Below are 144,179 nucleotides of genomic sequence, written 5' to 3'. Positions count from 1 at the left end.
GCATATATCCCAAAGAAGATTCTGAGATTGCTTCTGTCTAGTTTTTATGGGAAGATATTTCCCTTTTCACCGTAGGTGTCAAGGCGCTCCAAATGTCCACTTCCAGATACTACAAAAAGAGTGTTTCAAACCTACTCTGTGAAAGGGAATATTCAACTCTGTGACTTGAAGGCAGATATCACAAAGAAGTTTCTGAGAATGCTTCTGTCGAGATTTTATATGAAGATATTCCCGTTTCCAAAGAAATCCTGAAATCTATCCAAATATCCCCTCGCAGATTCTACAAAAAGAGTGTTTCAAAACTGCTCTGTAAAAAGAAAGGTTCAACTCTGTTAGTTGAGTACACACCTCACAAACAAGTTTCACAGAATGCTTCCTTCTAGCTTGTAGGGGAAGATATTCCCTTTATCACCATGGGCCTCAAACCGTCCGAAACGTCCACTTCCATATACTACAAAAAGAGCGTTTCAAACCTGCTCCATGAAAGGCAATGTTCAACTCTGTGACTTGAATGCAGACATCACAGAGCAGTTTCTGAGAATGCTTCTGTCTAGATTTTATAGGAAGATATTCCCGTTTCCAACGAAATCTTCACAGCTATCCAAATATCCACTTGCAGATTCTACAAAAAGAGTGTATCAAAACTGCTCTGTCAAAAGGAAGGTTCTTTTCTGTTACGTGAGTGCATACGTCATAAAGGAGTTTCTGAGAATGTTTCTGTCTAGTGGTTATGGGAAGATATTTGCTTTTTCACCGTAGGCCTCAGAGCGCTCCAAATATCCCCTTGCACATACTACAAAAAGAGTGCTTCAAAGCTGCTCTCTGAAAGGGAATGTTCAACTCTATGAGTTGAATGCAAACATCACAAAGACGTTTCCGCGAATGCTTCTGTCTAGATTTGATATGAAGATATTCCCGTTTCCAACGAAATCTTCAAATCTATCCAAATGTCCACTTGCAGATTCAACAAAAAGTGTTTTTCAGAACTGCTCTATCAAAAGAAAGATCCACCTCTGTTAGCTGAGTTCAGACATCACAAACAAGTTTATGAGAAAGCTTCTGTCTAGTTTTTATTTGAAGATATTTCCTTTCTCACCATAGACCTGAAAGCTATCCTAATGTTCACTTCCAGATACTACCGAATGAGTGTTTCAAAACTGCTGTACGAAAGGTGATGTTCAACTCTGTGACTTGAATGCACACATCACAAAGAAGTTTCTGAGGATGCTGCTGTCTAATTTTTATACGTAATCCCGTTTCCAACGAAATCCTCCAAGCTATCCAAATATCCACTTGCAGATTCCACAGAAAGACTGTTTCAAAACTGCTATGTCAATAGAAAGGTTCAACTCTGTTAGCTCCGTGCATATATCCCAAAGAAGATTCTGAGATTACTTCTGTCTAGTTTTTATGGGAAGATATTTCCCTTTTCACCGTAGGTGTCAAGGCGCTCCAAATGTACACATCCAGATACTACAAAAAGAGTGTTTCAAACCTACTCTGTGAAAGGGAATATTCAACTCTGTGACTTGAATGCAGATATCACAAAGAAGTTTCTGGGAATGCTTCTGTCGAGATTTTGTATGAAGATATTCCCGTTTCCAATGAAATCCTGAAATCTATCCAAATTTCCCCTCGCAGATTCTACAAAAAGAGTGTTTCAAAACTGCTCTGTGAAAAGAAAGGTTCAACTCTGTTAGTTGAGTACACACATCACAAACAAGTTTCACAGAATGCTTCTTTCTAGCTTGTAGGGGAAGATATTCCCTTTATCAACATGGGCCTCAAACCGTCCGAAAAGTCCACTTCCATATACTACAAAAAGAGCGTTTCAAACCTGCTCTATGAAAGGCAATGTTCAACTCTGTGACTTGAATGCAGACATCACAGAGCAGTTTCTGAGAATGCTTCTGTATAGATTTTATAGGAAGATATTCCCGTTTCCAACGAAATCTTCACAGCTATCCAAATATCCACTTGCAGATTCTACAAAAAGAGTGTATCAAAACTGCTCTGTCAAAAGGAAGGTTCTTTTCTGTTAGGTGAGTGCATACGTCATAAAGGAGTTTCTGAGAATGCTTCTCTCTAGTGGTTATGGGAAGATATTTGCTTTTTCACCGAAGGCCTCAGAGCGCTCCAAATATCCACTTTCACATACTACAAAATGAGTGCCTCAAAGCTGCTCTCTGAAACGGAATGTTCAACTCTATGAGTTGAATGCAAACATCACAAAGACGTGTCCGAGAATGCTTCTGTCTAGATTTGATATGAAGATATTCCCGTTTCCAAAGAAATCTTCAAATCTATCCAAATGTCCACTTGCAGATTCAACAAAAAGTGTTTTTCAGAACTGCTCTATCAAAAGAAAGATCCACGGCTCTTATCTGAGTTCACACATCACGAACAAGTTTATGAGAATGCTTCTGTCTAGTTTTTATTTGAAGATATTTCCTTTCTCACCATAGACCTGAAAGCTGTCCTAATGTTCACTTCCAGATGCTACAGAAAGAGTGTTTCAAAACTGCTGTACGAAAGGGAATGTTCAACTCTGTGACTTGAATGCACACATCACAACGAAGTTTCTGAGGATGCTGCTGTCTACTTTTTATGCGTAATCCCGTTTCCAACGAAATCCTCCAAGCTATCCAAATATCCACTTGCAGATTCCACAGAAAGACTGTTTCAAAACTGCTCTGTCAATAGAAAGGTTCAACTCTGTTAGCTGCGTGCTTATATCCCAAAGAAGATTCTGAGATTGCTTCTGTCTAGTTTTTATGGGAAGATATTTCCCTTTTCACCGTAGGTGTCAAGGCGCTCCAAATGTCCACTTCCAGATACTACAAAAAGAGTGTTTCAAACCTACTCTGTGAAAGCGAATATTCAACTCTGTGACTTAAATGCAGATATCACAATGAAGTTTCTGAGAATGCTTCTGTCGAGATTTTATATGAAGATATTCCCGTTTCCAACAAAATCCTGAAATCTATCCAAATATCCCCTCGCAGATTCTACAAAAAGAGTGTTTCAAAACTGCTCTGTAAAAAGAAAGGTTCAACTCTGTTAGTTGAGTACACACATCACAAACAAGTTTCACAGAATGCTTCTTTCTAGCTTGTAGGGGAAGTTATTCCCTTTATCACCATGGGCCTCAAACCGTCCGAAACGTCCACTTCCATATACTACAAAAAGAGCGTTTCAAACCTGCTCTATGAAAGGCAATGTTCAACTCTGTGACTTGAATGTAGACTTCACAGAGCAGTTTCTGAGAATGCTTCTGTCTAGATTTTATAGGAAGATATTCCCGTTTCCAACGAAATCTTCACAGCTATCCAAATATCCACTTGCAGATTCCACAAAAAGAGTGTATCAAAAATGCTCTGTCAAAAGGAAGGTTCTTCTCTTTTAGTTGAGTACATACGCCATAAAGGAGTTTCTGAGAATGCTTCTGTCTAGTGGTTATGGGAAGATATTTGCTTTTTCACCGTAGGCCTCAGAGCGCTCCAAATATCCACTTGCACATATTACAAAAAGAGTGCCTCAAAGCTGCTCTCTGAAACGGAATGTTCAACTCTATGAGTTGAATGCAAACATCGCAAAGACGTTTCTGAGAATGCTTCTGTCTAGATTTGATATGAAGATATTCCCGTTTCCAACGAAATCTTCAAATCTATCCAAATGTCCACTTGCAGATTCAACAAAAAGTGTTTTTCAGAACTGCTCTATCAAAAGAAAGATCCACGTGTGTTAGCTGAGTACACACATTACGAACAAGTTTATGAGAATGCTTCTGTCTAGTTTTTATTTGAAGATATTTCCTTTCTCACCATAGTCCTGAAAGCTGTCCTAATGTTCACTTCCAGGTACTACAGAAAGAGTGTTTCAAAACTGCTGTACGAAAGGGAATGTTCAACTCTGTGACTTGAATGCACACATCACAAAGAAGTTTCTGAGGATGCTGCTGTCTACTTTTTATACTTAATCCCGTTTCCAACGAAATCCTCCAAGCTATCCAAATATCCACTTGCAAATTCCACAGAAAGACTGTTTCAAAACTGCTCTGTCAATAGAAAGGTTCAACTCTGTTAGCTGCGTGCATATATCCCAAAGAAGATTCTGAGATTGCTTCTGTCTAGTTTTCATGAGAAGATATTTCCCTTTTCACCGTAGGCGTCAAGGCGCTCCAAATGTCCACTTCCAGATACTACAAAAAGAGTGTTTCAAACCTACTCTGTGAAAGGGAATATTCAACTCTGTGACTTGAATGCACATATCACAAAGAAGTTTCTGAGAATGCTTCTGTCGAGATTTTATATGAAGATATTCCCGTTTCCAACGAAATCCTGAAATCTATCCAAATATCCCCTCGCAGATTCTACAAAAAGAGTGTTGCAAAACTGCTCTGTAAAAGGAAAGGTTCAACCCTGTTAGTTGAGTACACACATCACAAACAAGTTTCACAGAATGCTTCTTTCTAGCTTGTAGGGAAAGATATTCCCTTTATCACCATGGGCCTCAAACCGTCCGAAACGTCCACTTCCATATACTACAAAAAGAGCGTTTCAAACCTGCTGTAGGAAAAGCAATGTTCAACTCTGTGACTTGAATGCAGACATCACAGAGCAGTTTCTGAGAATGCTTCTGTCTAGATTTTATAGGAAGATATTCCCGTTTCCAACGAAATCTTCGCAGCTATCCAAATATCCACTTGCAGATTCTACAAAAAGAGTGTATCAAAACTGCTCTGTCAAAAGGAAGGTTCTTCTCTGTTAGGTGAGTGCATACGTCATAAAGGAGTTTCTGACAATGTTTCTGTCTAGTGGTTATGGGAAGATATTTGCTTTTTCACCTTAGGCCTCAGAGCACTCCAAATATCCCCTTGCACATCCTACAAAAAGAGTGCTTCAAAGCTGCTCTCTGAAAGGGAATGTTCAACTCTATGAGTTGAATGCAAACATCACAAAGACGTTTCTGGGAATGCTTCTGTCTAGATTTGATATGAAGATATTCCCGTTTCCAAAGAAATCTTCAAATCTATCCAAATGTCCACTTGCAGATTCAACAAAAAGTGTTTTTCAGAACTGCTCTATCAAAAGAAAGATCCACCTCTGTTAGCTGTGTTAACACATCACAAACAAGTTTATGAGAATGCTTCTGTCTAGTTTTTATTTGAAGATATTTCCCTTCTCACCATAGACCTGAAAGCTGTCCTAATGTTCACTTCCAGATACTACAGAAAGAGTGTTTCAAAACTGCTGTACGAAAGGGAATGTTCAACTCTGTGACTTGAATGCACACATCACAAAGAAGTTTCTGAGGATGCTGCTGTCTACTTTTTATACGTAATCCCATTTCCAAAGAAATCCTCCAAGCTATCCAAATATCCACTTGCAGATTCCACAGAAAGACTGTTTCAAAACTGCTCTGTCAATAGAAAGGTTCAACTCTGTTAGTTGCGTGCATATATCCCAAAGAAGATTCTGAGATTGCTTCTGTCTAGTTTTTATGGGAAGCATATTTCCCTTTTCACCGTAGGTGTCAAGGCGCTCCAAATGTCCACTTCCAGATACTACAAAAAGAGTGTTTCAAACCTACTCTGTGAAAGGGAATATTCAACTCTGTGACTTGAATGCAGATATCACAAAGAAGTTTCTGAGAATGCTTCTGTCGAGATTTTACATGAAGATATTCCCGTTTCCAACGAAATCCTGAAATCTATCCAAATATCCCCTCGCAGATTCTACAAAAAGAGTGTTTCAAAACTGCTCTGTAAAAAGAAAGGTTCAACTCTGTTAGTTGAGTACACACATCACAAACAAGTTTCACAGAATGCTTCTTTCTAGCTTGTAGGGGAAGATATTCCCTTTATCACCATGGGCCTCAAACCGTCCGAAACGTCCACTTCCATATACTACAAAAAGAGCGTTTCAAACCTGCTCTAGGAAAGGCAATGTTCAACTCTGTGACTTGAATGCAGACATCACAGAGTAGTTTCTGAGAATGCTTCTGTCTAGATTTTATAGGAAGATATTCCCGTTTCCAACGAAATCTTCACAGCTATCCAAATATCCACTTGCAGATTCTACAAAAAGAGTGTATCAAAACTGCTCTGTCAAAAGGAAGGTTCTTCTCTGTTAGGTGAGTGCACACGTCATACAGGAGTTTCTGAGAATGTTTCTGTCTAGTGGTTATGGGAAGATATTTGCTTTTTCACCGTAGGCCTCAGAGCGCTCCAAATATCCACTTGCACATACTACAAAAAGAGTGTTTCAAAGCTGCTCTGTGAAAGGGAATGTTCAACTCTATGAGTTGAATGCAAACATCACAAAGACGTTTCTGAGAATGCTTCTGTCAAAATTTGATATGAAGATATTCCCGTTTCCAACGAAATCTTCAAATCTATCCAAATGTCCACTTGCAGATTCAACAAAAAGTGTTTTTCAGAACTGCTCTATCAAAAGAAAGATCCACCTCTGTTAGCAGAGTTCACACATCACAAACAAGTTTATGAGAATGCTTCTGTCTAGTTTTTATTTGAAGATATATCCTTTCTCACCATAGACCTGAAAGCTGTCCTAATGTTCACTTCCAGATACTACAGAAAGAGTGTTTCAAAACTGCTGTACGAAAGGGAATGTTCAACTCTGTGACTTGAATGCACACATCACAAAGAAGTTTCTGAGGATGCTGCTGTCTACTTTTTATATGTAATCCCGTTTCCAACGAAATCCTCCAAGCTATCCAAATATCCACTTGCAGATTCCACAGAAAGACTGTTTCAAAACTGCTCTGTCAATAGAACGGTTCAACTCTGTTAGCTGCGTGCATATATCCCAAAGAAGATTCTGAGATTGCTTCTGTCTAGTTTTTATGGGAAGATATTTCCCTTTTCACCTTAGGCGTCAAGGCGCTCCAAATATCCACTTCCAGATACTACAAAAAGAGTGTTTCAAACCTACTCTGTGAAAGGGAATATTCAAACCTGTGACTTGAATGCACATATCACAAAGAAGTTTCTGAGAATGCTTCTGTCGAGATTTTATATGAAGATATTCCCGTTTCCAACGAAATCCTGAAATCTATCCAAATATCCCCTCGCAGATTCTACAAAAAGAGTGTTTCAAAACTGCTCTGTAAAAAGAAAGGTTCAACTCTGTTAGTTGAGTACACACATCAAAAACAAGTTTCACAGAATGCTTCTTTCTAGCTTGTAGGGGAAGATATTCCCTTTATCACCATGGGCCTCAAACCGTCCGAAACGTCCACTTCCATATACTACAAAAAGAGCGTTTCAAACCTGCTCTATGAAAGGCAATGTTCAACTCTGTGACTTGAATACAGACATCGCAGAGCAGTTCCCTGAGAATGCTTCTGTCTAGATTTTATAAGAAGATATTCCCGTTTCCAACGAAATCTTCACAGCTATCCAAATATCCACTTGCAGATTCTACAAAAAGAGTGTATCAAAACTGCTCAGTCAAAAGGAAGGTTCTTCTCTGTTAGGTGAGTGCATACGTCATAAAGGAGTTTCTGAGAATGTTTCTGTCTAGTGGTTATGGGAAGATATTTGCTTTTTCACCGTAGGCCTCAGAGCGCTCCAAATATCCACTTGCACATACTACAAAAAGAGTGTTTCAAAGCTGCTCTCTGAAAGGGAATGTTCAACTCTATGAGTTGAATGCAAACATCACAAAGACGTTTCTGAGAATGCTTCTCTGTCTAGATTTGATATGAAGATATTCCCGTTTCCAACGAAATCTTCAAATCTATCCAAATGTCCACTTGCAGATTCAACAAAAAGTGTTTTTCAGAACTCCTCTATCAAGAGAAAGATCCACCTCTGTTAGCTGAGTTCACACATCACAAACAAGTTTATGAGAATGCTTCTGTCTAGTTTTTATTTGAAGATATTTCCTTTCTCACCATAGAGCTGAAAGCTGTCCTAATGTTCACTTCCAGATACTACAGAAAGAGTGTTTCAAAACTGCTGTACGAAAGGGAATGTTCAACTCTGTGACTTGAATGCACACATTACAAAGAAGTTTCTGAGGATGCTGCTGTCTACTTTTTATACGTAATCCCGTTTCCAACGAAATCCTCCAAGCTATCCAAATATCCACTTGCAGATTCCACAGAAAGACTGTTTCAAAACTGGTATGTCAATAGAAAAGTTCAACTCTGTTAGCTGTGTGCATATATCCCAAAGAAAATTCTGAGATTGCTTCTGTCTAGTTTTTATGGGAAGATATTTCCCTTTTCACCGTAGGTGTCAAGGCGCTCCAAATATCCACTTCCAGATACTACAAAAAGAGTGTTTCAAACCTACTCTGTGAAAGGGAATATTCAACTCTGTGACTCGAATGCACATATCACAAAGAAGTTTCTGAGAATGCTTCCTGTCGAGATTTTATATGAAGATATTCCCGTTTCCAACGAAATCCTAAAATCTATCCAAATATCCCCTCGCAGATTCTACAAAAAGAGTGTTTCAAAACTGCTCTGTAAAAAGAAAGGTTCAACTCTGTTAGTTGAGTACACACATCACAAACAAGTTTCACAGAATGCTTCTTTCTAGCTTGTAGGGGAATATATTCCCTTTATCACCATGGGTCTCAAACCCTCCGAAACGTCCACTTCCATATACTACAAAAAGAGCGTTTCAAACCTGCTCTAGGAAAGGCAATGTTCAACTCTGTGACTTGAATGCAGACATCACAGAGCAGTTTCTGAGAATGCTTCTGTCTAGGTTTTATAGGAAGATATTCCCGTTTCCAACGAAATCTTCACAGCTATCCAAATATCCACTTGCAGATAGTACAAAAAGAGTGTATCAAAAATGCTCTGTCAAAAGGAAAGTTCTTCTCTCTTAGTTGAGTACATACGTCATAAAGGAGTTTCTGAGAATGTTTCTGTCTAGTGGTTATGGGAAGATATTTGCTTTTTCACCCTAGGTCTCAGAGTGCTCCAAATATCCACTTGCACATACTACAAAAAGAGTGCTTCAAAGCTGCTCTCTGAAACGGAATGTTCAACTCTATGTGTTGAATGCAAACATCACAAAGACGTTTCCGAGAATGCTTCTGTCTAGATTTGATATGAAGATATTCCCGTTTGCAACGAAATCTTCAAATCTATCAAAATGTCCACTTGCAGATTCAACAAAACGTGTTTTTCAGAACTGCTCTATCAAAGGAAAGATACACCTCTGTTAGCTGAGTTCACACATCACAAACAAGTTTATGAGAATGCTTCTGTCTAGTTTTTATTTGAAGATATTTCCTTTCTCACCATAGACCTGAAAGCTGTCCTAATGTTCACTTCCAGATACTACAGAAAGAGTGTTTCAAAACTGCTGCACGAAAGCGAATGTTCAACTCTGTGACTTGAATGCACACCTCACAAAGAAGTTTCTGAGGATGCTGCTGTCTACTTTTCATACGTAATCCCGTTTCCAACGAAATCCTCCAAGCTATCCAAATATCCACTTGCAGATTCCACAGAAAGACTGTTTCAAAACTGCTCTGTCAATAGAAAGGTTCAACTCTGTTAGCTGCGTGCATATATCCCAAAGAAGATTCTGAGATTGCTTCTGTCTACTTTTTATGAGAAGATATTTTCCTTTTCACCGTAGGCGTCAGGGCGCTCCAAATGTCCACTTCCAGATACTACAAAAAGAGTGTTTCAAACCTACTCTGTGAAAGGGAATATTCAACTCTGTGACTTGAATGCACATATCACAAAGAAGTTTCTGAGAATGCTTCTGTCGAGATTTTATATGAAGATATTCCCGTTTCCAACGAAATCCTGAAATCTATCCAAATATCCCCTCGCAGATTCTACAAAAAGAGTGTTTCAAAACTGCTCTGTAAAAAGAAAGGTTCAACTCTGTTAGTTGAGTACACACATCACAAACTAGTTTCACAGAATGCTTCTTTCTAGCTTGTAGGGGAAGATATTCCCTTTATCACCATGGGCCTCCAACCGTCCGAAACATCCACTTCCATATGCTACAAAAAGAGCGTTTCAAACCTGCTCTATGAAAGGCAATGTTCAACTCTGTGACTTGAATGGAGACATCACAGAGCAGTTTCTGAGAATGCTTCTGTCTAGATTTTATAGGAAGATATTCCCGTTTCCAACGAAATCTTCACAGCTATCCAAATATCCACTTGCAGATTCCAGAAAAAGAGTGTATCAAAACTGCTCTGTCAAAAGGAAGGTTCTTTTCTGTTAGGTGAGTGCATACGTCATAAAGGAGTTTCTGAGAATGTTTCTGTCTAGTGGTTATGGGAAGATATTTGCTTTTTCACCTTAGGCCTCAGAGCGCTCCATATATCCCCTTGCACATACTACAAAAAGAGTGCTTCAAAGCTGCTCTCTGAAACGGAATGTTCAACTCTATGGGTTGAATGCAAACATCACAAAGACGTTTCTGAGAATGCTTCTGTCTAGATTTGATATGAAGATATTCCCGTTTCCAACGAAATCTTCAAATCTATCCAAATGTCCACTTGCAGATTCAACAAAAAGTGTTTTTCAGAGCTGCTCTATCAAAAGAAAGATCCACCTCTGTTAGCTGAGTTCACACATCACAAACAAGTTTATGAGAATGCTTCTGTCTAGTTTTTATTTGAAGATATTTCCTTTCTCACCATGGACCTGAAAGCTGTCCTAATGTTCACTTCCAGATACTACAGAAAGAGTGTTTCAAAACTGCTGTACGAAAGGGAATGTTCAAATCTGTGGCTTGAATGCACACATCACAAAGAAGTTTCTGAGGATGCTGCTGTCTACTTTTTATACATAATCCCGTTTCCAACGAAATCCTCCAAGCTATCCAAATATCCACTTGCAGATTCCACAGAAAGACTGTTTCAAAACTGCTCTGTCAATAGAAAGGTTCAACTCTGTTAGCTTCGTGCATATATCCCAAAGAAGATTCTGAGATTGCTTCTGTCTAGTTTTTATGGGAAGATATTTCCCTTTTCACCGTAGGTGTCAAGGCGCTCCAAATGTCCACTTCCAGATACTACAAAAAGAGTGTTTCCAACCTACTCTGTGAAAGGGAATATTCAACTCTGTGACTTGAATGCACATATCACAAAGAAGTTTCTGAGAATGCTTCTGTCGAGATTTTATATGAAGATATTCCCGTTTCCAACGAAATCCTGAAATGTATCCAAATATCCCCTCGCAGTTTCTACAAAAAGAGTGTTTCAAAACTGCTCTGTAAAAAGAAAGGTTCAACTCTGTTAGTTGAGTACACACATCACAAACAAGTTTCACACAATGCTTCTTTCTAGCTTGTAGGGGAAGATATTCCCTTTATCACCATGGGCCTCAAACCGTCTGAAACATCCACTTCCATATACTACAAAAAGAGCGTTTCAAACCTGCTCTATGAAAGGCAATGTTCAACTCTGTGACTTGAATGCAGACATCACAGAGCAGTTTCTGAGAATGCTTCTGTCTAGATTTTACAGGAAGATATTCCCGTTTCCAATGAAATCTTCACAGCTATCCAAATATCCACTTGCAGATTCTACAAAAAGAGTGTATCAAAACTGCTCTGTCAAAAGGAAGTTTCTTCTCTGTTAGGTGAGTGCATACGTCATAAAGGAGTTTCTGAGAATGTTTCTGTCTAGTGGTTATGGGAAGATACTTGCTTTTTCACCTTAGGCCTCAGAGCGCTCAAAATATCCCCTTGCACATACTACAAAAAGAGCGCTTCAAAGCTGCTCTCTGAAACGGAATGTTCAACTCTATGGGTTGAATGCAAACATCACAAAGACGTTTCTGAGAATGCTTCTGTCTAGATTTGATATGAAGATATTCCCGTTTCCAACGAAATCTTCAAATCTATCCAAATGTCCACTTGCAGATTCAACAAAAAGTGTTTTTCAGAACTGCTCTATCCAAAGAAAGATCCACCTCTGTTAGCTGAGTTCACACATCACAAACAAGTTTATGAGAATGCTTCTCTCTAGTTTTTATTTGAAGATATTTCCTTTCTCACCATAGAGCTGAAAGCTGTCCTAATGTTCACTTCCAGATACTACAGAAAGAGTGTTTCAAAACTGCTGTATGAAAGGGAATGCTCAACTCTGTGACTTGAATGCACACATCACAAAGAAGTTTCTGAGGATGCTGCTGTCTACTTTTTATACGTAATCCCGTTTCCAACGAAATCCTCCAAGCCATCGAAATATCCACTTGCAGATTCCACAGAAAGACTGTTTCAAAACTGCTCTGTCAATAGAAAGGTTCAACTCTGTTAGCTGCGTGCATATATCCCAAAGAAGATTCTGAGATTGCTTCTGTCTAGTTTTTATCGGAAGATATTTCCCTTTTCACCATAGGTGTCAAGGTGCTCCAAAAGTCCACTTCCAGATACTACAAAAAGAGTGTTTCAAACCTACTCTGTGAAAGGGAATATTCAACTCTGTGACTTGAATGCAGATATCACAAAGAAGTTTCTGAGAATGCTTCTGTCGAGATTTTATATGAAGATATTCCCGTTTCCAAGGAAATCCTGAAATCTATCCAAATATCCCCTCGCAGATTCTACAAAAAGAGTGTTTCAAAACTGCTCTGTGAAAAGAAAGGTACAACTCTGTTAGTTGAGTACACACATCACAAACAAGTTTCACAGAATGCTTCTTTCTAGCTTGTAGGGGAATATATTCCCTTTATCACCATGGGTCTCAAACCGTCCGAAACGTCCACTTCCATATACTACAAAAAGAGCGTTTCAAACCTGCTCTATGAAACGCAATGTTCAACTCTGTGAGTTGAATGCAGACTTCACAGAGCTGTTTCTGAGAATGCTTCTGTCTAGATTTTATAGGAAGATATTCCCGTTTCCATCGAAATCTTCACAGGTATCCAAATATCCACTTGCAGATTCTACAAAAAGAGTGTATCAAAACTGCTCTGTCAAAAGGAAGGTTCTTCTCTGTTAGGTGAGTGCATACGTCATAAAGGAGTTTCTGAGAATGTTTCTGTCTAGTGGTTATGGGAAGATATTTTCTTTTTCACCTTAGGCCTCAGAGCGCTCCAAATATCCACTTGCACATACTACAAAAAGAGTGTTTCAAAGCTGCTCTCTGAAAGGGAATGTTCAACTCTATGAGTTGAATGCAAACATGACAAAGACGTTTCTGAGAATGCTTCTGTCTAGATTTGGTATGAAGATATTCCCGTTTCCAACGAAATCTTCAAATCTATCCAAATGTCCACTTGCAGATTCAACAAAAAGTGTTTTTCAGAACTGCTCTATCAAAAGAAAGATCCACCTCTGTTAGCTGAGTTCACACATCACAAACAAGTTTATGAGAATGCTTCTGTCTAGTTTTTATTTGAAGATATTTCCTTTCTCACCATAGACCTGAAAGCTGTCCTAATGTTCACTTCCAGATACTACAGAAAGAGTGTTTCAAAACTGCTGTACGAAAGGGAATGTTCAACTCTGTGACTTGAATGCACACATCACAAAGAAGTTTCGGAGGATGCTGCTGTCTACTTTTTATACTTAATCCCGTTTCCAACGAAATCCTCCAAGCTATCCAAATATCCACTGGCAGATTCCACAGAAAGACTGTTTCAAAACTGCTCTGTCAATAGAAAGGTTCAACTCTGTTAGCTGCGTGCATATATCCCAAAGAAGATTCTGAGATTGCTTCTGTCTAGTTTTTATGGGAAGATATTTCCCTTTTCACCGTCGGCGTCAAGGCGCTCCAAATGTCCACTTCCAGATACTACAAAAAGAGTGTTTCAAACCTACTCTGTGAAAGGGAATATTCAACTCTGTGACTTGAATGCACATATCACAAAGAAGTTTCTGAGAATGCTTCTGTCGAGATTTTATATGAAGATATTCCCGTTTCCAACGAAATCCTGAAATCTATCCAAATATCCCCTCGCAGATTCTACAAAAAGAGTGTTTCAAAACTGCTCTGTAAAAAGAAAGGTTCAACTGCTGTTAGTTGAGTACACACATCACAAACAAGTTTCACAGAATGCTTCTTTCTAGCTTGTAGGGGAAGATATTCCCTTTATCACCATGGGCCTCAAACCGTCCGAAACGTCCACTTCCATATACTACAAAAAGAGCGTTTCAAACCTGCTCTAGGAAAGGCAATGTTCAACTCTGTGACTTGAATGCAGACATCACAGAGCGGTTTCTGAGAATGCTTCTGTCTAGATTTTATAGGAAGATATTCCCGTTTCCAACGAAATCTTCACAGCTATCCAAATATCCACTTGCAGATCCTACAAAAAGAGTGTATCAAAACTGCTCTGTCAAAAGGAAGGTTCTTCTCTGTTAGTTGAGTACATACGTCATAAAGGAGTTTCTGAGAATGTTTCTGTCTAGTGGTTATGGGAAGATATTTGCTTTTTCACCGTAGGCCTCAGAGCGCTCCAAATATCCACTTGCACATACTACAAAAAGAGTGCTTCAAAGCTGGTCTCTGAAACGGAATGTTCAACTCCATGAGTTGAATGCAAACATCACAAAGACGTTTCTGAGAATGCTTCTGTCTAGATTTTATAGGAAGATATTCCCGTTTCCAACGAAATCTTCAAATCTATCCAAATGTCCACTTGCAGATTCAACAAAAAGTGTTTTTCAAAACTGCTGTATCAAAAGAAAGATCCACGTCTGTTAGCTGAGTTCACACATCACAAACAAGTTTATGAGAATGCTTCTGTCTAGTTTTTATTTGAAGATATTTCCTTTCTCACCATAGACCTGAAAGCTGTCCTAATGTTCACTTCCAGATACTATAGAAAGAGTGTTTCAAAACTGCTGTACGAAAGGGAATGTTCAACTCTGTGACTTGAATGCACACATCACAAAGAAGTTTCTGAGGATGCTGCTGTCTACTTTTTATACGTAATCCCGTTTCCAACGAAATCCTCCAAGCTGTCCAAATGTCCACTTGCAGATTCCACAGAAAGACTGTTTCAAAACTGCTCTGTCAATAGAAAGGTTCAACTCTGTTAGCTGCGTGCATATATCCCAAAGAAGATTCTGAGATTGCTTCTGTCTAGTTTTTATGGGAAGATATTTCCCTTTTCACCGTAGGCGTCAAGGTGCTCCAAATGTCCACTTCCAGATACTACAAAAGGAGTGTTTCAAACCTACTCTGTCAAAGGGAATATTCAACTCTGTGACTTGAATGCAGATATCACAAAGAGGTTTCTGAGAATGTTTCTGTCGAGATTTTCTATGAAGATATTCCCGTTTCCAACGAAATCCTCAAATCTATCCAAATATCCCCTCGCAGATTCTACAAAAAGAGTGTTTCAAAACTGCTCTGTAAAAAGAAAGGTTCAACTCTGTTAGTTGAGTACACACATCACAAACAAGTTTCACAGAATGCTTCTTTCTAGCTTGTAGGGGAAGATATTCCCTTTATCACCATGGGCCTCAAACCGTCCGAAACGTCCACTTCCATATACTACAAAAAGAGCATTTCAAACCTGCTCTATGAAAGGCAATGTTCAACTCTGTGACTTGAATGCAGACATCACAGAGCAGTTTCTGAGAATGCTTCTGTCTAGATTTTATAGGAAGATATTCCCGTTTCCAACGAAACCTTCACAGCTATCCAAATATCCACTTGCAGATTCTACAAAAAGAGTGTATCAAAACTGCTCTGTCAAAAGGAAGGTTCTTCTCTGTTAGGTGAGTGCATACGTCATAAAGGAGTTTCTGGGAATGTTTCTGTCTAGTGGTTATGGGAAGATATTTGCTTTTTCACCGTAGGCCTCAGAGCGCTCCAAATATCCACTTGCACATACTACAAAAAGTGTGCCTCAAAGCTGCTCTCTGAAACGGAATGTTCAACTCTATGAGTTGAATGCAAACATCACAAAGACGTTTTCTGAGAATGCTTCTGTCTAGATTTGTTATGAAGATATACCCGTTTCCAACGAAATCTTCAAATCTATCCAAATGTCCACTTGCAGATTCACCAAAGTGTTTTTCAAAACTGCTGTATCAAAAGAAAGATCCACCTGTGTTAGCTGAGTTCACACTTCACAAACAAGTTTATCAGAATTCTTCTGTCTAATTTTTATTTGAAGATATTTCCTTTCTCACCATAGACCTGAAAGCTGTCCTAATGTTCACTTCCAGATACTATAGAAAGAGTGTTTCAAAACTGCTGTACGAAAGGGAATGTTCAACTCTGTGACTTGAATGCACACATCACAAAGAAGTTTCTGAGGATGCTGCTGTCTACTTTTTATACGTAATCCCATTTCCAAAGAAATCCTCCAATCTATCCAAATATCCACTTGCAGATTCCACAGAAAGACTGTTTCAAATCTGCTCTCTCAATAGAAAGATTCAACTCTGTTAGCTGCGTGCATATATCCCAAAGAAGATTCTGAGATTGCTTCTGTCTAGTTTTTATGGGAAGATATTTCCCTTTTCACCGTAGGCGTCAAGGCGCTCCAAATGTCCACTTCCAGATACTACAAAAAGAGTGTTTCAAACCTACTCTGTGAAAGGGAATATTCAACTCTGTGACGTGAATGCACATATCACAAAGAAGTTTCTGAGAATGCTTCTGTCGAGATTTATATATGAAGATATTCCCGTTTCCAACGAAATTCCTGAAATCTATCCAAATATCCCCTCGCAGATTCTACAAAAAGAGTGTTTCAAAACTGCTCTGTAAAAAGAAAGGTTCAACTCTGTTAGTTGAGTACACACATCACAAACAAGTTTCACAGAATGCTTCTTTCTAGCTTGTAGGGGAAGATATTCCCTTTATCACCATGGGCCTTAAACCGTCCGATAAGTCCACTTCCATATACTACAAAAAGAGCGTTTCAAACCTGCTCTATGAAAGGCAATGTTCAACTCTGTGACTTGAATGCAGACATCACAGAGCAGTTTCTGAGAATGCTTCTGTCTAGATTTTATAGGAAGATATTCCCGTTTCCAACGAAATCTTCACAGGTATCCAAATATCCACTTGCAGATTCTACAAAAAGAGTGTATCAAAACTGCTCTGTCAAAAGGAAGGTTCTTCTCTGTTAGGTGAGTGCATACGTCATAAAGGAGTTTCTGAGAATGTTCTGTCTAGTGGTTATGGGAAGATATTTGCTTTTTCCCCGTAGGCCTCAGGGCGCTCCAAATGTCCACTTGCACATGCTACAAAAAGAGTGCTTCAAAGCTACTCTCTGGAAGGGAATGTTCAACTCTATGAGTTGAATGCAAACATCACAAAGACGTTTCTGACAATGCTTCTGTCTAGATTTGATATAAAGATATTCCCGTTTCCAACGAAATCTTCAAATCTATCCAAATGTCCACTTGCAGATTCAACAAAAAGTGTTTTTCAGAACTGCTCTATCAAAAGAAAGATAGACCTCTGTTAGCTGAGTTCACACATCACAAACAAGTTTATGAGAATGCTTCTGTCTAGTTTTTATTTGAAGATATTTCCTTTCTCACCATAGACCTGAAAGATGTCCTAATATTCACTTAGAGATACTACAGAAAGAGTGTTTCAAAACGGCTGTACGAAAGGGAATGTTCAACACTGTGACATGAATGCACACATCACAAAGAAGTTTCTGAGGATGCTGCTGTCTACTTTTTATACGTAATCCCGTTTCCAACGAAATCCTCCAAGCTATCCAAATATCCACTTGCAGATTCCACAGAAAGACTGTTTCAAAACTACTCTGTCAATAGAAAGGTTCAACTCTGTTAGCTGCGTACATATATCCCAAAGAAGATTCTGAGATTGCTTCTGTCTACTTTTTATGAGAAGATATTTCCCTTTTCACCGTAGGCGTCAAGGTGCTCCAAATGTCCACTTCCAGATACTACAAAAAGAGTGTTTCAAACCTACTCTGTGAAAGGGAATATTCAACTCTGTGACTTGAATGCACATATCACAAAGAAGCTTCTGAGAATGCTTCTGTCGAGATTTTATATGAAGATATTCCCGTTTCCAACGAAATCCTGAAATGTATCCAAATATCCCCTCGCAGATTCTACAAAAAGAGTGTTTCAAAACTGCTCTGTAAAAAGAAAGGTTCAACTCTGTTAATTGAGTACACACATCACAAACAAGTTTCACAGAATGCTTCTTTCTAGCTTGTAGGGGAAGATATTCCCTTTATCACCATGGGCCTCAAAGCGTCGGAAACGTCCACTTCCATATACTACAAAAAGAGCGTTTCAAACCTGCTCTAGGAAAGGCAATGTTCAACTCTGTGACTTGAATGCAGACATCACAGAGCAGTTTCTGAGAATGCTTCTGTCTAGATTTTATAGGAAGATATTCCCGTTTCCAACGAAATCTTCACAGCTATCCAAATATCCACTTGCAGATTCTACAAAAAGAGTGTATCAAAACTGCTCTGTCAAAAGGAAGGTTCTTCTCTGTTAGCTGAGTGCATACGTCATAAAGGAGTTTCTGAGAATATTTCTGTCTAGTGGTTATGGGAAGATATTTGCTTTTTCCCCGTAGGCCTCATAGCGCTCCAAATGTCCACTTGCACATATTACAAAAAGAGTTCTTCAAAGCTGCTCTCTGAAAGGGAATATTCAACTCTATGAGTTGAATGCAAACATGACAAAGACGTTTCTGAGAATGCTTCTGTCTAGATTTGATATGAAGATATTCCCGTTTCCAACGAAATCTTCAAATCTATCCAAATGTCCACTTGTAGATTCAACAAAAAGTGTTTTTCAGAACTGCTCTATCAAAAGAAAGATCCACCTCTGTTAGCTGAGTTCACACATCACAAACCAGTTTATGAGAATGCTTCTGTCTAGTTTTTATTTGAAGATATTTCCTTTCTCACCATAGACCTGAAAGCTGTCCTAATGTTCACTTCCAGATACTACAGAAAGAGTGTTTCAAAACTGCTGTACGAAAGGGAAAGTTCAACTCTGTGACTTGAATGCACACATCACAAAGAAGTTTCTGAGGATGCTGCTGTCTACTTTTTATACGTAATCCCGTTTCCAACGAAATCCTCCAAGCTATCCAAATATCCACTTGCAGATTCCACAGAAAGACTGTTTCAAAACTGCTCTCTCAATAGAAAGGTTCAACTCTGTTAGCTGCGTACATATATCCCAAAGAAGATTCTGAGATTGCTTCTGTCTACTTTTTATGAGAAGATATTTCCCTTTTCACCGTAGGCGTCAAGGTGCTCCAAATGTCCACTTCCAGATACTACAAAAAGAGTGTCTCAAACCTACTCTGTGAAAGGGAATATTCAACTCTGTGACTTGAATGCACATATCACAAAGAAGCTTCTGAGAATGCTTCTGTCGAGATTTTATATGAAGATATTCCCGTTTCCAACGAAATCCTGAAATGTATCCAAATATCCCCTCGCAGATTCTACAAAAAGAGTGTTTCAAAACTGCTCTGTAAAAAGAAAGGTTGAACTCTGTTAGTTGAGTACACACATCACAAACAAGTTTCACAGAATGCTTCTTTCTAGCTTGTAGGGGAAGATATTCCCTTTAAAACCATGGGCCTCAAACCGTCTGAAACGTCCACTTCCATATACTACAAAAAGAGCATTTCAAACCTGCTCTATGAAAGGCAATGTTCAACTCTGTGACTTGAATGCAGACATCACAGAGCAGTTTCTGAGAATGCTTCTGTCTAGATTTTATAGGAAGATATTCCTGTTTCCAACGAAATCTTCACAACTATCCAAATATCCACTTGCAGATTCTACAAAAAGAGTGTATCAAAACTGCTCTGTCAAAAGGAAGGTTCTTTTCTGTTAGGTGAGTGCATACGTCATAAAGGAGTTTCTGAGAATGTTTCTGTCTAGTGGTTATGGGAAGATATTTGCTTTTTCACCGTAGGCATCACAGCGCTCCAAATATCCACTTGCACATACTACAAAAAGAGTGCTTCAAAGCTGCTCTCTGAAACGGAATGTTCAACTCTATGAGTTGAATGCAAACATCACAAAGACGTTTCTGAGAATGCTTCTGTCTAGATTTGATATGAAGATATTCCTGTTTCCAACGAAATCTTCAAATCTATCCAAATGTCCACTTGCAGATTCAACAAAGTGTTTTTCAAAACTGCTGTATCAAAAGAAAGATCCACCTCTGTTAGCTGAGTTCACACTTCACAAACAAGTTTATCAGAATTCTTCCATCTAGTTTTTATTTGAAGATATATCCTTTCTCACTATAGACCTGAAAGCTGTCCTAAAGTTCACTTCCAGATACTACAGAAAGAGTGTTTCAAAACTGCTGTACGAAAGGGAATGTTCAACTCTGTGACTTGAATGCACACATCACAAGGATGTTTCTGAGGATGCTGCTGTCTACTTTTTATACGTAATCCCGTTTCCAACGAAATCCTCCAAGCTATCCAAATATCCACTTGCAGATTCCCCAGAAAGACTGTTTCAAAACTGCTCTGTCAATAGAAAGGTTCAACTCTATTAGCTGCGTACATATATCCCAAAGAAGATTCTGAGATTGCTTCTGTCTACTTTTTATGAGAAGATATTTCCCTTTTCACCGTAGGCGTCAAGGTGCTCAAAATGTCCACTTCCAGATAATACAAAAAGAGTGTTTCAAACCTACTCTGTGAAAGGGAATATTCAACTCTGTGACTTGAATGCACATATCACAAAGAAGCTTCTGAGAATGCTTCTGTCGAGATTTTAAATGAAGATATTCCCGTTTCCAACGAAATCCTGAAATCTATCCAAATATCCCCTCGCAGATTCTACAAAAAGAGTGTTTCAAAACTGCTCTGTAAAAAGAAAGGTTCAACTCTATTAGTTGAGTACACACATCACAAACAAGTTTCACAGAATGCTTCTTTCTAGCTTGTAGGGGAAGATATTCCCTTTATCACCATGGGCCTCAAACCGTCCGATATGTCCACTTCCATATACTACAAAAAGAGCGTTTCAAACCTGCTCTATGAAAGGCAATGTTCAACTCTGTGACTTGAATGCAGACATCACAGAGCAGTTTCTGAGAATGCTTCTGTCTAGATTTTATAGGAAGATATTCCCGTTTCCAAAGAAATCTTCACAGCTATCCAAATATCCACTTGCAGATTCTACAAAAAGAGTGTATCAAAACTGCTCTGTCAAAAGGAAGGTTCTTCTCTGTTAGGTGAGTACATACGTCATAAAGGAGTTTCTGAGAATGTTTCTGTCTAGTGGTTATGGGAAGATATTTGCTTTTTCACTGTAGGCCTCACAGCGCTCCAAATATCCACTTGCACATACTACAAAAAGAGTGCTTCAAAGCTGCTCTCTGAAACGGAATGTTCAACTCTATGAGGTGAATGCAAACATCACAAAGACGTTTCTGAGAATGCTTCTGTCTAGATTTGATATGAAGATATTCCCTTTTCCAAAGAAATCTTCAAATCTATCCAAATGTCCACTTGCAGATTCAACAAAACGTGTTTTTCAGAACTGCTCTATCAAAAGAAAGATCCACCTCTGTTAGCTGAGTTCACACATCACAAACAAGTTTATGAGAATGCTTCTGTCTAGTTTTTATTTGAAGATATTTCCTTTCTCACCATAGACCTGAAAGCTGTCCTAATGTTCACTTCCAGATACTACAGAAAGAGTGTTTCAAAACTGCTGTACGAAAGGGAATGTTCAAATCTGTGGCTTGAATGCACACATCACAAAGAAGTTTCTGAGGATGCTGCTGTCTACTTTTTACACGTAGTCCCATTTCCAAAGAAATCCTCCAAGCTATCCAAATATCCACTTGCAGATTCCACAGAAAGACTGTTTCAAAACTGCTCTGTCAATAGAAAGGTTCAACTCTGTTAGCTGCGTGCATATATCCCAAAGAAGATTCTGAGATTGCTTCTGTCTAGTTTTTATGGGAAGATATTTCCCTTTTCACCGTAGGCGTCAAGGCGCTCCAAATGTCCACTTCCAGATACTACAAAAAGAGTGTTTCAAACCTACTCTGTGAAAGGGAATATTCAACTCTGTGACTTGAATGCAGATATCACAAAGAAGTTTCTTAGAATGCTTCTGTCGAGATTTTATATGAAGATATTCCCGTTTCCAACGAAATCCTGAAATGTATCCAAATATCCCCTCGCAGATTCTACAAAAAGAGTGTTTCAAAACTGCTCTGTAAAAAGAAAGGTTCAACTCTGTTAGTTGAGTACACACATCACAAACAAGTTTCACAGGAATGCTTCTTTCTAGCTTGTAGGGGAAGATATTCCCTTTATCACCATGGGCCTCCAAGCGTCCGAAACATCCACTTCCATATACTACAAAAAGAGCGTTTCAAACCTGCTCTATGAAAGGCAATTTTCAACTCTGTGACTTGAATGCAGACATCACAGAGCAGTTTCTGAGAATGCTTCTGTCTAGATTTTATAGGAAGATATTCCCGTTTCCAACGAAATATTCACAGGTATCAAAATATCCACTTGCAGATTCTACAAAAAGAGTGTATCAAAACTGCTCTGTCAAAAGGAAGGTTCTTCTCTGTTAGGTGAGTGCATACGTCATAAAGGAGTTTCTGAGAATGTTTCTGTCTAGTGGTTATGGGAAGATATTTGCTTTTTCACCGTAGGCCTCAGAGCACTCCAAATATCCACTTGCACATACTACAAAAAGAGTGCTTCAAAGCTGCTCTCTGAAAGGGAATGTTCAACTCTATGAGTTGAATGCAAACATCACAAAGACGTTTCTGAGAATGCTTCTGTCTAGATTTGATATGAAGATATTCCCGTTTCCAACGAAATCTTCAAATCTATCCAAATGTCCACTTGCAGATTCAACAAAAAGTGTTTTTCAGAACTGCTCTATCAAAAGAAAGATCCACCTCTGTTAGCTGAGTTCAGACATCACAAACAAGATTATGAGAATGCTTCCTGTCTAGTTTTTATTTTTAGATATTTCCTTTCTCACCGCAGACCTGAAAGCTCTCCTAATGTTCACTTCTAGATACTACAGAAAGAGTGTTTGAAACCTGCTGTATGAAAGGGAATGTTGAACTCTGTGACATGAATGCACACATCACAACGAAGTTTCTGAGAATGCTGCTGTCTACTTTTTATACTTAATCCCGTTTCCAACGAAATCCTCCAAGCTATCCAAATATCCACTTGCAGATTCCACAGAAAGACTGTTTCAAAACTGCTCGGTCAATAGAAAGGTTCAACTCTGTTAGCTGCGTGCATATATCCCAAAGAAGATTCTGAGATTGCTTCTGTCTAGTTTTTATGGGAAGATATCTCCCTTTTCACCGTAGGTGTCAAGGCGCTCCAAATATCCACTTCCAGATACTACAAAAAGAGTGTTTCAAACCTACTCTGTGAAAGGGAATATTCAACTCTGTGACTTGAATGCACATATCACAAAGAAGTTTCTGAGAATGCTTCTGTCGAGATTTTATATGAAGATATTCCCGTTTCCAACGAAATGCTGAAATCTATCCAAATATCCCCTCGCAGATTCTACGAAAAGAGTGTTTCAAAACTGCTCTGTGAAAAGAAAGGTTCAACTGCTGTTAGTTGAGTACACACATCACAAACAAGTTTCACAGAATGCTACTTTCTAGCTTGTAGGGGAAGATATTCCCTTTATCACCATGGGCCTCCAACCGTCCGAAACATCCACTTCCATATACTACAAAAAGAGCGTTTCAAACCTGCTCTATGAAAGGTAATTTTCAACTCTGTGACTTGAATGCAGACATCACAGAGCAGTTTCTGAGAATGCTTCTGTCTAGATTTTATAGGAAGATATTCCCTTTTCCAACGAAATCTTCACAGCTATCCAAATATCCACTTGCAGATTCTACAAAAAGAGTGTATCAAAACTGCTCTGTCAAAAGGAAGGTTCTTCTCTGTTAGGTGAGTGCATACGTCATAAAGGAGTTTCTGAGAATGTTTCTGTCTAGTGGTTATGGGAAGATATTTGCTTTTTCACCGAAGGCCTCAGAGCGCTCCAAATATCCACTTGCACATACTACAAAAAGAGTGCCTCAAAGCTGCTCTCTGAAACGGAATGTTCAACTCTATGAGTTGAATGCAAACATCACAACGACGTTTCCGAGAATGCTTCTGTCTAGATTTGATATGAAGATATTCCCGTTTCCAACGAAATCTTCATATCTATCAAAATGTCCACTTGCAGATTCAACAAAAAGTGTTTTTCAGAACTGCTCTATCAAAAGAAAGATCCACCTCTGTTAGCTGAGTTCACACATCACAAAGAAGTTTATGAGAATGCTTCTGTCTAGTTTTTATTTGAAGATATTTCCTTTCTCACCATAGACCTGAAAGCTGTCCTAATGTTCACTTCCAGATACTACAGAAAGAGTGTTTCAAAACTGCTGTACGAAAGGGAATGATCAACTCTGTGACTTGAATGCACACATCACAAAGAAGTTTCTGAGGATGCTGCTATCTACTTTTTATACGTAATCCCGTTTCCAAAGAAATCCCCCAAGCTATCCAAATATCCACTTGCAGATTCCACAGAAAGACTGTTTCAAAACTGCTCTGTCAATAGAAAGGTTCAACTCTGTTAGCTGCGTGCATATATCCCAAAGAAGATTCTGAGATTGCTTCTGTCTAGTTTTTATGGGAAGATATTTCCCTTTTCACCGTAGGTGTCAAGGCGCTCCAAATGTCCACTTCCAGATACTACAAAAAGAGTGTTTCAAACCTACTCTGTGAAAGGGAATATTCAACTCTGTGACTTGAATGCAGATATCAGAAAGAAGTTTCTGAGAATGCTTCTGTCGAGATTTTCTATGAAGATATTCCCGTTTCCAACGAAATCCTGAAATCTATCCAAATATCCCCTCGCAGATTCTACAGAAAGAGTGTTTCAAAACTGCTCTGTAAAAAGAAAGGTTCAACTCTGTTAGTTGAGTACACACATCACAAACAAGTTTCACAGAATGCTTCTTTCTAGCTTGTAGGGGAAGATATTCCCTTTATCACCATGGGCCTCAAACCGTCCGAAACTTCTACTTCCATATACTACAAAAAGAGCGTTTCAAACCTGCTCTATGAAAAGCAATGTTCAACTCTGTGACTTGAATGCAGACATCACAGAGCAGTTTCTGAGAATGCTTCTGTCTAGATTTTATAGGAAGATATTCCCGTTTCCAACGAAATCTTCACAGCTATCCAAATATCCACTTGCAGATTCTACAAAAAGAGTGTATCAAAACTGCTCTGTCAAAAGGAAGGTTCTTCTCTGTTAGGTGAGTACAAACGTCATAAAGGAGTTTCTGAGAATGTTTTTGTCTAGTGGTTATGGGAAGATATTTGCTTTTTCCCCGTAGGCCTCAGAACGCTCCAAATATCCACTTGCACATACTACAAAAAGAGTGCTTCAAAGCTGCTCTCTGAAACGGAATGTTCAACTCTATGAGTTGAATGCAAACATCACAAAGACGTTTCTGAGAATGCTTCTGTCTAGATTTGATATGAAGATATTCCCGTTTCCAACGAAATCTTCAAATCTATCCAAATGTCCACTTGCAGATTCAACAAAGTGTTTTTCAGAACTGCTCTATCAAAAGAAAGATCCACCTCTGTTAGCTGAGATCACACTTCACAAACAAGTATATCAGAATGCTTCTGTCTAGTTTTTATTTGAAGATATTTCCTTTCTCACCATAGACCTGAAAGCGGTCCTAATGTTCACTTCCAGATACTACAGAAAGAGTGTTTCAAAACTGCTGTACGAAAGGGAATGTTCAACTCTGTGACTTGAATGCACACATCACAAAGAAGTTTCTGAGGATGCTGCTGTCTACTTTTTATACGTAATCCCGTTTCCAACGAAATCCTCCAATCTATCCAAATATCCACTTGCAGATTCCACAGAAAGACTGTTTCAAAACTGCTCTGTCAATAGAAAGGTTCAACTCTATTAGCTGCGTACATATATCCCAAAGAAGATTCTGAGATTGCTTCTGTCTAGTTTTTATGGGAAGATATTTCCCTTTTCACCGTAGGCGTCAAGGCGCTCCAAATGTCCACTTCCAGATACTACAAAAAGAGTGTTTCAAACCTACTCTGTGAAAGGGAATATTCAACTCTGTGACTTGAATGCAGATATCACAATGAAGTTTCTGAGAATGCTTCTGTCGAGATTTTATATGAAGATATTCCCGTTTCCAACGGAATCCTGAAATCTATCTAAATACCCCCTCGCAGATTCTACAAAAAGAGTGTTTCAAAACTGCTCTGTAAAAAGAAAGGTTCAACTCTGTTAGTTGAGTACACACATCACAAACAAGTTTCACAGAATGCTTCTTTCTAGCTTGTAGGGGAAGATATTTCCTTTATCACCATGGGCCGTAAACCGTCCGAAAGGTCCACTTCCATATACTAAAAAAAGAGTGTTTGAAACCTGCTCTATGAAAGGCAATGTTCAACTCTGTGACTTGAATGCAGACATCACAGAGCAGTTTCTGAGAATGCTTCTGTCTAGATTTTATAGGAAGATATTCCCGTTTCCAACGAAATCTTCACAGCTATCCAAATATCCACTTGCAGATTCTACAAAAAGAGTGTATCAAAACTGCTCTGTCAAAAGGAAGGTTCTTCTCTGTTAGTTGAGTACATACTTCATAAAGGAGTTTCTGAGAATGTTTCTGTCTAGTCGTTATGGGAAGATATTTGGTTTTTCACCGTAGGCCTCAGAGCGCTCCAAATATCCCCTTGCACATACTACAAAAAGAGTGCTTCAGAGCTGCTCTCTGAAAGGGAATGTTCAACTCTATGAGTTGAATGCAAACATCAAAAAGACGTTTCTGAGAATGCTTCTGTCTAGACTTGATATGAAGATATTCCCGTTTCCAAAGAAATCTTCAAATCTATCCAAATGTCCACTTGCAGATTCAACAAAAAGTGTTTTTCAGAACTGCTCTATCAAAAGAAAGATCCACCTCTGTTAGCTGAGTTCACACATCCAAAACAAGTTTATGAGAATGCTTCTGTCTAGTTTTTATTTGAAGATATTTTCTTTCTCACCATAGACCTGAAAGCTGTCCTAATGTTCACTTCCAGATACTACAGAAAGAGTGTTTCAAAACTGCTGTACGAAAGGGAATGTTCAACTCTGTGACTTGAATGCACACATCACAAAGATGTTTCTGAGGATGCTGCTGTGTACTTTTTATACGTAATCCCGTTTCCAACGAAATCCTCCAATCTATCCAAATATCCACTTGCAGATTCCACAGAAAGACTGTTTCAAATCTGCTCAGTCAATAGAAAGGTTCAACTCTGTTAGCTGCGTGCATATATCACAAAGAAGATTCTGAGATTGCTTCTGTCTAGTTTTTATGAGAAGATATTTCCCTTTTCACCGTAGGTGTCAAGGCGCTCCAAATGTCCACTTCCAGATACTACAAAAAGAGTGTTTCAAACCTACTCTGTGAAAGGGAATATTCAACTCTGTGACTTGAATGCAGATATCACAAAGAAGTTTCTGAGAATGCTTCTGTCGAGATTTTATATGAAGATATTCCCGTTTCCAACGAAATCCTGAAATCTATCCAAATATCCCCTCGCAGATTCTACAAAAAGTGTGTTTCAAAACTGCTCTGTAAAAAGAAAGGTTCAACTCTGTTAGTTGAGTACACACAGCACAAACAAGTTTCACAGAATGCTTCTTTCTAGCTTGTAGGGGAAGATATTCCCTTTATCACCATGGGCCTCCAACCGTCCGAAACATCCACTTCCATATACTACAAAAAGAGCGTTTCAAACCTGCTCTATGAAAGACAATGTTCAACTCTGTGACTTGAATGCAGACATCACAGAGCAGTTTCTGAGAATGCTTCTGTCTAGATTTTATAGGAAGATATTCCCGTTTCCAACGAAATCTTCACAGCTATCCAAATATCCACTTGCAGATTCTACAAAAGGAGTGTATCAAAACTGCTCTGTCAAAAGGAAGGTTCTTCTCTGTTAGGTGAGTGCATACGTCATAAAGGAGTTTCTGAGAATGTTTCTGTCTAGTGGTTATGGGAAGATATTTGCTTTTTCACCGTAGACCTCAGAGCGCTCCAAATATCCACTTGCACATACTACAAAAAGAGTGCCTCAAAGCTGCTCTCTGAAACGGAATGTTCAACTCTATGAGTTGAATGCAAACATCACAAAGACGTTTCTGAGAATGCTTCTGTCTAGATTTGATATGAAGATATTCCCGTTTCCAACGAAATCTTCAAATCTATCCAAATGTCCACTTGCAGATTCAACAAAAAGTGTTTTTCCGAACTGCTCTATCAACAGAAAGATCCGCCTCTGTTAGCTGAGTTCACACATCACAAACAAGTTTATGAGAATGCTTCTGTGTAGTTTTTATTTGAAGATATTTCCTTTCTCACCATAGACCTGAAAGCTGTCCTAATGTTCACTTCCAGATACTACAGAAAGAGTGTTTCAAAACTGCTGTACGAAAGGGAATGTTCAACTCTGTGACTTGAATGCACACATCACAAAGAAGTTTCTGAGGATGCTGCTGTCTACTTTCTATACGTAATCCCGTTTCCAACGAAATCCTCCAAGCTATCCAAATATCCACTTGCAGATTCCACAGAAAGACTGTTTCAAAACTGCTCTGTCAATAGAAAGGTTCAACTCTGTTAACTGCGTGCATATATCCCAAAGAAGATTCTGAGATTGCTTCTGTCTAATTTTTATGAGAAGATATTTCCCTTTTCACCGTAGGCGTCAAGGCGCTCCAAATGTCCACTTCCAGATACTACAAAAAGAGTGTTTCAAACCTACTCTGTGAAAGGGAATATTCAACTCTGTGACTTGAATGCACATATCACAAAGAAGTTTCTGAGAATGCTTCTGTCGAGATTTTATATGAAGATATTCCCGTTTCCAACGAAATCCTGAAATGTATCCAAATATCCCCTTGCAGATTCTACAAAAAGAGTGTTTCAAAACTGCTCTGTAAAAAGAAAGGTTCAACTCTGTTAGTTGAGTACACACATCACAAACAAGTTTATGAGAATGCTTCTTTCTAGCTTGTAGGGGAAGATATTCCCTTTATCACCATGGGCTTCAAACCGTCCGAAACATCCACTTCCATATACTACAAAAAGAGCGTTTCAAACCTGCTCTATGAAAGGCAATGTTCAACTCTGTGACTTGAATGCAGACATCACAGAGCAGTTTCTGAGAATGCTTCTGTCTAGATTTTATAGGAAGATGTTCCCGTTTCCAACGAAATCTTCACAGCTATCCAAATATCCACTTGCAGATTCTACAAAAAGAGTGTATCAAAACTGCTCTGTCAAAAGGAAGGTTCTTCTCTGTTAGGTGAGTGCATACGTCATAAAGGAGTTTCTGAGAATGTTTCTGTCTAGTGGTTATGGGAAGATATTTGCTTTTTCACCGTAGGCCTCAGAGCGCTCCAAATATCCACTTGCACATACTACAAAAAGAGTGCTTCAAAGCTGCTCTCTGAAACGGAATGTTCAACTCTATGAGTTGAATGCAAACATCACAAAGACGTTTCTGAGAATGCTTTCTGTCTAGATTTGATACGAAGATATTCCCGTTTCCAACGAAATCTTCAAATCTATCCAAATGTCCACTTGCAGATTCAACAAAAAGTGTTTTTCAGAACTGCTCTATCAAAAGAAAGATCCACCTCTGTTAGCTGAGTTCACACAACACAAACAAGTTTATGAGAATGCTTCTGTCTAGTTTTTATTTGAAGATATTTCCTTTCTCACCATAGAGCTGAAAGCTGTCCTAATGTTCACTTCCAGATACTACAGAAAGAGTGTTTCAAAACTGCTGTACGAAAGGGAATGTTCAACTCTGTGACTTGAATGCACACATCACAAAGAAGATTCTGAGGATGCTGCTGTCTACTTTTTATACGTAATCCCGTTTCCAACGAAATCCTCCAAGCTATCCAAATATCCACTTGCAGATTCCACAGAAAGACTGTTTCAAAACTGCTCTGTCAATAGAAAGGTTCAACTCTGTTAGCTGCGTGGATATATCCCAAAGAAAATTCTGAGATTGCTTCTGTCTAGTTTTTATGGGAAGATATTTCCCTTTTTACCGTAGGTGTCAAGGCGCTCAAAATGTCCACTTCCAGATACTACAAAAAGAGTGTTTCAAACCTACTCTGTGAAAGGGAATATTCAACTCTGTGACTTGAATGCAGATATCACAAAGAAGTTTCTGAGAATGCTTCTGTCGAGATTTTATATGAAGATACTCCCGTTTCCAACGAAATCCTGAAATCTATCCAAATATCCCTTCGCAGATTCTACAAAAAGAGTGTTTCAAAATTGCTCTGTAAAAAGAAAGGTTCAACTCTGTTAGTTGAGTACACACATCACAAACAAGTTTCACAGAATGCTTCTTTCTAGCTTGTAGGGGAAGATATTCCCTTTAACACCATGGGCCTCAAACCGTCTGAAACGTCCACTTCCATATACTAAAAAAGATCATTTCAAACCTGCTCTAGGAAAGGCAATGTTCAACTCTGTGACTTGAATGCAGACATCACAAAGCAGTTTCTGAGAATGCTTCTGTATAGATTTTATAGGAAGATATTCCCGTTTCCAACGAAATCTTCACAGCTATCCAAATATCCACTTGCAGATTCTACAAAAAGAGTGTATCAAAACTGCTCTGTCAAAAGGAAGGTTCTTACTCCTGTTAGGTGAGTGCATACGTCATAAAGGAGTTTCTGAGAATGTTTCTGTCTAGTGGTTATGGGAAGATATTTGCTTTTTCCCCGTAGGCCTCAGAGCGCTCCAAATATCCACTTGCACATACTACAAAAAGAGTGCTTCAAAGCTGCTCTCTGAAACGGAATTTTCAACTCTATGAGTTGAATGCAAACATCACAAAGACGTTTCTGAGAATGCTTCTGTCTAGATTTGATATGAAGATATTCCCGTTTCCAACGAAATCTTCATATCTATCCAAATGTCCACTTGCAGATTCAACAAAAAGTGTTTTTCAAAACTGCTCTATCAAAAGAAAGATCCACGTCTGTTAGCTGAGTTCACACATCACAAACAAGTTTATGAGAATGCTTCTGTCTAGTTTTTATTTGAAGATATTTCCTTTCTCACCATAGACCTGAAAGCTGTCCAAATGTTCACTTCCAGATACTACAGAAAGAGTGTTTCAAAACTGCTGTACGAAAGGGAATGTTCAACTCTGTGATTTGAATGCAGACATCACAAAGAAGTTTCTGAGGATGCTGCTGTCTACTTTTTATACGTAATCCCGTTTCCAACGAAATCCTCCAAGCTATCCCAAATATCCACTTGCAGATTCCACAGAAAGACTGTTTCAAAACTGCTCTGTCAATAGAAAGGTTCAACTCTGTTAGCTGCGTGCATATATCCCAAAGAAGATTCTGAGATTGCTTCTGTCTAGTTTTAATGGGAAGATATTTCCCTTTTCACCGTAGGCGTCAAGGCGCTCCAAATGTCCACTTCCAGATTCTACAAAAAGAGTGTTTCTAACCTACTCGGTGAAAGGGAATATTCAACTCTGTGACTTGAATGCAGATATCACAAAGAAGTTTCTGAGAATGCTTCTGTCGAGATTTTATATGAAGATATTCCCGGTTCCAACGAAATCCTGAAATCTATCCAAATATCCCCTCGCAGATTCTACAAAAAGAGTGTTTCAAAACTGCTCTGTAAAAAGAAAGGTTCAACTCTGTTAGTTGAGTACACACATCACAAACAAGTTTCACACAATGCTTCTTTCTAGCTTGTAGGGGAAGATATTCCCTTTATCACCATGGGCCTCAAACCGTCCGATAAGTCCACTTCCATATACTATAAAAAGAGCGTTTCAAACCTGCTCTATGAAAGGCAATGTTCAACTCTGTGACTTGAATGCAGACATCACAGAGCAGTTTCTGAGAATGCTTCTGTCTAGATTTTATAGGAAGATATTCCCGTTTCCAACGAAATCTTCACAGCTATCCAAATATCCACTTGCAGATTCTACAAAAAGAGTGTATCAAAACTGCTCTGTCAAACGGAAGGTTCTTCTCTGTTAGGTGAGTGCATACGTCATAAAGGAGTTTCTGAGAATGTTTCTGTGTAGTGGTTATGGGAAGATATTTGCTTTTTCACCGTAGGCCTCAGAGCGCTCCAAATATCCACTTGCACATACTACAAAAAGAGTGCTTCAAAGCTGCTCTCTGAAAGGGAATGTTCAACTCTATGAGTTGAATGCAAACATCACAAAGACGTTTCTGAGAATGCTTCTGTCTAGATTTTACATGAAGATATTCCCGTTTCCAACGAAATCTTCAAATCTATCCACATGTCCACATGCAGGTTCAACAAAAAGTGTTTTTCAAAACTGCTGTATGAAAAGAAAGATCCACCTATGTTAGTTGAGTTCACACATCACAAACAAGTTTATGAGAATGCTTCTGTCTAGTTTTTATTTGAAGATATTTCCTTTCTCACCATAGACCTGAAAGCTGTCCTAATGTTCACTTCCAGATACTACAGAAAGAGTGTTTCAAAACTGCTGTACGAAAGGGAATGTTCAACTCTGTGACTTGAATGCACACATCACAAAGAAGTTTCAGAGGATGCTGCTGTCTACTTTTTATACGTAATCCCGTTTCCAACGAAATCCTCCAAGCTATCCAAATATCCACTTGCAGATTCCACAGAAAGACTGTTTCAAAACTGCTCTGTCAATAGAAAGGTTCAACTCTATTAGCTGCGTACATATATCCCAAAGAAGATTCTGAGATGGCTTCTGTCTAGTTTTTATGGGAAGATATTTCCCTTTTCACCGTAGGCGTCAAGGCGCTCCAAATGTCCACTTCCAGATACTACAAAAAGAGTGTTTCAAACCTTCTCTGTGAAAGGGAACATTCAAATCTGTGACTTGAATGCACATATCACAAAGAAGTTTCTGAGAATGCTTCTGTCGAGATTTTATATGAAGATATTCCCGTTTCCAATGAAATGCTGAAATGTATCCAAATATCCCCTCGCAGATTCTACAAAAAGAGTGTTTCAAAACTGCTCTGTAAAAAGAAAGGTTCAACTCTGTTAGTTGAGTACACACATCACAAACAAGTTTCACAGAATGCTTCTTTCTAGCTTGTAGGGGAAGATATTCCCTTTATCACCATGGGCCTGAAACCGTCCGAAACGTCTACTTCCATATACTACAAAAAGAGCGTTTCAAACCTGCTCTATGAAAGGCAATGTTCAACTCTGTGACTTGAATGCAGACATCACAGAGCAGTTTCTGAGAATGCTTCTGTCTAGATTTTATAGGAAGATATTCCCGTTTCCAACGAAATCTTCACAGCTATCCAAATATCCACTTGCAGATTTTACAAAAAGAGTGTATCAAAACTGCTCTGTCAAAAGGAAGGTTCTTCTCTGTTAGGTGAGTGCATACGTCATAAAGGAGTTTCTGAGAATGTTTCTGTCTAGTGGTTATGGGAAGATACTTGCTTTTTCACCGTAGGCCTCAGAGCGCTCCAAATATCCACTTGCACATACTACAAAAAGAGTGCCTCAAAGCTGCTCTCTGAAACGGAATGTTCAACTCTATGAGTTGAATGCAAACATCACAAAGACGTTTCTGAGAATGCTTCTGTCTAGATTTGATATGAAGATATTCCCGTTTCCAACGAAATCTTCAAATCTATCGAAATGTCCACTTGCAGATTCAACAAAAAGTGTTTTTCAGAACTGCTCTATCAAAAGAAAGATCCACCTCTGTTAGCTGAGTTCACACATCACAAACAAGTTTATGAGAATGCTTTCTGTCTAGTTTTTATTTGAAGATATTTCCTTTCTCACCATAGAGCTGAAAGCTGTCCTAATGTTCACTTCCAGATACTATAGAAAGAGTGTTTCAAAACTGCTGTACGAAAGGGAATGTTCAACTCTGTGACTTGAATGCACACATCACAAAGAAGTTTCTGAGGATGCTGCTGTCTACTTTTTATACGTAATCCCGTTTCCAACGAAATCCTCCAAGCTATCCAAATATCCACTTGCAGATTCCCCAGAAAGACTGTTTCAAAACTGCTCTGTCAATAGAAAGGTTCAACTCTGTTAGCTGCGTGCATATATCCCAAAGAAGATTCTGAGATTGTTTCTGTCTAGTTTTTATGGGAAGATATTTCCCTTTTCACCGTAGGCGTCAAGGTGCTCCAAATGTCCACATCCGGATACTACAAAAAGAGTGTTTCAAACCTACTCTGTGAAAGGGAATATTCAATTCTGTGACTTGAATGCACATATCACAAAGAAGTTTCTGAGAATGCTTCTGTCGAGATTTTCTATGAAGATATTCCAGTTTCCAACGAAATCCTGAAATCTATCCAAATATCCCCTCGCAGATTCTACAAAAAGAGTGTTTCAAAACTGCTCTGTAAAAAGAAAGGTTCAACTCTGTTAGTTGAGTACACACATCACAAACAAGTTTCACAGAATGCTCCTTCTAGCTTGTAGGGGAAGATATTCCCTTTATCACCATGGGCCTCAAACCGTCCGAAACGTTTACTTCCATGTACTACAAAAAGAGCGTTTCAAACCTGCTCTATGAAAGGCAATGTTCAACTCTGTGACTTGAATGCAGACATCACAGAGCAGTTTCTGAGAATGCTTCTGTCTAGATTTTATAGGAAGATATTCCCGTTTCCAACGAAACCTTCACAGCTATCCAAATATCCACTTGCAGATTCTACAAAAAGAGTGTATCAAAACTGCTCTGTCAAAAGGAAGGTTCTTCTCTGTTAGGTGAGTGCATACATCATAAAGGAGTTTCTGAGAATGTTTCTGTCTAGTGGTTATGGGAACATATTTGCTTTTTCACCGTAGGCCTCAGAGCGCTCCAAATATCCACTTGCACATACTACAAAAAGAGTGCCTCAAAGCTGCTCTCTGAAACGGAATGTTCAACTCTATGAGTTGAATGCAAACATCGCAAAGACGTTTCTGAGAATGCTTCTGTCTAGATTTGATATGAAGATATTCCCGTTTCCAACGAAATCTTCAAATCTATCCAAATGTCCACTTGCAGATTCAACAAAGTGTTTTTCAATACTGCTGTATCAAAAGAAAGATCCACCTGTGTTAGCTGAGTTCACACTTCACAAACAAGTTTATGAGAATGCTTCTGTCTAGTTTTTATTTGAAGATATTTCCTTTCTCACCATAGAGCTGAAAGCTGTCCTAATGTTCTCTTCCAGATACTACAGAAAGAGTGTTTCAAAACGGCTGTACGAAAGGGAATGTTCAACTCTGTGACTTGAATGCACACATCACAAAGAAGTTTCGGAGGATGCTGCTGTCTACTTTTTATGCGTAATCCCTTTTCCAACGAAATCCTCCAAGCTATCCAAATATCCACTTGCAGATTCCACAGAAAGACTGTTTCAAAACTGCTCTGTCAATAGAAAGGTTCAACTCTGTTAGCTGCGTGCATATATCCCAAAGAAGATTCTGAGATTGCTTCTGTCTAGTTTTTATGGGAAGATATTTCCCTTTTCACCGTAGGCGTCAAGGCGCTCCAAATGTCCACTTCCAGATACTACAAAAAGAGTGTTTCAAACCTACTGTGTGAAAGGGAATATTCAACTCTGTGACTTGAATGCACATATCACAAAGAAGTTTCTGAGAATGCTTCTGTCGAGATTTTATATGAAGATATTCCCGTTTCCAACGAAATGCTGAAATGTATCCAAATATCCGCTCGCAGATTCTACAAAAAGAGTGTTTCAAAACTGCTCTGTAAAAAGAAAGGTTCAACTCTGTTAGTTGAGTACACACATCACAAACAAGTTTCACAGAATGCTTCTTTCTAGCTTGTAGGGGAAGATATTCCCTTTATCACCATGGGCCTCCAACCGTCCGAAACATCCACTTCCATATACTACAAAAAGAGCGTTTCAAACCTGCTCTATGAAAGGCAATGTTTAACTCTGTGACTTGAATACAGACATCACAGAGCAGTTTCTGAGAATGCTTCTGTCTAGATTTTATAGGAAGATATTCCCGTTTCCAACGAAATATTCACAGCTATCCAAATATCCACTTGCAGATTCTACAAAAAGAGTGTATCAAAACTGCTGTGTCAAAAGGAAGGTTCTTCTCTGTTAGGTGAGTGCATACGTCATAAAGGAGTTTCTGAGAATGTTTCTGCCTAGTGGTTATGGGAAGATATTTGCTTTTTCACCGTAGGCCTCAGAGCGCTCCAAATATCCACTTGCACATACTACAAAAAGAGTGCTTCAAAGCTGCTCTCTGAAAGGGAATGTTCAACTCTATGAGTTGAATGCAAACATCACAAAGACGTTTCTGAGAATGCTGCTGTCTAGATTTGATATGAAGATATTCCCGTTTCCAACGAAATCTTCAAATCTATCCAAATGTCCACTTGCAGATTCAACAAAAAGTGTTTTTCAGAAATGCTCTATCAAAAGAAAGATCCACCTCTGTTAGCTGAGTTCACACATCACAAACAAGTTTATGAGAATGCTTCTGTCTAGTTTTTATTTGAAGATATTTCCTTTCTCACCATAGAGCTGAAAGCTGTCCTAATGTTCACTTCCAGATACTACAGAAAGAGTGTTTGAAAACTGCTGTACAAAAGGGAATGTTCAACTCTGTGACTTGAATGCACACATCACAAAGAAGTTTCTGAGGATGCTGCTGTCTACTTTTTATACGTAATCCCGTTTCCAACGAAATCCTCCAAGCTATCCAAATATCCACTTGCAGATTCCACAGAAAGACTGTTTCAAAACTACTCTGTCAATAGAAAGGTTCAACTCTGTTAGCTGCGTGCATATATCCCAAAGAAGATTCTGAGATTGCTTCTGTCTAGTTTTTATGGGAAGATATTTCCCTTTTCACCGTAGGTGTCAAGGCGCTCCAAATGTCCACTTCCAGATACTACAAAAAGGGTGTTTCAAACCTACTCTGTGAAAGGGAATATTCAACTCTGTGACTTGAATGCACATATCACAAAGAAGTTTCTGACAATGCTTCTGTCGAGATTTTATATGAAGATATTCCCGTTTCCAACGAAATCGTGAAATCTATCCAAATATCCCCTCGCAGATTCTACAAAAAGAGTGTTTCAAAACTGCTCTGTAAAAAGAAAGGTTCAACTCTGTTAGTTGAGTACACACATCACAAACAAGTTTCACAGAATGCTTCTTTCTAGCTTGTAGGGGAAGATATTCCCTTTATCACCATGGGCCTCAAACCGTCCGAAACGTCTACTTCCATATACTACAAAAAGAGCGTTTCAAACCCGCTCTATGAAAAGCAATGTTCAACTCTGTGACTTGAATGCAGACATCACAGAGCAGTTTCTGAGAATGCTTCTGTCTAGATTTTATAGGAAGATATTCCCGTTTCCAACGAAATCTTCACAGCTATCCAAATATCCACTTGCAGATTCTTCAAAAAGAGTGTATCAAAACTGCTCTGTCAAAAGGAAGGTTCTTTTCTGTTAGGTGAGTGCATACGTCATAAAGGAGTTTCTGAGAATGTTTCTGTCTAGTGGTTATGGGAAGATATTTGCTTTTTCACCGTAGGCCTCAGAGCGCTCCAAATATCCACTTGCACATACTACAAAAAGAGTGCCTCAAAGCTGCTCTCTGAAACCGAATGTTCAACTCCATGAGTTGAATGCAAACATCACAAAGACGTTTCTGAGAATGCTTCTGTCTAGATTTGATATGAAGATATTCCCGTTTCCAACGAAATCTTCAAATCTATCCAAATGTCCACTTGCAGATTCAACAAAAAGTGTTTTTCAGAACTGCTCTATCAAAAGAAAGATCCACCTCTGTTAGCTGAGTGCACACATCACAAACAAGTTTATGAGTATGCTTCTGTCTAGTTTTTATTTGAAGATATTTCCTTTCTCACCATAGACCTGAAAGATGTCCTAATGTTCACTTAGAGATACTACAGAAAGAGTGTTTCAAAACTGCTGTACGAAAGGGAATGTTCAACACTGTGACATGAATGCACACATCACAAAGAAGTTTCTGTGGATGCTACTGTCTACTTTTTATACGTAAACCCGTTTCCAACGAAATCCTCCAAGCTATCCAAATATCCACTTGCAGATTCCACAGAAAAACTGTTACAAAACTGCTCTGTCAATAGAAAGGTTCAACTCTGTTAGCTGCGTGCATATATCCCAAAGAAGATTCTGAGATTGCTTCTGTCTAGTTTTTATGGGAAGATATTTCCCTTTTCACCGTAGGCGTCAAGGCGCTCCAAATGTCCACTTCCAGATACTACAAAAAGAGTGTTTCAAACCTACTCTGTGAAAGGGAATATTCACCTCTGTGACTTGAAGGCAGATATCACAAAGAAGTTTCTGAGAATGCTTCTGTCGACATTTTATATGAAGATATTCCCGTTTCCAACGAAATCCTGAAATGTATCCAAATATCCCCTCGCAGATTCTACAAAAAGAGTGTTTCAAAACTGCTCTGTAAAAAGAAAGGTTCAACTCTGTTAGTTGAGTACACACATCACAAACTAGTTTCACACAATGCTTCTTTCTAGCTTGTAGGGGAAGATATTTCCTTTATCACCATGGTCCTCAAACCGTCCGAAACGTCCACTTCCATATACTAAAAAAAGAGTGTTTGAAACCTGCTCTATGAAAGGCAACGTTCAACACTGTGACTTGAATGCAGACATCACAGAGCAGTTTCTGAGAATGCTTCTGTCTAGATTTTATAGGAAGATATTCCCGTTTCCAACGAAATCTTCACAGCTATCCAAATATCCTCTTGCAGATTCTACAAAAAGAGTGTATCAAAACTGCTCTGTCAAAAGGAAGGTTCTTCTTCTGTTAGGTGAGTGCATACGTCATAAAGGAGTTTCTGAGAATGTTTCTGTCTAGTGGTTATGGGAAGATATTTGCTTTTTCCCCGTAGGCGTCAGAGCGCTCCAAATATCCACTTGCACATACTACAAAAAGAGTGCTTCAAAACTGCTCTCTGAAAGGGAATGTTCAACTCTATGAGTTGAATGCAAACATCACAAAGACGTTTCTGAGAATGCCTCTGTCTAGATTTGATATGAAGATATTCCCGTTTCCAACGAAATCTTCAAATCTATCCAAATGTCCTCTTGCAGATTCAACAAAAAGTGTTTTTCAGAACTGCTCTATCAAAAGAAAGATCCACGTGTGTTAGCTGAGTTCACGCATCACGAACAAGTTTATGAGAATGCTTCTGTCTAGTTTTTATTTGAAGATATTTCCTTTCTCACCATATACCTGAAAGCTGTCCTAATGTTCACTTCCAGATACTACAGAAAGAGTGTTTCAAAACTGCTGTACGAAAGGGAATGTTCAACACTGTGACTTGAATGCACACATCACAAAGAAGTTTCTGAGGATGCTGCAGTCTACTTTTTATACGTAATCCCGTTTCCAACGAAATCCTCCAAGCTATCCAAATATCCACTTGCAGATTCCACAGAAAGACTGTTTCAAAACTGCTCTGTCAATAGAAAGGTTCAACTCTGTTAGCTGCGTGCATATATCCCAAAGAAGATTCTGAGATTGCTTCTGTCTAGTTTTTATGGGAAGATATTTCCCTTTTCACCATAGGCGTCAAGGCGCCCCAAATGTCCACTTCCAGATACTACAAAAAGAGTGTTTCAAACCTACTCTGTGAAAGGGAATATTCAACTCTGTGACTTGAATGCACATATCACAAAGAAGTTTCTGAGAATGCTTCTGTCGAGATTTTATATGAAGATATTCCCGTTTCCAACGAAATCCTGAAATCTATACAAATATCCCCTCGCAGATTCTACAAAAAGAGTGTTTCAAAACTGCTCTGTAAAAAGAAAGGTTCAACTCTGTTAGTTGAGTACACACATCACAAACAAGTTTCACAGAATGCTTCTTTCTAGCTTGTAGGGGAAGATATTCCCTTTATCACCATGGGCCTCAAACCGTCCGAAACGTCCACTTCCATATACTACAAAAAGAGTGTTTCAAACCTGCTCTAGGAAAGGCAATGTTCAACTCTGTGACTTGAATGCAGACATCACATAGCAGTTTCTGAGAATGCTTCTGTCTAGATTTTATAGGAAGATATTCCCGTTTCCAACGAAATCTTCACAGCTATCCAAGTATCCACTTGCAGATTCTACAAAAAGAGTGTATCAAAACTGCTCTGTCAAAAGGAAGGTTCTTCTCTGTTAGGTGAGTGCATACGTCATAAAGGAGTTTCTGAGAATGTTTCGGTCTAGTGGTTATGGGAAGATATTTGCTTTTTCACCGTAGGCCTCAGAGCGCTCCAAATATCCACTTGCACATACTAGAAAAAGAGTGCCTCAAAGCTGCTCTCTGAAACGGAATGTTCAACTCTATGAGTTGAATGCAAACATCACAAAGACGTTTCTGAGAATGCTTCTGTCTAGATTTGATATGAAGATATTCCCGTTTCCAACGAAATCTTCAAATCTATCCAAATGTCCACTTGCAGATTCAACAAAAAGTGTTATTCAGAACTGCTCTATCAAAAGAAAGATCCACCTCTGTTAGCTGAGTTCACACATCACAAAGAAGTTTATGAGAATGCTTCTGTCTAGTTTTTATTTGAAGATATTTCCTTTCTCCCCATAGACCTGAAAGCTGTCCTAATGTTCACTTCCAGATACTACAGAAAGAGTGTTTCAAAACTGCTGTACGAAAGGGAATGTTCAACTCTGTGACTTGAATGCACACATCACAAAGAAGTTTCTGAGGATGCTGCTGTCTACTTTTTATACGTAATCCCGTTTCCAACGAAATCCTCCAAGCTATCCAAATATCCACTTGCAGATTCCACAGAAAGACTGTTTCTAAACTGCTCTGTCAATAGAAAGGTTCAACTCTGTTAGCTGCGTGCATATATCCCAAAGAAGATTCTGAGATTGCTTCTGTCTAGTTTTTATGGGAAGATATTTCCCTTTTCACCGTAGGTGTCACGGCGCTCCAAATGTCCACTTCCAGATACTACAAAAAGAGTGTTTCAAACCTACTCTGTGAAAGGGAATATTCAACTCTGTGACTTGAATGCAGATATCACAAAGAAGTTTCTGAGAATGCTTCTGTCGAGATTTTATATGAAGATATTCCCGTTTCCAACGAAATCCTGAAATCTATCCAAATATCCCCTCGCAGATTCTACAAAAAGAGTGTTTCAAAACTGCTCTGTAAAAAGAAAGGTTCAACTGTGTTAGTTGAGTACACACATCACAAACAAGTTTCACAGAATGCTTCTTTCTAGCTTGTAGGGGAAGATTTTCCCTTTATCACCATGGGCCTCCAACCGTCCGAAACATCCACTTCCATATACTACAAAAAGAGCGTTTCAAACCTGCTCTAGGAAAGGCAATGTTCAACTCTGTGACTTGAATGCAGACATCACAGAGCAGTTTCTGAGAATGCTTCTGTCTAGATTTTATAGGAAGGTATTCCCGTTTCCAACGAAATCTTCACAGCTATCCAAATATCCTCTTGCAGATTCTACAAAAAGAGTGTATCAAAACTGCTCTGTCAAAAGGACGGTCCTTCTCTGTTATTTGAGTACATACGTCATAAAGGGGTTTCTGAGAATGTTTCTGTCTATTGGTTATGGGAAGATATTTGCTTTTTCACCTTAGGACTCAGAGCGCTCCAAATATCCCCTTGCACATACTACAAAAAGAGTGCTTCAAAGCTGCTCTCTGAAACGGAATGTTCAACTCTATGAGTTGAATGCAAACATCACAAAGACGTTTCCGAGAATGCTTCTGTCTAGATTTGATATGAAGATATTCCCGTTTCCAACGAAATCTTCAAATCTATCCAAATGTCCACTTGCAGATTCAACAAAAAGTGTTTTTCAAAACTGCTATATCAAAAGAAAGATCCACGTCTGTTAGCTGATTTCACACATCACAAACAAGTTTATGAGAATGCTTCTGTCTAGTTTTTATTTGAAGATATTTCCTTTCTCACCATAGAGCTGAAAGCTGTCCTAATGTTCACTTCCAGATACTACAGAAAGAGTGTTTCAAAACTGCTGTACGAAAGGGAATGTTCAACTCTGTGACTTGAATGCACACATCACAAAGAAGTTTCTGACGATGCTGCTGTCTACTTTCTATACGGTAATCCCGTTTCCAACGAAATCCTCCAAGCTATCCAAATATCCACTTGCAGATTCCACAGAAAGACTGTTTCAAAACTGCTCTGTCAATAGAAAGGTTCAACTCTGTTAACTGCGTGCATATATCCCAAAGAAGATTCTGAGATTGCTTCTGTCTAGTTTTTATGGGAAGATATTTCCCTTTTCACCGTAGGCGTCAAGGCGCTCCAAATATCCACTTCCAGATACTACAAAAAGAGTGTTTCAAACCTACTCTGTGAAAGGGAATATTCAACTCTGTGACTTGAATGCACATATCACAAAGAAGTTTCTGAGAATGCTTCTGTCGAGATTTTATATGAAGATATTCCCGTTTCCAACGAAATCCTGAAATGTATCCAAATATACCCTCGCAGATTCTACAAAAAGAGTGTTTCAAAACTGCTCTGTAAAAAGAAAGGTTCAACTCTGTTAGTTGAGTACACACATCACAAACAAGTTTCACAGAATGCTTCTTTCTAGCTTGTAGGGGAAGATATTCCCTTTATCACCATGGGCCTCAAACCGTCTGAAACGTCCACTTCCATATACTACAAAAAGAGTGTTTGAAACCTCCTCTATGAAAGGCAATGTTCAACTCTGTGACTTGAATGCAGACATCACAGAGCAGTTTCTGAGAATGCTTCTGTCTAGATTTTATAGGAAGATATTCCCGTTTCCAACGAAATCTTCACAGCTATCCAAATATCCACTTGCAGATTCTACAAAAAGAGTGTATCAAAACTGCTCTGTCAAAAGGAAGGTTTTTCTCTGTTAGTTGAGTACATACGTCATAAAGGAGTTTCTGAGAATGTTTCTGTCTACTGGTTATGGGAAGATATTTGCTTTTTCACCGTAGGCCTCAGAGCGCTCCAAATATCCACTTGCACATACTACAAAAAGAGTGCTTCAAAGCTGCTCTCTGAAAGGGAATGTTCAACTCTATGAGTTGAATGGAAACATCACAAAGACGTTTCTGAGAATGCTTCTGTCTAGATTTGATATGAAGATATTCCCGTTTCCAACGACATCTTCAAATCTATCCAAATGTCCACTTGCAGATTCAACAAAACGTGTTTTTCAGAACTGCTCTATCAAAAGAAAGATCCACCTCTGTTAGCTGAGTTCACACATAACAAACAAGTTTATGAGAATGCTTCTGTCTAGTTTTTGTTTGAAGATATTTCCTTTCTCACCATAGAGCTGAAAGCTGTCCTAATGTTCACTTCCAGATACTACAGAAAGAGTGTTTCAAAACTGCTGTACGAAAGGGAATGTTCAACTCTGTGACTTGAATGCACACATCACAAAGAAGTTTCTGAGGATGCTGCTGTCTACTTTTTATACGTAATCCCGTTTTTAACGAAATCCTCCAAGCTATCCAAATATCCACTTGCAGATCCCACAGAAAGACTGTTTCAAAACTGCTCTGTCTATAGAAAGGTTCAACTCTGTTAGCTGCGTGCATATATCCCAACGACGATTCTGAGATTGCTTCTGTCTAGTTTTTATGGGAAGATATTTCCCTTTTCACCGTAGGCGTCAAGGCGCTCCAAATGTCCACTTCCAGATACTACAAAAAGAGTGTTTCAAACCTACTCTGTGAAAGGGAATATTCAACTCTGTGACTAGAATGCACATATCACAAAGAAGTTTCTCAGAATGCATCTGTCGAGATTTTATATGAAGATATTCCCGTTTCCAACGAAATCTTGAAATCTATCCAAATATCCCCTCGCAGATTCTACAAAAAGAGTGTTTCAAAACTGCTCTGTAAAAAGAAAGGTTCAACTCTGTTAGTTGAGTACACACATCACAAACAAGTTTCACACAATGCTTCTTTCTAGCTTGTAGGGGAAGATATTCCCTTTATCACCATGGGCCTCCAACCGTCCGAAACATCCACTTCCATATACTACAAAAAGAGCATTTCAAACCTGCTCTATGAAAGGCAATGTTCAACTCTGTGACTTGAATGCAGACATCACAGAGCAGTTTCTGAGAATGCTTCTGTCTAGATTTTATAGGAAGATATTCCCGTTTCCAACGAAATCTTCACAGCTATCCAAATATCCACTTGCAGATTCTACAAAAAGAGTGTATCAAACCTGCTCAGTCAAAAGGAAGGTTCTTCTCTGTTAGGTGAGTGCATACGTCATAAAGGAGTTTCTGAGAATGTTTCTGTCTAGTGGTTATGGGAAGATATTTGCTTTTTCACCTTAGGCCTCAGAGCGCTCCAAATATCAACTTGCACATACTACAAAAAGAGTGCTTCAAAGCTGCTCTCTGAAAGGGAATGTTCAACTCTATGAGTTGAATGCAAACATCACAAAGACGTTTCTGAGAATGCTTCTGTCTAGATTTGATATGAAGATATACCCGTTTCCAACGAAATCTTCAAATCTATCCAAATGTCCACTTGCAGATTCAACAAAGTGTTTCTCAAAACTGCTGTATCAAAAGAAAGATCCACCTCTGTTACCTGAGTTCACACTTCGCAAACAAGTTTATCAGAACTCTTCTGTCTAGTTTTTATTTGAAGATATATCCTTTCTCACTATAGACCTGAAAGCTCTCATAAAGTTCACTTCCAGATACTACAGAAAGAGTGTTTCAAAAATGCTGTACGAAAGGTAATGTTCAACTCTGTGACTTGAATGCACACATCACAAGGAAGTTTCTGAGGATGCTGCTGTCTAATTTTTATACGTAATCCCGTTTCCAACGAAATCCTCCAAGCTATCCAAATATCCACTTGCAGATTCCACAAAAGAGTGTTTCAAAGCTGCTCTGTCAATAGAAATGTTCAACTCTGTTAGCTGCGTGCATATATCACAAAGAAGATTCTGAGATTGCTTCTGTCTAGTTTTTATGGGAAGATATTTCCCTTTTCACCGTAGGTGTCAAGGCGCTCCAAATGTCCACTTCCAGATACTACAAAAAGAGTGTTTCAAACCTACTCTGTGAAAGGGGATATTCAACTCTGTGACTTAAAGGCAGATATCACAAAGAAGTTTCTGAGAATGCTTCTGTCGAGATTTTATATGAAGATATTCCCGTTTCCAACGAAATCCTGAAATGTATCCAAATATCCCCTCGCAGATTCTACAAAAAGAGTGTTTCAAAACTGCTCTGTAAAAACAAACGTTCAACTCTGTTAGTTGAGTACACACATCACAAACAAGTTTCACACAATGCTTCTTTCTAGCTTGTAGGGGAAGATATTCCCTTTATCACCATGGGCCTCAAACCGTCCGAAACGTCTACTTACATATACTACAAAAAGAGCGTTTCAAACCTGCTCTATGAAAGGCAATGTTCAACTCTGTGACTTGTATGCAGACATCACAGAGCAGTTTCTGAGAATGCTTCTGTCTAGATTTTACAGGAAGATATTCCCGTTTCCAGCGAAATCTTCACAGCTATCCAAATATCCACTTGCAGATTCTACAAAAAGAGTGTATCAAAACTGCTCTGTCAAATGGAAGGTTCTTCTCTGTTAGGTGAGTGCATACGTCATAAAGGAGTTTCTGAGAATGTTTCTGTCTAGTGGTTATGGGAAGATATTTGCTTTTTCACCGTAGGCCTCAGAGCGCTCCAAATATCCACTTGCACATACTACAAAAAGAGTGTTTCAAAGCTGCTCTCTGAATGGGAATGTTCAACTCTATGAGTTGAATGCAAACATGACAAAGACGTTTCTGAGAATGCTTCTGTCTAGATTTGATATGAAGATATTCCCGTTTCCAACGAAATCTTCAAATCTATCCAAATGTCCACTTCCAGATTCAACAAAGTGTTTTTCAGAACTGCTCTATCAAAAGAAAGATCCACCTCTGTTAGCTGAGATCACACTTCACAAACAAGTTTATCAGAATGCTTCCGTCTAGTTTTTATTTGAAGATATATCCTTTCTCACTATAGACCTGAAAGCTGTCCTAAAATTCACTTCCAGATACTACAGAAAGAGTGTTTCAAAACTGCTGTACGAAAGGGAATGTTCAACTCTGTGACTTGAATGCACACATCACAAGGATGTTTCTGAGGATGCTGCTGTCTACTTTTTATACGTAATCCCGTTTCCAACGAAATCCTCCAAGCTATCCAAGTATCCACTTGCAGATTCCACAGAAAGACTGTTTCAAAACTGCTCTGTCAATAGAAAGGTTCAACTCTGTTAGCTGCGTGCATATATCCCAAAGAAGATTCTGAGATTGCTTCTGTCTACTTTTTATGAGAAGATATTTCCCTTTTCACCGTAGGTGTAAAGGCGCTCCAAATGTCCACTTCCAGATACTACAAAAAGTGTGTTTCAAACCTACTCTGTGAAAGGGAATATTCAACTCTGTGACTTGAATGCACATATCACAAAGAAGTTTCTGAGAATGCTTCTGTCGAGATTTTATATGAAGATATTCCCGTTTCCAACGAAATCCTGAAATCTATCCAAATATCCCCTCGCAGATTCTACAAAAAGAGTGTTTCAAAACTGCTCTGTAAAAAGGAAGGTTCAACTCTGTTAGTTGAGTACACACATCACAAACAAGTTTCACAGAATGCTTCTTTCTAGCTTGTAGGGGAAGATATTCCCTTTAGCACCATGGGCCTCCAACCGTCCGATAAGTCCACTTCCATATACTACAAAAAGAGCGTTTCAAACCTGCTCTATGAAAGGCAATGTTCAACTCTGTGACTTGAATGCAGACATCACAGAGCAGTTTCTGAGAATGCTTCTGTCTAGATTTTATAGGAAGATATTCCCGTTTCCAAAGAAATCTTCACAGCTATCCAAATATCCACTTGCAGATTCTACAAAAAGAGTGTATCAAAACTGCTCTGTCAAAAGGAAGGTTCTTCTCTGTTAGGTGAGTGCATACGTCATAAAGCAGTTTCTGAGAATGTTTCTATCTAGTGGTTATGGGAAGATATTTGCTTTTTCCCCGTAGGCCTCAGGGCGCTCCAAATGTCCACTTGCACATGCTTCAAAAAGAGTGCTTCAAAGCTGCTCTCTGAAAGGGAATGTTCAACTCTATGAGTTGAATGCAAACATCACAAAGACGTTTCTGAGAATGCTTCTGTCTAGATTTGATATGAAGATATTCCCGTTTCCAACGAAATCTTCAAATCTATCCAAATGTCTACTTGCAGATTCAACAAAAAGTGTTTTTCAAAACTGCTGTATCAAAAGAAAGATCCACGTCTGTTAGCTGAGTTCACACATCACAAACAAGTTTATGAGAATGCTTCTGTCTAGTTTTTATTTGAAGGTATTTCCTTTCTCACCATAGACCTGAAAGCTGTCCTAATGTTCACTTCCAGATACTACAGAAAGAGTGTTTCAAAACTGCTGTACGAAAGGGAATGTTCAACTCTGTGACTTGAATGCACACATCACAAGGAAGTTTCTGAGGATGCTGCTGTCTACTTTTTATACGTAATCCCGTTTCCAACGAAATCCTCCAAGCTATCCAAATATCCACTTGCAGATTCCACAGAAAGACTGTTTCAAAACTGTTCTGTCAATAGAAAGGTTCAACTCTGTTACTTGAGTACACACATCACAAACAAGTTTCACAGAATGCTTCTGTCTAGTTTTTATGGGAAGATATTTGCCTTTTCACCGTAGGCGTCCAGGCGCTCCAAATGTCCACTTCCAGATACTACAAAAAGAGTGTTTCAAACCTACTCTGTGAAAGGGAATATTCAACTCTGTGACTTGAATGCACATATCACAAGGAAGTTTCTGAGAATGCTTCTGTCGAGATTTTATATGAAGATATTCCCGTTTCCAACGAAATCCTGAAGTCTCTCCAAATATCCCCTCGCAGATTCTACAAAAACAGTGTTTCAAAACTGCTCTGTAAAAAGAAAGGTTCAACTCTGTTAGTTGAGTACACACATCACAAACAAGTTTCACAGAATGCTTCTTTCTAGCTTGTAGGGCAAGATATTCCCTTTATCACCATGGGCCTCAAACCGTCCGAAACGTCTACTTCCATATACTACAAAAAGAGCGTTTCAAACCTGCTCTATGAAAGGCAATGTTCAACTCTGTGACTTGAATGCAGACATCACAGAGCAGTTTCTGAGAATGCTTCTGTCTAGATTTTATAGGAAGATATTCCCGTTTCCAAAGAAATCTTCACAGCTATCCAAATATCCACTTGCAGATTCTACAAAAAGAGTGTATCAAAACTGCTCTGTCAAAAGGAAGGTTCTTCTCTGTTAGTTGAGTACATACGTCATAAAGGAGTAATCTGAGAATGTTCCTGTCTAGTGGTTATGGGAAGATATTTGCTTTTTCCCTGTAGGCCTCAAAGCGCTCCAAATGTCCACTTGCACATACTACAAAAAGAGTGCTTCAAAGCTGCTCTCTGAAAGGGAATGTTCAACTCTATGAGTTGAATGCTAACATCACAAAGTCGTTTCTGAGAATGCTTCTGTCTAGATTTGATATGAAGATATTCCCGTTTCCAACGAAATCTTCAAATCTATCCAAATGGCCACTTGCAGATTCAACAAAAAGTGTTTTTCAGAACTGCTCTATCAAAAGAAAGATCCACCTCTGTTAGCTGAGTTCACACATCACAAACAAGTTTATGAGAATGCTTCTGTCTAGTTTTTATTTGAAGATATTTCCTTTCTCACCATAGACCTGAAAGCTGTCCTAATGTTCACTTCCAGATACTACATAAAGAGTGTTTCAAAACTGCTGTACGAAAGGGAATGTTCAACTCTGTGACTTGAATGCACACATCCCAAAGAAGTTTCTGAGGATGCTGCTGTCTACTTTTTATACGTAATCCTGTTTCCAACGAAATCCTCCAAGCTATCCAAATATCCACTTGCAGATTCCACAGAAAGACTGTTTCAAAACTGCTGTCAATAGAAAGGTTCAACTCTGTTAGCTGCGTGCATATATCCCAAAGAAGATTCTGAGATTGCTTCTGTCTAGTTTTTATGGGAAGATATTTCCCTTTTCACCGTAGGTGTCAAGGTGCTCCAAATGTCCAATTCCAGATACTACAAAAAGAGTGTTTCAAACCTACTCTGTGAAAGGGAATATTCAACCCTGTGACTTGAATGTAGATATCACAAAGAAGTTTCTGAGAATGCTTCTGTCGAGATTTTATATGAAGATATTCCCGTTTCCAACGAAATCCTGAAATCTATCCAAATATCCCCTCGCAGATTCTACAAAAAGAGTGTTTCAAAACTGCTCTGTAAAAAGAAAGGTTCAACTCTGTTAGTGGAGTACACACATCACAAACAAGTTTCACAGAATGCTTCTTTCTAGCTTGTAGGGGAAGAAATTTCCTTTATCACCATGGGCCTCAAACCGTCCGAAACGTCCACTTCCATATACTAACAAAAGAGTGTTTGAAACCTGCTCTATGAAAGGCAATGTTCAACTCTGTGACTTGAATGCAGACATCACAGAGCAGTTTCTGAGAATGCTTCTGTCCTGACTTTATAGGAAGATATTCCCGATTCCAACGAAATCTTTACAGCTATCCAAATATCCACTTGCAGATACTACAAAAGAGTGTATCAAAAAAGCTCTGTCAAAAGGAAAGTTCTTCTCTGCTAGTTGAGTACATACGTCATAAAGAAGTTTCTGAGAATGTTTCTGTCTAGTGGTTATGGGAAGATATTTGCTTTTTCACCTTAGGCCTCAGAGCGCTCCAAATGTCCACTTGCACATACTACAAAAAGAGTGCTTCAAAGCTGCTCTCTGAAAGGGAATGTTCAACTCTATGAGTTGAATGCAAACATCACAAAGACGTTTCTGAGAATGCTTCTGTCTAGATTTGATATGAAGATATTCCCGTTTCCAACGAAATCTTCATATCTATCCAAATGTCCACTTGCAGATTCAACAAAAAGTGTTTTTCAGAACTGCTCTATCAAAAGAAAGATCCACCTCTGTTAGGTGAGTTCACACATCACAAAGAAGTTTATGAGAATGCTTCTGTCTAGTTTTTATTTGAAGATATATCCTTTCTCACTATAGACCTGAAAGCTGTCCTAAAGTTCACTTCCAGATACTACAGAAAGAGTGTTTCAAAACTGCTGTACGAAAGGTAATGTTCAACTCTGTGACTTGAATGCACACATCACAAGGATGTTTCTGAGGATGCTTCTGTCTAGTTTTTGTGGGAAGATATTTCCCTTTTCACCGTAGGTGTCAAGGCGCTCCAAATGTCCACTTCCAGATACTACAAAAAGAGTGTTTCAAACCTACTCTGTGAAAGGGAATATTCAACTCTGTGACTTGAATGCACATATCACAAAGAAGTTTCTGAGAATGCTTCTGTCGAGATTTTATATGAAGATATTCCCGTTTACAACGAAATCCTGAAATCTATCCAAATATCACCTCGCAGATTCTACAAAAAGAGTGTTTCAAAACTGCTCTGTAAAAAGAAAGGTTCAACTCTGTTAGTTGAGTACACACATCACAAACAAGTTTCACAGAATGCTTCTTTCTAGCTTGTAGGGGAAGATATTCCCTTTATCACCATGGGCCTCAAACCGTCCGAAACGTCCACTTCCATATACTACAAAAAGAGCGTTTCAAACCTGCTCTATGAAAGGTAATGTTCAACTCTGTGACTTGAATGCAGACATCACAGAGCAGTTTCTGAGAATGCTTCTGTCTAGATTTTATAGGAAGATATTCCCGTTTCCAACGAAATCTTCAGAGCTATCCAAATATCCACTTGCAGATTCTACAAAAAGAGTGTATCAAAACTGCTCTGTCAAAAGGAAGGTTCTTCTCTGTTAGGTGAGTGCATACGTCGTAAAGGAGTTTCTGAGAATGTTTCTGTCTAGTCGTTATGGGAAGATATTTGCTTTTTCACCGTAGGCCTCAGAGCGCTCCAAATATCCCCTTGCACATACTACAAAAAGAGTGCTTCAGAGCTGCTCTCTGAAAGGGAATGTTCAACTCTATGAGTTGAATGCAAACATCACAAAGACGTTTCTGAGAATGCTTCTCTCTAGATTTGATATGAAGATATTCCCGTTTCCAACGAAATCTTCAAATCTATCCAAATGTCCACTTGCAGATTCAACAAAACGTGTTTTTCAGAACTGCTCAATCAAAAGAAAGATCCACCTGTGTTAGCCGAGTTCACACATCACAAACAAGTTTATGAGAATGCTTCTGTCTAGTTTTTATTTGAAGATATTTCCTTTCTCACCATAGAGCTGAAAGCTGTCCTAATGTTCACTTCCAGATACTACAGAAAGAGTGTTTCAAAACTGCTGTACGAAAGGGAATGTTCAACTATGTGACTTGAATGCACACATCACAAAGGAGTTTCTGAGGATGCTGCTGTCTACTTTTTATACGTAATCCCGTTTCCAACGAAATCCTCCAAGCTATCCAAATATCCACTTGCAGATTCCACAGAAAGGCTGTTTCAAAACTGCTCTGTCAATAGAAAGGTTCAACTCTGTTAGCTGCGTGCATATATCCCAAAGAAGATTCTGAGATTGCTTCTGTCTAGTTTTTATGGGAAGATATTTCCCTTTTCTCCGTAGGGGTCAAGGCGCTCCAAATGTCCACTTCCAGATACTACAAAAAGAGTGTTTCAAACCTACTCTGTGAAAGGGAATATTCAACTCTGTGACTTGAATGCAGATATCATAAAGAAGTTTCTGAGAATGCTTCTGTCGAGATTTTATATGAAGATATTCCCGTTTCCAACGAAATGCTGAAATCTATCCAAATATCCCCTCGCAGATTCTACAAAAAGAGTGTTTCAAAACTGCTCTGTAAAAAGAAAGGTTCAACTCTGTTAGTTGAGTACACACATCACAAATAAGTTTCACACAATGCTTCTTTCTAGCTTGTAGGGGAAGATATTCCCTTTATCACCATGGGCCTCAAACCGTCCGATAAGTCCACTTCCATATACTACAAAAAGAGCGTTTCAAACCTGCTCTATGAAAGGCAACGTTCAACTCTGTGACTTGAATGCAGACATCACAGAGCAGTTTCTGAGAATGCTTCTGTCTAGATTTTATAGGAAGATATTCCCGTTTCCAACGAAATCTTCACAGCTATCCAAATATCCACTTGCAGATTCTACAAAAAGAGTGTATCAAAACTGCTCTGTCAAAAGGAAGGTTCTTTTCTGTTAGGTGAGTGCATACGTCATAAAGGAGTTTCTGGGAATGTTTCAGTCTAGTGGTTATGGGAAGATATTTGCTTTTTCCCCGTAGGCCTCAGAGCGCTCCAAATATCCACTTGCACATACTACAAAAAGAGTGCTTCAAAGATGCTCTCTGAAACGGAATGTTCAACTCTATGAGTTGAATGCAAACATCACAAAGACGTTTCTGGGAATGCTTCTGTCTAGATTTGATATGAAGATATTCCCGTTTCCAACGAAATCTTCAAATCTATCCAAATGTCCTCTTGCAGATTCAACAAAAACTGTTTTTCAGAACTGCTCTATCAAAAGAAAGATCCACGTGTGTTAGCTGAGTTCACACATCACGAACAAGTTTATGAGAATGCTTCTGTCTAGTTTTTATTTGAAGATATTTCCTTTCTCACCATAGACCTGAAAGCTGTCCTAATGTTCACTTCCAGTTACTACAGAAAGAGTGTTTCAAAACTGCTGTATGAAAGGGAATGTTCAACTCTGTGACTTGAATGCACACATCACAAAGAAGTTTCTGAGGATGCTGCTGTCTACTTTTTATATGTAATCCCGTTTCCAATGAAATCCTCCAAGCTATCCAAATATCCACTTGCAGATTCCACAGAAAGACTGTTTCAAAAGTGCTCTGTCAATAGAAAGGTACAACTCTGTTAGCTGCGTGCATATATCCCAAAGAAGATTCTGAGATTGCTTCTGTCTAGTTTTTATGGGAAGATATTTCCCTTTTCACCGTAGGCGTCACGGCGCTCCAAATGTCCACTTCCAGATACTATAAAAAGAGTGTTTGAAACCTACTCTGTGAAAGGGAATATTCAACTCTGTGACTTGAATGCAGATATCACAAAGAAGTTTCTGAGAATGCTTCTGTCGAGATTTTATATGAAGATATTCCCGTTTCCAATGAAATCCTGAAATCTATCCAAATATCCCCTTGCAGATTCTACAAAAAGAGTGTTTCAAAACTGCTCTGTAAAAAGAAAGGTTCAACTCTGTTAGTTGAGTACACACATCACAAACAAGTTTCACACAATGCTTCTTTCTAGCTTGTAGGGGAAGATATTCCCTTTATCACCATGGGCCTCAAACAGTCCGAAACGTCCACTTCCATATACTACAAAAAGAGCGTTTCAAACCTGCTCTAGGAAAGGCAATGTTCAACTCCGTGACTTGAATGCAGACATCCCAGAGCAGTTTCAGAGAATGCTTCTGTCTAGATTTTATAGGAAGATATTCCCGTTTCCAACGAAATCTTCACAGCTATCCAAATATCCACTTGCAGATTCTACAAAAAGAGTGTATCAAAACTGCTCTGTCAGAAGGAAGGTTCTTTTCTGTTAGGTGAGTGCATACGTCATAAAGGAGTTTCTGAGAATGTTTCTGTCTAGTGGTTATGGGAAGATATTTGCTTTTTCACCGTAGGCCTCACAGCGCTCAAAATATCCCCTTGCACATACTACAAAAAGAGTGCTTCAAAGCTGCTCTCTGAAACGGAATGTTCAACTCTATGAGTTGAATGCAAACGTGACAAAGACGTTTCCGAGAATGCTTCTGTCTAGATTTGATATGAAGATATTCCCGTTTCCAACGAAATCTTCATATCTATCCAAATGTCCACTTGCAGATTCAACAAAACGTGTTTTTCAGAACTGCTCTATCAAAAGAAACATCCACCTCTGTTAGCTGAGTTCACACATCACAAACAAGTTCTTGAGAATGCTTCTGTCTAGTTTTTATTTGAAGATATTTCCTTTCTCACCATAGACCTGAATGCTGTCTTAATGTTCACTTCCAGATACTACAGAAAGAGTGTTTCAAAACTGCTGTACGAAAGGGAATGTTCAACTCTGTGACTTGAATGCACACATCACAAAGAAGTTTCTGAGGATGCTGCTGTCTACTTTTTATACGTAATCCCGTTTCCAACGAAATTCTCCAAGCTATCCAAATGTCCACTTGCAGATTCCACAGAAAGACTGTTTCAAAACTGCTCTGTCAATAGAAAGGTTCAACTCTGTTAGCTGCGTGCATATATCCCAAAGAAGATTCTGAGATTGCTTCTGTCTAGTTTTTATTGGAAGATATTTCCCTTTTCACCGTAGGCGTCAAGGCGCTCCAAATGTCCACTTCCAGATACTACAAAAAGAGTGTTTCAAACCGACTCTGTTAAAACGAATATTCAACTCTTTGACTTGAATGCACATATCACAAAGAAGTTTCTGAGAACGCTTCTGTCGAGATTTTATATGAAGATATTCCCCTTTCCAACGAAATCCTGAAATCTATTCAAATATCCCCTTGCAGATTCTACAAAAAGAGTGTTTCAAAACTGCTCTGTAAAAAGAAAGGTTCAACTCTGTTAGTTGAGTACACACATCACAAACAAGTTTCACAGAATGCTTCTTTCTAGCTTGTAGGGGAAGATATTCCCTTTATCACCATGGGCCTCAAACCGTCCGAAACGTCCACTTCCATATACTACAAAAAGAGCGTTTCAAACCTGCTCTATGAAAGGCAATGTTCAACTCTGTGACTTGAATGCAGACAGAACAGAGCAGTTTCTGAGAATGCTTCTGTCTAGATTTTATAGGAAGATATTCCCGTTTCCAACGAAATCTTCACAGCTATCCAAAGATCCACTTGCAGATTCTACAAAAAGAGTGTATCAAAACTGCTCTGTCAAAAGGAAGGTTCTTCTCTGTTAGGTGAGTGCATACGTCATAAAGGAGTTTCTGAGAATGTTTCCGTCTAGTGGTTATGGGAAGATATTTGCTTTTTCACCGAAGGCCTCAGAGCGCTCCAAATATCCACTTGCACATACTACAAAAAGAGTGCCTCAAAGCTGCTCTCTGAAACGGAATGTTCAACTCTATGAGTTGAATGCAAACATCGCAAAGACGTTTCTGAGAATGCTTCTGTCTAGATTTGATATGAAGATATTCCCGTTTCCTACGAAATCTTCAAATCTATCCAAATGTCCACTTGCAGATTCAACAAAAAGTGTTTTTCAGAACTGCTCTATCAAAAGAAAGATCCACCTCTGTTAGCTGAGTTCACACATCACAAACAAGTTTATGAGAATGCTTCTGTCTAGTTTTTATTTGAAGATATTTCCTTTCTCACCATAGACCTGAAAGCTGTCCTAATGTTCACTTCCAGATACTACAGAAAGAGTGTTTCAAAACTGCTGTACGAAAGGGAATGTTCAACCCTGTGACTTGAATGCACACATCACAAAGAAGTTTCTGAGGATGCTGCTGTCTACTTTTTATACGTAATCCCGTTTCCAACGAAATCCTCCAATCTATCCAAATATCCACTTGCAGATTCCACAGAAAGACTTTTTCAAAACTGCTCTGTCAATAGAAAGGTTCAACTCTGTTAGCTGCGTGCATGTATCCCAAAGAAGATTCTCAGATTGCTGCTGTCTAGTTTTTATGGGAAGATATTTCCCTTTTCACCGTAGACGTCAAGGCGCTCCAAATGACCACTTCCAGATACTACAAAAAGAGTGTTTCAAACCTACTCTGTGAAAGGGAATATTCAACTCTGTGACTTGAATGCAGATATCACAAAGTACTTTCTGAGAATGCTTCTGTCGAGATTTTCTATGAAGATATTCCCGTTTCCTACGAAATCCTGAAATCTATCCAAATATCCCCTCGCAGATTCTACAAAAAGAGTGTTTCAAAACTGCTCTGTAAAAAGAAAGGTTCAACTCTGTTAGTTGAGTACACACATCACAAACAAGTTTCACAGAATGCTTCTTTCTAGCTTGTAGGGGAAGATATTCCCTTCATCACCATGGGCCTCAAACCGTCCGAAACGTCCACTTCCATATACTACAAAAAGAGTGTTTCAAACCTGCTCTATGAAAGGCAATGTTCAACTCTGTGACTTGAATGCAGACATCACAGAGCAGTTTCTGAGAATGCTTCTGTCTAGATTTTATAGGAAGATATTCCCGTTTCCAACGAAATCTTCACAGGTATCCAAATATCCACTTGCAGATTCTACAAAAAGAGTGTATCAAAACTGCTCTGTCAAAAGGAAGGTTCTTCTCTGTTAGGTGAGTACATACGTCATAAAGGAGTTTCTGAGAAAGTTCTGCCTAGTGGTTATGGGAAGATATTTGCTTTTTCACCGTAGGCCTCAGAGCGCTCCAAATATCCACTTGCACATACTACAAAAAGAGTGCTTCAAAGCTGCTCTCTGAAAGGGAATGTTCAACTCTATGAGTTGAATGCAAACATCACAAAGACGTTTCTGAGAATGCTTTCTATCTAGATTTGATATGAAGATATTCCCGTTTCCAATGAAATCTTCAAATCTATCCAAATGTCCACTTGCAGATTCAACAAAAAGTGTTTTTCAAAACTGCTGTATCAAAAGAAAGATCCACGTCTGTTAGCTGAGTTCACATATCACAAACTATTTTATGAGAATGCTTCTGTCTAGTTTTTATTTGAAGATATTGCCTTTCTCACCATAGACCTGAAAGCTGTCCTAATGTTCACTTCCAGATACTACAGAAAGAGTGTTTCAAAACTGCTGTACGAAAGGGAATGTTCAACTCTGTGACTTGAATGCACACATCACAAAGAAGTTTCTGAGGAGGCTGCTGTCTACTTTTTATACGTAATCCCGTTTCCAACGAAATCCTCCAAGCTATCCAAATATGCACTTGCAGATTCCACAGAAAGACTGTTTCAAAACTGCTCTGTCAATAGAAAGGTTCAACTCTGTTAGCTGCGTGCATATATCCCAAAGAAGATTCTGAGATTGCTTCTGTCTAGTTTTTATGGGAAGATATTTCCCTTTTCACCGTAGGTGTCAAGGCGCTCCAAATGTCCACTTACAGATACTACAAAAAGAGTGTTTCAAACCTACTCTGTGAAAGGGAATATTCAACTCTGTGACTTGAATGCACATATCACAAAGAAGTTTCTGAGAATGCTTCTGTCGAGATTTTATATGAAGATATTCCCGTTTCCAACGAAATGCTGAAATCTATCCAAATATCCCCTCGTAGATTCTACAAAAAGAGTGTTTCAAAACTGCTCTGTGAAAAGAAAGGTTCAACTCTGTTAGTTGAGTACACACATCACAAACAAGTTTCACAGAATGCTTCTTTCTAGCTTGTAGGGGAAGATATTCCCTTTATCACCATGGGCCTCAAACCGTCCGAAACGTCCACTTCCATATACTACAAAAAGAGCCTTTCAAACATGCTCTATGAAAGGCAATTTTCAACTCTGTGACTTGAATGCAGACATCACAGAGCAGTTTCTGAGAATCCTTCTGTCTAGATTTTATAGGAAGATATTCCGGTTTCCAACGAAATCTTCACAGCTATCCAAATATCCACTTGCAGATTCTACAAAAAGAGTGTATCAAAACTGCTCTGTCAAAAGGAAGGTTCTTCTCTGTTAGGTGAGTGCATACGTCATAAAGGAGTTTCTGAGAATGTTTCTGTCTAGTGGTTATGGGAAGATATTTGCTTTTTCACCGTAGGCCTCAGAGGGCTCCAAATATCCACTTGCACATGCTACAAAAAGAGTGCTTCAAAGCTGCTCTCTGAAAGGGAATGTTCAACTCTATGAGTTGAATGCAAACATCACAAAGACGTTTCTGAGAATGCTTCTGTCTAGATTTGATATGAAGATATTCCCGTTTCCAACGAAATCTTCAAATCTATCCAAATGTCCACTTGCAGATTCAACAAAAAGTGTTTTTCAGAACTGCTCTATCAAAAGAAAGATCCACCTCTGTTAGCTGAGTTCACACATCACAAATAAGTTTATGAGAATGCTTCTGTCTAGCTTTTATTTGAAGATATATCCTTTCTCACAATATACCTGAAAGCTCTCTTAAAGTTCACTTCCAGATACTACAGAAAGAGTGTTTCAAAACTGCTGTATGAAAGGGAATGTTCAACTCTGTGACTTGAATGCACATATCACAAAGAAGTTTCTGAGGATGCTGCTGTCTACTTTTTATACGTAATCCCGTTTCCAACGAAATCCTCCAAGCTATCCAAATATCCACTTGCAGATTCCACAGAAAGAATGTTTCAAAACTGCTCTGTCAATAGAAAGGTTCAACTCTGTTAGCTGCGTGCATATATCCCAAAGAAGATTCTGAGATTGCTTCTGTCTAGTTTTTATGGGAAGATATTTCCCTTTTCACCGTAGGCGTCAAGGCGCTCCGAATGTCCACTTCCAGATACTACAAAAAGAGTGTTTCAAACCTACTCTGTGAAAGGGAATATTCAACTCTGTGACTTGAATGCACATATCACAAAGAAGTTTCTGAGAATGCTTCTGTCGAGATTTTATATGAAGATATTCCCGTTTCCAACGAAATCCTGAAATCTATCCAAATATCCCCTCGCAGATTCTACAAAAAGAGTGTTTCAAAACTGCTCTGTAAAAAGAAAGGTTCAAGTCTGTTAGTTGAGTACACACATCACAAACAAGTTTCACAGAATGCTTCTTTCTAGCTTGTAGGTGAAGATATTCCCTTTATCACCATGGGCCTCAAACCGTCCGAAACGTCCACTTCCATATACTACAAAAAGAGCGTTTCAAACCTGCTCTAGGAAAGGCAGTGTTCAACTCTGTGACTTGAATGCAGACATCACAGAGCAGTTTCTGAGAATGCTTCTGTCTAGATTTCATATGAAGATATTCCTGTTTCCAACGAAATCTTCACAGCTATCCAAATATTCACTTGCAGATACTACAAAAAGAGTGTATCAAAAATGCTCTGTCAAAAGGAAAGTTCTTCTCTGCTAGTTGAGTACATACGTCATAAAGAAGTTTCTGAGAATGTTTCTGTCTAGTGGTTATGGGAAGATATTTGCTTTTTCACCTTAGGCCTCAGAGCGATCCAAATATCCACTTGCACATACTACAAAAAGAGTGCTTCAAAGCTGCTCTCTGAAAGGGAATGTTCAACTCTATGAGTTGAATGCAAATATCACAAAGACGTTTCTGAGAATGCTTCTGTCTAGATTTGATATGAAGATATTCCCGTTTCCAACGAAATCTTCAAATCTATCCAAATGTCCACTTGCAGATTCAACAAAAAGTGTTTTTCAGAACTGCTCTATCAAAAGAAAGATCCACCTCTGTTAGCAGAGTTCACACATCACAAACAAGTTTATGAGAATGCTTCCGTCTAGTTTTTATTTGAAGATATTTCCTTTCTCTCCATAGACCTGAAAGCTGTCCTAATGTTCACTTCCAGTTACTACAGAAAGAGTGTTTCAAAACTGCTGTACGAAAGGGAATGTTCAACTCTGTGACTTGAATGCACACATCACAAAGAAGTTTCTGAGGATGCTGCTGTCTAATTTTTATACGTAATCCCGTTTCCAACGAAATCCTCCAAGCTATCCAAATATCCACTTGCAGATTCCACAGAAAGACTGTTTCAAAACTGCTATGTCAATAGAAAAGTTCAACTCTGTTAGCTGTGTGCATATATCCCAAAGAAAATTCTGAGATTGCTTCTGTCTAGTTTTGATGGGAAGATACTTCCCTTTTCACCGTAGGTGTCAAGGCGCTCCAAATGTCCACTTCCAGATACTACAAAAAGAGTGTTTCAAACCTACTCTGTGAAAGGGAATATTCAACTATGTGACTTGAATGCACATATCACAAAGAAGTTTCTGAGAATGCTTCTGTCGAGATTTTATATGAAGATATTCTCGTTTCCAACGAAATGCTGAAATGTATCCAAATATCCCCTCGCAGATTCTACAAAAAGAGTGTTTCAAAACTGCTCTGTAAAAAGAAAGGTTCAACTCTGTTAGTTGAGTACACACATCACAAACAAGTTTCACAGAATGCTTCTTTCTAGCTTGTAGGGGAAGATATTCCCTTTATCACGATGGGCCTCAAACCGTCCGAAACATCCACTTCCATATACTACAAAAAGAGCATTTCAAACCTGCTCTATGAAAGGCAATGTTCAACTCTGTGACTTGAATGCAGACATCACAGAGCAGTTTCTGAGAATGCTTCTGTCTAGATTTTATAGGAAGATATTCCCGTTTCCAACGAAATCTTCACAGCTATCCAAATATCCACTTGCAGATTCTCCAAAAAGAGTGTATCAAAACTGCTCTGTCAAAAGGAAGGTTCTTCTCTGTTAGGTGAGTGCATACGTCATAAAGGAGTTTCTGAGAATGTTTCTGTCTAGTGGTTATGGGAAGATATTTGCTTTTTCACCTTAGGCCTCAGAGAGCTCCAAATATCCCCTTGCACATACTACAAAAAGAGTGCTTCAAAGCTGCTCTCTGAAAGGGAATGTTCAACTCTATGAGTTGAATGCAAACATCACAAAGACGTTTCTGAGAATGCTTCTGTCTAGATTTGATATGAAGATATTCCCGTTTCCAAAGAAATCTTCAAATCCATCCAAATGTCCACTTGCAGATTCAACAAAAAGTGTTTTTCAGAACTGCTCTATCAAAAGAAAGATCCACCTCTTTTAGCTGAGTTCACACATCACAAACAAGTTTATGAGAATGCTTCTGTCTAGTTTTTATTTGAAGATATTTCCTTTCTCACCATAGACCTGAAATCTGTCCTAATGTTCACTTCCAGATACTACAGAAAGAGTGTTTCAAAACTGCTGTACGAAAGGGAATGTTCAACTCTGGGACTTGAATGCATACATCACAAAGAAGTTTCTGAGGATGCTGCTGTCTACTTTTTATACATAATCCCGTTTCCAACGAAATCCTCCAAGCTATCCAAATATCCACTTGCAGATTCCACAGAAAGACTGTTTCAAAACTGCTCTGTCAATAGAAAAGTTCAACTCTGTTAGCTGTGTGCATATATCCCAAAGAAAATTCTGAGATTGCTTCTGTCTAGTTTTTAGGGGAAGATATTTCCCTTTTCACCGTAGGTGTCAAGGCGCTCCAAATGTCCACTTCCAGATACTAGAAAAAGAGTGTTTCAAACCTACTCTGTGAAAGGGAATATTCAACTCTGTGACTTGAATGCACATATCACAAAGAAGCTTCTGAGAGTGCTTCTGTCGAGATTTTTTATGAAGATATTCCCGTTTCCAACGAAATCCTGAAATCTATCCAAATATCCCCTCGCAGATTCTACAAAAAGAGTGTTTCCAAACTGCTCTGTAAAAAGAAAGGTTCAACTCTGTTAGTTGAGTACACACATCACAAACAAGTTTCACAGAATGCTTCTTTCTACCTTGTAGGGGAAGATATTCCCTTTATCACCATGGGCCTCAAACCGTCCGAAACGTCCACTTCCATATACTACAAAAAGAGCGTTTCAAACCTGCTCTATGAAAGGCAATGTTCAACTCTGTGACTTGAATGCAGACATCACAGAGCAGTTTCTGAGAATGCTTCTGTCTAGATTTTATAGGAAGATATTCCCGTTTCCAACGAAATCTTCACAGCTATCCAAATATCCACTTGCAGATTCTACAAAAAGAGTGTATCAAAACTGCTCTGTCAAAAGGAAGGTTCTTCTCTGTTAGGTGAGTGCATACGTCATAAAGGAGTTCCTGAGAATGTTTCTGTCTAGTGGTTATGGGAAGATATTTGCTTTTTCACCGTAGGCCTCAGAGCGCTCCAAATATCCACTTGCACATACTTCAAAAAGAGTGTTTCAAAGCAGCTCTCTGAAAGGGAATGTTCAACTCTATGAGTTGAATGCAAACATGACAAAGACGTTTCTGAGAATGCTTCTGTCTAGATTTGATATGAAGATATTCCCGTTTCCAACGAAATCTTCATATCTATCCAAATGTCCACTTGCAAATTCAACAAAAAGTGTTTTTCAAAACTGCTGTATCAAAAGAAAGATCCACCTCTGTTAGCTGAGTTCACACATCACAAACAAGTTTATGAGAATGCTTCTGTCTAGTTTTTATTTAAAGATATTTCCTTTCTCACCATAGACCTGAAAGCTGTCCTAATGTTCACTTCCAGATACTACAGAAAGAGTGTTTCAAAACTGCTGTACGAAAGGGAATGTTCAACTCTGTGACTTGAATGCACACATCACAAAGAAGTTTCTGAGGATGCTGCTGTCTACTTTTTATACGTAATCCCGTTTCCAACGAAATCCTCCAAGCTATCCATATATCCACTTCCAGATTCCACAGAAAGACTGTTTCAAAACTGCTCTGTCAATAGAAAGGTTCAACTCTGTTAGCTGCGTGCATATATCCCAAAGAAGATTCTGAGATTGCTTCTGTCTAGTTTTTATGGGAAGATCTTTCCCTTTTCACCGTAGGCGTCAAGGCGCTCCAAATGTCCACTTCCAGATACTACAAAAAGAGTGTTTCAAACCTACTCTGTGAAAGGGAATATTCAACTCTGTGACTTGAATGCACATATCACAAAGAAGTTTCTGAGAATGCTTCTGTCGAGATTTTATATGATGATATTCCCCTTTCCAACGAAATCCAGAAATCTATCCAAATATCCCCTCGCAGATTCTACAAAAAGAGTGTTTCAAAACTGCTCTGTAAAAAGAAAGTTTCAACTCTATTAGTTGAGTACACACATCACAAACAAGTTTCACAGAATGCTTCTTTCTAGCTTGTAGGGGAAGATATTCCCTTTATCACCATGGGCCTCAAACCGTCCGAAACGTCCACTTCCATATACTACAAAAAGAGCGTTTCTAAACTGCTCTAGGAAAGGCAATGTTCAACTCTGTGACTTGAATGCAGACATCACAGAGCAGTTTCTGAGAATGCTTCTGTCTAGATTTTATAGGAAGATATTCCCGTTTCCAACGAAATCTTCACAGCTATCCAAATATCCACTTGCAGATTCTACAAAAAGAGTGTATCAAAACTGCTCTGTCAAAAGGAAGGTTCTTCTCTGTTAGATGAGTACATACGTCATAAAGGAGTTTCTGAGAATGTTTCTGTCTAGTGGTTATGGGAAGATATTTGCTTTTTCACCTTAGGCCTCAGAGCGCTCCAAATATCCACTTGCACATACTACAAAAAGAGTGCTTCAAAGCTGCTCTCTGAAACGGAATGTTCAACTCTATGAGTTGAATGCAAACATCACAAAGACGTTTCTGAGAATCCTTCTGTCTAGATTTGATATGAAGATATTCCCGTTTCCAACGAAATCATCAAATCTATCCAAATGTCCACTTGCAGATTCAACAAAAAGTGTTTTTCAGAACTGCTCTATCAAAAGAAAGATCCACCTCTGTTAGCTGGGTTCACACATCACAAACAAGTTTATGAGAATGCTTCTGTCTAGTTTTTATTTGAAGATATTTCCTTTCTCAAAATAGACCTGAAAGCTGTCCTAATGTTCACTTCCAGATACTACAGAAAGAGTGTTTCAAAACTGCTGTACGAAAGGGAATGTTCAACTCTGTGACTTGAATGCACACATCACAAAGAAGTTTCTGAGGATGCTGCTGTCTACTTTTTATACGTAATCCCGTTTCCAACGAAATCCTCCAAGCTATCCAAATATCCACTTGCAGATTCCACAGAAAGACTGTTTCAAAACAGCTCTGTCAATAGAAAGGTTCAACTCTGTTAGCTGCGTGCATATATCCCAAAGAAGATTCTGAGATTGCTTCTGTCTAGTTTTTATGGGAAGATATTTTCCTTTTCACCGTAGGCGTCAAGGCGTTCCAAATGTACACTTCCAGATACTTCAAAAAGAGTGTTTCAAACCTACTCTGTGAAAGGGAATATTCAACTCTGTGACTTGAATGCAGATATCACAAAGAAGTTTCTGAGAATGCTTCTGTCGAGATTTTATATGAAGATATTCCCGTTTCCAACGAAATCCTGAAATCTATCCAAATATCCCCTCGAAGATTCTACAAAAAGAGTGTTTCAAAACTGCTCTATAAAAAGAAAGGTTCAACTCTGTTAGTTGAGTACACACATCACAAACAAGATTCACAGAATGCTTCTTTCTAGCTTGTAGGGGAAGATATTCCCTTTATCACCATGGGCCTCAAACCGTCCGAAACGTCTACTTCCATATACTACAAAAAGAGCGTTTCAAACCTGCTCTATGAAAGGCAATGTTCAACTGTGTGACTTGAATGCAGACATCACAGAGCAGTTTCTGAGAATGCTTCTGTCTAGATTTTATAGGAAGATATTCCCGTTTCCAACGAAATCTTCACAGCTATACAAATATCCACTTGCAGATTCTACAAAAAGCGTGTATCAAAACTGCTCTGTCAAAAGGAAGGTTCTTTTCTGTTAGGTGAGTGCATACGTCATAAAGGAGTTTCTGAGAATGTTTCTGTCTAGTGGTTATGGGAAGATATTTGCTTTTTCCCCGTAGGCCTCAAAGCGCTCCAAATCTCCACTTGCACATACTACAAAAAGAGTGCTTCAAAGCTGCTCTCTGAAAGGGAATGTTCAACTCTATGAGTTGAATGCAAGCATCACAAAGACGTTTCTGAGAATGCTTCTGTCTAGATTTGATATGAAGATATTCCCGTTTCCAAAGAAATCTTCAAATCTATCCAAATGTCCACTTGCAGATTCAACAAAAAGTGTTTTTCAAAAGTGTTGTATCAAAAGAAAGATCCACCTCTGTTAGCTGAGTTCACACATCAAAACAAGTTTATGAGAATGCTTCTGTCTAGTTTTTATTTGAAGATATTTCCTTCCTCACCATAGACCTGAAAGCTGTCCTAATGTTCACTTCCAGATACTACAGAAAGAGTGTTTCAAAACTGCTGTACGAAAGGGAATGTTCAACTCTGTGACTTGAATGCACACATCACAAAGAAGTTTCTGAGGATGCTGCTGTCTACTTTTTATACGTAATCCCGTTTCCAATGAAATCCTCCAAGCTATCCAAATATCCACTTGCAGATTCCACAGAAAGACTGTTTCAAAACTGCTCTGTCAATAGAAAGGTTCAACTCTGTTAGCTGCATGCATATATCCCAAAGAAGATTCTGAGATTGCTTCTGTCTAGTTTTTAGGGGAAGATATTTCCCTTTTCACCGTAGGTGTCAAGGCACTCCAAATGTCCACTTACAGATACTACAAAAAGAGTGTTTCAAACCTACTCTGTGAAAGGGAATATTCAACTCTGTGACTTGAATGCAGATATCACAATGAAGTTTCTGAGAATGCCTCTGTCGCGATTTTATATGAAGATATTCCCGTTTCCAACAAAATCCTGAAATCTATCCAAATATCTCCTCGCAGATTCTACAAAAAGAGTGTTTCAAAACTGCTCTGTAAAAAGAAAGGTTCAACTCTGTTAGTTGAGGACACACATCACAAACAAGTTTCACAGAATGCTTCTTTCTAGCTTGTAGGGGAAGATATTCCCTTTATCACCATGGGCCTCAAACCGTCCGAAACGTCCACTTCCATATACTACAAAAAGAGCGTTTCAAACCTGCTCTATGAAAGGCAATGTTCAACTCTGTGACTTGAATGCAGACTTCACAGAGCAGTTTCTGAGAATGCTTCTGTCTAGATTTTATATGAAGATATTCCCGTTTCCAACGAAATCTTCACAGCTATCCAAATATCCACTTGCAGATTCTACAAAAAGAGTGTATCAAAACTGCTCTGTCAAAAGGAAGGTTCTTCTCTGTTAGGTGAGTGCATACATCATAAAGGAGTTTCTGAGAATGTTTCTGTCTAGTGGTTATGGGAAGATATTTGCTTTTTCACCGTAGGCCTCAGAGCGCTCCAAATATGCACTTGCACATACTACAAAAAGAGTGCTTCAAAGCTGCTCTCTGAAAGGGAATGTTCAACTCTATGAGTTGAATGCAAACATCACAAAGACGTTTCTGAGAATGCTTCTGTCTAGATTTGATATGAAGATATTCCCGTTTCCAACGAAATCTTGAAATCTATCCAAATGTCCACTTGCAGATTCATACAAAGTGTTTTTCAGAACTGCTCTATCAAAAGAAAGATCCACCTCTGTTAGCTGAGATCACACTTCACAAACAAGTTTATCAGAATGCTTCTGTCTAGTTTTTATTTGAAGATATTTCCTTTCTCACCATAGAGCTGAAAGCTGTCCTAATGTTCACTTCCAGATACTACAGAAAGAGTGTTTCAAAACTGCTGTACGAAAGGGAATGTTCAACTCTGTGACTTGGATGCACACATCACAAAGAAGTTTCTGAGGATGCTGCTGTCTACTTTTTATACGTAATCCCGTTTCCAACGAAATCCTCCAAGCTATCCAAATATCCACTTGCAGATTCCACAGAAAGACTGTTTCAAAACTGCTCTGTCAATAGAAAGGTTCAACTCTGGTAGCTGCGTGCATATATCCCAAAGAAGATTCTGAGATTGCTTCTGTCTAGTTTTGATGGGAAGATATTTCCCTTTTCACCGTAGGTGTCAAGGCGCTCCAAATGTCCACTTCCAGATACTACAAAAAGAGTGTTTCAAACCTACTCTGTGAAAGGGAATATTCAACTCTGTGACTTGAATGCACATATCACAAAGAAGTTTCTGAGAATGCTTCTGTCGAGATTTTATATGAAGATATTCACGTTTCCAACGAAATCCTGAAATCTATCCAAATATCCCCTCGCAGATTCTACAAAAAGAGTGTTTCAAAACTGCTCTGTGAAAAGAAAGGTTCAACTCTGTTAGTTGAGTACACACATCACAAACAAGTTTCACAGAATGCTTCTTTCTAGCTTGTAGGGGAAGATATTCCCTTTATCACCATGGGCCTCAAACCGTCCGAAACGTCCACTTCCATATACTACAAAAAGAGCGTTTCAAACCTGCTCTAGGAAAGGCAATGTTCAACTCTGTGACTTGAATGCAGACATCAGATAGCAGTTTCTGAGAATGCTTCTGTCTAGATTTTATAGGCAAGATATTCCCGTTTCCAACGAAATCTTCACAGCTATCCAAATATCCACTTGCAGATTCTACAAAAAGAGTGTATCAAAACTGCTCTGTCAAAAGGAAGGTTCTTCTCTGTTAGGTGAGTGCATACGTCATAAAGGAGTTTCTGAGAATGTTTCTGTCTAGTGGTTATGGGAAGATATTTGCTTTTTCACCGTAGGCCTCAGAGTGCTCCAAATATCCACTTGCACATACTACAAAAAGAGTGCCTCAAAGCTGCTCTCTGAAACGGAATGTTCAACTCTATGAGTTGAATGCAAACATCACAAAGACGTTTCTGAGAAAGCTTCTGTCTAGATTTGATATGAAGATATTCCCGTTTCCAACGAAATCTTCAAATCTATCCAAATGTCCACTTGCAGATTCAACAAAAAGTGTTTTTCAGAACTGCTCTATCAAAAGAAAGATCCACGTTCGTTAGCTGAGTTCACACATCACAAACAAGTTTATGAGAATGCTTCTGTCTAGTTTTTATTTGAAGATATTTCCTTTCTCACCATAGACCTGAAAGCTGTCCTAATGTTCACTTCCAGATACTACAGAAAGAGTGTTTCAAAACTGCTATACGAAAGGGAATGTTCAACTCTGTGACTTGAATGCACACATCACAAAGAAGTTTCTGAGGATGCTGCTGTCTACTTTTTATACGTAATCCCGTTTCCAACGAAATCCTCCAAGCTATCCAAATATCCACTTGCAGATTCCACAGAAAGACTGTTTCAAAAGTGCTCTGTCAATAGAAAGGTTCAACTCTGTTAGCTGCGTGCATATATCCCAAAGAAGATTCTGAGATTGCTTCTGTCTACTTTTTATGAGAAGATATTTCCCTTTTCACCGTAGGCGTCAAGGCGCACCAAATGTCAACTTCCAGATACTACAAAAAGAGTGTTTCAAACCTACTCTGTGAAAGGGAATATTCAACTCTGTGACTTGAATGCAGATATCACAAAGAAGTTTCTGAGAATGCTTCTGTCGAGATTTTATATGAAGATATTCCCGTTTCCAACGAAATCCTGAAATCTATCCAAATATCCCCTCGCAGATTCTACAAAAAGAGTGTTTCAAAACTGCTCTGTAAAAAGAAAGGTTCAACTCTGTTAGTTGAGTACACGCATCACAAACAAGTTTCACAGAATGCTTCTTTCTAGCTTGTAGGGGAAGATATTCCCTTTATCACCATGGGCCTCCAACCGTCCGAAACATCCACTTCCATATACTACAAAAAAGCGTTTCAAACCTGCTCTATGAAAGGCAATGTTCAACTCTGTGACTTGAATACAGACATCACAGAGCAGTTTCTGAGAATGCTTCTGTCTAGATTTTATAGGAAGATATTCCCGTTTCCAACGGAATCTTCACAGCTATCCAAATATCCACTTGCAGATTCTACAAAAAGAGTGTATCAAAACTGCTCTGTCAAAAGGAAGGTTCTTCTCTGTTAGGTGAGTGCATACGTCATAAAGGAGTTTCTGAGAATGTTTCTGTCTAGTGGTTATGGGAAGATATTTTCTTTTTCACCGTAGGCCTCAGAGCGCTCCAAATATCCACTTGCACATACTACAAAAAGAGTGTTTCAAAGCTGCTTTCTGAAAGGGAATGTTCAACTCTATGAGTTGAATGCAAACAGGACAAAGACGTTTCTGAGAATGCTTCTGTCTAGATTTGATATGAAGATATTCCCGTTTCCAATGAAATCTTCAAATCTATCCAAATGTCCACTTGCGGATTCAACAAAAAGTGTTTTTCAAAACTGCTGTATCAAAAGAAAGATCCACCTCTGTTAGCTGAGTTCACACATCACAAACAAGTTTATGAGAATGCTTCTGTCTAGTTTTTATTTGAAGATATTTCCTTTCTCACCATAGACCTGAAAGCTGTCCTAATGTTCACTTCCAGATGCTACAGAAAGAGTGTTTCAAAACTGTTGTACGAAAGGGAATGTTCAACTCTGTGACTTGAATGCACACATCACAAAGAAGTTTCTGAGGATGCTGCTGTCTACTTTTTATACATAATCCCGTTTCCAACGAAATCCTCCAAGCTATCCAAATATCCACTTGCAGATTCCACAGAAAGACTGTTTCAAAACTACTCTGTCAATAGAAAGGTTCAACTCTGTTAGCTGCGTGCATGTATCCCAAAGAAGATTCTGAGATTGCTTCTGTCTAGTTTTTATGGGAAGATATTTCCCTTTTCATCGTAGGGGTCAAGGCGCTCCAAATGTCCACTTCCAGATACTACAAAAAGAGTGTTTCAAACCTACTCTGTGAAAGGGAATATTCAACTCTGTGACTTGAATGCAGATATCACAAGAAGTTTCTGAGAATGCTTCTGTCGAGATTTTATATGAAGATATTCCCGTTTCCAACGAAATGCTGAAATGTATCCAAATATCCCCTCGCAGATTCTACAAAAAGAGGGTTTCAAAACTGCTCTGTAAAAAGAAAGGTTCAACTCTGTTAGTTGAGTACACACATCACAAACAAGTTTCACAGAATGCTTCTTTCTAGCTTGTAGGGGAAGATATTCCCTTTATCACCATGGTCCTCAAACCGTCCGAAACGTCCACTTCCATATACTACAAAAAGAGCGTTTCAAACCTGCTCTAGGAAAGGTAATGTTCAACTCTGTGACTTGAATGCAGACATCACAGAGCAGTTTCTGAGAATGCTTCTGTCTAGATCTTATAGGAAGATATTCCCGTTTCAAACGAAATCTTCACAGCTATCCAAATATCCACTTGCAGATTCTACAAAAAGAGTGTATCAAAACTGCTCTGTCAAAAGGAAGGTTCTTCTCTGTTAGGTGAGTGCATACGGTCATAAAGGATTTTCTGAGAATGTTTCTGTCTAGTGGTTATGGGAAGATATTTGCTTTTTCCCCGTCGGCCTCAGGGCGCTCCAAATGTCCACTTGCACATGCTACAAAAAGAGTGCTTCAAAGCTGCTCTCTCAAAGGGAATGTTCAACTCTATGAGTTGAATGCAAACATCGCAAAGACGTTTCTGAGAATGCTTCTGTCTAGATTTGATATGAAGATATTCCCGTTTCCAACGAAATCTTCAAATCTATCCAAATGTCCACTTGCAGATTCAACAAAAAGTGTTTTTCAGAACTGCTCTATCAAAAGAAAGATCTACCTCTGTTAGCTGAGTTCACACATCACAAACAAGTTTATGAGAATGCTTCTGTCTAGTTTTTATTTGAAGATATTTCCTTTCTCACCATAGACCTGAAAGCTGTCCTAATGTTCACTTCCAGATACTACAGAAAGAGTGTTTCAAAACTGCTGTACGAAAGGGAATGTTCAACTCTGTGACTTGAATGCACACATCACAAGGATGTTTCTGAGGATGCTGCTGTCTACTTTTTATACGTAATCCCGTTTCCAACGAAATCCTCCAAGCTATCCAAATATCCCCTTGCAGATTCCACAGAAAGACTGTTTCAAAACTGCTCTGTCAATAGAAAGGTTCAACTCTATTAGCTGCGTACATATATCCCAAAGAAGATTCTGAGATTGCTTCTGTCTAGTTTTTATGGGAAGATATTTCCCTTTTCACCGTAGGCGTCAAGGCACTCCAAATGTCCACTTCCAGATACTACAAAAAGAGTGTTTCAAACCTACTCTGTGAAAGGGAATATTCAACTCTGTCACTTGAAGGCAGATATGACAAAGAAGTTTCTGAGAATGCTTCTGTCGAGATTTTATATGAAGATATTCCCGTTTCCAACGAAATGCTGAAATCTATCCAAATATCCCCTCGCAGATTCTACAAAAAGAGTGTTTCAAAACTGCTCTGTAAAAAGAAAGGTTCAACTCTGTTAGTTGAGTACACACATCACAAACAAGTTTCACAGAATGCTTCTTTCTAGCTTGTAGGGGAAGATATTCCCTTTATCACCATGGGTCTCAAACCGTCCGAAACGTCCACTTCCATATACTACAAAAAGAGCGTTTCAAACCTGCTCTATGAAAGGCAATGTTCAACTCTGTGACTTGAATGTAGACATCACAGAGCTGTTTCTGAGAATGCTTCTGTCTAGATTTTATAAGAAGATATTCCCGTTTCCAACGAAATCTTCACAGCTATCCAAATATCCACTTGCAGATTCTACAAAAAGAGTGTATCAAAACTGCTCTGTCAAAAGGAAGGTTCTTCTCTGTTAGGTGAGTGCATACGTCATAAAGCAGTTTCTGAGAATGTTTCTGTCTAGTGGTTATGGGAAGATATTTTCTTTTTCCCCGTAGGCCTCAGGGCGCTCCAAATGTCCACTTGCACATGCTACAAAAAGAGTGCTTCAAAGCTGCTCTCTTAAAGGGAATGTTCAACTCTATGAGTTGAATGCAAACATCACAAAGACGTTTCTGAGAATGCTTCTGTCTAGATTTGATATGAAGATATTCCCGTTTCCAAGGAAATCTTCAAATCTATCCAAATGTCCACTTGCAGATTCAACAAAAAGTGTTTTTCAGAACTGCTCTATCAAAAGAAAGATCCACTTCTGTTAGCTGAGTTCACACATCACAAACAAGTTTATGAGAATGCTTCTGTCTAGTTTTTATTTGAAGATATTTCCTTTCTCACCATAGAGCTGAAAGCTGTCCTAATGTTCACTTCCAGATACTACAGAAAGAGTGTTTCAAAACTGCTGTACGAAAGGGAATGTTCAAGTCTGTGACTTGAATGCACACATCACAAAGAAGTTTCTGAGGATGCTGCTGTCTACTTTTGATACGTAATCCCGTTTCCAACGAAATCCTCCAAGCTATCCAAATATCCACTTGCAGATTCCACAGAAAGACTGTTTCAAAACTGCTCTGTCAATAGAAAGGTTCAACTCTGTTAGCTGCGTGCATATATCCCAAAGAAGATTCTGAGATTCCTTCTGTCTACTTTTTATGGGAAGATATTTCCCTTTTCACCATAGGTGTCAAGGCGCTCCAAATGTCCACTTCCAGATACTACAAAAAGAGTGTTTCAAACCTACTCTGTGAAAGGGAATATTCAACTCTGTGACTTGAATGCACATATTACAAAGAAGTTTCTGAGAATGCTTCTGTCGAGATTTTATATGAAGATATTCCCGTTTCCAACGAAATCCTGAAATCTATCCAAATATCCCCTTGCAGATTCTACAAAAAGAGTGTTTCAAAACTGCTCTGTAAAAAGAAAGGTTCAACTCTGTTAGTTGAATACACACATCACAAACAAGTTTCACAGAGTGCTTCTTTCTATCTTGTAGGGGAAGATATTCCCTTTATCACTATGGGCCTCAAACCGTCCGAAAAGTCTACTTCCATATACTACAAAAAGAGCGTTTCAAACGTGCTCTATGAAAGGCAATGTTCAACTCTGTGACTTGAATGCAGACATCACAGAGCAGTTTCTGAGAATGCTTCTGTCTAAATTTTATAGGAAGATATTCCCGTTTCCAACGAAATCTTCACAGCTATCCAAATATCCACTTGCAGATTCTACAAAAAGAGTGTATCAAAACTGCTCTGTCAAAAGGAAGGTTCTTTTCTGTTAGGTGAGTGCATACGTCATAAAGGAGTTTCTGAGAATGTTTCTGTCTAGTGGTTATGGGAAGATATTTGCTTTTTCACCGTAGGCCTCAGAGCGCTCCAAATATCCACTTGCACATACTACAAAAAGAGTGCTTCAAAGCTGCTCTCTGAAAGGGAATGTTCAACTCTATGAGTTGAATGCAAACATCACAAAGACGTTTCTGAGAATGCTTTCTGTCTAGATTTGATATGAAGATCTTCCCGTTTCCAACGAAATCTTCAAATCTATCCAAATGTCCACTTGCAGATTCAACAGAAAGTGTTTTTCAGAACTGCTCTATCAAAAGAAAGATCCACCTCTGTTAGCTGAGTTCACACATCACAAACAAGTTTATGAGAATGCTTCTGTCTAGTTTTTATTTGAAGAATATTTCCTTTCTCACCATAGACCTGAAAGCTGTCCTAATGTTCACTTCCAGATACTACAGAAAGAGTGTTTCAAAACTGCTGTACGAAAGGGAATGTTGAACTCTGTGACTTGAATGCACACATCACAAAGAAGTTTCTGAGGATGCTGCTGTCTACTTTTTATACGTAATCCCGTTTCCAACGAAATCCTCCAACCTATCCAAATATCCACTTGCAGAATCCACAGAAAGACTGTTTCAAAACTGCTCTGTCAATAGAAAGGTTCAACTCTGTTAGCTGCGTGCATATATCCCAAAGAAGATTCTGAGATTGCTTCTGTCTAGTTTTTATGGGAAGATATTTCCCTTTTCACCGTAGGTGTCAAGGCGCTCCAAATGTCCACTTCCAGATACTACAAAAAGAGTGTTTCAAACCTACTCTGTGAAAGGGAATATTCAGCTCTGTGACTTGAATGCACATATCACAAAGAAGTTTCTGAGAATGCTTCTGTCGAGATTTTATATGAATATATTCCCGTTTCCAACGAAATGCTGAAATGTATCCAAATATCCCCTCGCAGATTCTACAAAAAGAGTGTTTCAAAACTGCTCTGTAAAAAGAAAGGTTCAACTCTGTTAGTTGAGTACACACATCACAAACAAGTTTCACACAATGCTTCTTTCTAGCTTGTAGGGGAAGATATTCCCTTTATCACCATGGGCCTCAAACCGTCCGAAACGTCTACTTCCATATACTACAAAAAGAGAGTTTCAAACCTGCTCTATGAAAGGCAATGTTCAACTCTGTGACTTGAATGCAGACATCACAGAGCAGTTTCTGAGAATGCTTGTCTGTCTACATTTTATAGGAAGATATTCCCGTTTCCAACGAAATCTTCACAGCTATCCAAATATCCACTTGCAGATTCTACAAAAAGAGTGTATCAAAACTGCTCTGTCAAAAGGAAGGTTCTTCTCTGTTAGGTGAGTACATACGTCATAAAGGAGTTTCTGAGAATGTTTCTGTCTAGTGGTTATGGGAAGATATTTGCTTTTTCACCTTAGGCCTCAGAGCGCTCCAAATATCCCCTTGCACATACTACAAAAAGAGTGCTTCAAAGCTGCTCTCTTAAACGGAATGTTCAACTCTATGAGGTGAATGCAAACATGACAAAGACGTTTCCGAGAATGCTTCTGTCTAGATTTGATATAAAGATATTCCCGTTTCCAACGAAATCTTCAAATCTATCCAAATGTCCACTTGGAGATTCAACAAAAAGTGTTTTTCCGAACTGCTCTATCAAAAGAAAGATCCACCTCTGTTAGCTGAGTTCACACATCACAAACAAGTTTATGAGAATGCTTATCTGTCTAGTTTTTATTTGAAGATATTTCCTTTCTCACCATAGAGCTGAAAGCTGTCCTAATGTTCACTTCCAGATACTACAGAAAGAGTGTTTCAAAACTGCTGTACGAAAGGGAATGTTCAACTCTGTGAGTTGAATGCACACATCACAAAGAAGTTTCTGAGGATGTTGCTGTCTACTTTTTATACGTAATCCCGTTTCCAGCGAAATCCTCCAATCTATCCAAATATCCACTTGCAGATTCCACAGAAAGACTGTTTCAAAACTGCTCTGTCAATAGAAAGGTTCAACTCTGTTAGCTGCCTGCATATATCCCAAAGAAGATTCTGAGATTGCTTCTGTCTAGTTTTTATGGGAAGATATTTCCCTTTTCACCGTAGACGTCAAGGCGCTCCAAATGTCCACTTCCAGATATTACAAAAAGAGTGTTTCAAACCTACTCTGTGAAAGGGAATATTCAACTCTGTGACTTGAATGCAGATATCACAAAGAAGTTTCTGAGAATGCTTCTCTGTCGAGATTTTATATGAAGATATTTTCCCGTTTCCAACGAAATCCTGAAATCTATCCAAATATCCCCTCGCAGATTCTACAAAAAGAGTGTTTCAAAACTGCTCTGTGAAAAGAAAGGTTCAACTCTGTTAGTTGAGTACACACATCACAAACAAGTTTCACAGAATGCTTCTTTCTAGCTTGTAGGGGAAGATATTCCCTTTATCACCATGGGCCTCAAACCGTCCGAAATGTCCACTTCCATATACTACAAAAAGAGCATTTACAACCTGCTCTATGAAAGGCAATGTTCAACTCTGTGACTTGAATGCAGACATCACAGAGCAGTTTCTGAGAATGCTTCTGTCTAGATTTTATAGGAAGATATTCCCGTTTCCAACGAAATCTTCACAGCTATCCAAATATCCACTTGCAGATTCTACAAAAAGAGTGTATCAAAACTGCTCTGTCAAAAGGAAGGTTCTTCTCTGTTAGGTGAGTGCATATGTCATAAAGGAGTTTCTGAGAATGTTTCTGTCTAGTGGTTATGGGAAGATATTTGCTTTTTCACCATAGGCCTCAGAGCGCTCCAAATATCCACTTGCACATACTACAAAAAGAGTGCTTCAAAGCTGCTCTCTGAAAGGGAATGTTCAACTCTATGAGTTGAATGCAAACATCACAAAGACTTTTCTGAGAATGCTTCTGTCTAGATTTGATATGAAGATATTCCCGTTTCCAACGAAATCTTCAAATCTATCCAAATATCCACTTGCAGATTCAACAAAAAGTGTTTTTCAGAACTGCTCTATCAAAAGAAAGATCCACCTCTGTTAGCTTAGTTCACACATCAGAAACAAGTTTATGAGAATGCTTCTGTCTAGTTTTTATTTGAAGATATTTCCTTTCTCACCATAGACCTGAAAGCTGTCCTAATGTTCACTTCCAGATACTACAGAAAGTGTTTCAAACTGCTGTACGAAAGGGAATGTTCAACTCTGTGACTTGAATGCACACATCACAAAGAAGTTTCTGAGGATGCTGCTGTCTACTTTTTATACGTAATCCCGTTTACAACGAAACCCTCCAAGCTATCCAAATATCCACTTGCAGATTCCACAGAAAGACTGTTTCAAAACTGCTCTGTCAATAGAAAGGTTCAACTCTGTTAGCTGCGTGCATATATCCCAAAGAAGATTCTGAGATTGCTTCTGTCTAGTTTTTATGGGAAGATATTTCCCTTTTCACCGTAGGAGTCAAGGCGCTCCAAATGTCCACTTCCAGATGCTACAAAAAGAGTGTTTCAAACCTACTCTGTGAAAGGGAATATTCAACTCTGTGACTTGAATGCACATATCACAAAGAAGTTTCTGAGAATGCTTCTGTCGAGATTTTGTATGAAGATATTCCCGTTTCCAACGAAATCCTGAAATGTATCCAAATTTCCCCTCGCAGATTCTACAAAAAGAGTGTTTCAAAACTGCTCTGTGAAAAGAAAGGTTCAACTCTGTTAGTTGAGTACACACATCACAAACAAGTTTCACAGAATGCTTCTTTCTAGCTTGCAGGGGAAGATATTCCCTTTATCACCATGGGCCTCAAACCGTCCGATAAGTCCACTTCCATATACTACAAAAAGAGCGTTTCAAACCTGCTCTATGAAAGGCAATGTTCAACTCTGTGACTTGAATGCAGACATCACAGAGCAGTTTCTGAGAATGCTTCTGTGTAGATTTTATAGGAAGATATTCCCGTTTCCAACGAAATCTTCACAGCTATCCAAATATCCACTTGCAGATTGTACAAAAAGAGTGTATCAAAACTGCTCTGTCAAAAGGAAGGTTCTTCTCTGTTAGGTGAGTGCATACGTCATAAAGGAGTTTCTGAGAATGTTTCTGTCTAGTGGTTACGGGAAGATATTTGCTTTTTCCCCGTAGGCCTCAGGGCACTCCAAATGTCCACTTGCACATGCTACAAAAAGAGTGCTTCAAAGCTGCTCTCTGGAAGGGAATGTTCAACTCTATGAGTTGAATGCAAACATCACAAAGACGTGTCTGAGAATACTTCTGTCTAGATTTGATATGAAGATATTCCCGTTTCCAACGAAATCTTCAAATCTATCCAAATGTCCACTTGCAGATTCAACAAAAAGTGTTTTTCCGAACTGCTCTATCAAAAGAAAGATCCGCCTCTGTTAGCTGAGTTCACATATCACAAACATGTTTATGAGAATGCTTCTGTCTAGTTTTTATTTGAAGATATTTCCCTTCTCACCATAGACCTGCAAGCTGTCCTAATGTTCACTTCCAGATACTACAGAAAGAGTGTTTCAAAACTACTGTACGAAAGGGAATGTTCAACACTGTGACTTGAAAGCACACATCACAAAGAAGTTTCTGAGGATGCTGCTGTCTACTTTTTATACGTAATCCCGTTTCCAACGAAATCCTCCAAGCTATCCAAATATCCACTTGCAGGTTCCACAGAAAGACTGTTTCAAAACTGCTCTGTCAATAGAAAGGTTCAACTCTGTTAGCTGCGTGCATATATCCCAAAGAAGATTCTGAGATTGCTTCTGTCTAGTTTTTATGGGAAGATATTTCCCTTTTCACTGTAGGCGTCAAGGCGCTCCAAATGTCCACTTCCAGATACTACAAAAAGAGTGTTTCAAACCTACTCTGTGAAAGGGAGTATTCAACTCTGTGACTTGAATACACATATTCCAAAGAAGTTTCTGAGAATGCTTCTGTCGAGATTTTATATGAAGATATTCCCGTTTCCAACGAAATCCTGAAATCTATCCAAATATCCCCTTGCAGATTCTACAAAAAGAGTGTTTCAAAACTGCTCTGTGAAAAGAAAGGTTCAACTCTGTTAGTTGAGTACACACATCACAAACAAGTTTCACACAATGCTTCTTTCTAGCTTGTAGGGGAAGATATTCCCTTTATCACCATGGGCCTCAAACCGTCCGAAACGTCAACTTCCATATACTACAAAAAGAGCGTTTCAAACCTGCTCTAGGAAAGGCAATGTTCAACTCTGTGACTTGAATGCAGACATCACAGAGCAGTTTCTGAGAATGCTTCTGTCTAGATTTTATAGGAAGATATTCCCGTTTTCAACGAAATCTTCACAGCTATCCAAATATCCACTTGCAGATTCTACAAAAAGAGTGTATCAAAACTGCTCTGTCAAAAGGAAGGTTCTTCTCAGTTAGGTGAGTGCATACGTCATAAAGGAGTTTCTGAGAATGTTTGTGTCTAGTGGTTATGAGAAGATATTTGCTTTTTCACCTTAGGCCTCACAGCGCTCAAAATATCCCCTTGCACATACTACAAAAAGAGTGCTTCAAAGCTGCTCTCTGAAAGGGAATGTTCAACTCTATGAGTTGAATGCAAACATCACAAAGACGTTTCTGAGAATGCTTCTGTCTAGATTTGATATGAAGATATTCCCGTTTCCAAAGAAATCTTCAAATCTATCCAAATATCCACTTGCAGATTCAACAAAAAGTGTTTTTCAGAACTGCTCTATCAAAAGAAAGATCCACCTCTGTTAGCTGAGTTCACACATCACAAACAAGGTTATGAGAATGCTTCTGTCTAGTTTTTATTTGAAGATATTTCCTTTCTCACCATAGAGCTGAAAGCTGTCTTAATGTTCACTTCCAGATACTACAGAAAGAGTGTTTCAAAACTGCTGTACGAAAGGGAATGTTCAACTCTGTGACTTGAATGCACACATCACAAAGAAGTTTCTGAGGATGCTGCTGTCTACTTTTTATGCGTAATCCCGTTTCCAACGAAATCCTCCAATCTATCCAAATATCCACTTGCAGATTCCACAGAAAGACTGTTTCAAAACTGCTCTGTCAATAGAAAGGTTCAACTCTGTTAGCTGCGTGCATATATCCCAAAGAAGATTCTGAGATTGCTTCTGTCTAGTTTTTATGAGAAGATATTTCCCTTTTCACCGTAGGCGTCAAGGCGCTCCAAATGTCCACTTCCAGATACTACAAAAAGAGTGTTTCAAACCTACTCTGTGAAAGGGAATATTCAACTCTGTGACTTGAATGCAGATATCACAAAGAAGTTTCTGAGAATGCTTCTGTCGAGATTTTATATGAAGATATTCCCGTTTCCAACGAAATCCTGAAATGTATCCAAATATCCCCTCGCAGATTCTACAAAAAGAGTGTTTCAAAACTGCTCTTTAAAAAGAAAGGTTCAACTCTGTTAGTTGAGTACACACATCACAAACAAGTTTCACAGAATGCTTCTTTCTAGCTTGTAGGGGAAGATATTCCCTTTATCACCATGGGCCTCAAACCGTCCGAAACGTCTACTTCCATATACTACAAAAAGAGCGTTTCAAACCTACTCTATGAAAGGCAATGTTCAACTCAGTGACTTGAATGCAGACATCGCAGAGCAGTTTCTGAGAATGCTTCAGTCTAGATTTTATAGGAAGATATTCCCGTTTCCAACGAAATCTTCACAGCTATCCAAATATCCACTTGCAGATTCTACAAAAAGAGTGTATCAAAACTGCTCTGTCAAAAGGAAGGTTCTTCTCTGTTAGGTGAGTGCATACGTCATAAAGGAGTTTCTGAGAATGTTTCTGTCTAGTGGTTATGGGAAGATATTTGCTTTTTCACCTTAGGCCTCAGAGCGATCCAAATATCCACTTGCACATACTACAAAAAGAGTGCTTCAAAGCTGATCTCTGAAACGGAATGTTCAACTCTATGAGTTGAATGCAAACATCACAAAGACGTTTCTGAGAATGCTTCTGTCTAGATTTGATATGAAGATATTCCCGTTTCCAACGAAATCTTCAAATCTATCCAAATGTCCACTTGCAGATTCAACGAAAAGTGTTTTTCAGAACTGCTGTATCAAAAGAAAGATCCACCTCTGTTAGCTGAGTTCACACATCACAAACAAGTTTATGAGAATGCTTCTGTCTAGTTTTTATTTGAAGATATTGCCTTTCTCACCCTAGACCTGAAAGCTGTCCTAATGTTCTCTTCCAGATGCTACAGAAAAAGTGTTTCAAAACTGCTGTACGAAAGGGAATGTTCAACTCTGTGACTTGAATGCACACATCACAAAGAAGTTTCTGAGGATGCTGCTGTCTACTTTTTATACGTAATCCCGTTTCCAACGAAATCCTCCAAGCTATCCAAATATCCACTTGCAGATTCCACAGAAAGACTGTTTCAAAACTGCTCTGTCAACAGAAAGGTTCAACTCTGTTAGCTGCGTGCATATATCCCAAAGAAGATTCTGAGATTGCTTCTGTCTAGTTTTTATGGGAAGATATTTCCCTTTCCACCGTAGGCGTCAAGGCGCTCCAAATGTCCACTTCCAGATACTACAAAAAGAGTGTTTCAAACCTACTCTGTGAAAGGGAATATTCAACTCTGTGACTTGAATGCACATATCACAAAGAAGTTTCTGAGAATTCTTCTGTCGAGCATTTTATATGAAGATATTCCCGTTTCCAACGAAATCCTGAAATCTATCCAAATATCCGCTCGCAGATTCTACAAAAAGAGTGTTTCAAAACTGCTCTGTGAAAAGAAAGGTTCAACTCTGTTAGTTGAGTACACACATCACAAACAAGTTTCACAGAATGCTTCTTTCTAGCTTGTAGGGGAAGATATTCCCTTTATCACCATGGGCCTCAAACCGTCTGAAACGTCTACTTCCATATACTACAAAAAGAGCGTTTCAAACCTGCTCTATGAAAGGCAATGTTCAACTCTGTGACTTGAATGCAGACATCACAGAGCAGTTTCTGAGAATGCTTCTGTCTAGATTTTATAGGAAGATATTCCCGTTTCCAACGAAATCTTCACAGCTATCCAAATATCCACTTGCAGATTCTACAAAAAGAGTGTTTCAAAACTGCTCTGTCAAAAGGAAGGTTCTTTTCTGTTAGGTGAGTGCATACGTCATAAAGGAGTTTCTGAGAATGTTTCTGTCTAGTGGTTATGGGAAGATATTTGCTTTTTCACCTTAGGCCTCAGAGCGCTCAAAATATCCCCTTGCACATACTACAAAAAGAGTGCTTCAAAACTGCTCTCTGAAACGGAATGTTCAACTCTATGAGTTGAATGCCAACATCACAAAGACGTTTCTGAGAATGCTTCTGTCTAGATTTGATATGAAGATATTCCCGTTCCCAACGAAATCTTCAAATCTATCCAAATGTCCACTTGCAGATTCAACAAAAAGTGTTTTTCAGAACTGCTCTATCAAAAGAAAGATCCACCTCGGTTAGCTGAGTTCACACATCACAAAGAAGTTTATGAGAATGCTCTGTCTAGTTTTTATTTGAAGATATTTCCTTTCTCACCATAGAGCTGAAAGCTGTCCTAATGTTCACTTCCAGATACTACAGGAAGAGTGTTTCAAAACTGCTGTACGAAAGGGAATGTTCAACTCTGTGACTTGAATGCACACATCACAAAGAAGTTTCTGAGGATGCTGGCTGTCTACTTTTTATACGTAATCCTGTTTCCAACGAAATCCTCCAAGCTATCCAAATATCCACTTGCAGATTCCACAGAAAGACTGTTTCAAAACTGCTCTGTCAATAGAAAGGTTCAACTCTGTTAGCTGCGTGCATATATCCCAAAGACGATTCTGAGATTGCTTCTGTCTAGTTTTTATGGGAAGATATTTCCCTTTACACCGTAGGCGTCAAGGCGCTCCAAATGTCCACTTCCAGATACTACAAAAAGAGTGTTTCAAACCTACTCGGTGAAAGGGAATATTCAACTCCTGTGACTTGAATGCAGATATCACACAGAAGTTTGCTGAGAATGCTTCTGTCGAGATTTTATATGAAGATATTCCCGTTTCCAACGAAATCCTGAAATGTATCCAAATATCCCCTCGCAGATTCTACAAAAAGAGTGTTTCAAAACTGCTCTGTAAAAAGAAAGGTTCAACTCTGTTAGTTGAGTACACACATCACAAACAAGTTTCACAGAATTGTTCTTTCTAGCTTGTAGGGGAAGATATTCCCTTTATCACCGTGGTCCTCAAACCGTCCGAAACGTCCACTTCCATATACTACAAAAAGAGCATTTCAAACCTGCTCTATGAAAGGCAATGTTCAACTCTGTGACTTGAATGCAGACATCACAGAGCAGTTTCTGAGAATGCTTCTGTCTAGATTTTATAGGAAGATATTCCCGTTTCCAACGAAATCTTCACAGCTATCCAAATATCCACTTGCAGATTCTACCAAAAGAGTGTATGAAAACTGCTCTGTCAAAAGAAAGGTTCTTCTCTGTTAGGTGAGTGCATACGTCATAAAGGAGTTTCTGAGAATGTTTCTGTCTAGTGGTTATGGGAAGATATTTGCTTTTTCACCGTAGGCCTCAGAGCGCTCCAAATATCCCCTTGCACATACTACAAAAAGAGTGCTTCAAAGCTGCTCTCTGAAAGGGAATGTTCAACTCTGTGAGTTGAATGCAAACATCACAAAGACTTTTCTGAGAATGCTTCTGTCTAGATTTGATATGAAGATATTCCCGTTTGCAACGAAATCTTCAAATCTATCCAAATGTCCACTTGCAGATTCAACAAAAAGTGTTTTTCAGAACTGCTCTATCAAAAGAAAGATCCACCTCTGTTAGCTGAGTTCACACATCACAAACAAGTTTATGAGAATGCTTCTGTCTAGTTTTTATTTTAAGATATTTCCTTTCTCACCATAGACCTGAAAGCTGTCCTAATGTTCACTTCCAGATACTACAGAAAGAGTGTTTCAAAACTGCTGTACGAAAGGGAATGTTCAACTCTGTGACTTGAATGCACACCGCACAAAGAAGTTTCTGAGGATGCTGCTGTCTAATTTTTATACGTAATCCCGTTTCCAACGAAATCCTCCAAGCTATCCAAATATGCACTTGCAGATTCCACAGAAAGACTGTTTCAAAACTGCTCTGTCAATAGAAAGGTTCAACTCTGTTAGCTGCGTGCATATATCCCAAAGAAGATTCTGAGATTGCTTCTGTCTAGTTTTTATGGGAAGATATTTCCCTTTTCACCGTAGGCGTCAAGGCGCTACAAATGTCCACTTCCAGATACTACAAAAAGAGTGTTTCAAACCTACTCTGTGAAAGGGAATATTCAACTCTGTGACTTGAATGCACATATCACAAAGAAGTTTCTGAGAATGCTTCTGTCGAGATTTTATATGAAGATATTCCCGTTTCCAACGAAATCCTGAAATCTATCCAAATATCCCCTCGCAGATTCTACAAAAAGAGTGTTTCAAAACTGCTCTGTAAAAAGAAAGGTTCAACTCTGTTAGTTGAGTACAAACATCACAAGCAAGTTTCACAGAATGCTTCTTTCTAGCTTGTAGGGGAAGATATTCCCTTTATCACCATGGGCCTCAAACCGTCCGAAAAGTCCACTTCCATATACTACAAAACGAGCGTTTCAAACCTGCTCTATGAAAGGCAATGTTCAACTCTGTGACTTGAATGCAGACATCACAGAGCAGTTTCTGAGAATGCTTCTGTCTAGATTTTATAGGAAGATATTCCCGTTTCCAACGAAACCTTCACAGCTATCCAAATATCCACTTGCAGATTCTACAAAAAGAGTGTATCAAAACTGCTCTGTCAAAAGGAAGGTTATTCTCTGTTAGGTGAGTGCATACGTCATAAAGGAGTTTCTGAGAATGTTTCTGTCTAGTGGTTATGGGAAGATATTTGCTTTTTCACCTTAGGCCTCAGAGCGCTCCAAATATCCCCTTGCACATACTACAAAAAGAGTGCTTCAAAGCTGCTCTCTGAAACGGAATGTTCAACTCTATGAGTTGAATGCAAACATCACAAAGACGTTTCTGAGAATGCTTCTGTCAAAATTTGATATGAAGATATTCCCGTTTCCAACGAAATCTTCAAATCTATCCAAATGTCCACTTGCAGATTCAACAAAAAGTGTTTTTCAGAACTGCTCTATCAAAAGAAAGATCCACCTCTGTTAGCTGAGTTCACACATCACAAACAAGTTTATGAGAATGCTTCTGTCTAGTTTTTATTTGAAGATATTTCCTTTCTCACCATAGACCTGAAAGCTGTCTTAATGTTCACTTCCAGATACTACAGAAAGAGTGTTTCAAAACTGCTGTACAAAAGGGAATGTTCAACTCTGTGACTTGAATGCACACATCACAAAGAAGTTTCTGAGGATGCTGCTGTCTACTTTTTATACGTAATCCCGTTTCCAACGAAATCCTCCAAGCTATCCAAATATCCACTTGCAGATTCCACAGAAAGACTGTTTCAAAACTGCTCTGCCAATAGAAAGGTTCAACTCTGTTAGCTGCGTGCATATATCCCAAAGAAGATTCTGAGATTGCTTCTGTCTAGTTTTTATCGGAAGATATTTCCCTTTTCACCGTAGGTGTCAAGGCGCTCCAAATGTCCACTTCCAGATACTACAAAAAGAGTGTTTCAAACCTACTCTGTGAAAGGGAATATTCAACTCTGTGACTTGAGTGCAGATATCACAAAGAACTTTCTGAGAATGCTTCTGTCTAGATTTGATATGAAGATATTCCCGTTTCCAACGAAATGCTGAAATGTATCAAAATATCCCCTCGCAGATTCTACAAAAAGAGTGTTTCAAAACTGCTCTGTAAAAAGAAAGGTTCAACTCTGTTAGTTGAGTACACACATCACAAACAAGTTTCAAAGAATGCTTCTTTCTAGCTTGTAGGGGAAGAATATTCCCTTTATCACCATGGGCCTCAAACCGTCCGAAACGTCCACTTCCATATACTACAAAAAGAGCGTTTCAAACCTGCTCTAGGAAAGGCAATGTTCAACTCTGTGACTTGAATGCAGACATCACAGAGCAGTTTCTGAGAATGCTTCTGTCTAGATTTTATAGGAAGATATTCCCGTTTCCAACGAAATCTTCACAGCTATCCAAATATCCACTTGCAGATTCTACAAAAAGAGTGTATCAAAACTGCTCTATCAAAAGGAAGGTTCTTTTCTGTTAGGTGAGTGCATACGTCATAAAGGAGTTTCTGAGAATGTTTCTGTCTAGTGGTTATGGGAAGATATTTGCTTTTTCACCGTAGGCCTCAGAGCGCTCCAAATATCCACTTGCACATACTACAAAAAGTGTGCCTCAAAACTGCTCTCTGAAACGGAATGTTCAACTCTATGAGTTGAATGCAAACATCACAAAGACGTTTCTGAAAATGCTTCTGTCTAGATTTGATATGAAGATGTTCCCGTTTCCAACGAAATCTTCAAATCTATCGAAATGTCCACTTGCAGATTCAACAAAAAGTGTTTTTCAGAACTGCTCTATCAAAAGAAAGATCCACCTCTGTTAGCTGAGTTCACACATCACAAACAAGTTTATGAGAATGCTTCTGTCTAGTTTTTATTTGAAGATATTTCCTTTCTCACCATAGACCTGAAAGCTGTCCTCATGTTCACTTCCAGATACTACAGAAAGAGTGTTTCAAAACTGCTGTACGAAAGGGAATGTTCAACTCTGTGACTTGAATGCACACATCACAAAGAAGTTTCTGAGGATGCTGCTGTCTACTTTTTATACGTAATCCCTTTTCCAAAGAAATCCCCCAAGCTATCCAAATATCCACTTGCAGATTCCACAGAAAGACTGTTTCAAAACTGCTCTGTCAATAGAAAGGTTCAACTCTATTAGCTGCGTGCATATATACCAAAGAAGATTCTGAGATTGCTTCTGTCTAGTTTTTATGGGAAGATATTTCCCTTTTCACCGTAGGCGTCAAGGCGCTCCAAATGTCCACTTCCAGATACTACAAAAAGAGTGTTTCAAACCTACTCTGTGAAAGGGAATATTCAACTCTGTGACTTGAATGCACATATCACCAAGAAGTTTCTGATAATGCTTCTGTCGAGATTTTATATGAAGATATTCCCGTTTCCAACGAAATCCTGAAATCTATCCAAATATCCCCTCGCAGATTCTACAAAAAGAGTGTTTCAAAACTGCTCTGTAAAAAGAAAGGTTCAACTCTGTTAGTTGAGTACATACATCACAAACAAGTTTCACAGAATGCTTCTTTCTAGCTTGTAGGGGAAGATATTCCCTTTATCACCATGGGCCTCAAACCGTCCGAAACATCCACTTCCCTATACTACAAAAAGAGCGTTTCAAACCTGCTCTATGAAAGGCAATGTTCAACTCTGTGACTTGAATGCAGACATCACAGAGCAGTTTCTGAGAATGCTTCTGTCTAGATTTTATAGGAAGATATTCCCGTTTCCAACGAAATCTTCACAGCTATCCAAATATCTACTTGCAGATTCTACAAAAAGAGTGTATCAAAACTGCTCTGTCAAAAGGAAGGTTCTTCTCTGTTAGGTGAGTGCATACGTCATAAAGCAGTTTCTGAGAATGTTTCTGTCTAGTGGTTATGGGAAGATATTTGCTTTTTCCCCGTAGGCCTCAGGGCGCTCCAAATGTCCACTTGCACATGCTACAAAAAGAGTGCTTCAAAGCTGCTCTCTGAAAGGGAATGTTCAACTCTATGAGTTGAATGCAAACATCGCAAAGACGTTTCTGAGAATGCTTCTGTCTAGATTTGATATGAAGATATTCCCGTTTCCAACGAAATCTTCAAATCTATCCAAATGTCCACTTGCAGATTCAACAAAAAGTGTTTTTCAGAACTGCTCTATCAAAAGAAAGATCCACCTCTGTTAGCTGAGTTCACACATCACAAACAAGATTATGAGAATGCTTCTGTCTAGTTTTTATTTGAAGATATATCCTTTCTCACTATAGACCTGAAAGCTCTCCTAAAGTTCACTTCCAGATACTACAGAAAGAGTGTTTCAAAACTGCTGTACGAAAGGGAATGTTCAACTCTGTGACTTGAATGCACACATCACAAGGATGTTTCTGAGGATGCTGCCGTCTACTTTTTATACGTAATCCCGTTTCCAACGAAATCCTCCAAGCTATCCAAATATCCACTTGCAGATTCTACAAAAAGAGTGTTTCAAAACTGCTCTGTAAAAAGAAAGGTTCAACTCTGTTAGCTATGTGCATACATCCCAAAGAAAATTCTGAGATTGCTTCTGTCTAGTTTTTATGGGAAGATATTTCCCTATTCACCGTAGGCGTCAAGGCGCTCCAAATGTCCACTTCCAGATACTACAAAAAGAGTGTTTCAAACCTACTCTGTGAAAGGGAATATTCAACTCTGTGACTTGAATGCAGATATCACAAAGAAGTTTCTGAGAATGCTTCTGTCGAGATTTTATATGAAGACATTCCCGTTTCCAACGAAATCCTGAAATCTATCCAAATATCCCCTCGCAGATTCTACAAAAAGAGTGTTTCAAAACTGCTCTGTAAAAAGAAAGGTTCAACTCTGTTAGTTGAGTACACATCACAAACAAGTTTCACAGAATGCTTCTTTCTAGCTTGTAGGGGAAGATATTCCCTTTATCACCATGGGCCTCAAACCGTCCGAAACGTCCACTTCCATATACTACAAAAAGAGCGTTTCAAACCTGCTCTATGAAAGGCAATGTTCAACCCTGTGACTTGAATACAGACATCGCAGAGCAGTTCCTGAGAATGCTTCTGTCTAGATTTTATAGGAAGATATTCCCGTTTCCAACGAAATCTTCACAGCTATCCAAATATCCACTTGCAGATTCTACAAAAAGAGTGTATCAAAACTGCTCTGTCAAAAGGAAGGTTCTTCTCTGTTAGGTGAGTGCATACATCATAAAGGAGTTCCTGAGAATGTTTCTGTCTAGTGGTTATGGGAAGATATTTGCTTTTTCACCTTAGGCCTCAGAGCGATCCAAATATCCACTTGCACATACTACAAAAAGAGTGCTTCAAAGCTGCTCTCTGAAAGGGAATGTTCAACTCTATGAGTTGAATGCAAACATCACAAAGACGTTTCTGAGAATGCTTCTGTCTAGATTTGAAATGAAGTTATTCCCGTTTCCAACGAAATCTTCAAATCTATCCAAATGTCCACCTGCAGATTCAACAAAAAGTGTTTTTCAGAACTGCTCTATCAAAAGAAAGATCCACCTCGGTTAGCTGAGTTCACACATCACAAAGAAGTTTATGAGAATGCTTCTGTCTAGTTTTTATTTGAAGATATTTCCTTTCTCACCATAGAGCTGAAAGCTGTCCTAATGTTCACTTCCAGATACTACAGAAAGAGTGTTTCAAAACTGCTGTACGAAAGGGAATGTTCAACTGCTGTGACTTGAATGCACACATCACAAAGAAGTTTCCTGAGGATGCTGCTGTCTACTTTTTATACGTAATCCCGTTTCCAACGAAATCCTCCAAGCTATCGAAATATCCACTTGCATATTCCACAGAAAGACTGTTTCAAAACTGCTATGTCAATAGAAAAGTTCAACTCTGTTAGCTGTGTGCATATATCCCAAAGAAAATTCTGAGATTGCTTGTGTCTAGTTTTTATGGGAAGATATTTCCCTTTTCACCGTAGGCGTCAAGGCGCTCCAAATGTCCACTTCCAGATACTACAAAAAGAGTGTTTCAAACCTACTCTGTGAAAGGGAATATTCAACTCTGTGACTTGAATGCACATATCACAAGGAAGTTTCTGAGAATGCTTCTGTCGAGATTTTATATGAAGATATTCCCGTTTCCAACGAAATCCTGAAATCTATCCAAATATCCCCTCGCAGATTCTACAAAAAGAGTGTTTCAAAACTGCTCTGCAAAAAGAAAGGTTCAACTCTGTTAGTTGAGTACACACATCACAAACAAGTTTCACAGAATGCTTCTTTCTAGCTTGTAGGGGAAGATATTCCCTTTATCACCATGGGCCTCAAACCGTCCGAAACGTCCACTTCCATATACTACAAAAACAGCATTTCAAACCTGCTCTATGAAAGGCAATGTTCAACTCTGTGACTTGAATGCAGACATCACAGAGCAGTTTCTGAGAATGCTTCTGTCTAGATTTTATAGGAAGATATTCCCGTTTCCAACGAAATCTTCACAGCTATCCAAATATGCACTTGCAGATTCTACAAAAAGAGTGTATCAAAACTGCTCTGTCAAAAGGAAGGTTCTTCTCTGTTAGTTGAGTACATACGTCATAAAGGAGTTTCTGAGAATGTTTCTGTCTAGTGGTTATGGGAAGATATTTGCTTTTTCACCGTAGGCGTCAGAGCTCTCCAAATATCCACTTGCACATACTACAAAAAGAGTGCTTCAAAGCTGCTCTCTGAAACGGAATGTTCAAATCTATGAGTTGAATGCAAACATCACAAAGACGTTTCTGAGAATGCTTCTGTCTAGATTTGATATGAAGATATTCCCGTTTCCAACGAAATCTTCAAATCTATCCAAATGTCCACTTGCAGATTCAACAAAGTGTTTTTCAAAACTGCTGTATGAAAAGAAAGATCCACCACTGTTAGCTGAGTTCACACTTCACAAACAAGTTTATCAGAATGCTTCTGTCTAGTTTTTATTTGAAGATATTTCCTTTCTCACCATAGACCTGAAAGCTGTCCTAATGTTCACTTCCAGTTACTACAGAAAGAGTGTTTCAAAACTGCTGTACGAAAGGGAATGTTGAACTCTGTGACTTGAATGCACACATCACAAAGAAGGTTCTGAGGATGCTGCTGTCTACATTTTATACGTAATCCCGTTTCCAACGAAATCCTCCAAGCTATCCAAATATCCACTTGCAGATTCCACAGAAAGACTGTTTCAAAACTGCTCTGTCAATAGAAAGGTTCAACTCTGTTAGCTGCGTCCATATATCCCAAAGAAGATTCTGAGATTGCTTCTGTCTAGTTTTTATGGGAAGATATTTCCCTTTTCACCGTAGGTGTCAAGGCGCTCCAAATGTCCACTTCCAGATTCTACAAAAAGAGTGTTTCAAACCTACTCTGTGAAAGGGAATATTCAACTCTGTGACTTGAATGCACATATCACAAGGAAGTTTCTGAGAATGCTTCTGTCGAGATTTCATATGAAGATATTCCCGTTTCCAACGAAATCCTGAAATCTATCCAAATATCCCCTCACAGATTCTACAAAAAGAGTGTTTCAAAACTGCTCTGTAAAAAGAAAGGTTCAACTCTGTTAGTTCAGTACACACATCACAAACAAGTTTCACAGAATGCTTCTTTCTAGCTTGTAGGGGAAGATATTCCCTTTATCACCATGGGCCTAAAACCGTCCGAAACATCCACTTCCATATACTACAAAAAGAGCGTTTCAAACCTGCTCTAGGAAAGGCAATGTTCAACTCTGTGACTTGAAAGCAGACATCACAGAGCAGTTTCTGAGAATGCTTCTGTCTAGATTTCATAGGAAGATATTCCCGTTTCCAACGAAATCTTCACAGCTATCCCAATATCCACTTGCAGATTCTACAAAAAGAGTGTATCAAAACTGCTCTGTCAAAAGGAAGGTTCTTCTCTGTTAGGTGAGTGCATACGTCATAAAGGAGTTTCTGAGAATGTTTCTGTCTAGTGGTTATGGGAAGATATTTGCTTTTTCCCCATAGGCCTCAGGGCGCTCCAAATGTCCACTTGCACATGCTACAAAAAGAGTGCTTCAAAGCTGCTCTCTGAAAGGGAATGTTCAACTCTATGAGTTGAATGCAAACATCACAAAGACGTTTCTGAGAATGCTTCTGTCTAGATTTGATATGAAGATATTCCCGTTTCCAACGAAATCTTCAAATCTATCCAAATGTCCACTTGCAGATTCAACAAAGTGTTTTTCAAAACTGCTGTATCAAAAGAAAGATCCACCACTGTTAGCTGAGTTCACACTTCACAAACAAGTTTATTAGAATGCTTCTGTCTAGTTTTTATTTGAAGATATTTCCTTTCTCACCATAGACCTGAAAGCTGTCCTAATGTTCACTTCCAGATACTACAGAAAGAGTGTTTCAAAACTGCTGTACGAAAGGGAATGTTCAACTGCTGTGACTTGAATGCACACATCACAAAGAAGTTTCTGAGGATGCTGCTGTCTACTTTTTATACGTAATCCTGTTTCCAACGAAATCCTCCAAGCTATCCAAATATCCACTGGCAGATTCCACAGAAAGACTGTTTCAAAACTGCTGTCAATAGAAAGGTTCAACTCTGTTAGCTGCGTGCATATATCCCAAAGAAGATTCTGAGATTGCTTCTGTCTAGTTTTTATGGGAAGATATTTCCCTTTTCACCGTAGGCGTCAAGGCGCTCCAAATGTCCACTTCCAGATACTACAAAAAGAGTGTTTCAAACCTACTCTGTGAAAGGGAATATTCAACTCTGTGACTTGAATGCACATATCACAAAGAAGTTTACTGAGAATGCTTCTGTCGAGATTTTATATGAAGATATTCCCGTTTCCAACGAAATCCTGAAATCTCTCCAAATATCCCCTCGCAGATTCTACAAAAAGAGTGTTTCAAAACTGCTCTGTAAAAAGAAAGGTTCAACTCTGTTAGTTGAGTACACACATCACAAACAAGTTTCACAGAATGCTTCTTTCTAGCTTGTAGGGGAAGATATTCCCTTTATCACCATGGGCCTCAAACCGTCCAAAACGTCCACTTCCATATACTACAAAAAGAGCGTTTCAAACCTGCTCTAGGAAAGGCAATGTTCAACTCTGTGACTTGAATGCAGACATCACAGAGCAGTTTCTGAGAATGCTTCTGTCTAGATTTTATAGGAAGATATTCCCGTTTCCAACGAAATCTTCACAGCTATCCAAATATCCACTTGCAGATTCTACAAAAAGAGTGTATCAAAACTCCTCTGTCAAAAGGAAGGTTCTTCTCTGTTAGTTGAGTACATACGTCATAAAGGAGTTTCTGAGAATGTTTCTGTCTAGTGGTTATGGGAAGATATTTGCTTTTTCACCGTAGGCCTCAGAGCACTCCAAATATCCACTTGCACATACTACAAAAAGAGTGTCTCAAAGCTGCTCTCTGAAACGGAATGTTCAACTCTATGAGTTGAATGCAAACATCGCAAAGACGTTTCTGAGAATGCTTCTGTCTAGATTTGATATGAAGATATTCCCGTTTCCAACGAAATCTTCAAATCTATCCAAATGTCCACTTGCAGATTCAACAAAAAGTGTTTTTCAGAACTGCTCAATCAAAAGAAAGATCCACCTCTGTTAGCTGAGTTCACACTTCACAAACAAGTTTATCAGAATGCTTCTGTCTAGTTTTTATTTGAAGATATTTCCTTTCTCACCATAGACCTGAAAGCTCTCCTAATGTTCACTTCCAGATACTACAGAAAGAGTGTTTCAAAACTGCTGTACGAAAGGGAATGTTCAACTCTGTGACTTGAATGCACACATCACAAAGAAGTTTCTGAGGATGCTGCTGTCTACTTTTTATACGTAATCCCGTTTCCAACGAAATCCTCCAAGCTATCCAAATATCCACTTGCAGATTCCACAGAAAGACTGTTTCAAAACTGCTCTGTCAATAGAAAGGTTGAACTCTGTTAGCTGCGTGCATATATCCCAAAGAAGATTCTGAGATTGCTTCTGTCTAGTTTTTATGGGAAGATATTTCCCTTGTCACCGTAGGCGTCAAGGCACTCCAAATGTCCACTTCCAGATACTACAAAAAGAGTGTTTCAAACCTACTCTGTGAAAGGGAATATTCAACTCTGTGACTTGAAGGCAGATATCACAAAGAAGTTTCTGAGAATGCTTCTGTCGAGATTTTATATGAAGATATTCCCGTTTCCAACGAAATCCTGAAATCTATCCAAATATCCCGTCGCAGATTCTACAGAAAGAGTGTTTCAAAACTGCTCTGTAAAAAGAAAGGTTCAACTCTGTTACTTGAGTACACACATCACAAACAAGTTTCACAGAATGCTTCTTTCTAGCTTATAGGGGAAGATATTCCCTTTATCACCATGGGCCTCAGACCGTCCGAAACGTCCACTTCCATATACTACAAAAAGAGCGTTTCAAACCTGCTCTATGAAAGGCAATGTTCAACTCTGTGACTTGAATGCAGACATCACAGAGCAGTTTCTGAGAAGTGCTTCTGTCTAGATTTTATAGGAAGATATTCCCGTTTCCAACGAAATCTTCACAGCTATCCCAATATCCACTTGCAGATTCTACAAAAAGAGTGTATCAAAACTGCTCTGTCAAAAGGAAGGTTCTTCTCTGTTAGATGAGTACACACGTCATAAAGGAGTTTCTGAGAATGTTTCTGTCTAGTGGTTATGGGAAGATATTTGCTTTTTCACCGTAGGCCTCAGAGCGCTCCAAATATCCACTTGCACATACTACAAAAATGAGTGCCTCAAAGCTGCTCTCTGAAACGGAATGTTCAACTCTATGAGTTGAATGCAAACATCACAAAGACGTCTCTGAGAATGCTTCTGTCTAGATTTGATATGAAGATATTCCCGTTTCCAACGAAATCTTCAAATCTATCCAAATGTCCACTTGCAGATTCAACAAAAAGTGTTTTTCAGAACTGCTCTATCAAAAGAAAGATCCATCTCTGTTAGCTGAGTTCACACATCACAAACAAGTTTATGAGAATGCTTCTGTCTAGTTTTTATTTGAAGATATTTCCTTTCTCACCATAGACCTGAAAGCTGTCCTAATGTTCACTTCCAGATACTACAGAAAGGGTGTTTCAAAACTGCTGTACGAAAGGGAATGTTCAACTCTGTGACTTGAATGCACACATCACAAAAAAGTTTCTGAGGATGCTGCTGTCTACTTTTTATACGTAATCCCGTTTCCAACGAAATCCTCTAATCTATCCAAATATCCACTTGCAGATTCCACAGCAAGACTGTTTCAAAATTGCTCTGTCAATAAAAAGGTTCAACTCTGTTAGCTGCGTGCATATATCCCAAAGAAGATTCTGAGATTGCTTCTGTCTAGTTTTTATGGGAAGATATTTCCCTTTTCACTGTAGGCGTCAAGGCGCTAAAAATGTCCACTTCCAGATACTACAAAAAGAGTGTTTCAAACCTACTCTGTGAAAGGGAATATTCAACTCTGTGACTTGAATGCACATACCACAAAGAAGTTTCTGAGAATGCTTCTGTCCAGATTTTATATGAAGATATTCCCCTTTCCAACGAAATCCTGAAATCTATCCAAATATCCCCTCGCAGATTCTACAAAAAGAGTGTTTCAAAACTGCTCTGTAAAAAGAAAGGTTCAACTCTGTTAGTTGAGTACACACATCACAAACAAGTTTCACAGAATGCTTCTTTCTAGCTAGTAGGGGAAGATATTCCCTTTATCACCATGGGCCTCAAACCGTCCGAAACGTCCACTTCCATGTACTACAAAAAGAGCGTTTCAAACCTGCTCTATGAAAGGCAATGTTCAACTCTGTGACTTGAATGCAGACATCACAGAGCAGTTTCTGAGAATGCTTCTGTCTAGATTTTATAGGAAGATACTCCCGTTTCCAACGAAATCTTCACAGCTATCCAAATATCCACTTGCAGATTCTACAAAATGAGTTTATCAAAACTGCTCTGTCAAAAGGAAGGTTCTTCTCTGTTAGGTGAGTGCATACGTCATAAAGGAGTTTCTGAGAATGTTTCTGTGTAGTGGTTATGGGAAGATATTTGCTTTTTCACCTTAGGCCTCAGAGCGCTCCATATATCCCCATGCACATACTACAAAAAGAATGCTTCAAAGCTGCTCTCTGAAACGGAATGTTCAACTCTATGAGTTGAATGCAAACATCACAAAGACGTTTCCAAGAATGCTTCTGTCTAGATTTGATATGAAGATATTACCGTTTCCAACGAAATCTTCATATCTATCCAAATGTCCACTTGCAGATTCAACAAAAAGTGTTTTTCAAAACTGCTGTATCAAAAGAAAGATCCACGTCTGTTAGCTGAGTTCACACATCACAAACAAGTTTATGAGAATGCTTCTGTCTAGTTTTTATTTGAAGATATTCCCTTTCTCACCATCGACCTGAAAGCTGTCCTAATGTTCACTTCCAGATACTACAGAAAGAGTGTTTCAAAACTGCTGTACGAAAGGGAATGTTCAACTCTGTGACTTGAATGCACACATCACAAAGAAGTTTCTGAGGATGCTGCTGTCTACTTTTTATACGTAATCCCATTTCCAAAGAAATCCTCCAAGCTATCCAAATATCCACTTGCAGATTCCACAGAAAGACTGTTTCAAAACTGCTCTGTCAATAGAAAGGTTCAACTCTGTTAGTTGCGTGCATATATCCCAAAGAAGATTCTGAGATTGCTTTCTGTCTACTTTTTATGAGAAGATATTTCCCTTTTCACCGTAGGCCTCAAGGCGCTCCAAATGTCCACTTCCAGATACTACAAAAAGAGTGTTTCAAACCTACTCTGTGAAAGGGAATATTCAACTCTGTGACTTGAATGCACATATCACAAAGAAGTTTCTGAGAATGCTTCTGTCGAGATTTTATATGAAGATATTCCCGTTTCCAACGAAATCCTGAAATCTATCCAAATATCCCCTCGCAGATTCTACAAAAAGAGTGTTTCAAAACTGCTCTGTAAAAAGAAAGGTTCAACTCTGTTAGTTTAGTACACACATCACAAACAAGTTTCACAGAATGCTTCTTTCTAGCTTGTAGGGGAAGATATTCCCTTTATCACCATGGGCCTCCAACCGTCCGAAACATCCACTTCCATATACTACAAAAAGAGCGTTTCAAACCTGCTCTAGGAAAGGCAATGTTCAACTCTGTGACTTGAATGCAGACATCACAGAGCAGTTTCTGAGAATGCTTCTGTCTAGATTTTATAGGAAGATATTCCCGTTTCCAACGAAATCTTCACAGCTATCCAAATATCCACTTGCAGATCCTACAAAAAGAGTGTATCAAAACTGCTCTGTCAAAAGGAAGGTTATTCTCTGTTAGGTGAGTGCATACGTCATAAAGGAGTTTCTGAGAATGTTTCTGTCTAGTCGTTATGGGAAGATATTTGCTTTTTCACCGTAGGCCTCAGAGCGCTCCAAATATCCACTTGCACATACTACAAAAAGAGTGCCTCAAAGCTGGTCTCTGAAACGGAATGTTCAACTCTATGAGTTGAATGCAAACATCACAAAGACGTTTCTGAGAATGCTTCTGTCTAGATTTGATATGAAGATATTCCCTTTTCCAACGAAATCTTCAAATCTATCCAAATGTCCACTTGCAGATTCAACAAAACGTGTTTTTCAGAACTGCTCTATCAAAAGAAAGATCCACCTCTGTTAGCTGAGTTCACACATCACAAACAAGTTTATGAGAATGCTTCTGTCTAGTTTTTATTTGAAGATATTTCCTTTCTCACCATAGACCTGAAAGCTGTCCTAATGTTCACTTCCAGATACTACAGAAAGAGTGTTTCAAAACTGCTGTACGAAAGAGAATGTTCAACTCTGTGACTTGAATGCACACATCACAAAGAAGTTTCTGAGGATGCTGCTGTCTACTTTTTATACGTAATCCCGTTTCCAACGAAATCCTCCAAGCTATCCAAATATCCACTTGCAGATTCCACAGAAAGACTGTTTCAAAACTGCTCTGTCAATAGAAAGGTTCAACTCTGTTAGCTGCGTGCATATATCCCAAAGAAGATTCTGAGATTGCTTTCTGTCTAGTTTTTATGGGAAGATATTTCCCTTTTCACCGTAGGCGTCAAGGCGCTCCAAATGTCCACTTCCAGATACTACAAAAAGAGTGTTTCAAACCTACTCTGTGAAAGGGAATGTTCAACTCTGTGACTTGAGTGCACATATCACAAAGAAGCTTCTGAGAATGCTTCTGTCGAGATTTTATATGAAGATATTCCCGTTTCCAACGAAATCCTAAAATCTATCCAAATATTCCCTCGCAGATTCTACAAAAAGAGTGTTTCAAAACTGCTCTGTAAAAAGAAAGGTTCAACTCTGTTAGTTGAGTACACACATCACAAACAAGTTTCACAGAATGCTTCTTTCTAGCTTGTAGGGGAAGATATTCCCTTTAACACCATGGGCCTCAAACCGTCTGAAACGTCCACTTCCATATACTACAAAAAGAGCGTTTCAAACCTGCTCTATGAAAGGCAATGTTCAACTCTGTGACTTGAATGCAGACATCACAGAGCAGTTTCTGAGAATGCTTCTGTGTAGATTTTATAGGAAGATATTCCCGTTTCCAACGAAATCTTCACAGCTATCCAAATATCCACTTGCAGATTCTACAAAAAGAGTGTATCAAAACTGCTCTGTCAAAAGGAAGGTTCTTTTCTGTTAGGTGAGTGCATACGTCATAAAGGAGTTTCTGAGAATGTTTCTGTCTAGTGGTTATGGGAAGATATTTGCTTTTTCACCGTAGGCCTCAGAGCACTCCAAATATCCCCTTGCACATACTACAAAAAGAGTGCTTCAAAGCTGCTCTCTGAAAGGGAATGTTCAACTCTGTGAGTTGAATGCAAACATCACAAAGACGTTTCTGAGAATGCTTCTGTCTAGATTTGATATGAAGATATTCCCGTTTCCAACGAAATCTTCAAATCTATCCAAATGTCCACTTGCAGATTCAACAAAAAGTGTTTTTCAGAACTGCTCTATCAAAAGAAAAATCCACCTCTGTTAGCTGAGTTCACACATCACAAACAAGTTTATGAGAATGCTTCTGTCTAGTTTTTATTTGAAGATATTTCCTTTCTCACCATAGACCTGAAAGCTGTCCTAATGTTCACTTCCAGATGCTACAGAAAGAGTGTTTCAATACTGCTGTACGAAAGGGAATGTTCAACTCTGTGACTTGAATGCACACATCACAAAGAAGTTTCTGAGGATGCTGCTGTCTACTTTTTATGCGTAATCCCGTTTCCAACGAAATCCTCCAAGCTATCCCAATATCCACTTGCAGATTCCACAGAAAGACTGTTTCAAAACTGCTCTGTCAATAGAAAGGTTCAACTCTGTTAGCTGCGTGCATATATCCCAAAGAAGATTCTGAGATTGCTTTCTGTCTACTTTTTATGAGAAGATATTTCCCTTTTCACCGTAGGCGTCAAGGCGCTCCAAATGTCCACTTCCAGATACTACAAAAAGAGTGTTTCAAACCTACTCTGTGAAAGGGAATATTCAACTCTGTGACTTGAATGCAGATATCACAAAGAAGTTTCTGAGAATGCTTCTGTCGAGATTTTATATGAAGATATTCCCTTTTCCAACGAAATCCTGAAATCTATCCAAATATCCCCTCGCAGATTCTACAAAAAGAGTGTTTCAAAACTGCTCTGTAAAAAGAAAGGTTCAACTCTGTTAGCTGAGTACACACATCACAAACAAGTTTCACAGAATGTTTCTTTCTAGCTTGTAGGGGAAGATATTCCCTTTATCACCATGGGCCTCAAACCGTCTGAAACTTCCACTTCCATATACTACAAAAAGAGCATTTCAAACCTGCTCTATGAAAGGCAATGTTCAACTCTGTGACTTGAATGCAGACATCACAGAGCAGTTTCTGAGAATGCTTCTGTCTAGATTTTATAGGAAGATATTCCCGTTTCCAACGAAATCTTCACAGCTATCCAAATATAAACTTGCAGATTCTACAAAAAGAGTGTATCAAAACTGCTCTGTCAAAAGGAAGGTTCTTCTCTGTTAGGTGAGTGCATACATCATAAAGGAGTTCCTGAGAATGTTTCTGTCTAGTGGTTATGGGAAGATATTTGCTTTTTCCCCGTAGGCCTCAGAGCGCTCCAAATATCCACTTGCACATACTGCAAAAAGAGTGCTTCAAAGCTGCTCTCTGAAAGGGAATGTTCAACTCTATGAGTTGAATGCAAACATCACAAAGACGTTTCTGAGAATGCTTCTGTCTAGATTTGATATGAAGATATTCCCGTTTCCAACGAAATCTTCAAATCTATCCAAATGTCCACTTGCAGATTCAACAAAAAGTGTTTTTCAGAACTGCTCTATCAAAAGAAAGATTCACCTCTGTTAGCTGAGTTCACACTTCACAAACAAGTTTATGAGAATGCTTTTGTCTAGTTTTTATTTGAAGATATTTTCTTTCTCACCATAGACCTGAAAGCTGTCCTAATGTTCACTTCCAGATACTACAGAAAGAGTGTTTCAAAACTGCTGTACGAAAGGGAATGTTCAACTCTGTGACTTGAATGCACACATCACAAAGAAGTTTCTGAGGATGCTGCTGTCTACTTTTTATACGTAATACCGTTTCCAACGAAATCCTCCAAGCTATCCAAATATCCACTTGCAGATTCCACAGAAAGACTGTTTCAAAACTGCTCTGTCAATAGAAAGGTTCAACTCTGTTAGCTGCGTGCATATATCCCAAAGAAGATTCTGAGATTGCTTCTGTCTACTTTTTATGAGAAGATATTTCCCTTTTCACCGTAGGCATCAAGGCGCTCCAAATGTCCACTTCCAGATACTAGAAAAAGAGTGTTTCAAACCTACTCTGTGAAAGGGAATATTCAACTCTGTGACTTGAATGCACATATCACAAAGAAGCTTCCGAGAATGCTTCTGTCGAGATTTTATATAAAGATATTCCGGTTTCCAACAAAATCCTGAAATCTATCCAAATATCCCCTCGCAGATTCTACAAAAAGAGTGTTTCAAAACTGCTCTGTAAAAAGAAAGGTTCAACTCTGTTAGTTGAGTACACACATAACAAACAAGTTTCACAGAATGCTTCTTTCTAGCTTGTAGGGGAAGATATTCCCTTTATCACCATGGGCCTCCAACCGTCCGAAACGTCCACTTCCATATACTACAAAAAGAGCCTTTCAAACCTGCTCTATGAAAGGCAATGTTCAACTCTGTGACTTGAATGCAGACATCACAGAGCAGTTTCTGAGAATGCTTCTGTCTAGATTTTATAGGAAGATATTCCCGTTTCCAACGAAATATTCACAGGTATCAAAATATCCACTTGCAGATTCTACAAAAAGAGTGTATCAAAACTGCTCTGTCAAAAGGAAGGTTCTTCTCTGTTAGGTGAGTGCATACGTCATAAAGGAGTTTCTGAGAATGTTTTCTGTCTAGTCGTTATGGGAAGATATTTGCTTTTTCACCGTAGGCCTCAGAGCGCTCCAAATATCCACTTGCACATACTACAAAAAGAGTGCTTCAAAGCTGGTCTCTGAAACGGAATGTTCAACTCTATGAGTTGAATGCAAACATCACAAAGACGTTTACTGAGAATGCTTCTGTCTAGATTTGATATGAAGATATTCCCGTTTCCAAGGAAATCTTCAAATCTATCCAAATGTCCACTTTCAGATTCAACAAAAAGTGTTTTTCAAAACTGCTGTATCAAAAGAAAGATCCACGTCTGTTAGCTGAGTTCACACATCACAAACAAGTTTATGAGAATGCTTCTGTCTAGTTTTTATTTGAAGATATTACCTTTCTCACCATAGAGCTGAAAGCTGTCCTAATGTTCACTTCCAGATACTCCAGAAAGAGTGTTTCAAAACTGCTGTACGAAAGGGAATGTTCAACTCTGTGACTTGAATGCACACATCACAAAGAAGTTTCTGAGGATGCTGCTGTCTACTTTTTATACCTAATCCCGTTTCCAACGAAATCCTCCAAGCTATCCAAATATCCACTTGCAGATTCCACAGAAAGACTGTTTCAAAACTGCTCTGTCAATAGAAAGGTTCAACTCTGTTAGCTGCGTGCATATATCCCAAAGATGATTCTGAGATTTCTTCTGTCTAGTTTTTATGAGAAGATATTTCCCTTTTCACCGTAGGCGTCAAGGCGCTCCAAATGTCCACTTCCAGATACTACAAAAAGAGTGTTTCAAACCTACTCTGTAAAAGGGAATATTCAACTCTGTGACTTGAATGCACATATCACAAAGAAGTTTCTGAGAATGCTCTGTCGAGATTTTATATGAAGATATTCCCGTTTCCAACGAAATCCTGAAATCTATCCAAATATCCCCTCGCAGATTCTACAAAAAGAGTGTTTCAAAACTGCTCTGTAAAAAGAAAGGTTCAACTCTGTTAGTTGAGTACACACATCACAAACAAGTTCACAGAATGCTCTCTTTCTAGCTTGCAGGGGAAGATATTCCCTTTATCACCATGGGCCTCCAACCGTCCGAAACATCCACTTCCATATACTACAAAAAGAGCGTTTCAAACCTGCTCTATGAAAGGCAATGTTCAACTCTGTGACTTGAATGCAGACATCACAGAGCAGTTTCTGAGAATGCTTCTGTCTAGATTTTATAGGAAGATATTCCCGTTTCCAACGAAATCTTCACAGCTATCCAAATATCCACTTGCAGATTCTACAAAAAGAGTGTATCAGAACTGCTCTGTCAAAAGGAAGGTTCTTTTCTGTTAGGTGAGTGCATACGTCATAAAGGAGTTTCTGAGAATGTTTCTGTCTAGTGGTTATGGGAAGATATTTGCTTTTTCACCGTAGGCCTCAGAGCGCTCCAAATATCCACTTGCACATACTACAAAAAGAGTGCTTCAAACCTGCTCTCTGAAACAGAATGTTCAACTCTATGAGTTGAATGCAAACATCACAAAGACGTTTCTGAGAATGCTTCTGTCTAGATTTGATATGAAGATATTCCCGTTTCCAACGAAATCTTCAAATCTATCCAAATATCCACTTGCATAATCAACAAAAAGTGTTTTTCACAACTGCTCTATCAAAAGAAAGATCCACCTCTGTTAGCTGAGTTCACACATCACAAACAAGTTTATGAGAATGCTTCTGTCTAGTTTTTATTTGAAGATATTTCCTTTCTCACCATAGACCTGAAAGCTGTCCTAATGTTCACTTCCAGATACTACAGAAAGAGTGTTTCAAAACTGCTGTATGAAAGGGAATGTTCAACTCTGTGACTTGAATGCACACATCACAAAGAAGTTTCTGAGGATGCTGCTGTCTACTTTTCATACTTAATCCCGTTTCCAACGAAATCCTCCAAGCTATCCAAATATCCACTTGCAGATTCCACAGAAAGACTGTTTCAAAACCGCTCTGTCAATAGAAAGGTTCAACTCTGTTAGCTGCGTGCATATATCCCAAAGAAGATTCTGAGATTGCTTCTGTCTAGTTTTTATGGGTAGATATTTCCCTTTTCACAGTAGGTGTCAAGGCGCTCCAAATGTCCACTTCCAGATACTACAAAAAGAGTGTTTCAAACCTACTCTGTGAAAGGGAATATTCAACTCTGTGACTTCAATGCACATATCACAAGGAAGTTTCTGAGAATGCTTCTGTCGAGATTTTAAATGAAGATATTCCCGTTTCCAACGAAATCCTGAAATCTATCCAAATATCCCCTCGCAGATTCTACAAAAAGAGTGTTTCTAAACTGCTCTGTAAAATGAAAGGTTCAACTCTGTTAGTTGAGTACACACATCACAAACAAGTTTCACAGAATGCTTCTTTCTAGCTTGTAGGGGAAGATATTCCCTTTATCACCATGGGCCTCCAACCGTCCGAAACATCCACTTCCATATACTACAAAAAGAGCGTTTCAAACCTGCTCTATGAAAGGCAATGTTCAACTCTGTGACTTGAATGCAGACATCACAGAGCAGTTTCTGAGAATGCTTATCTGTCTAGATTTTATAGGAAGATATTCCCGTTTCCAACGAAATCTTCACAGCTATCCAAATATCCACTTGCAGATTCTACAAAAAGAGTGTATCAAAACTGCTCTGTCAAAAGGAAGGTTCTTTTCTGTTAGGTGAGTGCATACGTCATAAAGGAGTTTCTGAGAATGTTCTGTCTAGTGGTTATGGGAAGATATTTGCTTTTTCACCGTAGGCCTCAGAGCGCTCCAAATATCCACTTGCACATACTACAAAAAGAGTGCTTCAAAGCTGTTCTTTGAAAGGGAATGTTCAACTCTATGAGTTGAATGCAAACATCACAAAGACGTTTCTGAGAATGCTTCTTTCTAGATTTGATATGAAGATATTCCCGTTTCCAACGAAATCTTCAAATCTATCCAAATGTCCACTTGCAGATTCAACAAAACGTGTTTTTCAGAACTGCTCTATCAAAAGAAAGATCCACCTCTGTTAGCTGAGTTCACACATCACAAACAAGTTTATGAGAATGCTTCTGTCTAGTTTTTATTTAAAGATATTTCCTTTCTCACCATAGACCTGAAAGCTGTCCTAATGTTCACTTCCAGATACTACAGAAAGAGTGTTTCAAAACTGCTGTACGAAAGGGAATGTTCAACTCTGTGACTTGAATGCACACATCACAAAGAAATTTCTGAGGATGCTGCTGTCTACTTTTTATACGTAATCCCATTTCCAACGAAATCCTCCAAGCTATCCAAATATCCACTTGCAGATTCCACAGAAAGACTGTTTCAAAACTGCTATGTCAATAGAAAAGTTCAACTCAGTTAGCTGTGTGCATATATCCCAAAGAAAATTCTGAGATTGCTTCTGTCTAGTTTTTATGGGAAGATATTTCCCTTTTCACCGTAGGCGTCAAGGCGCTCCAAATGTCCACTTCCAGATACTACAAAAAGAGTGTTTCAAACCTACTCTGTGAAAGGGAATATTCAACTCTGTGACTTGAATGCACATAACACAAGGAAGTTTCTGAGAATGCTTCTGTCGAGATTTTATATGAAGATATTCCCGTTTCCAACGAAATCCTGAAATGTATCCAAATATCCCCTCGCAGATTATACAAAAAGAGTGTTTCAAAACTGCTCTGTAAAAAGAAAGGTTCAACTCTGTTAGTTGAGTACACACATCACAAACAAGTTTCACAGAATGCTTCTTTCTAGCTTGTAGGGGAAGATATTCCCTTTATCAACATGGGCCTCAAACCGTCCGAAACGTCCACTTCCATATACTACAAAAAGAGCGTTTCAAACCTGCTCTATGAAAGGCAATGTTCAACTCTGTGACTTGAATGCAGACATCACAGAGCAGTTTCTGAGAATGCTTCTGTCTAGATTTTATAGGAAGATATTCCCGTTTCCAACGAAATCTTCACAGCTATCCAAATATCCAGTTGCAGATTCTACAAAAAGAGTGTATCAAAACTGCTCTGTCAAAAGGAAGCTTCTTCTCTGTTAGGTGAGTGCATACGTCATAAAGGAGTTTCTGAGAATGTTTCAGTCTAGTGGTTATGGGAAGATATTTGCTTTTTCACCGCAGAGCTCACAGCGCTCCAAATATCCACTTGCACATACTACAAAAAGAGTGCTTCAAAGCTGCCCTCTGAAACGGAATGTTCAACTCTATGAGTTGAATGCAAACATCACAAAGACGTTTCTGAGAATGCTTCTGTCTAGATTTGATATGAAGATATTCCCGTTTCCAACGAAATCTTCAAATCTATCCAAATGTCCACTTGCAGATTCAACAAAAAGTGTTTTCCCGAACTGCTCTATCAAAAGAAAGATCCGCCTCTGTTAGCTGAGTCCACACATCACAAACAAGTTTACGAGAATGCTTCCGTCTAGTTTTTAATTGAAGATATTTCCTTTCTCACCATAGACCTGAAAGCTGTCCTAATGTTCACTTCCAGTTACTACAGAAAGAGTGTTTCAAAACTGCTGTACGAAAGGGAATGTTCAACTCTGTGACTTGAATGCACACATCACAAAGAAGTTTCTGAGGATGCTGCTGTCTACTTTTTATACGTAATCCCGTTTCCAACGAAATCCTCCAAGCTATCCAAATATCCACTTGCAGATTCTACAGAAAGACTGTTTCAAAACTGCTCTGTCAATAGAAAGGTTCAACTCTGTTAGCTGTGTGCATATATCCCAAAGAAGATTCTGAGATTGCTTCTGTCTACTTTTTATGAGAAGATATTTTCCCTTTTCACCGTAGGTGTCAAGGCGCTCCAAATGTCCACTTCCAGATACTACAAAAAGAGTGTTTCAAACCTACTCTGTGAAAGGGAATATTCAACTCTGTGACTTGAATGCACATATCACAAAGAAGTTTCTGAGAATGCTTCTGTCGAGATTTTATATGAAGATATTCCCGTTTCCAACGAAACCCTGAAATCTATCCAAATATCCCCTCGCAGATTCTACAAAAAGAGTGTTTCAAAACTGCTCTGTAAAAAGAAAGGTTCAACTCTGTTAGTTGAGTACACACATTACAAACCAGTTTCACAGAATGCTTCTTTCTAGCTTGTAGGGGAAGATATTCCCTTTAACACCATGGGCCTCAAACCGTCCGAAACGTCCACTTCCATATACTACAAAAAGAGCGTTTCAAACCTACTCTATGAAAGGCAATGTTCAACTCTGTGACTTGAATGCAGACATCACAGAGCAGTTTCTGAGAATGCTTCTGTCTAGATTTTATAGGAAGATATTCCCGTTTCCAACGAAATCTTCACAGCTATCCAAATATCCACTTGCAGATACTACAAAAAGAGTGTATCAAAACTGCTCTGTCAAAAGGAAGGTTCTTCTCTGTTAGGTGAGTGCATACGTCATAAAGGAGTTTCTGAGAATGTTTCTGTCTAGTGGTTATGGGAAGATATTTGCTTTTTCCCGTAGGCCTCAGGGCGCTCCAAATGTCCACTTGCACATGCTACAAAAAGAGTGCTTCAAAGCTGCTCTCTGAAAGGGAATGTTCAACTCTATGAGTTGAATGCAAACATCACAAAGACGTTTCTGAGAATGCTTCTGTCTAGATTTGATATGAAGATATTCCCGTTTCCAACGAAATCTTCAAATCTATCCAAATGTCCACTTGCAGATTCAACAAAAAGTGTTTTTCAAAACTGCTCTATCTAAAGAAAGATCCACGTCTGTTAGCTGAGTTCACACATCACAAACAAGTTTATGAGAATGCTTTCTGTCTAGTTTTTATTTGAAGATATTTCCTTTCTCACCATAGACCTGAAAGCTGTCCTAATGTTCACTTCCAGATACTACAGAAAGAGTGTTTCAAAACTGCTGTACGAAAGGGAATGTTCAACTCTGGGACTTGAATGCATACATCACAAAGAAGTTTCTGAGGATGCTGCTGTCTACTTTTTATACGTAATCCCGTTTCCAAAGAAATCCTCCAAGCTATCCAAATATCCACTTGCAGATTCCACAAAAAGACTGTTTCAAAACTGCTCTGTCAATAGAAAGGTTCAACTCTGTTAGCTGCGTGCATATATCCCAAAGAAGATTCTGAGATTGCTTCTGTCTACTTTTTATGAGAAGATATTTCCCTTTTCACTGTAGGTGTCAAGGCGCTCCAAATGTCCACTTCCAGATACTACAAAAAGAGTGTTTCAAACCTACTCTGTGAAAGGGAATATTCAACTCTGTGACTTGAATGCACATATCACAAAGAAGTTTCTGAGAATGCTTCTGTCGAGATTTTATATGAAGATATTCCCGTTTCCAACGAAATCCTGAAACCTATCCAAATATCCCCTCGCAGATTCTACAAAAAGAGTGTTTCAAAACTGCTCTGTAAAAAGAAAGGTTCAACTCTTTTAGTTGAGTACACACATCACAAACAAGTTTCACAGAATGCTTCTTTCTAGCTTGTAGGGGAAGATATTCCCTAAAACACCATGGGCCTCAAACCGTCCGAAACGTCCACTTCCATATACTACAAAAAGAGTGTTTCAAACCTGCTCTATGAAAGGCAATGTTCAACTCTGTGACTTGAATGCAGACAACACAGAGCAGTTTCTGAGAATGCTTCTGTCCAGACTTTATAGGAAGATATTCCCGTTTCCAATGAAATCTTCACAGCTATCCAAGTATCCACTTGCAGATACTACAAAAGAGTGTATCAAAACTGCTCTGTCAAAAGGAAGGTTCTTCTCTGTTAGTTGAGTACATACGTCATAAAGGAGTTTCTGAGAATGTTTCTGTCTAGTGGTTATGGGAAGATATTTGCTTTTTCACCGTAGGCCTCAGAGGGCTCAAAATATCCACTTGCACATACTACAAAAAGAGTGCCTCAAAGCTGCTCTCTGAAACGGAATGTGCAACTCTATGAGTTGAATGCAAACATCGCAAAGACGTTTCTGAGAATGCTTCTGTCTAGATTTGATATGAAGATATTCCCGTTTCCAACGAAATCTTCAAATCTATCCAAATGTCCACTTGCAGATTCAACAAAGTGTTTTTCAAAACTGCTGTATCAAAAGAAAGATCCACCTCTGTTAGCTGAGTTCACACTTCACAAACAAGTTTATCAGAAAGCTTCTGTCTAGTATTTATTTGAAGATATTTCCCTTCTCACCATAGACCTGAAAGCTGTCCTAATGTTCACTTCCAGATACTACAGAAAGAGTGTTTCAAAACTGCTGTACGAAAGGGAATGTTCAACTCTGTGACTTGAATGCACACATCACAAAGAAGTTTCTGAGGATGCTGCTGTCTACTTTTTATACGTAATCCCGTTTCCAACGAAATCCTCCAAGCTATCCAAATATCCACTTGCAGATTCCACAGAAAGACTGTTTCAAAACTGCTCTGTCAATAGAAAGGTTCAACTCTGTTAGCTGCGTGCATATATCCCAAAGAAGATTCTGAGATTGCTCTGTCTAGTTTTTATGGGAAGATATTTCCCTTTTCACCGTAGGCGTCAAGGCGCTCCAAATGTCCACTTCCAGATACTACAAAAAGAGTGTTTCAAACCTACTCTGTGAAAGGGAATATTCAACTCGGTGACTTGAATGGAGATATCACAAAGAACTTTCTGAGAATGCTTCTGTCGAGATTTTATATGAAGATATTCCCGTTTCCAACGAAATCCTGAAATCTATCCAAATATCCCCTCGCAGATTCTATAAAAAGAGTGTTTCAAAACTGCTCTGTAAAAAGAAAGGTTCAACTCTGTTAGTTGAGTACACACATCACAAAGAAGTTTCACAGAATGCTTCTTTCTAGCTTGTAGGGGAAGATATTCCCTTTATCACCATGGGCCTCAAACCGTCCGAACCGTCCACTTCCATATACTACAAAAAGAGCGTTTCAAACCTGCTCTAGGAAAGGCAATGTTCAACTCTGTGACTTGAATGCAGACATCACAGAGCAGTTTCTGAGAATGCTTCTGTCTAGATTTTATAGGAAGATATTCCCGTTTCCAACGAAATCTTCACAGCTATCCATATATCCACTTGCAGATTCTACAAAAAGAGTGTATCAAAACTGCTCTGTCAAAAGGAGGGTTCTTCTCTGTTAGTTGAGTACATACGTCATAAAGGATTTTCTGAGAATGTTTCTGTCTAGTGGTTATGGGAAGATATTTGCTTTTTCACTGTAGGCCTCACAGCGCTCCAAATATCCACTTGCACATACTACAAAAAGAGTGCTTCAAAGCTGCTCTCTGAAACGGAATGTTCAACTCTATGAGTTGAATGCAAACATCACAAAGACGTTTCTGAGAATGCTTCTGTTTAGATTTGATATGAAGATATTCCCGTTTCCAACGAAATCTTCAAATCTATCCAAATATCCACTTGCAGATTCAACAAAAAGTGTTTTTCAGAACTGCTCTATCAAAAGAAAGATCCACCTCTGTTAGCTGAGTTCACACATCACAAACAAGTTTATGAGAATGCTTCTGTCTAGTTTTTATTTGAAGATATTTCCTTTCTCACCATAGACCTGAAAGCTGTCCTAATGTTCACTTCCAGATGCTACAGAAAGTGTGTTTCAAAACTGCTGTACGAAAGGGATTGTTCAACTCTGTGACTTGAATGCACACATCACAAAGAAGTTTCTGAGGATGCTGCTGTCTACTTTTTATACTTAATCCCGTTTCCAACGAAATCCTCCAAGCTATCCAAATATCCACTTGCAGATTCCACAGAAAGACTGTTTCAAAACTGGTCTGTCAATAGAAAGGTTCAACTCTGTTAGCTGCGTGCATATATCCCAAAGAAGATTCTGAGATTGCTTCTGTCCAGTTTTTATGGGAAGATATTTCCCTTTCCACCGTAGGCGTCAAGGCGCTCCAAATGTCCACTTCCAGATACTACAAAAAGAGTGTTTCAAACCTACTCTGTGAAAGGGAATATTCAACTCTGTGACTTGAATGCACATATCACAAAGAAGTTTCTGAGAATGCTTCTGTCGAGATTTTATATGAAGATATTACCGTTTCCAACGAAATCCTGAAATCTATCCAAATATCCCCTCACAGATTCTACAAAAAGAGTGTTTCAAAACTGCTCTGTAAAAAGAAAGGTTCAACTCTGTTAGTTGAGTACACACATCACAAACAAGTTTCACAGAATGCTTCTTTCTAGCTTGTAGGGGAAGATATTCCCTTTATCACCATGGGCCTCAAACGGTCCGAATCGTCTACTTCCATATAGTACAAAAAGAGCGTTTCAAACCTGCTCTATGAAAGGCAATGTTCAACTCTGTGACTTGAATGCAGACATCACAGAGCAGTTTCTGAGAATGCTTCTGTCTAGATTTCATAGGAAGATATTCCCGTTTCCAACGAAATCTTCACAGCTATCCAAATATCCACTTGCAGATTCTACAAAAAGAGTGTATCAAAACTGCTCTGTCAAAAGGAAGGTTCTTTTCTGTTAGGTGAGTGCATACGTCATAAAGGAGTTTCTGAGAATGTTTCTGTCTACTGGTTATGGGAAGATATTTGCTTTTTCACCGTAGGCCTCAGAGCGCTCCAAATATCCCCTTGCACATACTACAAAAAGAGTGCTTCAAAGCTGCTCTCTGAAAGGGAATGTTCAACTCTGTGAGTTGAATGCAAACATCACAAAGACGTTTCTGAGAATGCTTCTGTCTAGATTTGATATGAAGATATTCCCGTTTCCAACGAAATCTTCAAATCTATCCAAATGTCCACTTCCAGATTCAACAAAAAGTGTTTTTCAGAACTGCTCTATCAAAAGAAAGATCCACCTCTGTTAGCTGATTTCACACATCACAAACATGTTTATGACAATGCTTTTGTCTAGTTTTTATTTGAAGATATTTCCTTTCTCACCATAGACCTGAAAGCTGTCCTAATGTTCACTTCCAGTTACTACAGAAAGAGTGTTTCAAAACTGCTGTACGAAAGGGAATGTTCAACTCTGTGACTTGAATGCACACATCACAAAGAAGTTTCTGAGGATGCTGCTGTCTACTTTTTATACTTAATCCCGTTTCCAACGAAATCCTCCAAGCTATCCAAATATCCACTTGCAGATTCCACAGAAAGACTGTTTCAAAACCGCTCTGTCAATAGAAAGGTTCAACTCTGTTAGCTGCGTGCATATATCCCAAAGAAGATTCTGAGATTGCTTCTGTCTAGTTTTTATGGGAAGATATTTCCCTTTTCACCGTAGGTGTCAAGGCGCTCAAAATGTCCACTTCCAGATACTACAAAAAGAGTGTTTCAAACCTACTCTGTGAAAGGGAATATTCAACTCTGTGACTTGAATGCAGATATCACAAAGAAGTTTACTGAGAATGCTTCTGTCGAGATTTTATATGAAGATATTCCCGTTTCCAACGAAATCCTGAAATCTATCCAAATATCCCCTCACAGATTCTACAAAAAGAGTGTTTCAAAACTGCTCTGTAAAAAGAAAGGTTCAACTCTGTTAGTGGAGTACACACATCACAAACAAGTTTCACAGAATGCTTCTTTCTAGCTTGTAGGGGAAGATATTCCCTTTATCACCATGGGCCTCAAACCGTCCGAAACGTCCACTTCCACATACTACAAAAAGAGCGTTTCAAACCTGCTCTATGAAAGGCAATGTTCAACTCTGTGACTTGAATGCAGACATCACAGAGCAGTTTCTGAGAATGCTTCTGTCTAGATTTTATAGGAAGATATTCCCGTTTCCAACGAAATCTTCACAGCTATCCAAATATCCACTTGCAGATTCTACAAAAAGAGTGTATCAAAACTGCTCTGTCAAAAGGAAGGTTCTTCTCAGTTAGGTGAGTGCATACGTCATAAAGGAGTTTCTGAGAATGTTTCTGTCTAATGGTTATGGGAAGATATTTCCTTTTTCACCGTAGGCCTCAGAGCGCTCCAAATATCCACTTGCACATACTACAAAAAGAGTGCTTCAAAGCTGCTCTCTGAAACGGAATGTTCAACTCTATGAGTTGAATGCAAACATCACAAAGACGTTTCTGAGAATGCTTCTGTCTAGATTTGATATGAAGATATTCCCGTTTCTAACGAAATCTTCAAATCTATCCAAATGTCCACTTGCAGATTCAACAAAAAGTGTTTTTCAGAACTGCTCTATCAAAAGAAAGATCCACCTCTGTTAGCTGAGTTCAGACATCACAAACAAGTTTATGAGAATGCTTCTGTCTAGTTTTTATTTGAAGATATTTCCTTTCTCACCATAGACCTGAAAGCTGTCCTAATGTTCACTTCCAGATACTACAGAAAGAGTGTTTCAAAACTGCTGTACGAAAGGGAATGTTCAACTCTGTGACTTGAATGCACACATCACAAAGAAGCTTCTGAGGATGCTGCTGTCTACTTTTTATACGTAATCCCGTTTCCAACGAAATCCTCCAAGCTATCCAAATATCCACTTGCAGATTCCACAGAAAGACTGTTTCAAAACTGCTCTGTCAATAGAAAAGTTCAACTCTGTTAGCTGTGTCCATATATCCCAAAGAAGATTCTGAGATTGCTTCTGTCTACTTTTTATGAGAAGATATTTCCCTTTTCAACGTAGGCGTCAAGGCGCTCCAAATGTCCACTTCCAGATACTACAAAAAGAGTGTTTCAAACCTACCCTGTGAAAGGGAATATTCAACTCTGTGACTTGAATGCACATATCACAAAGAAGCTTCTGAGAATGCTTCTGTCGAGATTTTATATGAAGATATTCCCGTTTCCAACGAAATCCTGAAATCTATCCAAATATCCCCTCGCAGATTCTACAAAAAGAGTGTTTCAAAACTGCTCTGTAAAAAGAAAGGTTCAACTCCGTTAGTTGAGTACACACATCACAAACAAGTTTCACAGAATGCTTCTTTCTAGCTTGTAGGGGAAGATATTCCCTTTATCACCCTGGGCCTCCAACCGTCCGAAACGTCCACTTCCATATACTACAAAAAGAGCGTTTCAAACCTGCTCTAGGAAAGGCAATGTTCAATTCTGTGACTTCAATGCAGACATCACAGAGCAGTTTCTGAGAATGCTTCTGTCTAGATTTTATAGGAAGGTATTCCCGTTTCCAACGAAATATTCACAGCTATCCAAATATCCACTTGCAGATTCTACAAAAAGAGTGCATCAAAACTGCTCTGTCAAAAGGAAGGTTCTTCTCTGTTAGGTGAGTGCATACGTCATAAAGGAGTTTCTGAGAATGTTTCTGTCTAGTGGTTATGGGAAGATATTTGCTTTTACACCGTAGGCCTCAGAGCGCTCCAAATATCCACTTGCACATACTACAAAAAGAGTGCTTCAAAGCTGGTCTCTGAAACGGAATGTTCAACTCTATGAGTTGAATGCAAACATCACAAAGACGTTTCTGAGAATGCTTCTGTCTAGATTTGATATGAAGATATTCCCGTTTCCAACGAAATCTTCAAATCTATCCAAATGTCCACTTGCAGATTCAACAAAACGTGTTTTTCAGAACTGCTCTATCAAAAGAAAGATCCACGTCTGTTAGCTGAGTTCACACATCACAAACAAGTTTTATGAGAATGCTTCTGTCTAGTTTTTATTTGAAGATATTGCCTTTCTCACCATAGACCTGAAAGCTGTCCTAATGTTCACTTCCAGATACTACAGAAAGAGTGTTTCAAAACTGCTGTACGAAAAGGAATGTTCAACTCTGTGACTTGAATGAACACATCACAAAGAAGTTTCTGAGGATGCTGCTGTCTACTTTTTATAGGTAATCCCGTTTCCAACGAAATCCTCCAAGCTATCCAAATATCCACTTGCAGATTCCACAGAAAGACTGTTTCAAAACTGCTCTGTCAATAGAAAGGTTCAACTCTGTTAGCTGCGTGCATATATCCCAAAGAAGATTCTGAGATTGCTTCTGTCTAGTTTTTATGGGAAGATATTTCCCTTTTCACCATAGGTGTCAAGGCGCTCCAAATGTCCACTTCCAGATACTACAAAAAGAGTGTTTCAAACCTACTCTGTGAAAGGGAATATTCAACTCTGTGACTTGAATGCAGATATCACAAAGAAGTTTCTGAGAATGCTTCTGTCGAGATTTTATATGAAGATATTCCCGTTTCCAATGAAATCCTGAAATCTATCCAAATATCCCCTCGCAGATTCTACAAAAAGAGTGTTTCAAAACTGCTCTGTAAAAAGAAAGGTTGAACTCTGTTAGTTGAGTACACACATCACAAACAAGTTTCACAGAATGCTTCTTTCTAGCTTGTAGGGGAAGATATTCCCTTCATCACCATGGGCCTCCAACCGTCCGAAACATCCACTTCCATATACTACAAAAAGAGCGTTTCAAACCTGCTCTATGAAAGGCAATGTTCAACTCTGTGACTTGAATGCAGACATCACAGAGCAGTTTCTGAGAATGCTTCTGTCTAGATTTTATAGGAAGATATTCCCGTTTCCAACGAAATCTTCACAGCTATCCAAATATCCAGTTGCAGATTCTGCAAAAAGAGTGTATCAAAACTGCTCTGTCAAAAGGAAGGTTCTTCTCTGTTAGGTGAGTGCATACGTCATAAAGGAGTTTCTGAGAATGTTTCTGTCTAGTGGTTATGGGAAGATATTTTCTTTTTCACCGTAGGCCTCAGAGCGCTCCAAATATCCACTTGCACATACTACAAAAAGAGTGTTCCAAAGCTGCTCTCTGAAAGGGAATGTTCAACTCTATGAGTTGAATGCAAACATGACAAAGACGTTTCTGAGAATGCTTCTGTCTAGATTTGATATGAAGATATTCCCGTTTCCAACGAAATCTTCAAATCTATCCAAATGTCCACTTGCAGATTCAACAAAAAGTGTTTTTCAGAACTGCTCTATCAAAAGAAAGATCCACCTCTGTTAGCTGAGATCACACTTCACAAACAAGTTTATCAGAATGCTTTCTGTCTAGTTTTTATTTGAAGATATTTCCTTTCTCACCATAGACCTGAAAGCTGTCCTAATGTTCACTTCCAGATACTACAGAAAGAGTGTTTCAAAACTGCTGTACGAAAGGGAATGTTGAACTCTGTGACTTGAATGCACACATCACAAAGAAGTTTCTGAGGATGCTGCTGTCTACTTTTTATACGTAATCCCGTTTCCAACGAAATCCTCCAAGCTATCCAAATATCCACTTGCAGATTACACAGAAAGACTGTTTCAAAACTGCTCTGTCAATAGAAAGGTTCAACTCTGTTAGCTGCGTGCATGTATCCCAAAGAAGATTCTGAGATTGCTTCTGTCTAGTTTTTATGGGAAATATTTCCCTTTTCACCGTAGGTGTCAAGGCGCTCCAAATGTCCACTTCCAGATACTACAAAAAGAGTGTTTCAAACCTACTCTGTGAAAGGGAATATTCAACTCTGTGACTTGAATGCACATATCACAAAGAAGTTTCTGAGAATGCTTCTGTCGAGATTTTATATGAAGATATTCCCGTTTCCAACGAAATGCTGAAATCTATCCAAATATCCCCTCGCAGATTCTACAAAAAGAGTGTTTCAATACTGCTCTGTGAAAAGAAAGGTTCAACTCTGTTAGTTGAGTACACACATCACAAACAAGTTTCACACAATGCTTCTTTCTAGCTTGTAGGGGAAGATATTCCCTTTATCACCATGGGCCTCAAACCGTCCGATAAGTCCACTTCCATATACTACAAAAAGAGCGTTTCAAACCTGCTCTATGAAAGGCAACCGTTCAACTCTGTGACTTGAATGCAGACATCACAGAGCAGTTTCTGAGAATGCTTCTGTCTAGATTTTATAGGAAGATATTCCCGTTTCCAACGAAATCTTCACAGCTATCCAAATATCCACTTGGAGATTCTACAAAAAGAGTGTATCAAAACTGTTCTGTCAAAAAGAAGGTTCTTCTCTGTTAGTTGAGTACATACGTCATAAAGGAGTTTCTGAGAATGTTTCAGTCTAGTGGTTATGGGAAGATATTTGCTTTTTCACCGTAGACCTCACAGCGCTCCAAATATCCACTTGCACATACTACAAAAAGAGTGCTTCAAAGCTGCCCTCTGAAACGGAATGTTCAACTCTATGAGTTGAATGCAAACATCACAAAGACGTTTCTGAGAATGCTTCTGTCTAGATTTGATATGAAGATATTCCCGTTTCCAACGAAATCTTAAAATCTATCCAAATGTCCACTTGCAGATTCAACAAAAAGTGTTTTTCAGAACTGCTCTATCAAAAGAAAGATCCACCTCTGTTAGCTGAGTTCACACATCACAAACAAGTTTATGAGAATGCTTCTGTCTAGTTTTTATTTGAAGATATTTCCTTTCTCACCATAGACCTGAAAGCTGTCCTAATGTTCACTTCCAGATAATACAGAAAGAGTGTTTCAAAACTGCGGTACGAAAGGGAATGTTCAACTCTGTGACTTGAATGCACACATCACAAAGAAGTTTCTGAGGATGCTGCTGTCTACTTTTTATACTTAATCCCGTTTCCAACGAAATCCTCCAAGCTATCCAAATATCCACTTCCAGATTCCACAGAAAGACTGTTTCAAAACTGCTCTGTCAATACAAAGGTTCAACTCTGTTAGCTGCGTGCATATATCCCAAAGAAGATTCTGAGATTGCTTCTGTCTACTTTTTATGAGAAGATATTTCCCTTTTCACCGTAGGCGTCAAGGTGCTCAAAATGTCCACTTCCAGATACTACAAAAAGAGTGTTTCAAACCTACTCTGTGAAAGGGAATATTCAACTCTGTGACTTGAATGCACATATCACAAAGAAGCTTCTCAGAATGCTTCTGTCGAGATTTTATATGAAGATATTCCCGTTTCCAACGAAATCCAGAAATCTATCCAAATATCCCCTCGCAGATTCTACAAAAAGAGTGTTTCAAAACTGCTCTGTGAAAAGAAAGGTTCAACTCTGTTAGTTGAGTACACACATCACAAACAAGTTTCACAGAATGCTTCTTTCTAGCTTGTAGGGGAAGATATTCCCTTTATCACCGTGGGCCTCAAACCGTCCGAAACGTCCACTTCCATATACTACAAAAAGAGCGTTTCAAACCTGCTCTATGAAAGGCAATGTTCAACTCTGTGACTTGAATGCAGACATCACAGAGCAGTTTCTGAGAATGCTTCTGTCTAGATTTTATAGGAAGATATTCCCGTTTCCAACGAAATCTTCACAGCTATCCAAATATCCACTTGCAGATTCTGCAAAAAGAGTGTATCAAAACTGCTCAGTCAAAAGGTAGGTTCTTCTCTGTTAGGTGAGTGCATACGTCATAACGGAGTTTCTGAGAATGTTTCTGTCTAGTGGTTATGGGAAGATATTTGCTTTTTCCCCGTAGGCCTCAAAGCGCTCCAAATGTCCACTTGCACATACTACAAAAAGAGTGCTTCAAAGCTGCTCTCTGAAAGGGAATGTTCAACTCTATGAGTTGAATGCATACATCACAAAGACGTTTCTGAGAATGCTTCTGTCTAGACTTGATATGAAGATATTCCCGTTTCCAACGAAACCTTCAAATCTATCCAAATGTCCACTTGCAGATTCAACAAAAAGTGTTTTTCAGAACTGCTCTATCAAAAGAAAGATCCACCTCTGTTAGCTGAGTTCACACATCACAAACAAGTTTATGAGAATGCTTCTGTCTAGTTTTTATTTGAAGATATTTCCTTTCTCACCATAGACCTGAAAGCTGTCCTAATGTTCACTTCCAGATACTACAGAAAGAGTGTTTCAAAACTGCTGTACGAAAGGGAATGTTCATCTCTGTGACTTGAATGCACACATCACAAAGAAGTTTCTGAGGATGCTGCTGTCTACTTTTTATACGTAATCCCGTTTCCAAAGAAATCCTCGAAGCTATCCAAATATCCACTTGCAGATTCCACAGAAAGACTGTTTCAAAACTGCTCTGTCAATAGAAAGGTTCAACTCTATTAGCTGCGTGCATATATCCCAAAGAAGATTCTGAGATTGCTTCTGTCTAGTTTTTATGGGAAGATATTTCCCTTTTCACCGTAGGTGTCAAGGCGCTCCAAATATCCACTTCCAGATACTACAAAAAGAGTGTTTCAAACCTACTCTGTGAAAGGGAATATTCAACTCTGTGACTTGAATGCAGATATCACAAAGAAGTTTCTGAGAATGCTTCTGTCGAGATTTTATATGAAGATATTCCCGTTTCCAACGAAATCCTGAAATCTATCCAAATATCCCCTCGCAGATTCTACAAAAAGAGTGTTTCAAAACTGCTCTGTAAAAGGAAAGGTTCAACTCTGTTAGTTGAGTACACACATCACAAACAAGTTTCACAGAATGCTTCTTTCTAGCTTGTAGGGAAAGATATTCCCTTTAACACCATGGGCCTCAAACCGTCCGAAACGTCCACTTCCATATACTACAAAAAGAGCGTTTCAAACCTGCTCTAGGAAAAGCAATGTTCAACTCTGTGACTTGAATGCAGACATCACAGAGCAGTTTCTGAGAATGCTTCTGTCTAGATTTTATAGGAAGATATTCCCGTTTCCATCGAAATCTTCACAGCTATCCAAATATCCACTTGCAGATTGTACAAAAAGAGTGTATCAAAACTGCTCTTTCAAAAGGAAGGTTCTTCTCTGTTAGTTGAGTACATACGTCATAAAGGAGTTTCTGAGAATGTTTCTGTCTAGTGGTTATGGGAAGATATTTGCTTTTTCACCTTAGGCCTCAGAGCGCTCCAAATATCCCCTTGCACATACTACAAAAAGAGTGCTTCAAAGCTGCTCTCTGAAAGGGAATCTTCAACTCTATGAGTTGAATGCAAACATCACAAAGACGTTTCTGAGAATGCTTCTGTCTAGATTTCATATAAAGATATTCCTGTTTCCAACGAAATCTTCAAATCTATTCAAATGTCCACTTGCAGATTCAACAAAAAGTGTTTTTCAAAACTGCTGTTTCGAAAGAAAGATCCACCTGTTAGCTGAGTTCACACTTCACAAACAAGTTTATCAGAATGCTTCTGTCTAGTTTTTATTTGAAGATATTTCCTTTCTCACCATAGACCTGAAAGCTGTCCTAATGTTCACTTCCAGATACTACAGAAAGAGTGTTTCAAAACTGCTGTACGAAATGGAATGTTCAACTCTGTGACTTGAATGCACACATCACAAAGAAGTTTCTGAGGATGCTGCTGTCTACTTTTTATACGTAATCCCGTTTCCAACGAAATCCTCCAAGCTATCCAAATATCCACTTGCAGATTCCACAGAAAGACTGTTTCAAATCTGCTCAGTCAATAGAAAGGTTCAACTCTGTTAGCTGCGTGCATATATCCCAAAGAAGATTCTGAGATTGCTTTCTGTCTAGTTTTTATGGGAAGATATTTACCTTTTCACCGTAGGCGCCAAGGCGTTCCAAATGTCCACTTCCAGATACTACAAAAAGAGTGTTTCAAACCTACTCTGTGAAAGGGAATATTCAACTCTGTGACTTGAAGGCAGATATCACAAAGAAGTTTCCTGAGAATGCTTCTGTCGAGATTTTATATGAAGATATTCTCGTTTCCAACGAAATCCTGAAACCTATCCAAATATCCCCTCACAGATTCTACAAAAAGAGTGTTTCAAAACTGCTCTGTAAAAAGAAAGGTCCAACTCTGTTAGTTGAGTACACACATCACAAACAAGTTTCACAGAATGCTTCTTTCTAGCTTGTAGGGGAAGATATTCCCTTTATCACCATGGGCCTCAAACCATCCGAAACGTCCACTTCCATATACTACAAAAAGAGCGTTTCAAACCTGCTCTATGAAAGGCAATGTTCAACTCTGTGACTTGAATGCAGACATCACAGAGCAGTTTCTGAGAATGCTTCTGTCTAGATTTTATAGGAAGATATTCCCGTTTCCAGCAAAATCTTCACAGCTATCCAAATATCCACTTGCAGATTCTACAAAAAGAGTGTATCAAAACTGCTCTGTCAAAAGGAAGGTTCTTCTCTGTTAGGTGAGTGCATACGTCATAAAGGAGTTTCTGAGAATGTTTCCGTCTAGTGGTTATGGGAAGATATTTGCTTTCTCACCGTAGGCCTCAGAGCGCTCCAAATATCCACTTGCACATACTACAAAAAGAGTGCTTCAAAGCTGCTCTCTGAAACGGAATGTTCAACTCTATGAGTTGAATGCAAACATCACAAAGACGTTTCTGAGAATGCTTCTGTCTAGATTTGTTATGAAGATATTCCCGTTTCCAACGAAATCTTCAAATCTATCCAAATGTCCACTTGCAGATTCAACAAAAAGTGTTTTTCAGAACTGCTCTATCAAAAGAAAGATCCACCTCTGTTAGCTGAGTTCACACATCACAAACAAGTTTATGAGAATGCTTCTGTCTAGTTTTTATTTGAAGATATTTCCTTTCTCACCATAGACCTGAAAGCTGTCCTAATGTTCACTTCCAGATACTACAGAAAGAGTGTTTCAAAACTGCTGTACGAAAGGGAATGTTCAACTCTGTGGCTTGAATGCACACATCACAAAGAAGTTTCTGAGGATGCTGCTGTCTACTTTTTGTACGTAATCCCGTTTCCAACGAAATCCTCCAAGCTATCCAAATATCCACTTGCAGATTCCACAGAAAGACTGTTTCAAAACTGCTCTGTCAATAGAAAGGTTCAACTCTGTTAGCTGCGTGCATATATCCCAAAGAAGATTCTGAGATTGCTTCTGTCTAGTTTTTATGGGAAGATATTTCCCTTTTCACCGTAGGCGTCAAGGCGCTCCAAATGTCCACTTCCAGATACTACAAAAAGAGTGTTTCAAACCTACTCTGTGAAAGGGAGTATTCAACCCTGTGACTTGAATACACATATCACAAAGAAGTTTCTGAGAATGCTTCTGTCGAGATTTTATATGAAGATATTCCCGTTTCCATCGAAATCCTGAAATCTATCCAAATATCCCCTCGCAGATTCTACAAAAAGAGAGTTTCAAAACTGCTCTGTAAAAAGAAAGGTTCAACTCTGTTAGTTGAGTACACACATCACAAACAAGTTTCACAGAATGCTTCTTTCTAGCTTGTAGGGGAAGATATTCCCTTTATCACCATGGGCCTCAAACCGTCCGAAACGTCCATTTCCATATACTACAAAAAGAGCGTTTCAAACCTGCTCCATGAAAGGCAATGTTCAACTCTGTGACTTGAACGGAGACATCACAGAGCAGTTTCTGAGAATGCTTCTGTCTAGATTTTATAGGAAGATATTCCCGTTTCCAACGAAATCTTCACAGCTATCCAAATATCCACTTGCAGATTCTACAAAAAGAGTGTATCAAAAATGCTCTGTCAAAAGGAAGGTTCTTCTCTGTTAGGTGAGTGCATACGTCATAGAGGAGTTTCTCAGAATGTTTCCTGTCTAGTGGTTATGGGAAGATATTTGCTTTTTCCCCGTAGGCCTCAGGGCGCTCCAAATGTCCACTTGCACATGCTACAAAAAGAGTGCTTCAAAGCTGCTCTCTGAAAGGGAATGTTCAACTCTATGAGTTGAATGCAAACATCACAAAGACGTTTCTGAGAATGCTTCTGTCTAGATTTGATATGAAGATATTCCCGTTTCCAACGAAATCTTCAAATCTATCCAAATGTCCACTTGCAGATTCAACAAAAAGTGTTTTTCAGAACTGCTCTATCAAAAGAAAGATCCACGTGTGTTAGTTGAGTTCACACATCACAAACAAGTTTATGAGAATGCTTCCGTCTAGTTTTTATTTGAAGATATTTCCTTTCTCACCATAGACCTGAAAGCTGTCCTAATGTTCACTTCCAGTTACTACAGAAAGAGTGTTTCAAAACTGCTGTACGAAAGGGAATGTTCAACTCTGTGACTTGAATGCACACATCACAAAGAAGTTTCTGAGGATGCTGCTGTCTAATTTTTATACGTAATCCCGTTTCCAACGAAATCCTCCAAGCTATCCAAATATCCACTTGCAGATTCCACAGAAAGACTGTTTCAAAACTGCTATGTCAATAGAAAAGTTCAACTACTGTTAGCTGTGTGCATATATCCCAAAGAAAATTCTGAGATTGCTTCTGTCTAGTTTTTATGGGAAGATATTTCCCTTTTCACTGTAGGCGTCAAGGCGCTCCAAATGTCCACTTCCAGATACTACAAAAAGAGTGTTTCAAACCTACTCTGTGAAAGGGAATATTCAACTCTGTGACTTGAATGCACATATCACAAAGAAGTTTCTGAGAATGCTTCTGTCGAGATTTTATATGAAGATATTCCCGTTTCCAACGAAATGCTGAAATGTATCCAAATAACCCATCGCAGATTCTACAAAAAGAGTGTTTCAAAACTGCTCTGTAAAAAGAAAGGTTCAACTCTGTTAGTTGAGTACACACATCACAAACAAGTTTCACAGAATGCTTCTTTCTAGCTTGTAGGGGAAGATATTCCCTTTATCACCATGGGCCTCAAACCGTCCGAAACGTCCACTTCCATATACTACAAAAAGAGCATTTCAAACCTGCTCTAGGAAAGGCAATGTTCAACTCTGTGAATTGAATGCAGACATCACAGAGCAGTTTCTGAGAATGCTTCTGTCTAGATTTTATAGGAAGATATTCCCGTTTCCAACGAAATCTTCACAGCTATCTAAATATCCACTTGCAGATTCTACAAAAAGAGTGTATCAAAAGTGCTCTGTCAAAAGGAAGGTTCTTCTCTGTTAGGTGAGTGCATACGTCATAAAGGAGTTTCTGAGAATGTTTCTGTCTACTGGTTATGGGAAGATATTTGCTTTTTCACCGTAGGCCTCAGAGCGCTCCAAATATCCACTTGCACATACTACAAAAAGAGTGCTTCAAAGCTGCTCTCTGAAACGGAATGTTCAACTCTATGAGTTGAATGCAAACATCACAAAGACGTTTCTGAGAATGCTTCTGTCTAGATTTGATATGAAGATATTCCCGTTTCCAACGAAATCTTCAAATCTATCCAAATGTCCACTTGCAGTTTCAACAAAAAGTGTTTTTCAGAACTGCTCTATCAAAAGAAAGATCCACCTCTGTTAGCTGAGTTCACACATCACAAACAAGTTTATGAGAATGCTTTCTGTCTAGTTTTTATTTGAAGATATTTCCTTTCTCACCATAGACCTGAAAGCTGTCCTAATGTTCACTTCCAGATACTACAGAAAGAGCATTTCAAAACTGCTGTACGAAAGAGAATGTTCAACTCTGTGACTTGAATGCACACATCACAAAGAAGTTTCTGAGGATGCTGCTGTCTACTTTTTATACTTAATCCCGTTTCCAACGAAGTCCTCCAAGCTATCCAAATATCCACTTGCAGATTCCACAGAAAGACTGTTTCAAAACTGCTCTGTCAATAGAAAGGTTCAACTCTGTTAGCTGCGTGCATATATCCCAAAGAAGATTCTGAGATTGCTTCTGTCTAGTTTTTATTGGAAGATATTTCCCTTTTCACCGTGGGCGTCAAGGCGCTCCAAATGTCCACTTCCAGATACTACAAAAAGAGTGTTTCAAACCTACTCTGTGAAAGGGAATATTCAACTCTGTGACTTGAATGCACATATCACAAGGAAGTTTCTGAGAATGCTTCTGTCGAGATTTTATATGAAGATATTCCCGTTTCCAACGAAATCCTGAAATCTATCCAAATATCCCCTCGCAGATTCTACAAAAAGAGTGTTTCAAAACTGCTCTGCAAAAAGAAAGGTTCAACTCTGTTAGTTGAGTACACACATCACAAACAAGTTTCCTCAGAATGCTTCTTTCTAGCTGCTAGGGGAAGATATTCCCTTTATCACCATGGGCCTCAAACCGTCCGAAACGTCCACTTCCATATACTACAAAAAGAGCGTTTCAAACCTGCTCTAGGAAAGGCAATGTTCAACTCTGTGATTTGAATGCAGACATCACAGAGCAGTTTCTGAGAATGCTTCTGTCTAGATTTTATAGGAGGATATTCCCGTTTCCAACGAAATCTTCACAGCTATCCAAATATCCACTTGCAGATTCTACAAAAAGAGTGTATCAAAACTGCTCTGTCAAAAGGAAGGTTCTTCTCTGTTAGGTGAGTGCATACGTCATAAAGGAGTTTCTGAGAATGTTTCTGTCTAGTGGTTATGGGAAGATACTTGCTTTTTCACCGTAGGCCTCAGAGCGCTCCAAATATCCACTTGCACATACTACAAAAAGAGTGCTTCAAAGCTGCTCTCTGAAACGGAATGTTCAACTCTATGAGTTGAATGCAAACATCACAAAGACGTTTCTGAGAATGCTTCTGTCTAGATTTGATATGAAGATATTCCCGTTTCCAACGAAATCTTCAAATCTATCCAAATGTCCACTTGCAGATTCAACAAAAAGTGTTTTTCAAAACTGCTCTATCAAAAGAAAGATCCACCTCTGTTAGCTGAGTTCACACATCACAAACAAGTTTATGAGAATGCTTCTGTCTAGTTTTTATTTGAAGATATTTCCTTTCTCACCATAGACGTGAAAGCTGTCCTAATGTTCACTTCCAGATACTACAGAAAGAGAGTTTCAAAACTGCTGTACGAAAGGGAATGTTCAACTCTGTGACTTGAATGCACACATCACAAAGAAGTTTCTGAGGATGCTGCTGTCTACTTTTTATGCGTAATCCCGTTTCCAACGAAATCCTCCAAGCTATCCAAATATCCACTTGCAGATTCCACAGAAAGACTGTTTCAAAACTGCTCTGTCAATAGAAAGGTTCAACTCTGTTAGCTGCGTGCAAATATCCCAAAGAAGATTCTGAGATTGCTTCTGTCTACTTTTTATGAGAAGATATTTCCCTTTTCACCGTAGGCGTCAAGGTGCTCCAAATGTCCACTTCCAGATACTACAAAAAGAGTGTTTCAAACCTACTCTGTGAAAGGGAATATTGAACTCTGTGACTTGAATGCACATATCACAAAGAAGCTTCTGAGAATGCTTCTGTCGAGATTTTATATGAAGATATTCCCGTTTCCAACGAAATCCTGAAATCTATCCAAATATCCCCTCGCAGATTCTACAAAAAGAGTGTTTCAACACTGCTCTGTAAAAAGAAAGGTTCAACTCTGTTAGTTGAGTACACACATCACAAACAAGTTTCACAGAATGCTTCTTTCTAGCTTGTAGGGGAAGATATTCCCTTTATCACCATGGGCTTCAAACCGTCCGAAACGTCCACTTCCATATACTACAAAAAGAGCGTTTCAAACCTGCTCTATGAAAGGCAATGTTCAACTCTGTGACTTGAATGCAGACATCACAGAGCAGTTTCTGAGAATGCTTCTGTATAGATTTTATAGGAAGATATTCCCGTTTCCAACGAAATCTTCACAGCTATCCAAATATCCACTTGCAGATTCTACAAAAAGAGTGTATCAAAACTGCTCTGTCAAAAGGAAGGTTCTTCTCTGTTAGGTGAGTGCATACGTCATAAAAGGAGTTTCTGAGAATGTTTCTGTGTAGTGGTTATGGGAAGATATTTGCTTTTTCACCGTAGGCCTCAGAGCGCTCCAAATATCCACTTGCACATACTACAAAAAGAGTGCTTCAAAGCTGCTCTCTGAAACGGAATGTTCAACTCTATGAGTTGAATGCAAACATCACAAAGACGTTTCCGAGAATGCTTCTGTCTAGATTTGATATGAAGATATTCCCGTTTCCAACGAAATCTTCAAATCTATCCAAATGTCCACTTGCATATTCAACAAAAGTGTTTTTCAGAACTGCTCTATCAAAAGAAAGATCCACCTCTGTTAGCTGAGTTCACACATCACAAACAAGTTTATGAGAATGCTTCTGTCTAGTTTTTATTTGAAGATATTTCGTTTCTCACCATAGACCTGAAAGCTGTCCTAATGTTCACTTCCAGATACTACAGAAAGAGTGTTTCAAAACTGCTGTACGAAAGGGAATGTTCAACTCTGTGACTTGAATGCACACATCACAAAGAAGTTTCTGAGGATGCTGCTGTCTACTTTTTATACGTAATCCTGTTTCCAACGAAATCCTCCAAGCTATCCAAATATCCACTTGCAGATTCCACAGAAAGACTGTTTCAAAACTGCTATGTCAATAGAAAAGTTCAACTCTGTTAGCTGTGTGCATATATCCCAAAGAAAATTCTGAGATTGCTTCTGTCTAGTTTTTATGGGAAGATATTTCCCTTTTCACCGTAGGCGTCAAGGCGCTCCAAATGTCCACTTCCAGATACTACAAAAAGAGTGTTTCAAACCTACACTGTGAAAGGGAATATTCAACTCTGTGACTTGAATGCACATATCACAAAGAAGTTTCTGAGAATGCTTCTGTCGAGATTTTATATGAAGATATTCCCGTTTCCAACGAAATCCTGAAACCTATCCAAATATCCCCTCGCAGATTCTACAAAAAGAGTGTTTCAAAACTGCTCTGTAAAAAGAAAGGTTCAACTCTGTTAGTTGAGTACACACATCACAAACAAGTTTCACAGAATGCTTCTTTCTAGCTTGTAGGGGAAGATATTCCCTTTATCACCATGGGCCTCAAACCGTCCGAAACGTCTACTTCCATATACTACAAAAAGAGCGTTTCAAACCTGCTCTATGAAAAGCAATATTCAACTCTGTGACTTGAATGCAGACATCACAGAGCAGTTTCTGAGAATGCTTCTGTCTAGATTTTATAGGAAGATATTCCCGTTTCCAACGAAATCTTCACAGATATCCAAATATCCACTTGCAGATTCTACAAAAAGAGTGTATCAAAACTGCTCTGTCAAAAGGAAGGTTCTTCTCTGATAGGTGAGTGCATACGTCATAAAGGAGTTTCTGAGAATGTTTCTGTCTAGTGGTTATGGGAAGATATTTGCTTTTTCACCTTAGGCCTCAGAGCGCTCCAAATATCCCCTTGCACATACTATAAAAAGAGTGCTTCAAAGCTGCTCTCTGGAAGGGAATGTTCAACTCTATGAGTTGAATGCAAGCATCACAAAGACGTTTCTGAGAATGCTTCTGTCTAGATTTGATATGAAGATATTCCCGTTTCCAACGAAATCTTCAAATCTATCCAAATGTCCACTTGCAGATTCAACAAAATGTTTTTCAAAACTGCTGTATCAAAAGAAAGATCCACCTGTGTTAGCTGAGTTCACACTTCACAAACAAGTTTATCAGTATTCTTCTGTCTAGTTTTTATTTGAAGATATTTCCATTCTCACCATAGACCTGAAAGCTGTCCTAATGTTCACTTCCAGATGCTACAGAAAGAGTGTTTCAAAACTGCTGTACGAAAGGGAATATTCAACTCTGTGACTTGAATGCACACATCACAAAGAAGTTTCTGAGGATGCTGCTGTCTACTTTTTATACGTAATCCCGTTTCCAACGAAATCCTCCAAGCTATCCAAATATCCACTTGCATATTCCACAGAAAGACTGTTTCAAAACTGCTATGTCAATAGAAAAGTTCAACTCTGTTAGCTGTGTGCATATATCCCAAAGAAAATTCTGAGATTGCTTCTGTCTAGTTTTTATGGGAAGATATTTCCCTTTTCACCGTAGGTGTCAAGGCGCTCCAAATGTCCACTTCCAGATACTACAAAAAGAGTGTTTCAAACCTACTCTGTGAAAGGGAATATTCAACTCTGTGACTTCAATGCACATATCACAAAGAAGTTTCTGAGAATGCTTCTGTCGAGATTTTATATGAAGATATTCCCGTTTCCAACGAAATGCTGAAATGTATCCAAATATCCCCTCGCAGATTCTACAAAAAGAGTGTTTCAAAACTGCTCTGTGAAAAGAAAGGTTCAACTCTGTTAGTTGAGTACACACATCACAAACAAGTTTCACAGAATGCTTCTTTCTAGCTTGTAGGGGAAGATATTCCCTTTATCACCATGGGCCTCAAACCGTCCGAAACGTCCACTTCCATATACTACAAAGAGAGCGTTTCAAACCTGCTCTAGGAAAGGCAATGTTCAACTCTGTGACTTGAATGCAGACATCACAGAGCAGTTTCTGAGAATGCTTCTGTCTAGATTTTATAGGAAGATATTCCCGTTTCCAACGAGATCTTCACAGCTATCCAAATATCCGCTTGCAGATTCTACAAAAAGAGTGTATCAAATCTGCTCTGTCAAAAGGAAGGTTCTTCTCTGTTAGTTGAGTACATACGTCATAAAGGAGTTTCTGAGAATGTTTCCGTCTAGTGGTTATGGGAAGATATTTGCTTTTTCACCGAAGGCCTCAGAGCGCTCCAAATATCCACTTGCACATACTACAAAATGAGTGCCTCAAAGCTGCTCTCTGAAACGGAATGTTCAACTCTATGAGTTGAATGCAAACATCACAAAGACGTTTCCGAGAATGCTTCTTGCCTAGATTTGATATGAAGATATTCCCGTTTCCAACGAAATCTTCAAATCTATCCAAATGTCCACTTGCAGATTCAACAAAAAGTGTTTTTCAGAACTGCTCTATCAAAAGAAAGATCCATCCTCTGTTAGCTGAGTTCACACATCACAAACAAGTTTATGAGAATGCTTCCGTCTAGTTTTTATTTGAAGATATTTCCTTTCTCACCATAGACCTGAAAGCTGTCCTAATGTTCACTTCCAGATACTACAGAAAGAGTGTTTCAAAACTGCTGTACGAAAGGGAATGTTCAACTCTGTGACTTGAATGCACACATCACAAAGAAGTTTGCTGAGGATGCTGCAGTCTACTTTTTATACGTAATCCCGTTTCCAAAGAAAACCTCCAAGCTATCCAAATATCCACTTGCAGATTCCACAGAAAGACTGTTTCAAAACTGCTCTGTCAATAGAAAGGTTCAACTCTGTTAACTCCGTGCATATATCCCAAAGAAGATTCTGAGATTGCTGCTGTCTACTTTTTATGAGAAGATATTTCCCTTTTCACCGTAGGCGTCAAGGCGCTCCAAATGTCCACTTCCAGATACTACAAAAAGAGTGTTTCAAACCTACTCTGTGAAAGGGAATATTGAACTCTGTGACTTGAATGCACATATCACAAAGAAGCTTCTGAGAATGCTTCTGTCGAGATTTTATATGAAGATATTCCCGTTTCCAACGAAATCCTGAAATCTATCCAAATATCCCCTCGCAGATTCTACAAAAAGACTGTTTCAAAACTGCTCTGTAAAAAGAAAGGTTCAACTCTGTTAGTTGAGTACACACATCACAAACAAGTTTCACAGAATGCTTCTTTCTAGCTTGTAGGGGAAGATATTCCCTTTATCACCATGGGCCTCAAACCGTCCGAAACGTCCACTTCCATATACTACAAAAAGAGTGTTTCAAACCTGCTCTATGAAAGGCAATGTTCAACTCTGTGACTTGAATGCAGACATCAAAGAGCAGTTTCTGAGAATGCTTCTGTCTAGATATTATAGGAAGATATTCCCGATTCCCACGAAATCTTCACAGCTATCCAAATATCCACTTGCAGATTCTACAAAAAGAGTGTATCAAAACTGCTCTGTCAAAAGGAAGGTTCTTCTCTGTTAGGTGAGTGCATACGTCATAAAGGAGTTTCTGAGAATGTTTCTGTCTAGTGGTTATGGGAAGATATTTGCTTTTTCACCTTAGGCCTCAGAGCGCTCCAAATATCCACTTGCACATACTACAAAAAGAGTGCTTCAAAGCTGCTCTCTGAAACGGAATGTTCAACTCTATGAGTTGAATGCAAACATCACAAAGACGTTTCTGACAATGCTTCTGTCTAGATTTGATATGAAGATATTCCCGTTCCCAACGAAATCTTCAAATCTATCCAAATGTCCACTTGCAGATTCAACAAAAAGTGTTTTTCAGAACTGCTCTATCAAAAGAAAGATCCACCTCTGTTAGCTGAGTTCACACATCACAAACAAGTTTATGAAAATGCTTCTGTCTAGTTTTTATTTGAAGTATATATCCTTTCTCACTATAGACCTGAAAGCTCTCCTAAAGTTCACTTCCAGATACTACAGAAAGAGTGTTTCAAAACTGCTGTACGAAAGGGAATGTTCAACTCTGTGACTTGAATGCACACATCACAAGGATGTTTCTGAGGATGCTGCTGTCTACTTTTTATACGTAATCCCGTTTCCAACGAAATCCTCCAAGCTATCCAAATATCCACTTGCAGATTCCACAGAAAGACTGTTTCAAAACTACTATGTCAATAGAAAGGTTCAACTCTGTTAGCTGCGTGCATATATCCCAAAGACGATTCTGAGATTGCTTCTGTCTAGTTTTTATGGGAAGATATTTCCCTTTTCACCGTAGGCGTTAAGGCGCTCCAAATGTCCACTTCCAGATACTACAAAAAGAGTGTTTCAAACCTACTCTGTGAAAGGGAATATTCAACTCTGTGACTAGTATGCACATATCACAAAGAAGTTTCTGAGAATGCATCTGTCGAGATTTTATATGAAGATATTCCCGTTTCCAACGAAATCCTGAAATCTATCCAAATATCCCCTCGTAGATTCTACAAAAAGAGAGTTTCAAAACTGCTCTGTAAAAAGAAAGGTTCAACTCTGTTAGTTGAGTACACACATCACAAACAAGTTTCACAGAATGCTTCTTTCTAGCTTGTAGGGGAAGATATTCCCTTTATCACCATGGGCCTCAAACCGTCCGAAACGTCCATTTCCATATACTACAAAAAGAGCGTTTCAAACCTGCTCCATGAAAGGCAATGTTCAACTCTGTGACTTGAACGCAGACATCACAGAGCAGTTTCTGAGAATGCTTCTGTCTAGAATTTATAGGAAGATATTCCCGTTTCCAACGAAATCTTCACAGCTATCCAAATATCCACTTTCAGATTCTACAAAAAGAGTGTATCAAAAGTGCTCTGTCAAAAGGAAGGTTTCTTCTCTGTTAGGTGAGTGCATACGTCATAAAGGAGTTTCTGAGAATGTTTCTGTCTAGTGGTTATGGGAAGATATTTGCTTTTTCACCTTAGGCCTCAGAGCGCTCCAAATATACACTTGCACATACTACAAAAAGAGTGATTCAAAGCTGCTCTCTGAAACGGAATGTTCAACTCTATGAGTTGAATGCAAACATCACAAAGACGTTTCTGAGAATGCTTCTGTCTAGAATTGTTATGAAGATATTCCCGTTTCCAACGAAATCTTCAAATCTATCCAAATGTCCACTTGCAGATTCAACAAAAAGTGTTTTTCAGAACTGCTCTATCAAAAGAAAGATCCACCTCTGTTAGCTGAGTTCACACATCACAAACAAGTTTATGAGAATGCTTCTGTCTAGTTTTTATTTGAAGATATTTCCTTTCTCACCATAGACCTGAAAGCTGTCCTAATGTTCACTTCCAGATACTACAGAAAGAGTGTTTCAAAACTGCTGTAAGAAAGGGAATGTTCAACTCTGTGACTTGAATGCACACACCACAAGGAAGTTTCTGAGGATGCTGCTGTCTACTTTTTATACGTAATCCCGTTTCCAACGAAATCCTCCAAGCTATCCAAATATCCACTTGCAGATTCCACAGAAAGACTGTTTCAAAACTGCTCTCTCAATAGAAAGGTTCAACTCTGTTAGCTGCGTGCATATATCCCAAAGAAGATTCTGAGATTGCTTCTGTCTACTTTTTATGAGAAGATATTTCCCTTTTCACCGTAGGCGTCAAGGCGCTCAAAATGTCCACTTCCAGATACTACAAAAAGAGTGTTTCAAACCTACTCTGTGAAAGGGAATATTCAACTCTGTGACTTGAATGCACATATCACAAAGAAGTTTCTGAGAATGCTTCTGTCGAGATTTTATATGAAGATATTCCCGTTTCCAACGAAATCCTGAAATCTATCCAAATAACCCCTCGCAGATTCTACAAAAAGAGTGTTTCAAAACTGCTCTGTAAAAAGAAAGGTTCAACTCTGTAAGTTGAGTACACACATCACAAACAAGTTTCACAGAATGCTTCTTTCTAGCTTGTAGGGGAAGATATTTCCTTTATCACCATGGTCCTCAAACAGTCTGAAACGTCCACTTCCATATACTAAAAAAAGAGGGTTTGAAACCTGCTCTATGAAAGGCAACGTTCAACTCTGTGACTTGAATGCAGACATCACAGAGCAGTTTCAGAGAATGCTTCTGTCCAGACTTTATAGGAAGATATTCCCGTTTCCAACGAAATCTTCACAGCTATCCAAATATCCACCTGCAGATACTACAAAAAGAGTGTATCAAAACTGCTCTGTCAAAAGGAAGGTTCTTCTCTGTTAGGTGAGTGCATACGTCATAAAGAAGTTTCTGAGAATGTTTCTGTCTAGTGGTTATGGGAAGATATTTGCTTTTTCACCGTAGGCCTCAGAGCGCTCCAAATATCCACTTGCACATACTACAAAAAGAGTGCCTCAAAGCTGCTCTCTGAAACGGAATGTTCAACTCTATGAGTTGAATGCCAACATCACAAAGAACGTTTCTGAGAATGCTTCTGTCTAGATTTGATATGAAGATATTTCCGTTTCCAACGAAATCTTCAAATCTATCCAAATGTCCACTTGCAGATTCAACAAAAAGTGTTTTTCAGAACTGCTCTATCAAAAGAAAGATCCACCTCTGTTAGCTGAGTTCACACATCACAAACAAGTTTATGAGAATGCTTCTGTCTAGTTTTTATTTGAAGATATTTCCTTTCTCACCATAGACCTGAAAGCTGTCCTAATGTTCACTTCCAGATACTACAGATAGAGTGTTTCAAAACTGCTGTACGAAAGGGAATGTTCAACACTGTGACTTGAATGCACACATCACAAAGAAGTTTCTGAGGATGCTGCTGTCTACTTTTTATACGTAATCCCGTTTCCAACGAAATCCTCCAAGCTATCCAAATATCCACTTGCAGATTCCACAGAAAGACTGTTTCTAAACTGCTGTGTCAATAGAAAGGTTCAACTCTGTTAGCTGCGTGCATATATCCCAAAGAAGATTCTGAGATTGCTTCTGTCTAGTTTTTATGGGAAGATATTTCCCTTTTCACCGTAGGCGTCAAGGCGCTCCAAATGTCCAATTCCAGATACTATAAAAAGAGTGTTTCAAACCTACTCTGTGAAAGAGAATATTCAACTCTGTGACTGGAATGCAGATATCACAAAGAAGTTTCTGAGAATGCTTCTGTCGAGATTTTATATGAAGATATTCCCGTTTCCAACGAAAACCTGAAATCTATCCAAATATCCCCTCGCAGATTCTACAAAAAGAGTGTTTCAAAACTGCTCTGTAAAAAGAAAGGTTCAACTCTGTTAGTTGCGTACACACATCACAAACAAGTTTCACAGAATGCTTCTTTCTAGCTTGTAGGGGAAGATATTCCCTTTATCACCATGGGCCTCAAACCGTCCGAAACGTCCACTTCCATATACTACAAAAAGAGCGTTTCAAACCTGCTCTATGAAAGGCAATGTTCAACTCTGTGACTTGAATGCAGACATCACAGAGCAGTTTCTGAGAATGCTTTCTGTCTAGATATTATAGGAAGATATTCCCGTTTCCAACGAAATCTTCACAGCTATCCAAATATCCACTTGCAGATTCTACAAAAAGAGTGTATCAAAACTGCTCTGTCAAAAGGAAGGTTCTTCTCTGTTAGGTGAGTGCATACGTCATAAAGGAGTTTCTGAGAATGTTTCTGTCTAGTGGTTATGGGAAGATATTTGCTTTTTCACCGTAGGCCTCAGGGTGCTCCAAATGTCCACTTGCACATGCTACAAAAAGAGTGCTTCAAAGCTGCTCTCTGAAAGGGAATGTTCAACTCTATGAGTTGAATGCAAACATCACAAAGACGTCTCTGACAATGCTTCTGTCTAGATTTGATATGAAGATATTCCCGTTTCCAACGAAATCTTCAAATCTATCCAAATGTCCTCTTGCAGATTCAACAAAAAGTGTTTGTCAGAACTGCTCTATCAAAAGAAAGATCCACGTGTGTTAGCTGAGTTCACACATCACGAACAAGTTTATGAGAATGCTCTGTCTAGTTTTTATTTGAAGATATTTCCTTTCTCACCATAGACCTGAAAGCTGTCCTAATGTTCACTTCCAGATACTACAGAAAGAGTGTTTCAAAACTGCTGTACGAAAGGGAATGTTCAACTCTGTGACTTGAATGCACACATCACAAAGAAGTTCTGAGGATGCTGGCTGTCTACTTTTTATATGCAATCCCGTTTCCAACGAAATCCTCCAAGCTATCCAAATATCCACTTGCAGATTCCACAGAAAGACTGTTTCAAAACTGCTCTGTCAATAGAAAGGTTCAACTCTGTTAGCTGCGTGCATATATCCCAAAGAAGATTCTGAGATTGCTTCTGTCTACTTTTTATGAGAAGATATTTCCCTTTTCACCGTAGGTGTCAAGGCGCTCCAAATGTCCACTTCCAGATACTACAAAAAGAGTGTTTCAAACCTACTCTGTGAAAGGGAATATTCAACTCTGTGACTTGAATGCACATATCACAAAGAAGTTTCTGAGAATGCTTCTGTCGAGATTTTCTATGAAGATATTCCCGTTTCCAACGAAATCCTGAAATCTATCCAAATATCCCCTCGCAGATTCCACAAAAAGAGTGTTTCAAAACTGCTCTGTAAAAAGAAAGGTTCAACTCTGTTAGTTGAGTACACACATCACAAACAAGTTTCACAGAATGCTTCTTTCTAGCTTGTAGGGGAAGATATTCCCTTTATCACCATGGGCCTCAAACCGTCCGAAACGTCCACTTCCATATACTACAAAAAGAGGGTTTCAAACCTGCTCTATGAAAGGCAATGTTCAACTCTGTGACTTGAATACAGACATCGCAGAGCAGTTCCTGAGAATGCTTCTGTCTAGATTTTATAGGAAGATATTCCCGTTTCCAACGAAATCTTCACAGCTATCCAAATATCCACTTGCAGATTCTACAAAAAGAGTGTATTCAAACTGCTCTGTCAAAAGGAAGGTTCTTCTCTGTTAGTTGAGTACATACGTCATAAAGGAGTTTCTGAGAATGTTTCTGTCTAGTGGTTATGGGAAGATATTTGCTTTTTCCCCGTAGGACTCAGAGCGCTCCAAATATCCACTTGCACATACTACAAAAAGAGTGCTTCAAAGCTGCTCTCTGAAACGGAATGTTCAACTCTATGAGTTGAATGCAAACATCACAAAGACGTTTCTGAGAATGCTTCTGTCTAGATTTGATATGAAGATATTCCCGTTTCCAACGAAATCTTCATATCTATCCAAATGTCCACTTGCAGATTCAACAAAAAGTGTTTTTCAAAACTGCTGTATCAAAAGAAAGATCCACGTCTGTTAGCTGATGCTCTATCAAAAGAGAGATCCACCTCTGTTAGCTGAGTTCACACATCACAAACAAGTTTATGAAAATGCTTCTGTCTAGTTTATATTTGAAGATATTTCCTTTCTCACCATAGACCTGAAAGCTGTCCTAATGTTCACTTCCAGATACTACAGAAAGAGTGTTTCAAAACTGCTGTACGAAAGGGAATGTTCAACTCTGTGACTTGAATGCACACATCACAAAGAAGTTTCTGAGGATGCTGCAGTCTACTTTTTATACGTAATCCCGTTTCCAAAGAAAACCTCCAAGCTATCCAAATATCCACTTGCAGATTCCACAGAAAGACTGTTTCAAAACTGCTCTGTCAATAGAAAGGTTCAACTCTGTTAACTCCGTGCATATATCCCAAAGAAGATTCTGAGATTGCTTTCTGTCTAGTTTTTATGGGAAGATATTTCCCTTTTCACCGTAGGCGTCAAGGCGCTTCAAATGTCCACTTCCAGATACTACAAAAAGAGTGTTTCAAACCTACTCTGTGAAAGGGAATATTCAACTCTGTGACTTGAATGCACATATCACAAAGAAGTTTCTGAGAATGCTTCTGTCTAGATTTTATAGGAAGATATTCCCGTTTCCAATGAAACCTTCACAGCTATCCAAATATCCACTTGCAGATTCTACAAAAAGAGTGTTTCAAAACTGCTCTGTAAAAAGAAAGGTTCAACTGTGTTAGTTGAGTACACACATCACAAACAAGTTTCACAGAATGCTTCTTTCTAGCTTGTTGGGTAAGATATTCCCTTTATCACCATGGGCCTCCAACCGTCCGAAACATCCACTTCCATATACTACAAAAAGAGCGTTTCAAACCGGCTCTATGAAAGGCAATGTTCAACTCTGTGACTTGAATGCAGACATCACAGAGCAGTTTCTGAGAATGCTTCTGTCTGGATTTTATAGGAAGATATTCCCGTTTCCAACGAAATCTTCACAGCTATCCAAATATCCACTTGCAGATTCTACAAAAAGAGTGTATCAAAACTGCTCTGTCAAAAGGAAGGTTCTTCTCTGTTAGGTGAGTGCATACGTCATAAAGGAGTTTCTGAGAATGTTTCTGTCTAGTGGTTATGGGAAGATATTTGCTTTTTCACCTTAGGCCTCAGAGCGCTCCAAATATCCACTTGCACATACTACAAAAAGAGTGCTTCAAAGCTGCTCTCTGAAACGGAATGTTCAACTCTATGAGTTGAATGCAAACATCACAAAGACGTTTCTGGGAATGCTTCTGTCTAGATTTGATATGAAGATATTCCCGTTTCCAACGAAATCTTCAAATCTATCCAAATGTCCACTTGCAGATTCAACAATAAGTGTTTTTCAGAACTGCTCTATCAAAAGAAAGATCCACCTCTGTTAGCTGAGTTCACACATCACAAACAAGTTTATGAAAATGCTTCTGTCTAGTTTTTATTTGAAGATATTTCCTTTCTCACCATAGACCTGAAAGCTGTCCTAATGTTCACTTCCAGATACTACAGAAAGAGTGTTTCAAAACTACTGTACGAAAGGGAATGTTCAACACTGTGACTTGAAAGCACACATCACAAAGAAGTTTCTGAGGATGCTGCTGTCTACTTTTTATACGTAATCGCGTTTCCAAAGAAATCCTCGAAGCTATCCAAATATCCACTTGCAGATTCCACAGAAAGACTGTTTCAAAACTGCTCTGTCAATAGAAAGGTTCAACTCTATTAGCTGCGTGCATATATCCCAAAGAAGATTCTGAGATTGCTTCTGTCTAGTTTTTATGGGAAGATATTTCCCTTTTCACCGTAGGCATCAAGGCGCTCCGAATGTCCACTTCCAGATACTACAAAAAGAGTGTTTCAAACCTACTCTGTGAAAGGGAATATTCAACTCTGTGACTTGAATGCACATATCACAAGGAAGTTTCTGAGAATGCTTCTGTCGAGATTTTGTATGAAGATATTCCCGTTTCCAACGAAATTCTGAAATCTATCCAAATATCCCCTCGCAGATTCTACAAAAAGAGTGTTTCAAAACTGCTCTGTGAAAAGAAAGGTTCAACTCTCTTAGTTGAGTACACACATCACAAACAAGTTTCACAGAATGCTTCTTTCTAGCTTGTAGGGGAAGATATTCCCTTTATCACCATGGGCCTCAAACCATCCGAAACGTCCACTTCCATATACTACAAAAAGAGCGTTTCAAACCTGCTCTAGGAAAAGCAATGTTCAACTCTGTGACTTGAATGCAGACATCACAGAGCAGTTTCTGAGAATGCTTCTGTCTAGGTTTTATAGGAAGATATTCCCGTTTCCAACGAAATCTTCACAGCTATCCAAATATCCACTTGCAGATTCTACAAAAAGAGTGTATCAAAACTGCTCTGTCAAAAGGAAGGTTCTTCTCTGTTAGGTGAGTGCACACGTCATAAAGGAGTTTCTGAGAATGTTTCTGTCTAGTGGTTATGGGAAGATATTTGCTTTTTCACCGTAGGTCTCAGAGCGCTCCAAATATCCACTTGCACATACTACAAAAAGAGTGCTTCAAAGCTGCTCTCTGAAACGGAATGTTCAACTCTATGACTTGAATGCAAACATCACAAAGACGTTTCTGAGAATGCTTCTGTCTAGATTTGATATGAAGATATTCCCGTTTCCAAGGAAATCTTCAAAACTATCCAAATGTCCACTTGCAGATTCAACAAAAAGTGTTTTTCAGAACTGCTCTATCAAAAGAAAGATCCACCGCTGTTTGCTGAGTTCACACATCACAAACAAGTTTATGAGAATGCTTCTGTCTAGTTTTTATTTGAAGATATTTCCTTTCTCACCATAGACCTGAAAGCTGTCCTAATGTTCACTTCCAGTTACTACAGAGTGTTTCAAAACTGCTGTACGAAAGGGAATGTTCAACTCTGTGACTTGAATGCACACATCACAAAGAAGTTTCTGAGGATGCTGCTGTCTACTTTTTTATACGTAATCCCGTTTCCAACGAAATCCTCCAAGCTATCCAAATATCCACTTGCAGATTCCACAGAAAGACTGTTTCAAAACTGCTCTGTCAATAGAAAGGTTCAACTCTGTTAGCTGCGTGCATATATCCCAAAGAAGATTCTGAGATTGCTTCTGTCTACTTTTTATGAGAAGATATTTCCCTTTTCACCTTAGGCGTCAAGGCGCTCCAAATGTCCACTTCCAGATACTACAAAAAGAGTGTTTCAAACCTACTCTGTGAAAGGGAATATTGAACTCTGTGACTTGAATGCACATATCACAAAGAAGCTTCTGAGAATGCTTCTGTCAAGATTTTATGTGAAGATATTCCCGTTTCCAACTAAATCCTGAAATGTATCCAAATATCCCCTCGCAGATTCTACAAAAAGAGTGTTTCAAAACTGCTCTGTAAAAAGAAAGGTTCAACTCTGTTAGTTGAGTACACACATCACAAACAAGTTTCACAGAATGCTTCTTTCTAGCTTGTAGGGGAAGATATTCCCTTTATCACCATGGGCCTCAAACCGTCCGAAACGTCCACTTCCATATACTACAAAAAGAGCATTTCAAACCTGCTCTATGAAAGACAATGTTGAACTCTGTGACTTGAATGCAGACATCACAGAGCAGTTTCTGAGAATGCTTCTGTCTAGATTTTATAGGAAGATATTCCCGTTTCCAACGAAATCTTCACAGCTATCCAAATATCCACTTGCAGATTCTACAAAAAGAGTGTATCAAAAATGCTCTGTCAAAAGGAAGGTTCTTCTCTGTTAGGTGAGTGCATACGTCATAAAGGAGTTTCTGAGAATGTTTCTGTGTAGTGGTTATGGGAAGATATTTGCTTTTTCACCGAAGGCCTCAGAGCGCTCCAAATATCCACTTGCACATACTACAAAATGAGTGCCTCAAAGCTGCTCTCTGAAACGGAATGTTCAACTCTATGAGTTGAATGCAAACATCACAAAGACGTTTCCGAGAATGCTTCTGTCTAGATTTGATATGAAGATATTCCCGTTTCCAACGAAATCTTCATATCTATAAAATGTCCACTTGCAGATTCAACAAAAAGTGTTTTTCAAAACTGCTGTATCAAAAGAAAGATCCACGTCTCTTAGCTGAGTTCACACATCACAAACAAGTTTATGAGAATGCTTCTGTCTAGTTTTTATTTGAAGATATTTCCTTTCTCACCATAGAGCTGAAAGCTGTCCTAATGTTCACTTCCAGATACCACAGAAAGAGTGTTTCAAAACTGCTGTACGAAAGGGAATGTTCAACTCTGTGACTTGAATGCACACATCACAAAGAAGTTTCTGAGGATGCTGCTGTCTACTTTTTATACGTAATCCCGTTTCCAACGAAATCCTCCAAGCTATCAAAATATGCACTTGCAGATTCCACAGAAAGACTGTTTCAAAACTGCTCTGTCAATAGAAAGGTTCAACTCTGTTAGCTGCGTGCATATATCCCAAAGAAGATTCTGAGATTGCTTCTGTCTAGTTTTTATGGGAAGATATTTCCCTTTTCACCGTAGGTGTCAAGGCGCTCCAAATGTCCACTTCCAGATACTACAAAAAGAGTGTTTCAAACCTACTCTGTGAAAGGGAATATTCAACTCTGTGACTTGAATGCACGTATCACAAGGAAGTTTCTGAGAATGCTTCTGTCGAGATTTTATATGAAGATATTCCCGTTTCCAACGAAATGCTGAAATGTATCCAAATATCCCCTCGCAGATTCTACAAAAAGAGTGTTTCAAAACTACTCTGTAAAAAGAAAGGTTCAACTCTGTTAGTTGAGTACACACATCACAAACAAGTTTCACAGAATGCTTCTTTCTAGCTTGTAGGGGAAGATATTTCCTTTATCACCATGGGCCTCAAACCGTCCGAAACGTCCACTTCCATATACTAAAAAAAGAGTGCTTGAAACCTGCTCTATGAAAGGCAATGTTCAACTCTGTGACTTGAATGCAGACATCACAGAGCAGTTTCTGAGAATGCTTCTGTCCAGACTTTATAGGAAGATATTCCCGATTCCAACGAAATCTTCACAGCTATCCAAATATCCACTTGCAGATACTACAAAAAGAGTGTATCAAAAGTGCTCTGTCAAAAGGAAAGTTCTTCTCTGCTAGTTGAGTACATACGCCATAAAGTAGTTTCTGAGAATGTTTCTGTCTAGTGGTTATGGGAAGATATTTGCTTTTTCACCGTAGGCCTCAGAGCGCTCCAAATATCCACTTGCACATACTACAAAAAGAGTGCTTCAAAGCTGCTCTACTGAAACGGAATGTTCAACTCTATGAGTTGAATGCAAACATCACAAAGACGTTTCTGAGAATGCTTCTGTCTAGATTTGATATGAAGATGTTCCCGTTACCAACGAAATCTTCAAATCTATCCAAATGTCCACTTGCAGATTCAACAAAAAGTGTTTTTCAGAACTGCTCTTTCAAAAGAAAGATCCACCTCTGTTAGCTGAGTTCACACATCACAAACAAGTTTATGAGAATGCTTCTGTCTAGTTTTTATTTGAAGATATTTCCTTTCTCACCATAGACCTGAAAGCTGTCCTAATGTTCACTTCCAGATACTACATAAAGAGTGTTTCAACACTGCTGTATGAAAGGGAATGTTCAACTCTGTGACTTGAATGCACACATCACAAAGAAGTTTCTGAGGATGCTGCTGTCTACTTTTTATACGTAATCCCGTTTCCAACGAAATCCTCCAAGCTATCCAAATATCCACTTGCAGATTCCACAGAAAGACTGTTTCAAAACTGCTCTGTCAATAGAAAGGTTCAACTCTGTTAGCTTCGTGCATATATCCCAAAGAAGATTCTGAGATTGCTTCTGTCTAGTTTTTATGGGAAGATATTTCCCTCTTCACCGTAGGCGTCAAGGCGCTCCAAATGTCCACTTCCAGATAGTACAAAAAGAGTGTTTCAAACCTACTCTATGAAAGGGAATATTCAACTCTGTGACTAGAATGCACATATCACAAAGAAGTTTCTGAGAATGCATCTGTCGAGATTTTATATGAAGATATTCCCGTTTCCAACGAAATCCTGAAATCTATCCAAATATCCCCTCGCAGATTCTACAAAAAGAGTGTTTCAAAACTGCTCTGTGAAAAGAAAGGTTCAACTCTCTTACTTGAGTACACACATCACAAACAAGTTTCACAGAATGCTTCTTTCTAGCTTGTAGGGGAAGATATTCCCTTTATCACCATGGGCCTCAAACCGTCTGAAACGTCCACTTCCATATACTACAAAAAGATCATTTCAAACCTGCTCTATGAAAGGCAATGTTCAACTCTGTGACTTGAATGCAGACATCACAGAGCAGTTTCTGAGAATGCTTCTGTCTAGATTTTATAGGAAGATATTCCCGTTTCCAACGAAATCTTCACAGCTATCCAAATATACACTTGCAGATTCTACAAAAAGAGTGTATCAAAGCTGCTCTGTCAAAAGGAAGGTTCTTCTCTGTTAGGTGAGTGCATACGTCATAAAGCAGTTTCTGAGAATGTTTCTGTCTAGTGGTTATGGGAAGATATTTGCTTTTTCACCGTAGGCCTCAGAGCGCTCCAAATATCCACTTGCACATACTACAAAAAGAGGGCCTCAAAGCTGCTCTTTGAAACGGAATGTTCAACTCTATGAGTTGAATGCAAACATCACAAAGACGTTTCTGAGAATGCTTCTGTCTAGATTTGATATGAAGATATTCCCGTTTCCAACGAAATCTTCAAATCTATCCAAATGTCCACTTGCAGATTCAACAAAAATTGTTTTTCAGAACTGCTCTATCAAAAGAAAGATCCACGTGTGTTAGCTGAGTTCACACATCACAAACAAGTTTATGAGAATGCTTCTGTCTAGTTTTTATTTGAAGATATTTCCTTTCTCACCATAGACCTGAAAGCTGTCCTAATGTTCACTTCCAGATACTACAGAAAGAGTGTTTCAAAACTGCTGTACGAAAGGGAATGTTCAACTCTGTGACTTGAATGCACACATCACAAAGTAGTTTCTGAGGATGCTGCTGTCTACTTTTTATACGTAATCCCGTTTCCAACGAAATCCTCCAAGCTATCCAAATATCCACTTGCAGATTCCACAGAAAGACTGTTTCAAAACTGCTCTGTCAATAGAAAGGTTCAACTCTGTTAGCTGCGTGCATATATCCTAAAGAGGATTCTGAGCTTGCTTCTGTCTAGTTTTTATGGGAAGATATTTCCCTTTTCACCATAGGTGTCAAGGCGCTCCAAATGTCCACTTCCAGATACTACAAAAAGAGTGTTTCAAACCTACTCTGTGAAAGGGAATATTCAACTCTGTGACTTGAATGCAGACATCACAGAGCAGTTTCTGAGAATGCTTCTGTCGAGATTTTATATGAAGATATTCCCCTTTCCAACGAAATCCTGAAATCTATCCAAATATCCCCTCGCAGATTCTACAAAAAGAGTGTTTCAAAACTGCTCTGTAAAAATAAAAGGTTCAACTCTGTTAGTTGAGTACACACATCACAAACAAGTTTCACAGAATGCTTCTTTCTAGCTTGTAGGGGAAGATATTCCCTTTATCACCATGGGCCTCAAGCCGTCCGAAACGTCCACTTCCATATACTACAAAAAGAGCGTTTCAAACCTGCTCTAGGAAAGGCAATGTTCAACTCTGTGACTTGAATGCAGACATCACAGAGCAGTTTCTGAGAATGCTTCTGTCTAGATTTTATAGGAAGATATTCCCGTTTCCAACGAAATCTTCACAGCTATCCAAATATCCACTTGCAGATTCTGCAAAAAGAGTGTATCAAAACTGCTCAGTCAAAAGGAAGGTTCTTCTCTGTTAGGAGAGTGCATACGTCATAAAGGAGTTTCTGAGAATGTTTCTGTCTAGTGGTTATGGGAAGATATTTGCTTTTTCACCGTAGGCCTCAGGGCGCTCCAAATGTCCACTTGCACATACTACAAAAAGAGTGCTTCAAAGCTGCTCTCTGAAACGGAATGTTCAACTCTATGAGTTGAATGCAAACATCACAAAGACGTTTCTGAGAATGCTTCTGTCTAGATTTGATATGAAGATATTCCCGTTTCCAACGAAATCTTCAAATCTATCCAAATGTCCACTTGCAGATTCAACAAAAAGTGTTTTTCAGTACTGCTCTATCAAAAGAAAGATCCACCTCTGTTAGCTGAGTTCACACATCACAAACAAGTTTATGAGAATGCTTCTGTCTAGTTTTTATTTGAAGATATTTCCTTTCTCACCATAGAGCTGAAAGCTGTCCTAATGTTCACTTCCAGATACTACAGAAAGAGTGTTTCAAAACTGCTGTACGAAAGGGAATGTTCAAATCTGTGACTTGAATGCACACATCACAAAGAAGATTCTGAGGATGCTGCTGTCTTCTTTTTATACGTAATCCCGTTTCCAACGAAATCCTCCAAGCTCTCCAAGTATCCACTTGCAGATTCCACAGAAAGACTGTTTCAAAACTGCTCTGTCAATAGAAAGGTTCAACTCTGTTAGCTGCGTGCATATATCCCAAAGAAGATTCTGAGATTGCTTCTGTCTAGTTTTTATGGGAAGATATTTCCCTATTCACCGTAGGTGTCAAGGCGCTCCAAATGTCCACTTCCAGATACTACAAAAAGAGTGTTTCAAACCTACTCTGTGAAAGGGAATATTCAACTCTGTGACTTGAATGCACATATCACAAGGAAGTTTCTGAGAATGCTAATGTCGAGATTTTATATGAAGATATTCCCGTTTCCAACGAAATCCTGAAATCTATCCAAATATCCCCTCGCAGATTCTACAAAAAGAGTGTTTCAAAACTGCTCTGTGAAAAGAAAGGTTCAACTCTGTTAGTTGAGTACACACATAACAAACAAGTTTCACAGAATGCTTCTTTCTAGCTTGTAGGGGAAGATATTCCCTTTATCACCATGGGCCTCCAACCGTCCGAAACATCCACTTCCATATACTACAAAAAGAGCGTTTCAAACCTGCTCTATGAAAGGCAATGTTCAACTCTGTGACTTGAATGCAGAAATCACAGAGCAGTTTCTGAGAATGCTTCTGTCTAGATTTTATAGGAAGATATTCCCGTTTCCAACGAAATCTTCACAGGTATCCAAATATCCACTTGCAGATTCTACAAAAAGAGTGTATCAAAACTGCTCTGTCAAAAGGAAGGTTCTTCTCTGTTAGGTGAGTGCATACGTCATAAAGGAATTTCTGAGAATGTTTCTTTCTAGTGGTTATGGGAAGATATTTGCTTTTTCACCGTAGGCCTCACAGCGCTCCAAATATCCACTTGCACATACTACAAAAAGAGTGCTTCAAAGCTGCTCTCTGAAACGGAATGTTCAACTCTATGAGTTGAATGCAAACATCACAAAGACGTTTCCGAGAATGCTTCTGTCTAGATTTGATATGAAGATATTCCCGTTTCCAACGAAATCTTCAAATCTATCCAAATGTCCACTTGCAGATTCAACAAAGTGTTTTTCAGAACTGCTCTATCAAAAGAAAGATCCACCTCTGTTAGCTGAGTTCACACATCACAAACAAGTTTATGAGAATGCTTCTGTCTAGTTTT

General features: G+C 38.8%; 1 annotated feature.

The window, feature by feature from the left end:
- Positions 1 to 144,179: part of a centromere (Linear centromere model derived predominantly from reads generated in PMID: 17803354. This region does not represent an actual centromere sequence, as long-range ordering of repeats and unmapped WGS contigs is not provided by the model. For details of model production, see http://arxiv.org/abs/1307.0035.) that runs on past both edges of the window.

This window comes from Homo sapiens, chromosome 21 (assembly GCF_000001405.40).
Source record: "Homo sapiens chromosome 21, GRCh38.p14 Primary Assembly".
Lineage (NCBI taxonomy): Eukaryota > Metazoa > Chordata > Mammalia > Primates > Hominidae > Homo > Homo sapiens.
This window is presented reverse-complemented; position numbering and strand designations above follow the sequence as displayed.